Raw genomic sequence first — 115,316 nt, 5'->3', positions numbered from 1 at the left:
GACCCCCCGAAAGGAGGGTAGGGCAGACACAGTTTTCTGTGAATATCTTGAGAACCGTAGGGCCTAGGATGACCAATTTTTTCCGTATGTTTGCCTCCAGGGGTCATGTGCCATTCCATGTGCACACATGTGCATAAACAGATACACACGCACACACATACATTCACAGTAATCATATGTATGACACATACTCACACAGTAGACATATGTACGCATACATGCACATGCACATGCACAAACACACATACACAGGCAAACACACAAGCACGCACACACACACACACACACACACACACACATAAACATGTACACGCACACATGCACACAATTCAAGAATTTCTCAGAATTATGAACAGGCAAGATGGGGGTCGGGTTGTATAAAATTAATTTTACATGTGAAATCTATGAACTAATCATATTTTGGTACTTGTTGTCTAGCAGATACCAGTGAAAATTGAGTGTGGATAATGCACATTTTTGTGGAAAAAATGTGCTGGACTGGGCGGCGGTCATATTTTGTACCGCTCTGCGGTACATCTAGTTATACACCATTTGAAAGCTTGGACTTTTGGGAATACATGACAACATATGACAACATTTTTCATGTACAATTTGTGTGGTGCTTTACATTGTCAGATTAATCTCACTATGTCTCACTTAAATTTGATTAAAAAATGCCCCCCTCCCCCTCCTCCGCTTTTGGTGCTTCTCCACTTTCTAGCTGCAGTGCAGCTGCAGTGCAATAAGTAGATGCCACATATTCTTGCCATATTCACAGGAATTCCTAGAAAAGGTCTTGACATATTCACAGGAATTCCTAGAAATTGAATATTCATGTTGTTTTATCCAATATTAGTTGTGCAGATGTATAGTCCATCTTATACACACCCATTGAAGCAAAAAAAGAGAGTTTTGTGTAATTATTCCATATTTTGTGTAGTCATTCTATATCAGAACCCCTGACATACAATCCAAATCGTCTACAAGAAACCTCAGAGTGTTACCTTTCATTATGATCGCCGCGCAGCAATGTCATATGTTTGCCTCCAGGGGTCATGTTAACCCATTTCATGTGCACACATGTGCACAAACAGATACACACGCACACACATATATTCACAGTAATCATACGTATGACACATACTCACACAGTAGACATATGTACGCATGCATGCACAGGCACATACGCAGGCACACACACAAGCATGCACACACACACACACACACATAACAAAAACATGTACATGCACACAATTCAAGAATTTCTCAGAATTATGAACAGGCAAGATGGAGGTGGGGTTGTATAAAATGAATTTTACATGTGAAATCTATGAACTAATCATGTTTTGGTACTTGTTGTCTAGCAGATACCAGTGAGAATTGAGTGTGGATAATGCAATTTAGTGAGACAGTTAGAATCCTATAGGCCTTTCAGCGTGATTTATTTTTGTGGAAAAAATGTGCTGGACTGGGCGGCAGTCATATTTTGTACCGCTCTGCGGTACATCTAGTTTGAGACCAGGATTATGCTTCTACACCAAGAGGTTTCCACACAGTAAGCCTTTTATTGTCAGTATGCATTTTGGGAACCCAAAAGTCCTATGGGGAGTTTCCATAAGGCATTTTACAAACCTTGGCAAATAATTGTCCAAAGCACTCATTTTTTATTCTATATTGATCTACTTTTGCACACAGCTTCACAAGGCCTGGTGCTAGGGCTTAGTTGTGTTTCTAAGTAATCTCAAGTGACCTAGAGGGCTGAAATGTGGTCAGTTCAGAGATACTTGTTATCCGGCAGAAATATACAACAGTATTCCAGCCTCTGTACTTCTGTACCAGTACTTCCCACAGCTATTCTGATTAAGAAACTACAAGGTCTCAGCTTTCTGAAGAGACCAAGCATTTGATGGTAGACCAAGCTAGGTGGGAACAGTGACCTCTGAAGTAGGCACAGTGCAATTTTAAAGGGGGAAAAGGCTAAAAATGCCCATTCCATATGAAGTTAAAAAATCATCTTTTGGAAATTGATCTTAATGCCTTAATTAAAATAAATGAGAAAAAAATCCAACCTTTAAGGACACCAATTTTCTTTGTGAAAGAATAATGTAAATAAATAAATGTTCTTCATTAAAATACAGGGTGGATAAGTATACATCCCCTATGTTAAATACCCATAGGTAGGCAGATTTTTCTTTTTAAAGGCCAGTTATTTCATGGATCCAGGATACTATGCATCCTGATAAAGTTCCCTTGGCCTTTGGAATTAAAATAGCCCCACATCATCACATACCCTTCGCCATACCTAGAGATTGGCATGGTGTGTATTTCAGTTAGCCTATTAGCTGGTTTGATTTGCATTGAGCTCAATGAGTTTGTCTTCTGAAACTTTCAATAAAAAGTTCATCACAAAAAAATAGCTCTCTAGCCTATTTCATGAGCCTGTATAAAAACATATTGGACTCCTCAAAATTCCACAGTACATTTCATTTTGCTCACAGCACCACTGCCCTATTAAATAACCAAGTTGATAATGTACCACTAGAACCAGTGGTTCTCAAAGTGTGGGGCGGGCCCCACTAGTGGGGAATAGAGACATGACAGGTGGGGCGCGAGGAACAGGAGGAATAATAATAAAAAGAATTGTGCCTATCTTTAATAATGCCTTTCTTTTTTGACAAGGAAGATCATAGATTCAAAACAAAACAGCCACATGCAAATATAAGAGTCTTAAACAGACCATCATATGAATTAAAATAACATCCAATCCAGCAGACCTAGACGGTAAAATGTAACTTGGAACCAAAATGCAAAAAAGAAAAATAAATTGAACGTTATAATTTTGCTTGGTTGATGGAGTTAAGTGGGGCTTGAAAATTACCCACCTCCACAGTGGGGAATGACAGAAAAAGATTGAGAATCACTGCACTAGAATTATTGTAAAAATGTATTGATGTTTTTGGCCACCAGAGGGCAACCGACACAGGCACATTTTGAAAGACAGATCCAGACACACAGTTACACACCCCATTACCCCCCCACCCACCCACACACACACAACAACACCCCCAAACACACATGTCATCATCCCCCTTCCACCCCCCCCCCATACAAACACACAATATACCTTTTTAATTATACTTTTTATTTATTCTTTAAAGTTGAGCTGGCTCTTGAGCACAAGAATTTCATTACTTATATTCCTTTTATGAGTACATGGCAATACACTTGAAGTTGAAGATATTGGTTAGGAGGTCATTTTTGAAATGTAATACATTTGGCCAAATGTATTTTGAAGTATGTTACCTGAAACTCATACATTTGAATATAAAGTCAAGAGCGCTTTATAAACTGACAAGACTAAATCATATGTTATGATATTAAATGGTTGCCATGTTTCATTAATTCTGTAGGCCTACCCACACAATGCCATAGGCCTACAGGGAGATACTGATTGCGTACTTTCCAAAACCCCAGTGGATCTAAAGAAGGTAACAGATGCCATCATAGCAACCACAGCAACCATTCATTTTAATTGCATTTAATTGAGTAGTATAGGCCTACAGACTGCAGCCATACTTATCTTGTTGTCTTCATCCAAAGTGGAGGAAACAGTATGAGAATTGGTAATCAGGCAGTACACATATCATTAAGTGGTTTCTTTAAATGATAGACTTTTGGCTGTAAACATATTTTCTCATGTTACAAGTGTGTGCTTACACATGCAAACACCTTTTAATAGACTTTTGTGATGAATGAAGGCAATGAAGGCCTGGAGGTTCTCCAGTGTGTAACCCTGTTTTAACTCCTAAAATAGTTCTGATTTACATTAGTGAAATATACTTCACTCTGTGTTGATTTCAACACTGAAATGATAATTCAGTATGTGTGTGTGTGTCAGTAACATGATCACTGATGTCCACTGATTTGTTTCAGCATGGATCCCTCAACCTTTCTCTTTCCAACTCATCGGAGTTAATCTTTCCCTGCCATGTCATCTTGCCTCGCCCTGCCCAAGTGCATGCTGTTTATTTTCCTCCTCATACCTGAACCTTGACACTGTCGTCTCCTCCTCTGTCCTGCTTTCAGACCAGCATTTCTTGCCCCTCTTTCCTTTTTTCTCTGCATGCTTCAACAGCTGAGCTCTCTGGGGCTGGTGGACTAGTGGTTAAGAATCTAGGTTAGAATGCAGTCTGAAAAGTTGTGGGTTGGTTAAATTCTCGGTTTCCACCAATGTGCCCTTGAGCAAGGCACTTAAAGGGAAAATCCAGCTTGTTACATGGATCTTGATCGCCTACAGTACCTACTGTCGATACGGGGGGGAAAACCCGACCAAAATCGGTGCTACCAAACTGGAGTTGCTGCAGCTAATCGCCAGTGCTCCCAGTGAGCTACAATGCTAGGTTTGGGGGCATGTCTTAAAAGGTGCCGTTGTGCCTCTTAACAGCCTCAAAAGTTTTGTGTAACATGAACAGGGCCCTTAAATGACAACACAATGCGTTTTCCACTCATTTCAACTCAATGTGACATTGTGAAGAAACCTCGATCCAAGGCATGAGCTCGGTAGACTCTTCTGGGCTTTCCGTGAAGCGACCGATGGAAAAAGAGGTAAGATAAGTCAAGAGTGCTTCTTCTAATCATTAACAGGTCAACTAAAAGGCACCTGTCACCTTAGGCAGAGGTTTAAAACCCAATGTACAATCCAAAAGTTGATATATAAATATATATGTAAATACTGATATACTTCTGTAGATAATGCTGGCATTCATGTAATCCACATGATCTGTACACTTCAATGTACATTACATTACATTTGGCTGACACCTTTTAACCAAAGCGACTCCCAACAGGGAAACAATCCATGTAAAGTACAAGGACATCAAGGACAGGTTAGTGCATCAGTGAGTGCTATTTATTTCCATACAGTCAAGTGTCAGTTCTAATCAGATAATAAGTGCTAGAATTAGCAAGGTCCAGGCTAGTTGTAAATAGTGCTACGAGAGGAGATTCTCTCTGAAGAGCTGGGTCTTCAGGAGTTTTTTGAAGATAGAGAGGGATGCCCCTGCTCTGGTAGAAACTGGTAGTGCATTCCACCAATAGGGACAAAAGATGAGAAAAGTTTGGATTGCCTTGAGCATACGGGTGACAGAACCAGACGTCCTAATTGTCTCAGGAGTGCAACGGTCAGGAGGTGGCATATGCCTGTATGAGGGCATTCAAGTAAGTGGGAGCAGAACCGGAGACTACTTTGTAGGCAAGCATTAGTGACTTGAATTTAATGCGGACGGCCATAGGTAGCCAGTAGCTGGGTGAACAGCGGGGTAACGCGCCCTTTTGGGTTGGTTGGTTGAAGACCAGGTTCGCCGCCGCGTTCTGGATCATCTGAAGGGGTTTCACCGTTGGGAGACCTGTCAGGAGGTCGTTCACTGCTGGGGGACCTGTCAGGAGGTCGTTACAGTAGTCAAGGCGTAAGATGACTATGGTCTGTACCAGGAGTTGGGTAGCATATTGAGTCAGGTAAGTCCTGATTTTCCATATGTTGTAGAGTGTGAAATGGAATGTACAAGCTGCCTTGTTGATGTATGGTCCAGTAAAATAAAAACATGGCATAATGAATGCTTGGTCAGTGAGATGATATTTCCCCTTGAATTTCCCCTGGGGATCAATAAAGTATCTATCTATCTATCTATCTATCTATCTATCTATCTATTTCAGCCTTCATGTACAGTTTCCAATGCTGTGCCTGTAATAGTCATCTAAGGGCTTTATTATCACATGGCAACCCCAGCAGAAGGTAGCAGAACAGTGTGCACACCGCATTATGTTGCAGCCCCCTGTTTTCTACAAATAAAGACAGATAAAGACAGAGACAGATAAAAAAACAGAATATGGTCAATGATCAAAGTACAGCTTTACCATGTTACTTGTAGTACAGATGACTCAGAAACTCTATTTGGTAGACACTTTTGTCCACTTTGGTTAAAAGCATCTGCTAAATACCAGTCATTTTACTTTTACTTTACACCCAATCAATCAGTATTTCCCGTTCACATGCAAGCGTAACTCTACTTGTATACATATATTTTGACGCTACATCTACTCTACTTACGTGTATTTTGACGCTACATCTACTCTACTTACGTGTATTTTGACGCTACATCTACTCTACTTACGTGTATTTTGACGCTACATCTAGGACACTCTTGGGTGTTGGTCTCTATCCAGTCACCACTCAGGGCATCATCTATACCGGCAAGGAACACACTCCTCCCGTATCGCTCCAGCAGAAGTTTCTTTCTCTGTTTAGTGCCGTTTTCATAGTCTTCCCACAGATGTCGCATCCTCACTGCAAATGAGAAAAGACTGTTATTGAAGAAGTGATAAAAAGAACAGCGATGAGCCGTCAGTCATACTGCTGTAAAAACACTGTAATGTGGTGTGTGTGACATGTAATCAAACATCATATCTAATTGAGAAGTCTTTACATACATACATAAAATGCAACTCTCTGTGGCATGCACTGGCTTGCCCAATAGTGGAAACATATTTTTCTGGTGTTTACCTACAGTCTTTGGCAGTGATGCGTATTCAGAGCTGGAGGCTGACAGGGTACCTATATCCTGTGCTGTGGCACCTAAAGAGGTGTTCTTGGGACACACATTCACCCCATGGTACCCCTGACGGCATCTGTTACAGAAGGCAAACGCACAGGATGCACAGAAAGCCCAGGACTCCCCCGGCTCCAGGACCACCGGGGAGCTGCAGTTGGCACGAGGACAATACACCACGTCAGCCATGCAGTCCAGCGTCTTCTGCAGCAGCAGCTGGTCATACCGACCGAATAGCTCCTCACCCACCAGAGCCTTAACCTGAAGAGAGTTCTGGAGATCACTGACTCTGATATTCTATCACTTGACTCTGATGTATTCTATTATTGTATATATTGTTGTCTTTAGAAGCAATTGCATGTACAACTTCTAATTACACTGCACTTCTGATATTTAATTAAACAGTCACAATTCTGTAAATCAAAGTTGTGGGTTTAATGACAGAAGATAACGTAAAGTGACATTCTCTAAATTGTGGAAAATGTTATGTATCAAGAGAAGTATTTTCAATCGAGTGTATGTAGGCCTACTGTATTTGAACTGACATTCTAGTTATTATATTTACCTAGTCTATTACGGCTGCATTTTATGAAAAAGGCCGTCATCAAGTAGTTCATAATATGGACTGAGTTTAGTGATTATTGAGTCTTTACAATACAGCATTTACAAGCGGTGCTAATTTTAATTGTACCTTTAATATTGGGTTTAGAGAATAAACTAAGATGTTACAGTTTGTTAAAAATGCAACAAACCCCATGGAGCTTACCTCTGAGGGAGTGGCCACAGAGTCACAGTCAGTATCAGGACAGTTGAACTGGAGCACCCTTCCCTCTTCAATGGCAATCCTGAAAATGTTAGAGATGCAGTCCTTACAGAAGATGTGCTCACAGCCGGTGAATCTGTGGCACTCTAAACCATACTTTGCGAAGAAGCAAATCCCACACTCAAAACTTTGTCCTTCAAACTCCCTCTGCTGCATCTTTTGATTGTGGTCTAGGAGCCACTGCAGAAGATCTGTGTCAGGGATACTGGTAGTAGTAGTGACCCGTGGGTCTCTGCCATCTGTATCCTGAGGCTCCTCCATGCAGGGAATCTCCCAGGGAGAGTGGATGGACAGGAAGCCCAGGAGGTCCTCTCTTAGGAACTGGAACCAGGAGAAGAGCACAGCCTCTCCTCCAGAAGTCTGCCAAATGTCCTCTAGATGCCTGCATATCTTCGAAAGCTGTGGCATATCCAGTGATTAATATGAGACATTTGGTGACCATATGAATCTTAACACTTAATGTATGTGTAAGGTATCACAAATATGGGATCTGAGCTGGGGGGAAAGTTACATAGGCCTATAGGCTTTACCAGCAGGCCAAACATGAATCAAACCAAACCCAACATCTTTGCTAAATGTGACCTTTGACCAAAGATTGTTACGCCTCTGCCTTAACAATCTTTGTTTTGACTACAGAGCTTTTCAATACAGAACACGTCACACACCTGATTATGGCGGAGCCACTGACAACTCAGTGTAAAAGCAGGCGAGGAATGATCTGGGTATGTTGCAGGAAGCTCAAAGTCCACTACCAGAGGCGGCAGGAATTTTACATCATATTCTTCGTTTATTTCACCTGCTGAATTAATACAGGGCCTTTCAATTTACAAATATACACTAGGCTATGTAGGCTATAGACGATAATTTACGTTACGTCCCTAAAGAAAAAGCAAAACAGACTAGGCCTACATTACAAACTTCATGTAAAACAGCTTACTGTTGGCTAGTCTACCATACCTTTTTCAATTAGTTTGAAATCATGTGGAAGCTGCGGACACACTTCCATCACTCCACCCGAGGAAGTTTCGCTTCGGTGAAATTCATCCGGTCCTAATATATTCTCCATCGCAAGCAACTCGTCTTCCCGTGCGGTGTCCATTATGTTATTATGATGCTGTGTGGGTTTAAATAAGTGGTTGGGATGTCCCCACGGACAAACTCCAACTAACGAGAGGCAAGACGGCCCTTTAATTTAGCACCGAAAGTTCCCGTATAAAGCCGACATGTGATTGGTTGAAAGAGTCGAGGGTGGCTGAGGACTGGAGTGGACTGAAAAAATGATGTAAACAACGTGCAATGACTGTCATCGGGTCCAAAATATCACGTGATCTGTCAGTAGGCTAGGCCTAAGCTAAATACATGAAGAATGCCTAGTATTAGGCAGTTACAGTTTAGTTACACTAAAATTAGTCACTATTTACTAAAATAAACGCATAATATACTACATTTGTGGTGTTTTTTCCTTGTTTCAATAACACATTTATATATTTCTATAAGTTTAGTCTCAGGGGCAGGGCTACTGCATTTATTAATAGGTAAGCCTAAATGTGTGACATTTATTGTAAGCTGAACAGACAGGGGGAGAAGAATGAGACATGGGGAGACAGACTAATGTTAAAGTAGGGGAGTTAAAAACAGACTAAATGTTAAAGCAGAAGAGTTAAAGGTGTGAATCAACAGGAAAGGTAAAGGACCATAACCACATATGATATGACCAAGGAAAAGGGAAGCAGACCACGTATGGCCCAGAAGGGAAAGCACCGACCCTTCACAGGCCAGACATATGAAGGAGCCATTCCGACATGATCAGAATGTCATTAGGGACAAAGTCTCACATTAGGGCTACATCAGATTGGAAAGTAGGCTACTGTAAAACCCAAATCACACAATAATAAGAAATAAGATACACACATTTTTTTAAATGTACAAACAGGGAAAGGTTTCCACCATTATAATAAGCTCAGCTCAAATCTGATCGGCTGAGCGGCGATCCGGTGATCTGTCATGGGTTTGCACAAGTTGATTCTCAACAACGGAACAAAATGCGTTCCGTATTAGTTCAATACGGAACACATCTTTTTCCTTTCAAATACGGGACGATTCCGTAGCCTATTTTACGGAACGGTTGGCACTTGGCAACCCTATGTCTTGCACATTGACACGAATCTGTGTAGCGTTGACACGACTGTCAACGAACAAGTTGTATTCGCAATAGGCCTACACTATTACAGTCACAAGGTGGCGTTATAATGTTGGACAACTTAACCCCACCAGCACATTCATGTCGATTTTTCGGGGCAATGATATATAGACTATTTTTTGAATCAGTTTTATCAGTTTTCACCCTCTGATTACAATGAATAAGTCTGCAGGGAATCCCAGGTCGAATGTGTAGGCTACATAAATCAAAGAGTGTTTTAGAAACTGATTGGCAAGACCAAATCCTGCCTTTGTGATATTGAATAGTTGCCATATTTCCTCACTCATTCCACACGCAATGCCATACAAGGAGATTCTCAGCATCCTTACAAAAGTACCAGTGGATCTAAAGAAGTTAACTGATGTCATTATGCCACTGCAACAGCAATTTATTTTAAGTAGTAGGCCTTAAGAGTAGGCCTCTGCAGTCATTATCTTGTCATTGTCATTCAAAGTGGAGGAAAACTATGTGGATCAAGGAGTAGGCCTAAACACATATCATTAAATGGTTTCTTAAATGATACACAACACTGAATTCTGGTTGAAAACATGTTGCCCATGTTATAAATGGGCTTATGGATGCAAGCGCTTTTAAATACACCTTTCAGTGAAGGCCAACGTTAATTCAGGATTTGGTTTACATTAGTTCTCTGTATTGTGAAATATTCTTCACTCTGTGTTGATTTCAACACTGCAATGATAATCCAGTATGTTTGTCTCACAGATAAAATCAGTGATGTCCACTGATTTGTTTTAGTACGGATCTCGGGTAACACTTGTGGGTACATTAATTATCATGAATTCATGAGTTAATTCATAATTTATGCATTTATATTACGTTATTCCTTTATATCTTATGAATCATCATGGCATCTTTATGATTTGCATGATAAGCATGAGCATTATGATTACACAAATTTTAGATTAATTGCTCATGAGTTAATCATGTCTGTGGCCAGTCAACTAAAGTTGTGAGTGATGACGTGTTTAGAGAACTGCACAAGTTGTGTTGAGTATAGTGATGACCACATTTCTGGCAGAAAAAAAAATAATCATCATCATGCTTAATAAATCATAATTCATAATTATGTGCCCACCGTACCTATAGTTGATGTGTTGTTCATGTATAAGGTCACAAATGACAGACTATGATCTCATGTAAATTCCTGATGATTCATGAGAGGAATTAATTAATTCATGCATGAATTCATGATAATTAATGTACCCTTACTGTAAAGCAGTGGTACTCTTTTTCTGTCATTCCCCACTTTGGAGGTGCATTTTCAAGCCCCACCTGAGCCCATCACCCCAGCAAAATGGTAACGTCAACATTCATATTTTGGTTTCACATCTTTTTCCCATCTCTGTCCCCTGGATCTGATGCTGTTTTGATTTACATGTAGGCCTGTTTATGACTCCTATGTTTGTGTGTGGCTATTTTGTCTATTTTGATCTTCCTTGTCAAATAAGAAAGGCATTAATAAATATGGGCACAAATAAAGACACATTTCCTCCGGTTCTTCGCGCCCCACCTGTCATGTCTCTATTCCCCACTACTGGACACACTTTCAGAAACACAGCCGTGTGTTAGCAGATCTCTCATAGCCCACTCAGTCTGTCTTGAACTGCCAACCCCATGTCTGTGTTTATTTCCCTCTTCAAATACCTAGACACTTGTCACCTCTTCCTCTGTCCTGCTCTCCTCTCCTGTCAGACCAGCATATTTTGCTCTGCTTTCCTCATTTCTCAGTTAACAACTCAGAGGTGAAGGTACAGGTCCGTCCACTGGGTGACTCTTTGTTATTTTGAAGAGGCCAGAGAAAAAGACAAGCTTCATCTCCTTCACCCGTCTCCTTTCACTCGCTCAAGCAAGCAGTGCTGACTCACAGTTGCCATGGTTTTTACCACTGGTAGGTCTCCTCCTCTTCTCTCTTTGTGACACGCCATTCACTGGTAGGTCTCCTCCTCTTCTCTCTTTGTGACACGCCATTCACTGGTAGGTCTCCTCCTCTTCTCTCTTTGTGACACGCCATTCACTGGTAGGTCTCCTCCTCTTCTCTCTTTGTGACACGCCATTCACTGCAGACAGAACAGCTTCATCTTTTTTGTACTTCTCACATAGTGTTCAAGTGCCGCTCCAGTAAACAGGGGATGAGAAGTTTTATTTTTATGTATTAGGGGATATAGGGGAATTGAATGCATTTTTATTGGCTTTGGGTTTTTGGTTATCAAAACGTGCAGGAAGTGCAGGAAGGAGGGAAATGTATAAGCTTGTTCTTCCTCTTGTTTGTAATTATCCCTCCAAACAACTGTCTAAATGAATCAAAAGAAGTGTCAATGCTACAGTTCTCTCTTTATTCATAAACCTTATTGTTAAAAATAATGAAAACATAAAAAAAACATCCAATTGTTTTTTTTGTGTGTGTGTTGAATTTCACCTATGTTTTCAGAAGACACATTACTCATCTCAGTATCGTAAGTGATGGAAAGAATGGAAACTGCAGGCGGTTGCATACAGCTTGTGGCAACAGTTTTGTTTTGGGCAACAGTCCACTACATCTCCGAGCAGAACACAAAATGGATGAGATGTTGCCCTCGTAGTTGTTTCAGATTATTTTTTTATCCACAATTATTGTCCCTGGCACTTTCTCACCACTTTCCTTATCATCTGCATGACTGCGGCCTTCTGGCTATGTGCGTTCTTATGGGCTTGAGAGAGAGCAGAGAGTCTGAGTCTGTAAATACTCTGCTCACTACCCCCATCTTAGTGTGGGATGTCTACTGTGGCCATGGGCGGATTATGAACTTTCGGGCCCCTGGGCCCAGATGTTTTAAGGGCCCTCCACTAATTGTCGCATATGTGGGAGGGGGGGTTTGGGGGTCTTCCCCCAGAAATGCTTTAATTTGTTTGATGTGATTTCCTGTATTCTTGTGCATTTTGGGGATGGCCAATACTAAATTCAATCAGATTCATAGCCTACATCCTGATTTGTTGATATTGAGGCAATGATTCCATGCAAAGGCTTGGGCTTCAGGTCCCCCTGACCCCTTGGGCCCCTGGGCCTGGGCCCGGTAGGCCCGTGCAGTAATCCATCCCTGACTGTGGCTACTGTGGAACTCCATTCAATTCATTCTCAACTTCTTCTCTTTATCAGTCTGTTCACACATAGCGGCAAGGCCTTCTAAAGATATGTTCGGCTAAAATCCAATTAAATTAACCTTGGATGCCACAAGCAGACAGAAAACACACTGGAATGGAAGAGAGTAAATTTCAAGAGTCTACTCAAGGACTCAACATTTTTCTATTTACTTTGAAACAATCCTACTCAACAAGACTTGTTAAGTGGGGGGTCCTGCTAGTACTCTCTTATTCTTACTCCACTAAATATTCTTATAACAACTTACTGTGTGAAATTCAGCTTTATTGGATTATAAATTGAAAATGTGATGCACCCTGCCATTCCTTCTCACATTGCTACCATACCACCTTAGGTTTCTCTCCCTCCATGTTTCTCAAGGCTTAAATGAAGAACACATCCAAATTGATATTATGATAAAGGCTCAAATGAGCAGAACTCTCCTCTGCTTAACACACGGATCATAGTGAGCGTCAAGCCATTGTATTGTCATCAGTTTATTGCAGCTGGCACAGGAGAGGCACCTTAGCCTGGAAGCCAGCTCGAGTTTGACCCTGCCCACAAAATTTGAGGTCAGGAAATTTGGTCTGGACTTGTTCCATTGAGAAGCACCTGAACCACAGCAGTTCGAACCAACTGCAGCAATCAAATCATTTGGGCGGGCTTTGTACAATAATAAACAGATGAGCAACGATGTCTCATCTATCACGTCACCTGAGCTTCGGTTGATTTTGTTTGCAACAAAAAGTCTGTCGCTAGAAGCTACACTAGATATTTAGATTTTGCTATTGCGTCTTTTGTGCAAGATATTGACAACACATTAAAAAACGATCTGAAAACAGTGTTAAGGCATTTGTCGAGAAGGATGGTCTGGCTCCCTATGGATTCACGGCTGGCTATTTCGTTGCTTTGATTGATTAGGTCTATCCAATTGAGTGCAGAGGTATTTCCCCCCCCTGTATCGGTTGAAACACACCCCATAATCACATCCCATTGGAGCAGTATCAGACTCAAATTCTGGCTAGAACTGAGTATGACTACGTCAGGCTAGAGGCACCTTACAGCCAAATCAAGCTCAATCTGGCAGAGCACCAGGAGTCATTTTGACGACGACGACCCCAACTGCACTTTTTTTGGATTACACTTTAGATGAATTAACTGAATTAGTCCTCTCCAGATTAAGCAGAATACCATATGGGAACAAGGGATTTATAAGATCAAATCCCATCAACATAGCCAACTGGGGTTGATCTGCCAGCTCGTCAGATTGATCTTGGAGAAAGACCCAAATATTGTTATTTACTCATAAAAAGAGACTGACCATAGCAAAATCTGCTTATATCCACATAATTACAGTATAAAAAACAATTATATGATGCACTGAACTACTATATAATTATACTCTGCAGTCCTGGAATATACCCCAAATAAACAGAATTTGCAAGATCATTGATATCTTCAAAAGAGAGAAAAGTTGTATAATTGTCCCAGCACTGTGTGCTTAAGCCACATTTGATCAGCACAATGGTGAAATAATTATGGCCTGGAGAGCATCAGTGTTTTTGTGTTGTGTGTGTATGTATCTCACTAGGGCCAGCACAGGCATGCCCTCGCCTCTCTCCAGTAAACACCACTGACTCACACTGCTGCCCTTACCTCTTTCTCTTTCTCCGGTATTTCTGGCTCACTATCTCTACATCCATCTCAGCTATTTCTTCATTGCCCCCCCCTCTCTCTGTGTGACAGTTTGTTTCTATTTTACTCACTCTATCTTCCACCCATTTGTGTCTGGTTCTCTGTTAATCAACTCCTCTCTTTTCACCATCTCTTCCGTGTAGCACAAACAGACACACACACAGTGTGATGGACTTCACAACACAACACAACAGTGGCTTTGTGATCCTTTCTTGGTGGGAGTGATGAGGGAAAATCCAGCTGTCTATTGTCGTTCATCCCATACCCCTCGTGCCTCCCTCGCCAATTGGTGTGTGTGTGTTAGTGTATATGTGTGCATGTGTGTGTGTGTATGTGTGTGTGTGTGTGTATGTGTGTGTGTGTGTGTGTGTGTGTGTGTGTGTGTAGTGTGTAAGCTCATGCCATACCCGTCGTGCCTCCCTCGCCCATAGCATTGTCAATTTAATAACATGCCCCCCACCTTCCCCCGCCTCCTCCAACTACTCATCACAAGAGGTCGCTTTGTGGGTCTCACCTATGAGAGACTTAACAAGGCATTGTTGCCCTCGCTTTGCCTGCTTATTTTGTCATGACAAACCTTGTAATTGTCAGTCTCGTACATGTGCAACTCAAGAAGGGTATCCTTTTTCACAGGCAGACGTGTGCACACACACGTGCACACACACGTACACACACACAGACACACACACACATACAACACAGACACACACACACACAACACAGACTATAGACCAAGGCAAAGCGTTGCTCTGCTGATGCCAGAGGCCCTTAAAGAAGAGACAGAAAACAACAGGAGCAGCTGTGGCGTTTAATGACTCACATGTGCCCTGACGCCACGCCAGCCACGCACAGACACCACCACTCTGAGATCAGGAAAGAGAAGACTGCCAAAAGGAACATGCTCTCTCTCTCTCTCTCTCACACACACACACACACAGCCCTCTCCCTTCCCCTCTCTCTCTGTCTCCCTTCTATCCCATCACTCTGTTTGGATGGGAATAGAGGGACACTTCCTACAGTTGCTCCAGGAAGGCTTGTGATTCATCAAAGTGCTGTGTGTGTGTGTGTGTGTGTGTGTGTGTGAGAGGGTGAGATTCTCCCCTAAACAGCTGCTCTCCAGCTGAGTTTCTAAATGTTTAGCCCTCCGGTCCACAGGCCTGCCCTCTTGACAATGAGCTTTGCTTGCAAAAACAGCAACCAGTCAACTCAGGACATGGCAGTTTGTCGGACACCATTTTTAAAACTCTGTCGGTGTGGTTTGCAACTAGAATTAAAATTTTAGAGAAATTACCAATTTTCTGCAATGTCGCTACTTTGTAATTACAATGAGTTTAAAATTTAAAATGTTAAGTTATTTCAGAGGCTAAAATACATTTGGAGTTGGATATAAAAACCATTCTGTGGTGCTGCTGCCAGCACTTTTCTGCCAGTGTTGTTCAGAGTATAAGTTTCCTTTTACGTTGACATATATTTAAGAATATTAAGACATCATTATAATATTAAGAAGACATCATTATAATCCATCTGGCAACTACTGCTTGACAGTAATTTTGGTCAGTAGTTAAGTAAGCTACTTTAGAGAAATGACCCCGTTTGCCCCATAACTCCATGGCTGCTCTGTACTCCCTCCCAGAAACGGGTCGCTTCACCAGCTCCCACATGACCCTGAGTGCTTCCCTGTTTGGCCCCTCCCCTCTCCTCCCCCGCAACCCATTGGAACAGTTAGGTAATCCTCTCCCCCCCAGGGGTGGCAATTTACAGTAATAACACATGTCACCCATCTGCCTACGCACGGCCATGCAGAAGGCACTGGCGAGCGGGCAGGCCTGAGGCTGGCCAGCAAGCCTAGTGTGATGACCTGAAAAGTTGCTAGTTCAACTAGTGGGAAAAGCTGGAGGTAAAGAGCGGTAAACATATGTGCTTCTGGTGGTTTCATTTCTCATGAACTCATAATCAGTGATGTGCGTCACATCGAGCCAGAGGGGATTTTGAAAGCATCGCTATGCTAGAGTACCACTTTTTATGGTCTTTATGGCAAATCGTTTCTTATAGAATCTTACTGTCATACCTTTCTTTTCAGCTATTTGTCCAGGCTAAGCATGACTTAGTTCTGAGGCCTGGGACAGCAGCACACCCAACAAAATGTTATAAAAGTTGTCACACCTTGATATTGACAACCATATTGCCAAAAGGCTTTAGTTTCACACCAAAATTCCAGTCTGCTGCTAAAAAATTGTTTAAATGATTGTTTAAGTTTTTGATAACACAAGCCAGAATGGTGTGGTGATGAATCTCATAAGGATTGTTACTGTCCATTTTCCTGAGTGTGTTTAATATCTATTGGCTAACTGTAAGTATAATGGAATGGTAACAATAGATATCAGTCTGTTGACCCACTATCAGAGATTAGCACCTTAAAAAAACAAGATGGTTCAACCAATTATCAACTCCTGAAGGCCGAGGCCGTAAAGCCACTGCCACAATACTGCAGACTGGTGTGGGCACATTCTTGGAATTACTGCTGGTGAAAACAAAACCTTGAGATATGACATTAATTCCATTCATGTGACCACAGTAACTGCAACATTCCTCATAGATTTACAAAAACGACTTGTTTTTAACAGAAACTATGTAACTTTACAATAAATTCTCTCTCACAAGTTAGCATTTAACAGCTTCTACAGACATCGAAACATAATATCTGCTTGTAAAAACGTCTTTTCAAAGCACAACAAATTGATTGCTCGCATCACCAGGAGTAGAAATAACTCTGAATGGTATGCAAGAGGAAAAGAAAAGAAACTATTTAACACGTATGCTTGCCTGTGTCAAGAACCTGAGACACAATCCCCCGTGGTGGACGCCTACACACAGGTCTCTAAAAATGACCCCATAGCACTGGTGCTGTTCCCTTGCTGTTTTGTCTACAAGGGTTCCTTGTGTATCTTACGTGAACAAAGGAGAGAGACAGAATCAGAATGCACACTCAAGCCTGGCACAAAGGTGCCAAACAAACCCACTTCCCAACGTTTACAAGGTCAGCAGAAGGAAACAAGAGCTTGTTTTCAATTGTCTTGACAGTGTAAAGTTGTACTGACACCTTTCTGGCAATCTGGTGACATTTCACAGATAGGTCAGAAATGGCCAAGAGAGGCTAAATTACGTAAACTAAGGAGATTCTCACCCAAGAGTGCAAAGAAGCAGGGTAACAGGTAATACTGGTAACCACACATCCAGTTAGTATGAATAGCATTTTTGTTTGGGGTGGGTAGCGTCTGCAAGCCTCTGGCACTACGTGGTAGATTTCAAACCCATTGAACTATGCATAGCACACCCTCTCTTTCCCACAACCTGATAACTCGTAAAGCCTTAACAAAGATTCCATACAGAAGATGACCAATCAATCATTTTAAAAACTTCAATAATTTATTTTGATACAGAACAAAATGCAGAGGTACATGATTTTGTCCTCAATAATAATAAAAAAAAGCTTGAGCACAGCTCAAATACTGAAGTCCACATCTTCATAGTGAAACAGTTCAATCATAGGTCTTGGCTTCAAATCTTTGACTAGTGTTCCTCTCCCATTACAATAGTGTAACCTATCATTTTCCTGCTCTTTCTATATGCCAAGCCAACACCACAGAACAGTCAATTACAGTGCAGCGGAACACTAAATAAAAGAGTTCTTTGTACTTCGTAACCACTTTGGCAACATGATCAGTGACTGACTGGTTCAACAGAAGTCCAGTCACTAGAACTGAGGCCCGCTTCAGTGTGGCAGTTCAGTTCGTCTGGTGGGGATCCAGTCCCACACTATAGCAAACATGTCTGCACCTTTTCACCTTTGGCATCGGCTGGATTCCCCATTGAATCCAAGCTACGTCGACTGACTTTGAGCTTACATTGGACGGGCCTTTTCCTCTTGCGATGCTATTTTCTTTGTCTGGTCACTCCTCCCAAGGGGAGGGAAAGTTTAACAGGTCATCTTCTCTTACTACTGCCCCTGTTGGTCTTTTTTCTCTTGAGGATCATTTCGTAAAGCCTCTCCAAGCCTGTCTGGAGACCCTGGCCGTCCACCGCACTGCAGCCCTGCGTGTGGTGCGGCGTGGAGTTGCTCAGTTCGTGCAGACCCAGGGCCTTCTCCACCTCCTGCTCGTTCATTGCCCGGGGGAGGTCCTGCTTGTTGGCCAGGACCAGGACGGGCACGCCCTGGTTCTCTGGCACCCTGCAGACCTTCTGGAGCTCAGCTTTGGCCTCCTCCAGGCGGTCCGTTTCATTGGAGTCCACCACAAACACCACGCCGTCAGTCCGACGCGTGTACGATTTCCACAGCGGTCGGAGTTTCTCTTGCCCGCCGATGTCCCACACCTGGAAGGTCGTGGTCCTGGAGCTGCCAGCTGCTACTGACACTTTGACGCGCTCCATGTTGAAGCCTTTGGTTGGGATGGTCTCCACAAATTCACGCAGTTTAAGACGGTAGAGCAAGGAGGTCTTCCCTGCAGCATCAAGGCCAAGCACCACTATGTGTACAGGCTTGAGGTTTGGTAGACGGGGTGTGTTGGGGGACATCTCGGTCAGTTGATTCCCCATTCTTTCTATCAGTCTCTGAAGCCTTGACTGCAGCACACTCTTCCTTTCCTGTACTTGGTATTGAAATCTGTGAAAAAATGAAAATGTGTTACTTTTCAGACAAAATGAGTGAATAAACTAAATCCCTAAACTAAATGACTTTGACTTTGATCCCAAAAAATCCACTTGCAACCAATTAGCCTTCTACACATCTAACAACTAACTACTAAACATAACCTACTCTGCTTTTGTTTTCAAAATGTTTGTGTCACAATAAATTACTAACTCCCCAGACCAATATAGAAAACATGTAAAGACAGATCCATGAGCCAAGCAACTGGACATGAAGTACCAAACAAAACTGGGCAACGTCATCGCTTTTCATCATCAGCCTCCCATCCCCCAAGTCATAAAATGTAATTACGAAATTCGATACAGGAAAAGACTCAAAATATATAACCCCAGTCTATAGTCAAATGTCAGATGTTATAGAATAAATTGTTTAATAAAGTAAAAAAACTTCGTCGGCATACAAACAGTACCAACAACAAAACTCGCTCTAACCAAAAATCACGGAGTATCCTAACCCCATCGCCTATCTTGCCTCGGCAAATTTCAGAAAAGTATACAGTATGTGCTTACTTCATCACACAAATATAGCTACACTCCACTGAATTGAATCAATAAGGCTATACTATACACTATACTTTTCTAATTGTGCAAAAGAGAAACGCGAAGTTACCTTTCTGCAACGTTTCTTTGCTCCGCCGTCACGTCTTCGCCTGCAGCTTGATGTGACCTCTTCTCCGTCTGCGGTAATTAAGAGGCACAAAGGGTGCGCTGAAACAAGATAGCCACCTAAATACAACCCCCATCCCGTGACGTGTAAGACCCATGCTGTAAAAACAATGATGACCACGCCTCTTGCATTTCTTAAAGGGGACGGGCGAAGTTTCAGGAGACTTCCAAGTTTCACCCAGTGTTTCAAGGCAATCAATTCATGTATCATGTTTAAAATGAATTAATTACAATTAATATGTCAGATTTAAAGGTATAATGTGATATGTTGTCATTGTCAGAAAGAACTACACCAATTAAATACAGCAGTCTAAAATATGTTCATTTGTTTGGCGTTGTGTACACATTTGGAGTGGATATTACACGTGGTCTGGACGCGCGATTTCATTCTGGACACCATTTAAATGCTCAAATTAGCTTGAAATGTAAACAAAAAATGTCAACTGGTCAAATGTCAACTGGTTGCGAATATCAGTAACCTACACATTAAACCTCGTCAGGTCAATGCTAAATCTGTGCGTTAAGTTGGCTAATTAAGTTTGGATGTGATTTACCATTTTTTCCACGAACAGATCACCTGACCATTACACTAAGAATTCCTTTTTGTTAAGATTTGACATTTGGAAACTGGAGAGCGTATTCCATGTTCCATGTCCATTACAGTGGGATCAGGGAGGATCTTCAGGGAGAGATGTGCGTGTACGGGAGATGGATTCAGATCAGAGGAACGAGATTGTGATCCTGAATTCTCCTGTCCTCTCGCGTAATGGCAGCATGTTATGAAACATTTAATATCTCTGTCTGGGAATCTGCCAGTCAGTCACTATGAGGTTACAACAATAGACAGGACACTTTGGGATGCAAAGCAGCACCCGGTAAAAATAGGACAATCAGATGCACTTGGAAAGGTGAAGGAAGGTGAATGACCGGTCTCGTCACACACCAACCTCATCTGAATTGGACGCGCGTAATGAATGATAACGACTCATTACAATTTAGCCCTGCAGTAGGTCTAATTAAAGTTCCGAAAATATTGACCTTTATTGTCCAACCCCTTCAGCAGTTCTTGTTCAAAACTTCACTCAATTTAGCATTTAAAAATATAAGCAAAATGTGCTCTGTGTGGAGACATGGAAAGGTACGTGCGCCCCCAAGCGCCATTCTAAATAATGTCACCAAGTTCAAACGAAGTTAGCCTGGGGGAAAGTGGGCTTGCTGACCATAAAAGTGCTTTTGTATCAAGGAACTTTTATCCAAATTACAGTCCGTTTGGACCAGTTCTGGCTTTGCAAAGTGCCATATTCCCAGCCAGGAGCCTAAGGGGCTTTTGACGTTTTCTTTCACCTGTTGACCCCATGCGTAGTGTTGCTAAGTAACTGAATGGCGTAGTTGGTAGTGTTGGTAGTGTGCCGCAAAACGGGAGTTCTCGCAGGTTCTGCCAGACCGCCAACTTGGGACACATCGTGAAAGAACACTGCCCAGACTACGTTCAACAAAACCTGTAAGTGCCATTGCTTTTTCTGAGAGTGCTTTTTACAAATGGTAACAAATGGCATTCTATTCTGCTGCATTTGTTTCTAAAAAATACCTAAACGGTAACCTATTTGTTTTAATAGAATGCTTTACACAATAGCGCACATGTTCATGTAAATTAAAGTACCAGCAAGGTGGACAGTGTATTTTTTTAACCAAACCCTAAAACTTAACATTAGGTTGGTGTGTGAATAACCTAACGAATGAGAGCAAGCAATTATAGCACATCGGCCTAATGTAGGCTAGCCTTATCATTAGGTACATTTCAAGTTCTCACAGAAAATCTCAGTTTGTTAACTTGTCAAGCATCAGTGCAGTTCAAAAGGCATTGTACCAGCTCTGATATTATTAATCTGATTGCTAGCTCTCAATGCACTGGAGATTTCTCTATCAGGTTACCTCCCCTGTGGCCGTACCTAGTTTTGGTGACAGGTCTCACTATTGCTCAGGGTGTAAGATGTCCGCAATGCACTGGGAGGCACGTCGCCGACAGAGCATGCTGGATCGGCGCTTGTCTATTTCCAAGCAGGTGAGCGCGGCCTGTTCCATAATTGATCAATACCGGAGGTGAAACTTGAGTGGCCAACTATTAACATTTCCTTAGAGTCTGTTGAACATCAGTGTGTAACCCTTTCAGATGGCATCGTTGCTCTATCTCTCTCTCTCTCTCTCTCTCTCTCTCTCTCTCTCTCTCTCTCTCTCTCTCTCAACTTGTAACCCATATGAAAAAGGTCACACGAAAAAAGTAGACAGCATTAGTGAGTATGGGGCATCCATCCAAGCCTGAATGAGACTGCCATAGTAAATACCGTACATCCTAAAGAATGAAAATGTAGGCCTGCACAGAGCAAGTGAAAAGAAAGGGACAGTTTTCAGATGCAGTCCCCATTGTATCACCATAAAGAAACTGTGTGCAATTAGCACCTGTGAATTAGTCCTCCCGCCCCCCAACAGTAGCCCAGGTCATTAGAGGCGGCTGGTGAGGCCTTTTAGCACTTTGATTCTGTCCCTTTCTCTGGCTTCACACATTCCTACCAGAACGAGGGATCATTGTGTAAGTGCCCGTCCCTGTTCCACTGTTGACACATCACTGTCATTGGAGCATGGATGGACATGTCTGTTCATGCAGACAGCATGAGTGTCTTGCTCATCTCCAAACCACAGGAGGTGGGTTACTGTTGTCTGAGTGAAGACTTTCTTTGTTGTAGAAGGCACACTTCAAACTTTCCCACAGTTATAAAGCCATTTTTACCGCTAAGCTTATATAAATTATATAAAAAGTGGTACCCAGAGATAAACAGTATCCAACATTTAGTTTTTAAATTCTGCTTTTCATAATTATCCATCTATGATGCAGTAAAACAACACATATGTGGAACTGTGTAAGTCCATTGTGCTATTGATTAGTTTGGACCAAAGAATGTCCAAAACTGACCACATCTGGTCTTCAGAGAAAAAAACTGTAGGGTTGGCTATTGTTAAAATGTTATTGTTTTTTATTCATTCCATTCTGATACTGCTTAGTGGTTCTGCCTCCTAGCTGTGGGATGTAAACACAATTAATGTGGTGCATGTCAGTGTATACATGACCAAGGGTAAACACCATTGAGTATGGGCTTTAAGCCAGCAAACTGTGTTATCATAAACACACTGTGTTATCAGGACCAGAGTAGTTCAGTGAAAGTTCACAGGCTAGATCCCATTACACCTTGGGTTATTGCTCTGTGCTCCGCCAACACCCCCACAATTGTTAGCAACATTAGAGATAATAGTTCAAAACACCTTGGTATGCGTGCTGTGGTGGACTTCATGCATTCAGAAATAGGCAAAAATAGAAGTTAATTCATAGGTGGAGCTGGTTTTTGGATGTCTTTAAGTACAGCTCGTTAACTGTGTGGTGGACTAACAAAACCTGCTCACTGGAATACGCCCAAGCTTGCCTCATTCTTGTTGCCCCTGTCTGCAGATTCAAAACAACCCCCCTCAGACAGAACCAGAGGCCCCTTCAGAGGCTCTGAAAGATTCACCTGTGCAGCCAGGTATGTAAATATTTCACAGAACTCTCCTTAGAGAGAAAAGTAATCAACAACTTAAGATATTGCAATATTGGATGGATATTAATATTACAGGTCAACATCCCATATCATAACCATGCAATAGCCTACATCTGAATAATACTTTCTATTTATGGCGTCTCCATACTTAGTATTCATTACAGTTTTTGCTTAGCTTACACACTTTTTGTAGAATTTGGCTCATTATGTCCAAACTCTACACACATCCAAATAAGACAGCACTTAGAGATAAACAACTCACACCTATGCCAAAATGAAACACTTTTGAGGCTTTGGTCTAAGCATTCGTTTTAAGTGTGCAATGGGTAAAAACTGTAAAACACAGGATTCCCATTCATAGTTTATTCCTAGTGCTAGACTTAAAGAAAACTTTAATTTCAACTTCAAAAAGCGTTTAATGTAGGATTACGGTAGTCTTAACCCATGAAAAATGGCCCAAAATAATGAAACAGAACTAGCAAACAGATGGTATGCACTGATATCATGGAAATAAAAAGAGGTGTCGTTAGAAAAGAGGTCTCTTCACAGCTCATTGAAACTGTAGGTAAACACAGGCTTATCGTTGGGTTCTATACAAAGTCTCCTAATCCCTAATTGACTGAACAAAGGAAGGACTGCCTCCTAATGTCATGCATATCTACCCAAGTTAGCTCACTGGTCAGGGCTATTACAATGTAAAACAGGGAAAGTCAGGGCTGTCCAATTTATGTCCACAATATGTTCCAATTCCATAAACCAGTCTAGTTTTGTATGAAACAAAATATTATTATGCTATGTTGAGCATTTTATTTATTGGATTGAATCACATATGGTAAGTGTATACAGATACACTGTGAAAAAAGGAAAAGAGGGGCTGGCCGCCACAGTCACTAAACCACAAAACATGGGATTACACAAGCTAGTCGTGTTTATCTTTAAAAACAACAATGAATTTATCCAACAGAATCATGAAAGATGAATGTGAAACACCTAACTTCTGAACAAGGAAGGCAAATTATGACAGGATCCCTTGATGCCACCACATCTTTGTGTTCCCATAAGCCTTTGCAAGAACACTGGGATAATCAGGCAGCTATCACTGTTGCCAAATGATTTCACATGCTAATATTAGATATTAGTTTAAAGTTAGTTTAAAGATTATTAGATCTAGATCATTAGATCTAGAATTGAGTTGAGCCATACTTTGTGACAATGAGTGTGTTAGGTACTGAGCATGCACAATATATCAATGGTTCTAAGCTATGTTTTCAATTGCAATGAATGCTTTGCCACAGCTTATTCAGGATGAATCATCTCAAGAACTAGTGACTCTGCAAACTCATTGCAACATCTGAAGGCCTACTCCCAGTACATGACTCAGGCTATATACAACACAGTGATGATGAAGTGATATGTATATTTAAACTATTTCAATCAGAATTAGTTGCTCAAATTGGGTTATCACGGCATAAATCAGTTTTGTAAACTAAAAGAGAAATGCTGCATTCATTTTAGACATTTAAGTTATGTGTAACCGTTGTCCACATTACAATTAAGAAAGTCCAATTGTTTTTTTCAGTGTAACAGCAGTCACCTATCAGGTCAAGTACCCTATCGTTAGACATTCTGAAAGCATCACATGGTTGAAATAGGCATGCATGCATGCACCTAGCAAACAGTGTGGTTGCAGCAAAGATTCCCTGATTGCAAATATTAAATTCATCATTCTGGAGACCTTTTCTCTGTCCAGTTTTTAGTGCACCCTAGAAATGTCATTGAAAGTTTTGGACTCACAAGTATGTTCATTTTCTGCAGTGTCTGCAATAGCATTGTACTTTTACTATACATCCACAGCAGGTCTTTATTTTTTTTATCTTGCACAAGAGGTCTCCATAAGTCCACTAAAAGCAGTAGAAGAACTGGAGGTTGCACAGCATTTCGCTGCTGCACTCATCATCACCTGTTGCACAGTGTAGTGCAGCTTTTCATGCGTCCCTCTCCCCCACTGTAGGCCATTAAGTGTATCTGACAGTCAGTCACGCTCTATTGTTCTCACACGAGACAGGAGGTCTCTGAATTATTTACACGGACCACATTCAATGCCCATGCCTTCCTGCACTGTTCCACTTCATGAGCTGTAGCGCTACCCAACTGCCTCTGGTATCTGTGATTGGAGTCCTGAGGTTTGTGTGTCATGAAATGCTGCCCTTGCTTGTGAGCCCCCTGTGAGTTGAGACCTTGGATTTTTTGTTGTTTTGAATCATTATTTTATTATTATTACACGGCTCTTCACAAGGCAAGTAGAACGCTCCATTGACTTGAATGGGCTTTCCCAAAGTTCTACGGTAAAATATACTCGCTGCAAACCATAGACTGTAAAAATATCTAAGGTGTACAAATGCAGACACACACACTATGGGTTGATCTAGGGTTTTGCCTCAGCCTCACAGTGAAGCACCTATTAGTCCGAACTCAAGCCAGGTAATGCTACTGTATTAACTTGCTTGACTCCATACCAGTGGGGAAAAAGCTACCCCTTGCATATACACATTTTGGGTGGTGACATTACTATCATAATGTATGAGCTCAGACTTCGCTATATAAATAAACATACCTTACCTACCTTCTCTTGAAAAGTACTTTCATTTGTTAAACGTACATGCCCAGCCACAATGTCTATACTCTTATACATTTGCTACATCTTAAAGTAGCACTATGTGAATGTTGGTCTGCAATGCTTGCTACCTAAAAAGCATGCAAAAGCACCACAGCCATTGGCACTCCAAAAAAAACGTGTTATGTTTATGCATAACGTGGGATGTCCTTTTGGCAATACAGTCATCAATGTTTTTGAAATGTTTTTTTTTTGTTTGTTTAATTTTTGTGGTGTGTTCCATCCCAGAACACAGAACAATACAATGCATATCCTGGATAGGGGGGAACAAAGCATGTGTTCATCTGTCCTTCACATTATCATACATTATCCCAATGAATTTGAAGAAAAAACTCAAAAAGCAGGCATCAAAAAGTGGCAAACTGTTGCATAGTGTTGCTTTCATTGTTCTTGTCAAGAGATAACCTGTTCTTGTATGTAACTCTTTCAGGTGGAAACCTATGTGTCAACTGCAGACGTACCCCTGTGAATGCTACTCAATCCAGCGGAAAACTTCAAAACAGATACAATGTTAGTGAGCGCATTTTCTTACAAGCGCTTATGTGAACATGACTTGATACATAAGAGACCACAATGCTTCGGTCTCTTCTGTGGATATTTGATTTCAACAGCCAGTCAAATTGCATTGGTCCTTTTTGTTCTCTTAAATACAACATATTTGACTATAACTATAACTCTTATAGTCAAATATGTTGTATTTAGGAGCACAAATTGATATTTAGACTATAACTGTTTATGGCTCAGTCACTGTGTTTGTTTCCCATTCTAAGAACCAGGAACTGAGCATTTTTACAGTAGAGCTGCACAATAATTGCAATCGCAATCGTAAACACAATATGAACCAACGCAATTGCCTAATCGCAAAAGCTACAAATAATGATACACAGTTAATTCTGTCACATTTACGACTTTTATATTCATTTCATCCTCCTTGACTGTGCCTTCTGGTTGGTGGGTGGGTGTAGTGTGTGAGGGGCACAGACATTCTAATTGGTGAGCTTCACAGTTAGTTGTGGGGGGTGATGTGCTTCTTGTGCACTGGGCATGCTCACCAATCAGGGGTGGCACAAATTAAAGAGATATTTGGAATATTGAACTGAATCATTTCATTGACATTCAAAAATCATAGTGCAAATCGCAATATCTGTCTGGAAAAATCGCAATTATATATTTCCCCCAAATTGTGCAGCTCTACTTTTGAGCACATACACTGAATGAACATGTAGTGGATGTCAGTCAGTTGAATTTGACAATATATGGATATATGGAAATATATTGGATATGGTGAGCATGATAGTCCTTTTAAAGTAGACTGTTCAATCTGTTATTGAATCTGATTGTTATGAAACACTGTCTTCTCTTCTGTATTTTTCAGTCTGTGCAGTACACCCAGCAGTGGTGAGAACATCTGGGATACACAGGTCAACCTCTACACCAGTAGTCAGTACTAGCCTGGTCCTGCCAGCCCTGTCTTCTGGGCCAGAAAAAAGATTATAATACAGTCAAGTATGTTCAGCCATTATTAAAGAATCTACTAAGTCCATGACTGGGGTATTGTCTGTGAAATTTTCCTTGACTACATTTTATGATGGGATGGACTCGAATGAGATCATTTAAAGTATTATATTCACACAGGCTCTTATGATCACAGATCCTCATTAGTTTCAGCAGACATGAAGTCCATCTTCACAGCAGTATATGAAGTGATGTTAATGAGAGCATATGTCAGTGGATACTTGTTTAAAGAGAACTAGCCACTTTAATTTCATGGGTTTTGGGATCTGCCATGTTTTTTATTATCTGGGGTGAGTGGGTAAAGCAGAATCAACCGACTTCCTTGACCCCTTTGTAACAAATAAATGTCTTGTTTTGTGTAATGTGATGACACGTATGGTTGTTGGCTGCAAAGTAGAATCAACCGACTTTCTTCACTGAGCATGACTAAGGGGATCTCCGCTAAGACTGTTTTAACATGAAGAGTCTGGAGGAACACGAGGAAGAAAGGCAAACGGCCTGATTCTAAAAATAACACAGATACCCTTGAGAAAAGTAAGCCCTGATAATGCTGAGATACTGCAGATTCTCATTTTATGTCATGGCTTATTACTGAACAGCACACACAATAAGGCAAGGAAAGAATCTGAGGGCCAGATGTACGTACATTTGCGAACGTAGCGTTATCAGCGGCATGGACAAACCGCAGATTGCGAACGCTGTCAGACCCAAGTTTCCGTCGTATTTATCAAACTTTAAATCCATAGTGTAGGCCTAAACTGCGCCTTTCTCCGCCCATTACCGCAATTTACGAACGTCCACAACTGAACGGCAGAGCCTACATACAAGCGCAGTTGAATAAAGTTAACTGATAACAACATTAAAAAGAATCAAATGTTTAGCGATCATGAAATAATACCATACATGATAAGATGTCAACAAGCAGGGAGATAATGAAGATCAGTAGTCCTACTCAAACTACTTGTGCACGTAGGTTATGGAAGATTTTGGTCAAATCTAGCAAGTAGGAAAGTTTAAGTGAATGAAGTGAAAGTAAGATATTTGAAAGGCCAACGAAAGTTAAGGTTGCTTTTACTTACAAAACTGGTGCTCTAAATAGCGATTCTGTTGTCTTTGAAAGGTTCTCTTATTGATGCTTTGAACTGCAATTTGGATTAACACCTGCTTTTACAAGGCAAGAAGAATAGACGTGCGCTTTCACGAGCAGTCTTTGTACATACTGCGGAATACATAATTAGGCGCTCTTTACGCTAAACTCCCACTTCCCCATGGATCCTCCCATGAATGTCATGTAACGAAAAACGCAATGTGCCACTTTCAGCTCCCGCGACTCCAGTAGGGGTTAAGTCATTTAGAGACCTCAGACCAGCCTCAGACGAGTCTAGGAAATTGACGTCAATTCCGGAAATAAGTTCATAATTTACTTTACTCTTTATGGAGAATACAGCGTTAAAAGAGGGTATGGCGTTCCTTTTGTTATGATGCACTTCCTGCGACGGTCACTCGTCTCTAAATGACTTAACTCCCTCTCCACGACAGGCAGTTTGCGCTTTAACATCTGTGCGGCCTGTACCTCGCAATGATTTTACACGCACGTTGCGAAACAAATACGCCTGAAGTGGGCGCAAAAGTGTTAGTACATTTGGCCCTGAGTTTCTGTGGGTAATGGGCCCTATCTTGGCGATCTAAAACGACCACATTGGAGGTGGTTTTGTTATCAAACGTCGGCACCTGGCGCAAAAAGGTTGGTCTTGTTTCTTAATCAGTCATGGGTGTGTTTTAAACTAATGAAAATCACATCTGTCATTCTATTTAACAGCAAGCAGCGCAACTTCAAACAGCGCATCAGTATTTTCATAGTCAGCTGCGCATTTGAAGAAATCTGCTTGCATGCGAGATGTATAGAACAGGTATCCCACTAAACCATGCTTTTACTAAAACCTAGCAGAGTATAGCCTACACGCATCTGCACTAGTGTATTATTTGAACTCATAGGCAAAGTGAAACTAACGTGGTGTCATAGTCAAGTTGTGGGTTCATTTCTCTACTTCCACTATTGTGCCCTTGAGCAAGGCACTTAACCCCGAGTTGCTCTGGAGAGAATGGTCTTTGTAATATAATTGCCATAAGTCGCTTTGGATAAAAGCATCTGCTCAATGAATAAATGTAAATGTTTCCTTTGAGATGAGATGAAGAAGATCTCTGTGTAGGAGGTGGAGTTATTTGACAGCCCAAGACCCAATTACACAACACCACAAAAAGATGTCTTTATTTTGTCTGACAAGGGAGACAAAGAAACATTGAAATCTTGTGGTGTGCTATAAAGAGCTCAGTACTTCATTCGTGGTGGCCTGCTCTGACATGAGCGTGAAGGCAAGTTTAAACTATACAAAGAAAAGCTGCGAGAGAAACAAGGAAATTACCTTGTTCCTCCATTTATAGTGCATATAAAGAAATTTAGTGCAAATTCAACAAGGCAAGTCACATGAATAACTGTCACTTCCTAAGATCAAATACTGTATTTCCTATTGCAGGCTACAAATCAAATAACAGAAACAACTTTAATGCTTTTTCTGATAGCAAAAGTTATCTATACATGAAGGGGTTGTGCTATCTATTTTAATCAAACTTCAAATGAATGATGCAGAAGCACCTGTAGACTTGGAATGCAACCAGATTATGAGTTAGCTGCTGGCTCCTCACTGGCTGGCGTTAAACACATGGGGTGTGGTGCTGTTAGTCCCACAGTCTAAATACTCAAACGTGTCCAAGGAAACCTGCTCAAAGTGGGCCAAATAGTACACGGTCATGGACACCCTGCAAATTAAGACAGGTAAACAAGTTTAGTCAGATTTCATTGAACAAAATTAGTGATGATGACTTAGCGGTTTGTGGACTACCTAACTAAATTACTTATATATACTACATTTGTATGATTGCAAATTGATATGTACATTGGTATGATACTGAAATGAGCTTTAAAAAAAGTAAAAGAAGACAGTTGCCCTATTCCATGTTTTTTAAAAAGGGTAACACTTTACACTCAGTAAGGGTACATAAATTAGCATTAATTCATGCATGAATTAATTCATGATTTATGTATTAGTATATGTATTCCTTAATATCTGATGAATCATCAGGAATTGAAATGAGTTCAGTCTGTCATTCGTGACCTACATGAACACATCACCTAAAGCATTAGGTACAGTAGGCACATCATTAAGAATTATGATTTATTATGCATGATCATACTTTCTGCCAAAAATGTGGTTATCACTGCTCAAATTCTGTTTTGAACACAACTTTGCAGTTTTCTAAACACATAATTATTCATCACTTTACTTGAGGGGCCACAGACACGATGAACTCATGAACAATTAACCTTAAATTCATGTAATCATGCTTAATAAATAATAAAATCATAATGATGTACCCACCGTACCTAATGCTTTAGTTGATGTGTTGTTCTTACATGAGGTCATGAATGAGAGACTATGGATTCATGTAAATTCCTGATGATTCATAAGATATAAAGGAATGAAGTAATACATAAATCATTCATTAATTCATTCATGTACCCTTACTGTAAAGTGTTACCAAAAAAGGTGCAGAGAACTTTGCAAGTTATTGTGGAGTATTGAGCATGTTGTATAGCTTTATTATGCATCAGATACTACAACACTAAAAATTATGGGCATACACATCCATTTAGGTCTTCTGAATGATTAGATAGATAGATAGATAGATAAATAGATACTTTATTGATCCCCAAGGGGAAATTCAATGTAGACATTGATATTGGGACACTGGAGACAGACCCAAATTCACCGTGTTACTTACTGAATTCTCAGAAATATGATGTGAATCTTTGTGGACGGAGACTTGCAGTAAGTACTGTGAATGTGAGAGACAGATGCAATGTGTTGAGAGTCTGAATGACTGTAAAGTTAATCTCACTCTCATCTAAATAACAAAACTCAAAACTTTTTGGTGAGAACTGGAAGAACATAGGCTCTAACTATTGTCCATACAGGGACTGATCAAAATACTACTAACATCTGGTGAAGAGGATGATAGCACATTGTATCCAACCTTAAAAAGCCTTCATTTCTACATCACCTCCTCATGACACTCTCCAGAACAGGACAACTGCACCAATATAGAACTAGATGTAGCAGAGATGTAGCAGAGCGGTACAAAATATGACCGCCGCCCAGTCCAGCACATTTTTTCCACAAAAATAAATCACGCTGAAAGGCCTATATGATTCTGTCTCACTAAATTGCATTATCCACACTCAATTCTCACTGATATCTGCTAGACAACAAGTACCAAAACATGATTAGTTCATAGATTTCACATGTAAAATTAATTTTATACAACCCCACCTCCATCTTGCCTGTTCATAATTCTGAGAAATTCTTGAATTGTGTGCATGTACATGTTTATGTTATGCGTGTGTGTGTGTGTGTGTGTGTGTGCGTGCTTGTGTGTGTGCCTGCGTATGTGCCTGTGCATGCAAGCGTACATATGTCTACTGTGTGAGTATGTGTCATACGTATGATTACTGTGAATGTATGTGTGTGTGTGTGTGTGTGTGTATCTGTTTGTGCACATGTGTGCACATGAAATGGGTTAACATGACCCCTGGAGGCAAACATACGGAAAAAAACGGTCATCCTAGGCCCTACAGTTCTCAAGATATTCACAGAGAACTGTGTCTGCCCTACCCTTCTTTCGGGGGGTCCAGTCCAGCGGGGGGGCTACAGATCAAAACGAAAAATTACGGTTCCATGCTATCCATGTGGGGGTACATGCCCACCAAGTTTTGTGTACCCCGGTCTTTAATGGTTGTTAATGGGATGGGTTGACATGCCCCCTTAAGACCAACATACATAAAAAAGGTGGACCTCCTAGGCCCTACGGTTATCGAGATATTCACAGAAAACTGTCTCCGGCCACCTACAGGCCAGTTGGTGTATAGTAACATAAATTAATTTATTGTGTAGCCCCCCATGAACGGAATTCCACGAAACTTGGCGTGCATACAGAGGGTGTCATAATGATCCTACACTTTCAATTTTGTACAGTTCAGACTTTGTTAGGTCACAGATACCTTCAATTACAACACCTCATTTTTACTTTTTTGTGTTTAACTAGGTGGCGCTATACATGAAATGAGTGGTTATGGAATGGGTTGACATGGCCCCTTGAGATCAACATACAAAAAAAATGGTCCTCCTAAACCCTACGGTTTTCAAGATATTCACAGAAAACTGTGTCTGCCCTACCCTCCTTTCGGGGGGTCCAGTCCAGCGGGGGGGCTACAGATCAAAACGAAAAACGATGGTTCCATGCTATCCATGTGGGGTTACATGCCCACCAAGTTTCGTGTACCCCGGTCTTTCAGTGTCCCGGGAATCATTGACAGAAATTTGGGCATGCGAAAAAAAAAAAAAAAAAAAATCTGACTAAACCTATATGACCGCCGCTTCGCTGCGCGGCGGTCATAATAACCAGAAAGTCTATTCCAGACATGGAAAGTCAGGGAATTTGATTATTCCTGGGGCAAAGTCATGGAATATCAGGGAATTAATTTATGGAGCAGTTTAAAATTGACTTGCCAAAATACATACAGATATATTTCCCCGCAGAATTGTGTATATCTGGTTATTAGCTTTATTGCTTTGATTCATTATATAGTAGGTCACGGAATTTCAGTTTTTTTGTCAGGGAAAGTCAGGGAAGTCATGGAATTTTACATTTGACTTAGAGTGGGAACCCTGATAGCAGGACAGATCCAACAATTTATGTATCTAGATCCTCTCTGCTCTCAGCATCCAATAAAAAAACTCTTTAAAAGAGTCAAGTAAAATGTTGTTTCACATTTTTTTCTGTTTAAGTCACTGTGCACTCCTGTGTAGTTTTGTGTTTGAACATAAATTGTTGCAAGAATGGCAGCGCTTTCATGACTTATTCTCTTTAACTGATACCATGCTCCCTTTACTTCCACCAAAGCAAAATATGAATGGAAGTATTTACATAGGTCTACCTACAAGGAGACTCTAGTATAGTTGAAGTACAGTATGTTAAGATTTGGGGCCCTATCATGACATTCTAAAGCGCATCGTCACTCGTCAAAAGTTTATTCAAATTAGGTAGGATGTCCAGTTCACATTGGGAGGGGTTTCGTTATCAAACGTGGAGCGCATGGCACAACAAGGTGTTCCTAGGTTTTTTAATCAGTCATATGGGTGTGTTTGGGGCGTAATCATTTAAACCAATGAGAATGACATCTGTCATTCCCTCTAACGGCGCAAAGCGCGATATGTCAAATAAATGCATCGGTATTTTGGCATTCAACGGCGCATTTGAAGGAGGCTGCTTGCGAGACCGCATGGAATAGTCATTCCTAAACCATGCTTTACTAAAACCTAGCATAGCCTTCACACATTTGCACTCGTCTATCATTTGAACTCATTGGCAAAGTGAAACTAACTTCACCAAGGTGTCAGTCAAAGACAAGACAACGACAAGACAGTTATATGCAGTTCCTTTCACTATTGACTGACAATAGGTTACCATCGAAAACATACTTACCCTAATATTGCTCAAATGACTGAATAAATCAACAGTTATCCTGCAGAGGAGTTGCTTATATCTCGTGACAGTGCGTCTTCAGCTGTGCTCCATACGTGTCTCTCACCTCTCCCCTAATCACTTTTAACCGTCATTAACAATTTGCAAATAATGGTGAATAACTACTCATCATGAGATGTACAGTATTTCGTAATATCTTTATTCTAATTATGTTTCCCATTGTAATCGTGCAATTTGTAATGTTTTGCATGGATGTGCGTTGGTGTGCGTTCATGAATGATAGAAGGATGGTGCGTGCACCTGCCAATATGACTGTTGACAATGCGCTCTTTAAAATAACATATAAACAACTCGCCATAGACTTCTGACCAGGTGTACAATAGCGATTTTTAGACAATGCGCCAGGCCCCTCCCTAGGTTGTTAATTGCCACACCCCTGGGTGCATTGTTTAAAAAATAAACATGCAAAATACCGAATTAAATTTTGCGCGGGTGGAAAACGAGTTTTACGCCATGCGCCAGTGTGCAAAATACAGCCCTTTAAGATATTGGGCCCTATTTAGCTGATTAAGTGCGATGTGCATGAACGTTAAGGGTGTGTCCGAATCAAAATAGCCTATGCTGTCTTGATAATGGTAAAAATCGTCTGCGCCAGGTGCATAGATAAAAAGGGTTGCTCTTATTTTTCTTAATTAGTCATGGGTGTGTTTTAGGCGTAACATCCATTAAACCAATGAGAGTGACATCTGCCATTCCCTTTAAAAGCAAGGATGCAAAATAAAACGCGTGTTGGTATTTGAATGAGTGAGCGCATCTTTGCAGAAGAAATCTGTTTACACATGAGACCGTGACCAAGTCATGATGAAAGATGTACACAGATGAAAGCCAATTAATATCATATGAACTTTTTTGGTGCTGCCTCATTGAATTGATCAGCCTGAAAAAATCACAATAAGTAGATTACAAGAGATCCACACACAGCTAAGACCCATAGTTTCATGATTGTAGATAGACTACAAGAGATCCACACACAGCTAAGACCCATAGTTTCATGACTCTTGACAAAACGATCTCTATTTGATCATTTTTACAACTTACATCAGCCCATCGTCGGTCAGACTGACGAGAACCTTGAAAGAGAGCTGTGGGAAAGAAAAGAGTAGCAGAGTTGTGAAGTCAGCACATTCTGTGGGAAGCCCTTAATCTTTAATGAAAAGATTGTATGGACTAAAAGGATAAACAATGTTGGCTCTCCTAGGATTAAGTCAAGTGCAGTAAGTTGCCTATTCAAGCACAAACAGGTTCAAGATGACCCTTTTGAGTGAAAAGCCATTTCACAATGCATAACTTCATACAGTATGTTACCTTAATACTAGTTGTTAATGTATTTTGTTACTTAGAGGCAGTAGACATGGACATCAGTCAGACACACAAACGCACACATGCACATCAGTCAGACACACAAACACACGCATGCACTCACACACAAACACATGCAGGCACTCACACATACACACACACAGCTTACTTTTCCCCCAGATCGTGGTAGGATGGTAGTTATATTGGCATCACTAGCTGAGCCGACAACCGTGTCCATATAGAAAACCTGCACTTCAAGGTGTGAGGCCTTCACCACTGCAAAGTTATCATTGCTGATATTCAAGGTGTTCTGCAACAGAACAGAGCATCACCTCAGCCATCAGCCATGATTATGTGATGAGTGACAGTGCTTGTTCAACTGCATTTGCAAATAGATATTATAAAAATGAATTTCAAAACACTAAAGCTCAAACTCAAAAGGTAGAAAATACTACATGCTATCATTTACAGTGTTGTGTAAAAATGAATTGAATTTAACACACAAATTCAATCATACTCCAGAAATAAAATCCTACCATGACAAAAGATATAAAAATGTGATGGTTCCTTTAGCTGACATTTGTAAGACTAGCAAACATTAATAAAGTACTTAGGGCATCATTTATTATTATGTAATGTTTGTCTATCCTCAAATGAATGGTTTGTTAGCAAATAAATTGTCTGTTCAATCAATGAATCATTACTGTTCATTGTTTCTTAATGTTAATTACTTTACATTAATTATGTTTAAGAGAGTGTGATGTTTAAGTTACTTTGATGAAGTTTGTGTACTTACAAAGAAATGTATTATTTATTAAAATAAATTCCATGGATATCATGGAATTCTGGATAAGAACCTCATAGCTTATGGGCGGTCCATGACCCCAACAAATGTTCCTTTTATGAAACCTAAGTTATAGAACGGTTTAACAAAATGCTGTTCCACTGAATCTGAATTACACTTTGACAATATACGCACATGGACGGTGATATTGACGGCCTTTGGTGTGAAAGCCACATAGGCAGACTGAAAGTCTAACTCTGAGAGAGTCACACTGCGGGGGAACAGGAAAAAGAGGACGAGTCCACTGAAGAGCAGACACAGCCCGACTGACACGCATACATACTGCTTCCTGTGGAGTTAAAAAACAAACATGTACAATTTTTAAAGATATAGTCTGTACAATATTGTTTAACTATACGGTATACAGGGTTGGGTCAGATTACTTTGAAATGTAATCCATTACTGCTACAAATTACATGGCAATTTTTGTAATCAGTAACGTAATCAGTTGGATTACCAAAAACATGTAACGTAATCTGATTACTTTAGGATTACTTTTAGATTACTTCAATAAATATGTCCCTTAAGTAAAAGACACCACCACTGAATTGATGAAAGAATTCTCATTCTATTTTTCTCTTTATTATTTCATTACATCTAAGAAATCTCTTTGCTATGAGTAAAGCATTCCTGTGTGAATTAACTGATCTTTTCCTCCAAAAATCTTAATGTAGCCCCTTGTTTTAGTGTTACCATTTACTTTGAGGTCACCAGGTCCATTTGTCTGAAAAACACCCAAAACTAATACATCTCTATAGCTATTCTCCACTTTGGGGGTGGTGTTTTTGTGGTTGAAATTTTCACCCCATCCCAAAATTGATCACTTAGTCGTCATGGATGTGATCATGGATCACTATTCTCCAAACATGCACAACTCAGTTTAACCTTTATAAGGGCACACCTGGACAATGAATTTAGCTTTCGCTGGATTTTTTTGACCCAGGGACATGGCCTGAGATTAAATGACACCATGTCCATTTCAATTGTGGGGGTGAGAAAATTATTCCTTTGGGATGTTTTTCAACCAGGGGGACCTGGTGACTTTCTCAAAGTAAACGGTAACACTAAAACACGAGGCTATATTAAGATTAGGAGGAAAAGATCAGGCAGTGTCCCGAGGGACCTGCCCCAATAGTAAATAAGTTAGTAAGTAAGTATAGATACTCTTTTGATCCCGGGAAATTTGGTCTCCCAATCACAGAGCACACAGTGAACACACAGTGAGGTGAAACACACAATGAGCACACAGTGAGGTGAAGCACACACCAACCCGGAGCAGTGAGCTGTCTGCTACAGCGGCGCTCAGGGATCAATGAGGGGTTAGGTGCCTTACTCAAGGGACTCAGCCGTGGATGTGGGCATGGGAGAGCAGTGCTCAACCACTTCCCCTGCCCACATTTTTTCTACTGGTCGGGGATCGAACCGGCAAGCCCGAAGCTTGTCAAATTAAAAGATAGCTAGGCTATCATAAAAAAAGTTGCATTGTTTGCATGATAAAATGTAATCAGGTAATCCCCAACAATGTAACTGTAATCTGATTACACTATTTTTTTATTGTAATCTGGGCTGATTATAGTTACTTGATTTTTGTAATCTGATAACGTAATCCAGATTACATGTAATCCGTTACTACTAAACCCTGACGGTATATAATCATAATCAATATTACACTACAACGTTCTGATCGCTGTTCTTACACTTTTATCAGTTCGGCCTACAAATTAATTGATTTTTAAGGAAACTATTCACACAGTACAGTACTGAACAACACACACACACACACACACACACACACACACACACACACACACACATAAAAAAACACATACACACACGCGTGCAAACACACACATATCGACAGAGACTGATGTTAACTCACGTGTGTCTTGGCTTGAGTCTCTGGTCTGTGCATGGTATCACTGCTACCAATTTGTTCTCTTGACCTGAATATACAATAAACATTAAAGAGCTCAAGCCATTTTAGAAGAAGAAATCAATTTCTAGGAAAAGTCCCTGTAAACCAAAAATAAATATGTGTTGTGGGTTTGTCAGACCACACCAAAAGATGTCATTATCAGGGATAAGGAGTAGCCTGGGTGAACCCAGAAAACCCTGTTAGCATATTTGAATTAGCAATGTTACAAAAACCCAGGCACCATCACAATCGTTTTCCCGGCATGGGGCGGGCTTTCTATGATGACAGATAGATCAGTGTATTCAACACACACGCACCTCTCGGGATGCGGCCTGTGCCCTGACAGGTGGGGCAGTCCACTGTATCTTCGGAGGCAGATTTGCCCTCTGGCCTCTGTTTGTCCTGTGGTAAAATGAGCTGGGCGTCATCAGCCCCACTGCGACTAAGATGGGCCCCCATCCCACGCTAGAGTGAAGATGAGACACAAGACCTTGAGCCCTAGGTCACTGATAAGAGTAGCCTAATAGCAGCTATACAATGCAACATAATTGTCCCATCGAAAAATACCTAATTTTGCTTTTTGCTACTCTGACGTGTGCCGCGCGCGCTGTAGCCGACATAGATTTTGAGCCTGGCGGCAAGCACAACAAAAAGCGCATCCTAGCGGAGAGCGCCAACGCCTGCCCTTCCTATGTAGACCTTTACTAGGCTAATTTTTTTTTTGTTGGTAATCTTGTTGTTTAAATAAATACATGTGGAATTAGAATATAATTCATGTCTCATGTGCCTTGTACATAGAGCTCATTGAAGCTATTTTCATCCGACCAAGCACTCTCAGCCAAAGTTTTTTCTTTGACGAGGGGAGGGGGTGAGACAACCACATAAAGTATGATTGACTACTAACTTATTAGAGTAAAATTTCATGGTAAGCCCACCAAAGGCAGAGTGGTGTGGATGGTCACACACAAACACACGCACAGTCACGTAACTAACATGATGCAGCAAAGGCTAGCCCAGGTAGCGTTTTTAAACTGGAAGTAGGCTAAAGACATTACTTTTCCCTCATTGAGATTAAAGGCAAGAATGTAGGCTATATGTGTAATGTAGGCTACATTATGCTCAGGAAGAAAGTGTTTCTTCACGTCGGTTGTAAGCTATTCTAATTCAGCTGTAAACAGACGAGATGCGCGTTTAGGAGAGTTTCAATTGCAGGGAGGGGGAGGAAGTAGCGAGCTAGCTCTCTGTTTTGTTTGAAAGTCAACAGATGTGACCGCATCGCTTAGAGCACCTTTAATATTATCGAAATTATGGGTGATCAATACAGGAAAAAGGCCTGGATCCCAAGCCCAGTGAAAATGTGGGTGGAAGTTAGCACTTGAGCAATGCTGTTTTTTAAGATGGTGGATGTTAACTGGCTGAAGCTAACCCTCAAAATCCTGACCCCCTTGATTTAAATCCAAGCTTGATTGCTAGCTACTGACCTAGAGTCTGTCTCAATTTGTGTACTTACGTGAGTACACTTTCGTGTAGTATACTATGTGCACTGTGTGCTTACTGGCGGAGTGCGCAAATTTTAACAAAATAGTATTCACACTTCAAACAATGTTCTGGTATATATTTATTTTATTATTTTTATCATTTATTCTACTCCTGAGTTCAAAGTTCTAGGCTACTGGAGGTTCAAGACAGTAAACATCGCGTGAAGATATGCGTCACGTGAAAGCTCCTGTCACACTTAAGGTTTATTTGCAAAAAGTAGGCTGTTTTTGTCAACATTACGTCCTCTCTCCCTCTAGTAGGCTACAGATTAATCAATACCTTAGGTCTACATTCCATATCAAATGTAAAGCCTACTTAATATATATACCAGTTTTTAATAAATAAAATCAGTTTCCAGCAATGCCAGTTTCGGATGTGCACAGGTACAATTGTCAGTAGCCTACAACGAGTTGTTTACTCACCAAGTTAGGCTATATACTGCAGTGTGACGGTCTCATGTTGAAGAAAACACTAACATCGCCAAGCACAACTCTCAGTGGGGCGGAAAGCAATCCCCTGCGATGACACATTCAACGCTGTATCCTTAGTTTTCTTTCGACTGGGTTTCCTGGTTGTCGTGACGTTGCAAAAACGAGACCTTTTTATTTTTTGTTATACGAATCTGCTGCCATCCTCTGGAGAGTCATTAGTTGTCTGTACTTGATTTGCAATGGTGGCTTTGGCATAAGATGCAGAGATGTGATATATTATGCCCCCCCCCCCCCAAATAAAATAAATGATAAAAATAATAAAATAAATATATACCAGAACATTGTTTGAAGTGTGAATATTATTGTGATGTTTATTAGTGACCGATTTCATCAGCACATCCGGATAACATATGAGTGTTTTATGAAGTATTACAGTTAGAGCCCAGTTAGACAGACAGGCACACACACACACACACACACACACCATCATCATCATCATCATCTGTAATCATACCTGTTGAGACAGACTAATGATCACATATTTTATCTAAAGAGGGCCATTCAATTCCAGCGGACTCCTCTAGCTTAAGGAATAGACCTGTTTGGGTACACATGAATGATGCATTACAGCCTTCAAGACCTCGCCATGACCCCAGAGATTCTCACTCAAGGGGCTGCATATGTCAATTACCTTATCCATTACATTCATGAAAGTCAAGTGTATCCAATTTACAACTTGGTAGTACCATTCCAGATGTGACTAGCAACTGGCCACAGTACAAGACTGAAATACAGTATGATGCTGTTTTAAATTTTTAGCACAAACTGATTTAGACTGGCGGTTTTGCACAAATCAACTCTCACGTTAGAATAGCTATAGGCTACTGCCTGTCAAAGTAAAGTGGGAAAAGTGCAAAGCTGGACTAGCCTTAAGTGCTTCCTTTCATAGCAATAACATTCCAGTCTTACTAGACGTATAGCTTAATGTCATACTATTATATAAGACAATAAAGAAAAAAAAAAAACATAAAATACGTAATTCGTTTCAACATTTTAGATATACATTTTTCCAAATGTACCAATAAGTATTCTCATTTCAGCTGGATTCAGAGTAGTTTTGGTCAAAATGTACTTGGACAATCCGCCCACAGACTATCTACAGATGATCAGATTATCAACAAACTATCTGTTGACTACAATTTATGGTTAAGGTTAAGATTCGGAGTTGGATTTGGTTAAGGTGATGTTCCTCAATTATTCAACAATCGTTACATAGATTTGTTCATTCATTTTACATACTGAACTTGAATGTTAACAGATGATCTGTTAAGTCTCTGTGGGCAGACTATCCACGTGATGTGTTACCATACTGTTTCACTTGACCTTACAGAAGGCGACAGCTATTCATTCCAGCTTGTGACTGAAAGCTCACGTTTTTTCATTCAATTAATATTTTCTATTTTCCATCATTAGCCTTTACCATCATCTACTTACATACAGTGCAAATGGAATCATACAAATGATGCTCTAAAACCCAAATACCATTAATGCCAGCAATTGCTGAAATACCTTTAAAACATAGTGTTCTCCTTTCCAAAAGCATCTATTGTGTAACATATGAAAACAAACAATATTAAAATATACAAAACCCTCCTAAGATTTGGAATGATACTTAAAAATGTCAGTTTTGGTTCAGGTAAAAGAAAACAATAGCAGTTGATTTTGGGATATCTACATACAAATATATTCTCTGTTCCTGTTCCCATCCAACTCACCCAAAACATGAACACAAACCTCTGCATGCTTAGAAGCCTTGGTCTGAGCACAAACTGCACTCTTTTCAGAAAGCAAGCACTGAACACACACACAAGTTCAAAACAAACCTTCCTCTTAAGACTAGTTGCCTTGTAAAACTATTTGCTTTGGGTCCCTCAAATCACAAACAACTAACTGATTATTTTACATTATACGGGTGCAAATGACATATTCATGGTGATCGCATTGTACAAACATATGCTTTCAGTACAATATCAGTAAGAAGGGGACACCCACGTTATTGTCATAGGCAATGACACTACACCATACAAAAGAGTGGGAATGTATTCCTTGATAAGGATTATGTATCCGCACTGTGCTGATTGGAGTATGGTATGAGTGTGAGCTTTTTTTTTAATGAAGAAATGAAGGATACTCCGTCATAGCATGAAGTACTACTTTGTTATTTGTAAAATGCCAGAAATTTGATATATAGCCAGAGAGCAGGAGACCATATTTCCGGTCTACATCCCCTGTGTATCTAATAGACAAATCAATAAGTGCAGCATATTATTCCTATACCGATGGTCATGCACGCATTTGCTAAAAAACTAAAATATTTTCACACCCTGTCATGGTCTCCTTGAAAGACTCCTATGTGTCTTTCAAGTGCAGGAGATAATTCTGCACAGTGCAAATTGATCCAGTATTTTATCTTCCAGTAAATGAAGTGGACATAACTTAAAAAAGTGGTAGAGGACATTTTAGAATGCTAGTGTTTGACTAGAACACAGCTGCTTTCATTGTGGCTACGCAGTTAGCCTACATTGTCTAGACATTTACAGTACAATCAACTCCAACTGTAATACTTCTATCAATCAAAACAAGAGCCTACTTGCCATCAAGAGTCCTAAGCCCTATTACCTAGTAAGTTTGCTATCCACGGTTTTTGAAGCCGATTTACTTGCCTACGATGAGATTATAAATATTTCAGTGGATTCATTTTTAACCGTCTGAGGCTGTTACACTTTTAGTCATGCCAAGCCTATAAATTCATATTGTGAATAATCTTCAAAATTACAATACAGGATTACAACCTTAATGTTTTGCCTGTGGAATTGTTTTCTGAGTGTGGAAGAAGACCTTTTTTGGATATGACTGTCTCTAAAAAGAGAGCCTCATCAACAGCCCTCTAGAAGTGGTTACCTGTTTTAAAATAATTTTGTGTCCCTACATTGGAATGTCTCATTAGTTCACAGTCAGACCATTACCTGTGGTGCTGAGACCAGGAAAAATCAAAAGTACTCGTTTGAGTATGAGCAACCAAAAGATATCGAGTTAGAGAACTTCCAAGTGGTGGAATGAAAGAGAAAGAATGGAGAGAAAGAATGGAGAAATAGAGAAATAGAGAGAGAGAGAGAGAGAGAGAGAGAGAGAGAGAGAGAGAGATAGATATGAGGACGAGTTGTGACCCTTTTGCCGCCATCTCAGTATCGAGTGGAAAACCAGTCGCTGTCCGTCATCTGCACCAGCTCATTGACCACGTCCAGCAGGTTGCCGTTGTGTTTCTGCAGCAGCCGCTGGTTCAGCGGCCGGTCCCCAAAGCCCATCTCCACCAGCACGGCCATCATGGCGTCCTGCGTTGCGGCATCTTCAGGAGGCTGAAGCATGAGCAGAAACGCACCGGAAGAGTGTTAGTGAATACAGATATGTAGAGGTACACTGTGAGGTACAACATAATCTAGTCAAGCCATCTTGTTGCTTTGACTGGATTAGACTCATTGACAGTTAGCCAGGACTGAGGACACATTGACATAACTTAAATCAAAGCATACAAATGACAATGCTGACATAACTTCAAAGCAGTCAACGCAACTAGATGACATATCACAATGACAGATTGACATACGTTATGTTATGTTGTTTTGGGTTACTCTGAGTGAATCCTTTTTTTTTTTACTGAAGCAGAAGAGTTCAAGAACGTTTCAGATCATTTCATCCAAAATAGACTCATGTTAGGACAGCCCCATCTCAGTAAACAAAGCTTTTCTCACTGGGAGCCTGCTTGGATGAGCTTCATCATGAATGCAGGCTCGTTGTAATGAGCAGACTATTCTCATAGTCCTGACCGGACCCATGTTAAATGACAGGAACTGTATGGTGTAACTGTATGGTGCAACAGTCGTGCATACCAGACCACAAAACATCTATTTATAGTGAACATAATGACAGCAACCACCCTCGCATCATTTACACTAACCACTCTCTCTTCAGTCTCTTCACACGAACAAACATCTTCCGATTCTCTGACTGGTCTGTCTTTACAGGAGAAGGGTGGTCATTTGACAGGAGTGAATACAAATCTATCAAACTGAATTGTACTAGATTCAATTCTACTAAATTCATTTTTATATACAAAAAAAAAATTAAATAGTTTCATGGCGATTAACAGAGCCCAGGACTGGGGAGAAACTCCCTTGTAGCAGGAAGTCGTCTCTTTGGAGACTGGTCCGTTTGTGGAGCAGAGGAGAGAAGGGAGGAAGAGAGGGGACTCACTGGATCTGCGCCGTGCTGCCCGGTGAAGAGAGCCTTATAGGCGGACGCTGCCACAGAGAGAGCACCTTTCACCAGCCCCCCAGTAATGCCCTGGGAACTAAGAGGAGAGAGGAATAAAGGGAGAACAAATGAGGGGGAGAGAGACACTTCAAGACTTGGAGGAGACAAGGCAGGTACTAAATACTGCTGAGCTCTCCTGAATGACTGAATAATTGACTGAATAATTGACTGAATAGAATGTGGACAGGCACCTGAAATTCTTGATCTACATAAAATTACCAATTCCAATGATTCCAGGTTCCAATGATACCAAATATAGTATATACTTCCACCATCAACCCTAATTTGCTCAGACTACTGTTGGTATGTCATCATACCAAAATGATTGTTTCAATACTGATACCAAGTCAAGAATTTTGATAGTTAAAAAACCCAAAACATTGAATCAATAATATTGAATTTAGTGCGATGACACACACGAGGATAATAATGGATTATGTTACATGTTTCTACAGTATTTCACATATTTTGGAATTGATATAAAGTTTATATATTTTGTTAATAACTTATTGTATTTTATTATCTGCATAATTACTTATAGCTAAAGATATTTAGTAATTTGAATACTTATATTGATTTTTAAACTATTAGACTTAAAGGTTGTATCAGCGATGGCGGGGTAACGTCACTTCTGTTGATGTTCAAACAAAACAGAGAGCTAGCTCTCTACTCCCTCCCCCTTCCCTCCTGTGCAATTGAAACTCTCCTAAACGCGCATCTCGTCGGTTATTGGTTGGAACACTTTATTTTGCCTTTGAGTGGTTGGCAACACTTGTTGGTAGCAATTGTTTTTGTGTGCAGATCTCGGAGCCTAGGCTGCCTACAGAGACATTTTTTTGACGGCCTGCTTATGGGGCAGGCAGCTAGCGGATCTTTAGGAAAGATTAGATGAATGTGATCATTTATGTTTGGGCCTTTTTTGGGCCTGAAATCGCTGATACAACCTTTAATGTCATTACATTGGTGGTGTGTGTAGGTCTAATTGAGTGCTTTTCACTTTAAGAAGTACGTTACACAAACAGACTAGTTACGGAGTCCATCATCATACTGGAGAGAAGACATAACACTGGAATGAATGTGAATGGCTGAGAATCATATTTCGAGAACTATTCCAAGACGTGCACTAGGCCCACCTGAGGTCCTGTGTTTCAGAGTCTCTGGTCTTGGGGGTTGATGGGCTGCCTGGCTGAGTTTGGACCACATCAGAAACTAGAACAACACGACAGAACAGAAGAGGGTAGCAATCATTAATGGTGTTTTATTTTTTTTGCTTTGAGAAAACAAAATAGTCCGGCAGCCATGGAGTCAGACCTGGTTTTGTCGGTTAAAAGTTTTTTTTTTTGCAGAATCTTGTAGACTAGGGGTATCTCTTTAAGATTTAGGAGGGTGCCCAGTGATATCCCTTGGGCAATTTTGTATATTAACCCTTTCTTGTTCAATGTATTGAATACAAGGTGAGACACTACAGGTGAATAGGGCAAACAAATTAACTAGCAGATATCACTATGAAACTTCTCCAGTTGATTACTTACATTAATATGGAAAAAAAATGTATTACAAGTTATCTGAAATTTAATGTTTGAATATGCAAATTAGGCATAATATAATTAAATATGTGCTGATTTGCATAAGTTTAAAAAGAAAAAATCTGAACATTAGATGAAGCCGGGTTCAAAATTACTTTTTCATTGTGTTTACATATTAGATGAAAAGTATTTTACACAGGAAATTTGGATTACAAGTTTTCTGTAATTTAATGTTTAAATTTGGACAATTTAACCCTTTACTAAGTGAATTTCTATATTTCAGATAATGCCAATCTGGGAGCCATGGGGTCAGACCTGGTTTTGTGGGTTATTTATTTATTCATTTTTGCTTAGACTTGTTGACTTGGGGTGGCTCTTTAATATTTAGGAGGGAGCCCAGTGATATCCCTTGGGCAATATCCTATATTAACCATTAAAGCCCTATGTGCCGAAATCATGAAGAAAACAAAATAGGAAAAGCAAATAATCAACTCAAATAGAATGTACTAAAATACAGTTTGCAGTGTGATAGTTATTCAGACAATACTTCATGCATTCAAATTGGGAAAATATAACCCTTTTCTATGTCAAATAATGAATTTATAATTTCAGATATTGCCTGTAATAATTCTGAATATGTGCACTATTCGTCTAGTATTAGTTCTGATAATTGTCCAGTTCTGGCTCATCCTACCCTAAAACATGCAGAGAACATTGTGCAAGGCACCATTAACCTGGCAACTGCATCTGTTAGAGCTTCAAGGATTTTCACTCTTGCAGCCACATCTGATCATCTCCAAAATGTAGTTTGGTGCAAGTTTGACATTTTCTGGTAGACTGGTTGGGCTCAGTAACAAATCAATGAATCTTTCTTCAAATGTTTGTTTTGTTTCAGGCTCCAAATACTTCAATACTTAAAAATGAATATTCTCTTTTTGAATGACGAGTTTAGGCTCTGAGCATAGACTACTACTGTAATAAAGAATAAAAATAAATGTATATTTTATACATATTAGAACAGTAGAACAGACACCCTGTCAGCTAATAGAGGGCAGTTTAGGCAAGTCCTTCGACTCAGCCATATTGTAGCGCTTTTTGGGCACTTAACAGGCATCTATTTCGGCGTGCGCAAGACTTCATAACATCAACCTTGCTCCAGCAGTGAGATCACAACACATGATTGGCACGATGTATTCACAACACATGATTGGCACAATGTATTCACATGTTGACTTTTTTGCCGCGGAAGGGGCGGGATATGTGTAGACAACTGGCATATTGGCGTTACAAACTAACCCCATGCATTTCTATGGAGGATTTTTTGAGTGCTGTGACTCCTCATTAGAAAGTCTCTGGTAAACCTCCATCCACACCTAAGAGACGTGCTAGTGAGAGATGCTAGCATGTAGCACCCATGGATTAGTTTCCTCTCCCACTCTGAGAATGAAATCTGCACTTGAGAAGCACCTACATACACTAAACTTTCCAGTCTTATACCTAACTATATTTTGAAGGCTTCTACTGATGGGTGTGTTGATATATTATTCTTAGCCTTTTTATATGACATTTTATTCCTAAAAACATGGAAAAAAAATATTTTTTAAGGCTATTGGCAGTACTTTCTGATTTACGGAATAAATAAAAGAGATATCTAAAATTCCCTGTGTAAAGACTTTTCATCTAGTATGTCAACAAAATGAAAAAGTAATTTTGAACCTGGCTTCATCCAATGTTCTGATTTAGTTTTTTTTAGTTTATGCAAATCAGCACATATTTAATTGGATTATGCTTAATTTGCATATTTAAACTTTATATTACAGATAACTTGTAATACATTTTTTTTCCATATTAATGTAAGTAATCAACTGGGGAAGTTTCATAGTGATATCTGCTAGTTTATTTTTTTACCCTATTCACCTGTGGTGCCTCGCCTTATATTCAACACATTGGACAAGAAAGGCTTAATATCGAGAATTGCCCAAGGGATATCACCGGGCACCCTCTCTAATCTTATTGAGTTACCCCTTGACAACAAGAAACAGCACAAAAAAAAACTTTAACCAACAAAACCAGGTTCACCTAAATTATGGCATTTGGCTGCCGGACTAAAAGAGAGTGGTGTGTATGTGTGTGTGTGTGTGTGTTTTTAATGTGTGCTCTTACCGTTTTCTTGGTCTGTTGGCTGGTGGAGTTCACTCCCATCCAGAACCTCCCTCTGATCCTGATTCTCGGAGCTAAACACAAATATGAAGAACATTCCCTTAAAACAGCACAACTTAATCAGGGTTCTAAATTAACACCCGCCAACCCGCCAAATGCGGGTAAAAATTGATTTTGGCGGGTGTTAATAAAAACTTACTAGCCAGTTTGGCCGGTGATGCATGAGGCATTACATGCATGATACATAAGGCTCTGTTCTCCGTCATATATCCCACTGGCAGTACTTCCTACATTTCCCAAGCCGTAATGCTACGTGATGACGTTTCATATGCCCATTGGCTGCACGCAGTTTGCAGTTAAACCAGTGCGAGAGACTTTTACTGTCTATGATGGAAACGAACGGAGCATCTACCTTTACTGTCTATGGCATCTACCAGAAAACACAAGGAATTAGAAGGACGAACGGAGCCAGAGCAGGGAGCATAGACTGAAAGAGGAGGGAGTTAGCCAGTAAAGTAAAGTAAAAAGTACATAACACATGTACATAACACAAATATATAACATGTTACGGAATATTAACGCAATTAACGCATTGTGTTAACCTATTTCCTTTGTAGGGGGCTGATGTCATGTAACGGAGGCTGCAAAACCTGAAGCAGCTAGATTGTTTATTTTATTGTCTATGGAGTTAGTTGAAGATGGAGAGGAACTTGAGGAGCTTGTAGGCGAAAATCTTCAGTTTTAAAAAGTTGCCTGATCAGTGATCACCACCACCACACGAATCACGCACTGTGTGTATGGCATCGAAAGACAGAGGAAGGACCAACATTTAGCCAATAACTATCATAGTAGCTGTACTGCAAACTGTTGCAGCATGGCAGTGCTAAATGTGTTTGTTATTGTTATAAATATAATATTATAACAGTGTAATTGACTGTGTTGAATGGTTCCTGAGGACAGCAGTCTGCCCTTACCTGGTCGAGACTGAGGGCTGAGGTGCCGTCACGACTACTGGGGTGAGGGGGACCGCATCCAGTGTCTGTGAAGTGCACAGCATGTCGTTAGCATTGGCACCGACGCTGACGCTAACTCTGGTCCCAAGGCACGCGGCTGCAGCCTCCTCTGCCTCGCTGCGCTCCCCCTCGGGTGTGAGTCGTCCCACGTCCCCTTGACTCTCCAGGCTGTCTCCAGGCTGGGAGAGCGCCGAGCTGTACATGGACTCTCCTAGGGGACGGCTGGTGTCGAAGCAGTCCGGCAGAATGATGATGTAGTCCTCGGACGACGCTGAGGATGTCCGCGATCGTGACTCCTTGCCCTCCTCTGTATCTCGAAGCTCCTTTCCTCCCTCGACTTCTTCGTCATCTTTAGTCTTCCTCTTGGCATCCTCCTTCTCCCTCTGTCCGTCATGGCCAGTGTCGGAGATGCTCTCGATGTCGGACTCCTGGCCTTCAGCTGATCCTGAGCAAAACATAAGAGTGAAGTAGATTTAAAACACAGAAATCAAATGGCAAACCTGCAAATCTGAATGCTCTTGATCAGCTGTTCTTGATCAGTTAGTGACAATGAATCTAATTGACCAGCACATTCTAAACAAATAAAGCTACTAGTAAGTGCTGTTTTATTATCAGCCAAGAGTAGCTACCTACTACAAATTAAAAATTAATGAACTTGATTTACACACAGTCAATAGTTAAGAGTGTGTGTGTGTGTGTGTGTGTGTGTGTGTGTATGCCTCTACATATGGAGGCGTAGGTGTCACCTTTACCCTTAATGTGCATAATGGACTGGGATATTGGCTGCTGTTGTACACCTTTCTGTCAAATTTGGATTATGCCATGATAATCAGAGTGTGTTATTCACCTGCTGTGCGCTGCTCTATTTGCACGGTGGGGGGAGCACGGGGCACAACCACCATGGCCTCTGGAGCTTTCTGCACTTTCCTCTCGCCCAGGGAGGCCGAGCCCTGCACCGCCGGACGCACCACTAGGAGGAGCCACAGAGAACCAATAATACCAGGGAAGTTACAGGTGAACACTTCAAGCACCTCAAATGCACTTCCACAGGCATCCAGAGAGAGTGGGAAATTCATCTATGAACTGATGATAAACATCTTTCCCAAGCAAGTCAGACATACAGTATCACAAAACCACTCTCGATCTACTCTTCCAGATCGGATAAAAATGCTTCTGTAGTCTCCCTCATATTTTGTTTCATGAGAATAATAATAATAATAATAAAGAAACAATAAGTAATATTGGAGGCATTATTGATTATTTAGTTAACAAAAAGCAGCCTTTTCCACCAACAGAGAACCGGCTCCATTCTGGTTAACGCTTCAGATGCTGAATCATTTTTTTGACCAAAGAATTTAGAATTTTGACCAATATAAATTGGCTCAGAACCTGAAAAGTTGGTTATGAACTGGCAACAAACAATTGTTGTTTTCCCTGTGAACCACAGTGGGCGTGTCATTCTACTGTTCCCTTATGCATGCAACATCCTCTGTTGAAGACGCATCCTTGGTTCCATTCAAAACATGGAAATGTGGGCTGGTTCATTAGACAGCACAGAGGTTCAAAGAACTCTGAACGGAACGGTTTCAAGAACCAGTTCTCTGTTGGTGGTGAAACACCCAGGGAGGGGTTCCCCGTCCCCTCTGGTATGCATACGTTTGCTCGGGATGCTTGAGCAGAGGCGGCTACGGTCTGGGGCTTCCTCCAGAGTGAGTGACCGTATGACCGTCTCACAGACGAACTGCGGTCCGCTGATGTCGTCCTCCTCCTCGCCCTCCTCCTGGGCAGGAACCAGGTTCAGCTCGGGGGTCTGGGCCGTGTCTGCACACAGAGAGGCATGTGGTCGTGACGGGTTACTGAGCCGAAAACACATCTCTGTGCTTCTGTTCACTGCACTTTATATTCAGTCCCCATGAGGAACTCAAGCACTCTTGAGTGTTACTGGTCAAAGTTCAGAATCACATTCTTCCAATGTTCTTAGTATTATAAGACGTTAATAATGTTGTGAGAGATACAAACAAAAATGATTCTTCTATGATGCGAATGCCATTACTTAGTTCATGAAAACACTTAATAGATGAGCTGATGTTGCTGAGGTACCCCAGACATGATGTAGTGTGTCTGCACTATGCCTCTTGGCACCTTCTGAAGTTATCCTCCCCTTACCCAGAATGCTTTTCACTCCTTGAGCCTCTGCCTCTTCCTGGATGAGTGCCAGGGACTGTTTCTCTTGCAGAAGTCCCTCGTGAGGCAGGGGCGACATACAGGGGGTCATATCTGCAAAAGGATGATTGGGTAGATGAAGACAGATACCCTGTGGTCAGCTTGCGGTCATATACTAGGTCAATGATAACGATGACACATATGAGGCCATTAGTAGCAACTCTGATGAATAGAAACCCAAGCTGTGGGACCTGCCAGGCTTTTCACATGTGTCAGCAGCAGTACCTGCAGGGGTGTTGTTTGGCACACTCTCCAGTTCCTGGACTATATTTATATCCAGAAGTTCAAAAGACAGAAGGTCCTGCATTAAACCAAGAGACAAAAAATACAAAATGAAGAAGCTTATACATTTAAACTTGGCATTACAAAAAACAGATCATAACATGACAATGTGCGACAAACAACTGCATTATGTAATACGCCTGTATTTAGATATTACACATAAATGACCTAGGCAGCAAGGCACAGGCAAGGTCAGGTTCCTGTGTGTGTGTGTGTGTGTGTGTGTGTGTGTGTGTGTGTGTGTGTGTGTGTGTGTGCTACCTGAGCTGTGAGCAGGTCCACAGAGGGGATATAGAACTCCCGGTCAGAGTCCTGCTCCACGGACATAAGCACCCTGGGGACAGCGCTTTCTTTGTCTCCCTTGTCTGGAGAGTGGGCTGTTTTGCCCAGCTGTAAGGGACAGAGAGGTGGACAAGGCCTGACATTAGCAAACACATCATACGAAATGTGGTTTTTATTGGTCTCTTTATGAGTGTGCGGGGTGACCACGTGTAACAGCTCTGCTGTTGCTACTATAACCTAAGTCTGCTCTCATCAACCAAAAGCTTGGTGCTTTCTCTTCACCACATCTGCCTTCTGTTTATCTCTACCTGTGTAATGATGTGGCTATAGATCAGGGAATCACCTTCCAAATATCTTTAAACATTACTGCATCACACACAAAACCGAAGTGTTAATCTAACTAATGGATTTGGATGGTCTGCTAGAGACCATTCAGCTATTCTGTGCAAAATCCATACCGACATAATTGAGTGAGAAATTTAATTGGAATCTGTCCTAACATTCGATCAAAAATGAATTTCCTGCCTCATAGCATACAAACATTTCAAAACATAATCTCACAACTTCACATCAACAGCCCAAACGTAACTGCATGAGCCATCATGCCTGTAACAGCTACTGGACCAAAAACAAAAAACAAAAGCGCACTACACTGGTGAATTTTAAGGCATCGCTGGTTGCTGTGGAATCAAGGATCCAAAATAGCTGCCAATTTCCCCAAGCAGTTCCCATGGGAAAGGCGTCTCAAGTTCCTGGCAAGTCCTGTTTCTTTGGTGGCGTTCTGCTCACCTGTGGGGTGACGCAGGGGGACACGAGCAGGCCATCCACGGACACGGCGGCAGGGGCGTGAGGGTCCACCACGATGCTGCACCAGACTCGTGGGCCGAACTGCTCGCCGGCGTGCGCCAGGCGCCAGTGGGACGTGTAGGAGCCCTCCAGGGCGGGGGCGCACAGGGCAACGCTCACCACGCCCACCTGGCCCGGCTGGAGCGACGGCACCGGCACCTCACGCCAACGGTCCCCCGAGCCCACCGCCAGGTTCCCCCACATGAACTTCAACTGGAGGAGAGAAAGGAAGAGAGAGAAAGGAAGACAAAGGAAAGAAAGAAAGAAAGAAAGAAAGAAAGAAAGAAAGAAATAAAGAGAGAGAGAGAGAGAGAGAGAGAGAGAGAGAGCGTGAAGGGAAGAAGGAGAGGCATGGTCATACACCAATTTACAAACAAGTTTGCAGCCATCTGAGAATGGATGAAGAACAGATTGTGTGTGTGTGTGTGTGTGTGTGTGTGTGTGTGTGTGTGTGGGTGCATGTGTTGGCATTCTTCTTTGTTACCTTTGTATCAGAGTTCCAGCACACTCTGCCAGTATTCTTCATTTTCCAGTACTTGATGAACTTGGTGCCGGGGCGCAGACGGGTTCCATCTGGCAAATTCTCATCCAAGAACAGAGCCGTCATGGCCGGCACTGCCAGGGGACACGGACGCTTTGGCCGCCTGCATCCCCAGACAAAACACAGAAACAGGCTTTAACATATCAGCCGCCATCTCCCATTGAGCATCTGTAGAATCATGGAACAGTTCTACTATGATTATGAAATGATATATCAACTTGGTCATAGTTGTCAAACTCACCCACTACTGACAGTGAGGAGTACAAGCTATAGGTGTATGATTATTGATCTCAGTGTCAATGTCTCACAGTGGACTGGACAGATATGGTAAACAAGTTATATAATGTGGTTTCATGCAAACAGACAATCTGATTTCAGTCTGATTATACCCTTCACTCCAATTACAAAGAAATCTGAAAAGATAACCTGGAGTATTCCATTTCAATGTGATTAGATCTGTCATGATTTCGTGAAATGTATGATGCCTGATTGAAGGTGTGTCATTATTGCAATCATATTTTTACTAGTTCGCTTGGCATGTAAACTAAAATATTCCGTATTCTCAACCCATATCAACCCAATTGATCAGATTGTTCTGCACATGTAACCACAGTGACTGATGGTCCATTTCTCACTCGGGGCTGTTGACTTGGGTGGCTCTGGGCTGAAGCAGGACCGGGGAGGAGCTTCCGTCGCCGACGGCGCTCCACTGCAAGCCCCGCCTCTCCATCCTCAGCTGCTTGCGGATCTCCTTGACCTCAGCCTTGAGCTGCCGCTTCTCTGCCTTCAGTCGCTGCTTCTCCGCCTTGCGGAAGCTCCGATCCCCGCGCCGGTAAAACCTACACAGGACGGGAGCACAGAGTTGACATGCTGTGGATGGAGTGGCGGGGTTGGGCTGTTCAAAGAATCTTAGTCACTATGAGACGAATTTTCCCATGTGCGTAAGTAAAATAAAAAGTGCATAACTAAGCGCTTTTCAGCCTGCGCGAAATCTCCCCTCCACTTAAATCTGTCATTTAGGCGCAGTTACGGGAGTTACGCGTTTAGGGAGAAGCAAACCCAAAATCGGGCGTTTCTTATGTATACAACTCTTGCGCGCATTCTGCCACTGTCTTTTGCACATTTTCAGCTACGCGCTCCCGAGGGCTGTATTAAGGTTACTAAGCGCCACAACAAGGTGAAACAACATATTGCTTGATGCCGGCAGTAGGCCTAGTTCTAAATACATGTAGGTTACACAGAACGTTACAAATTAACATTACAGTATCAAATTTGGTGCTTATACCAAGGTGGTCAGTACCTGCTGTGGTCCGGAGCGGGGGAGCCGTGTTCTGGGATGGAGAGGGGCGTTCTGGCCCTGACGAGGCTGTGGCTGGGGTCGTGAGAGAAACTGCAGGGCTCACACAAGGTGCAGGACGTACACACACTGGGGACAGACAAAGCACAGGGCTCCAATGTCCAGAACACACAAACCCGGGGTCATGTACACAAACAAAACAAGACCCCCTTTCTGATAGACTGAGTCACCACTGCAGACAAAGTGTGAGTTTCTTTTTCCTGACTATAGAGAAGTTGGTTTCAGTTTTGCCATGTTTAACTGCCAATTAACCAGGCAAATAACATTAAAGGAGACACAAATGTAGCTATATGAAGTAGTCGGGTCTTTGTTGTAAAGATGTCTCTGTTAATTACCCTGAGAGATATGTATTCAAAAGCGCTCTTATGATATGACATTATTGTGATATCATCATGTAACTACACCATTTATTTTCTCTGCCTCCTTTTCACTTTTTAATTACTTCAATGATTTCCTGTCATCCTCCAACAATAGGTCTTTCTCTATTCTTTGTCTTCTCATGCCTTGGCAATGGTCTTTATAATTACTACTGTCAGCGTTCAGAGAGTTACTTAAATACACTCACAAACACTATTTAATTTAAGATGTCATTCTCTACACAGTGCCCACCTTCACCTAAATAAACAAAACTTTTAATTCAAAGATCATTCCAATACATCTGGTGTGTTGATCTTTTTACAGAAGAATTATAATTTAACCAGCTGCAGATGATGACTTATTTGTACAGAGCAATGCAAATATTTGGTTTAGAACAGGAAAGTGGGGTCAATATTTGTGGGGTCAATATTTATTATGTTCAGCACACCAGTCTGGCCTCACCTGCACTGGTAGCCTCCCCCGGCAGTCTGGCCCCGACAGCTGCTGCAGGCCGGAGCAGAGCTGGGAGCCCCTGGCAGCGTGGACGAGCTGACCTCGGGGACCTGAGCCTCCGCCCCCACTGGCTTATGGATGCAGCACTGGCCAGAGAATTCCCGACAGATCTTCTCCACCGCCTCCCGCACCACCTGGTCTTTGAACTGTGGCCGGACGGAAGGTGGAGATGAATGTGAATTAGTGATGGAACATGTGCTTTTTTTTCTATCAGTGTCGATTGTATGCATGGTTATTCACCTCGCATACAATCGAATTCACCACACATATATACTGTATATATACTATATATGACACAAGTGCAGAAGGCTGAGGGATCTCATAGGTTAAATTCTTAATGTATGGAAAACAATAAAATTGAACAACTTGCTTGATATATCCAAGTTTATTATGAGTTAATAAGCCAAAGCTCAAATATATGGGCAAACAAATTCTGTCTGACATGTCTGACTCAAGACTCTCTGACTCTCTCTGGGATTCCTTACCTTCTCCATGTAAGATGTGAACCACGCTGGTGGAGTCTTATCCTCCTCTTTGGTCCCCTTCAGCTCCTTCATGATGACCTGGAATACATCATACAGTGAATAACAAGAGACACACATCAGCCAAGATTAACGATTCACTACTTTATGATTCATTATGATAATGTATCAATTCCTTCCATTCAATGATCATGCTTTACAGGATATTGGTAATAATTACAGGATAATGTTACATGACACATTTGGAAAACTTCATGTCAACCATGTTGAAGTTACTTAAGCAATAAGCCCCGAGAGGCCGTAGGTTACACTGATTCTAAAACGCACTAGTAGAGTGCCTAAAACCCCCCTTAGCTTATCAGTGTAACCTACGGACTCGAGTGGGAAATTGCTTTTCTAAAACTGGCCAAGATTCATAAAGTAAAGGCACAGCAACTAGAAATATAACGAGTTATTCCTAGATAATCATTCTTCCGCCAAGAAATATATTTCCACTATCTGAATGGTTGCCAAGCAACGTCGAGAGACGCAGCTACTTTAACTTTTGTATCAATTTATGGTAGCGCAGTAATACAGAACGAAATGCGGTCAAGGTGTATGTTTATGCTGCATTTTACAACGGCATCAAACGCGATTCAGCCAATCAAAATCAAGGACCGATGGCCCCAGCTGTGGCGCAACTGGCTGGGGCACCTGCACTGTACGCCGGCGACCCGGGTTCGATTCCCGCCCCGTGGTCCTTTCCGGATCCCACCCCTGCTCTCTCTCCCATTCACTTCCTGTCACTCTCCACTGTCCTATAATTAAAGGCATAAAAAGCCCAAAAAAATATACTAAAAAAAATCAAGGACCGGAACTATCAGTTTTAGAATAATTTATAACCAGCCATTGCAATATTTTCATCCGATTTCAGAATCTCAAGAACAGCTTTAGATGTCAAAAATTGACATAATCCAGGTCTTAGAAAAGAGAGTGTCTGCACACCGGAGTAGCTTCCAACTTTTTCATTAAAAATAAAATAAAAACTTTGTCCTGCACCTGACCTAAAGAGAGGTGGGATGTGCACGCAACCACTCTACCAGAGTTCATAATCCGAGCCTTACCATGCCTTGCTCGGGCATGGCAGCCTGGACTTTGCGGCTGACCACCTGAGTGAGAGCTGGGCAGTGCTGCTGGGGAGGGCGGAAGCCCTTCTTGGGTTCGGTGGCGCTGCTGGGCTTGGAGGAGCCGGGGGCCGGGCCCCTTGCACCCGGACCCCTGGTCTCATACACGTTCATCTGCAGCCGGTTGCCTTGCCGAGCAGCACTCTGAAGAAGAGAAATAGTGGCAGTCAACAAGTGTAACTTATTGGGAGGGTTGTTATCTCAGCTACAACTTTGACATGTATGTCTGCCAGGAAAGTAATATATACAGTGAGTGCAGTACATGTTGTTAAGTATAGAATATGCAGTCACCTTCAGAGCTTCCTCATATTCCACTGAAAAGAGACAGTAATAATGTTTTAATCATTTATAAGTAATTTACTGCATTATATACAGTATGCTTATTATCATTCATAGGATATAAAGTTTAAAGTATGATAAAGTATATGTAAAAACTAAAAATACATGGGAACTCACATTGACTGTTTATGGAGACCTGGGAAGCAAACATAGGGTTATAATATATTGTTGTAGTGTAATCCTCACAGCTAAAGTAGTGATAGCATAGGCAGCAGTGATAAATCTGAATGCAAATCTCACCTCCTCATTGTCCTCATCATAGTATGTCACCTGCAGATTGCACAAGCCAAAGGACCTTTTCACCTGTTGGTCAGAACACTGTATTATTAATCTGCTCAAATGTTACATCGGAAAGTAAATATCAACAAATCTGCTCTGATCCAATCCATTCACACAATATGAATTAACATGGGTTTTCAAAGCTTTAAAAGAATAAAAGGTGACCCCTTCATCCCTAACAAAAAAACTTTGGGGGGATAGGCCTATGTAAAAAGACTAAACAGTCCCATTCACCCAACAGATTAAACAGTCCCATTCCAATTCAATTTGTAACATTTCTTCCCTATTTTCTCATATCTAGCCTAAACGTGAAATATAATGAAAACCTGAAAAATTTGTTGTTTTATAGTGTATCCCTGTTATTGTTCATTTTCTATTTCGTCATATATCTGCAAAGCAGATTGAGGTTTGAAAGTAAGCAACCATTTTTGTAGCAAAGAATACAGTAAATCAATGGACGTGGCCTCAATAAGAATGAACTCAGTGACTCACAGAGTGACGCAGTGTCTGAACATGCCAGGGAATTAGGAAGTATAAGATGATGCAAAGTATTACTGACTTCAACACAGGTCGATTTCTCCTTTGAGTGAAATTAAGACGATATTCTAATTAAAATGATGATGATGACTATGACTGATAATAGTAGCCTACCATTTACAGAGAGACTCTTGACCTTACATATATGAAGATAAGGCCCTTAAATAGTCTTGTTACAGCATCAGGTAGCCTAGGGAGGGGGATGCATCAGCAGCTAAAGTGTACCTGTTTAATTGTCACGGCCCAGCCATGAAACGTTGGTGTCTTTAGCTGGTTGGCTGAATGGAAATGCGTACCCAGTACGACCCATGCACTTATTATTCAGTTTGCTGAATGCAACTGATCCAAGTGGATGGGATGGCTGCCAAATACTGAATGGCAGTACGGCAGGTCTTCCGTACTGAAGTAAAATTATCCATATTGGGTTGAACAACTGTGTGTAGGTTGGGTTGGGGGTTGTCACTCTAATATCCACCTGCATTTTAAGTAGCATAGGCCTACAGCTGATACAGCACGAATCGGAAGAGCGGACATATTCGACAATAGGCTAGAACACGAGACAACCCGATTAAATATCCGTGGCCTTCGCTTCTATTTCGCGTTCATTAGTAAGCTAACACGTATGACCTCATTTTAAGAATCGAAACAGACAAATGACAGGGGAAACTTGACGAGCTTGCATGTGTGACTCTCTGCTGACTTCTGGGGTAGGCTAAGTAGGCTAAAATAGATGTCACAAAGCAATCTAGACGTGGACATTGAGATGACAGTAATAAAAACAGGACACAGGACGTGTTTCTCTTTCATATTCGACAATAACTGAACATAGGCATGCCCTCGAATTAGCCTGCATATAGGCCGCGCCAATGCCAAGGTGGAAGAGAGGTTTGGAGACACCACCATCTATTTCGGCTTACCATGGCCTCCATTGACTCCCAGCTCTTCGTTTCCGAGCCGGACAGAAGAAAATTCTTCGCATTTCCTCTGAAATTCACCTTCAGGTTGATGTAGAAGTCCATGGCTTCAGGTTACTAGACGTCACAGCATAGCATTGGTAAATAAAACGATGCCCCTAATACGTTATTTTGGAATATGGTGTCGTTTTGGTCCTTGAGACAGATTACTCAGGAATCGTCTTCTGTGTTTACAACGCCCGTATAAACACACCCACAACGTCATGTGACAGGAAAATAGACTGACGTAATAGGCTACGCTATGTGATTTAGCTCTCACAGACAGAACTGTCCCGCAACCGTCTAACAACTAAGAAAATAGTCCACCAATTAGGAGGACATTTAAGAGTGTCATAACTTGCATATGAAAATTGCACGAAAAGTGACGGCAGGCTCAAAGCAAAGCAGAAAATCCACCTGAGATGCTCAATCTGGCTTCAATAGCCTCTTTCATATAACAACTTGCAAATGAAGATTGATGTGGCTTTCATGTGGTCCAGTGACGGGTTATACACATAGACAGTAAAAGACTATACACAGATTTGCATTGTGTTTATTTTTTACTGTCAAGGGTTGTCATGATTAAAAAAAAACACAAAATTGTCGCCTGGGCTACTGTATGCGATACAGTCAATGCATGCGACATTCAACGCCAAATCAGTAAATAAACAAATTATGCGAAAATCGGAGGAAACAAATGCATGCAAGAAATTGACCCTGAAATTGAGACATTAGTGTCTTTTATAATAATTTTACATAGTTGAAATTACATAAAGCTCTATATCTAGGCCTACTTAAACTGTTGATAATCCACGTGCTACATATGTCGCAGATTATTGACGTCATCTCTTTTGCCAAAAGTCTTCGGATCACCAGAGAAAACCACGCATTCAGCCTGCTGTTGAGAGGTTTAAGTACTCTGACGGAGCCTTCTGCATTAAAATAATGTCTTCACTTCTCAAAGTTGACAAGGAAGTCAAAGTCAAGGTAGGACATTTTAGTTTTTAAATAGCTGAGAAAAGCGCAGACTTGTTTGGTCTTCACCGTTGGCTATCACTCTCAAGACAGCACGATACTGCTAACTGGGTAGTTCGCTAGCAAGCTAGCATAAATATACCATGCTGTCGATGGGGTTTCTAATATTGAATCGTCTTTGCTATCAGCAGGATGTGTTAAATATACATATCTGTTCTTTGCTTGTAGGAAATGAATGGCTTTATACATATCATGGTGACAAATGGTGTCCAACGTATGGTTGAACTACTGATCCTATCTCACCCTTGAACAAACGTTGTGAAACTTAGCTAACAAATGTTAGCATTCCGTCTAATGTTGCACTGCTCGCTTGACTGTAAGTTATTTGTAATATCCATGGGGATCACACCTCACGTTTGAAGACCTGCATTGATCTGTGTTATGCATCTTACACTTACCACAGATAGTCAGACAATTTAGTATCAGGTTGTGTGGCCTATCTGTTATGATGACTAGCTACAGATAGAACAGGTAGAACTGATTTTAGCTAGAGAACTTATTGGCGGTCATGTTTTGAGTAGCTATGTGAGTTGCTTTCATTTGTAATATATGTAAATATTTTGGTCATTGCTGGACGGTGTAAATAAAATGGACTGTATTAAAACTGCTGCTATGCTGTTCACAGGTGGATGCGTTCAGGGAACAGATTACAGCAGAGGTGAGTTGCAATGTGGTGACTAGTAAAGTTTTGACATTGCTAGGTTCAGTTGGAGCTCTTGTTCAACATTGTTTTCAAATGAAAGACCTAATCAATTTGATTAAGGAAACAATATCCTACCTTAGAGCGTAATTGGAGAGAATATGTCTGGTTCCAATTCTTAGGCAGAGGACCTTGTCGCAAGCTTTTTCCCCAAGAAGCTGCTGGAACTAGATGCCTTTTTGAAGGTACAGTACATTCTATTAGGTGAAGGGTCCATACATTGTTATTTTTCAGATGTTACCTGTTTGCCTGAACTTTTTTTTGTTGCAGGAACCTATATTAAATGTACAGGACTTGAAGGAGATTCAATCTGAGCTCAACGTGATTGTGCCTGACCCTGTTGTTTTCACCAACAGTCATGACTGCATGGATGTGGTTAGTATTGAGTCTACAGTCCTCACTCACAGGGCAATGTTAGACTGTCAAAATTGAATACTGTTGATTGTCTCCATCCCTGCACCACTGAAAAATCTTCAGGTTATTTGGAGTTTTGCAGGCCTTAGAAATTTAGGAATATAAGCACAATATCATCCTATTGCTTAACTAGCCATTGTGCAGGGAAATGTGCTGTAACATAAAATATTCTTGGTGGGATGGAATAGTTAAATGTTTGAATTTTGCATTTTATTTTCAGAACTCAAGAACTTTGTAACATGACATTATTTTTTTCCCTCTAGCAAAATGCCAAAAAGAGAAAACTGGAAGATGGAATTGGAGATGACAACATCCATGGTAAATACTTTAATTGAAAATGCCTTAGATGTAACTTTACACCCAACACAGAGTACAACTGATTCCATCCTCCTCATGCCCCACCTACCTGCAAGCGTGTTGTCATTTACTGTTATATGTGCATGTAAATGATGCAAATTGTTCATAGAGATAACTGTGAGTGGCCTTAATAATAATTGTGGAGTGGATAGAGTGTGAGATGCATTTTGATTCTGGTTGTGTAATCTCCTGACAGAGCAGACACGGGCAGTCATAATCTTGTTTTGGCTTTACTTTGGCAGGCTCCAAAGGCCTTGCAGTGCCAGGAGGCATGCTGAAGTGTAACGCTCGGCTGGTCGACCTGATAGAGCGAGTAAAGCCAGAGATTCGCACTCTTATTGAGAAATGCAACACCGTACGTCTCTATGCTTGATCATTTGAACAGACCCCCAAAAAAATCTTTGCAACTTTCGAATGAATTAAAGTTCCTGTCTGTTCATTGTATGCTCCCTCTATTCCATTTGTAGGTCAAAATGTGGGTTCAGTTGCTTATTCCCAGAATAGAAGATGGCAACAACTTTGGTGTTTCTATTCAGGTAATTTTGTCATAATTTTGGTTGTGTAATTGGTCAGGTAATTTTGATGTGTGTCGTATAGTTGTCATGATAAGAAATTAAATATTGTAACTACAATATATTTTGTAAAAGTGTGTGTGCTGATGTTTTATGTGAAACATATTTCAATCAGTGACCACTAGAGGTTGCTGTGGCACCACAGTAAAGCTGTTTATAGATGTAAGAACACAACTACAAAGGGAGAAGTTCAATTGAATTCAGTTACTGTATTCAATTACAATTTTCAATTGAAGTAAATTACTGTATCTTTCTAATTAGAGTACTTGCCTTTCAAAACATCCATTGTCATCATTGTATGGTGAGTAAAAACAAGTTGTAACCTATGCCATGTTCACATCCTTGTGATGCAGGAGGAGACGGTAGCTGAATTAAGAACCGTAGAGGGAGAAGCTGCCTCCTATCTGGATCAGATCTCCAGGTACAACAGAAATGGTCCTAATCCAGCAGTTGTTGTTTAGCATTCTCTTTTGACATATTTGAAAAGTAATAGCAACAGAGTCAGATCCATCTATTATACTAACATTTCACACTTTATTTCTGCTCTTCTATTGTTATGAACAGATATTATATAACCAGAGCAAAACTAGCCTCAAAAATTGCCAAATATCCACACGTGGTAAGTTAAATGTATCAATATTATTTTATATGTTGTCTTATTATTATTATTATTATTATTATTATTATTATTATTATTATTATTATTATATTTCCTCTGGTTAGTAATAAGACTGTCTCTGAATGAATGTTTTGATATGATGACTCCTGGTGGCAGACATTTAGCAAAACTGCTCTAGTCCTTCAGGGTCCTTATTGATGGAGAACTTATTAAAGGGTGTTCTCGAGTTACAGATTGTGTGTTATCTTGGGAAACGGATGTTTTTGTGCAATGTGATTAGTGCCTGTTCTGGTGTAATAATTGGTACAAAATCAGTACCAAAATGTCTTCAGATCTTACCAACTGAGTAACGATTGACTGCTGGTAAAGCAGATTCTTTTTAATTTAATCAATCAGTCAAATCAAAAATAAGTTAAAAAGTGCATAAACTACAGATTCGGTGATGCTAGTTAACATGATCATGTACAGAATTTTGAGCATGCCAAGCTACCATTTTTCATATTTTAAATGAATTAAGCATTGAGTGTACGAGCAACAGTCTTCTCATATGTAGGCAACTTGGGTTTTGGTTAATCTTCTCTTGATCTTGCGCTTAGTAGTTTCCTTCATGATTTTTCAAACCTTCATACGTATAGGAGGACTATCGACGCACTGTGTCTGAAATTGATGAGAAGGAGTACATCAGCCTCAAGATAATTGTGTCAGAACTGCGAAATCAATATGTAAGTAATTATCTTTTCTCTTTTGACACAGAATTCAGACAGCATTGAATCTATTTTGCAACAGATGTTCAAGTCATAGTTTACTAGACTTCAGAAACTAATTTGGAAAATATTATATGCAGGAGGAGTGGATGACAATATGTGAGCACAGTGCATGCCAGAAAGTATTGGGGCTCGTTCTGACCAATAAGAAGGCTAGATTAATTAAATTATTTCACATGGCTTCATGACTTATCTGCAGGCATTTTAACGCATGGCCAAATTGCATATTACTATAAAGAACAAGAGGACAGTTTGGGCTACAAACTGTCAATGCATAGACACAAGACCTAGCCGATCAAAACCTGCAGTGTTGCCAGTTCATCCGTTCAGTACATTCATTTCTTTTTGTGTGTCTTTCTAATTTATACCAACACTAGACGTCGAGCGTGCACAAGAAGTCCTGATATTTCTTTGCCATGATCACAAAATGGCCTGTAGGGATTCCATCTGTAATAAATTCCATATAAAATGGAGCTGACCTCCTCTGCTGAATGAATTTTGTGAACATTTCAGGATGGATGTTAAGATTTGTCTTCTCATTTTAAGGTGCAGGTGTGTTTCCAGGAAACCAATTCTGATTATTAAACTGAATATGTTTCACTTATGTTTGGCTCAAAATTGTATGCAGACATGAATGAATTGAGATATGGATGAACAAAATAAGTCAGGTCAAAAGGATGTGATGGCATTTAAAACAGGTCTGAATGTTTTAATGAAATAATATTTTGGAACAGCAGAAATAATACTACATTTTATTCCTTGTAAAACTATCCAGCCCTACAGTGATATTAGCATTTTTTTAAATGCCACTGTATTCTCGTTTGACTCATTCAGTTTAAAGATATTACACGGCAATGCTATTGGTTGGCTTCAACCAAACATTTCACAAATTAAATTTAACCTGGTTCTGCCCACTTAGTGCTGTTCTTCACACCTTACTGCTTGGTTTATCACATCGGCAACACTGCATATGCACTCCTGTTTTCGCTGTTAGATCCCCTTTCTAAAATTGGGCCCAGTGTCCACTAGGCTTCAGAAAGATATGCTTTTGTTGTCTTCATCAGACATGTATGCTTCTACATAGCCTGAAAAGTTGTGGTTTCAATTCCCAGCTTCCAGAATTTTGACTAATTCCTCGTTGTTACAGGTGACGTTGCATGATATGATCCTGAAGAACATTGAGAAGATCAAGAGGCCGAGAAGCAGCAACAATGAAGCCCTCTACTGACCTTTGACCTATGTCCAAGCAGTCCTAGCCAGTTCTGCAGGTTCCTTGCTTAGGGGTCTCTGTGCTGTGGATGGTCACCTTCTTTGAGGTGGTGGACTCGTGATACTAAACTTGAGCCAGATACAGTTATGGCTCCAAGGCTGCTTAAAAACCAAACCTTTCGAAAATACATACACAAACAAAAACATTTCTCTTACCCCATTTCCTCAAATGTAGATGTAACTCATGAACTGAAATGGAAAGTCAGCCTGTAACTGCTGGGTCTGTCGGATCAAGCTGGCTTGAACTGGACTTTATGTAGCACCACCTCTTGTGTAGGAGGATACATAAAAATGATTTATTTTCTTCATTGAAAGTAACCATGTATGTTCAGTGTCATTGCTTAGTGAATCTGCCCAAGTTTTATTTAATATTTTTGTTACTTTTTTCCTTGTGTCTGTGTGTCTGTGTCTGTCTGTGTGTGTGTGTGTGTGTGTCTGTCTGTGTGTGTGTGTCTGTGTGTGTGTGTCTGTCTGTCTGTGTGTCTGTGTCTGTGTCTGTGTCTGTCTGTGTGAGTAACTGACCAGTACTCAAATTACTTGTCAACTCCTTGTAAAAAAAAGTTGTAGAATACTGGTAATTGACAAATTGGGGTGGGATGCTGCACATGCAGTGGTTATGTCAAAAATCAAGTAAACCAAAAAAGCAGTATGTATTTCTGACCAGGCCCAATGTCATTTTCACACACAGAGCTGTTTGGTCTTGTTTTAAGATTTAAGAATTATTTTACATAATAAAATTATTTTATGATGATGTTTCGCACTTTTTTTTATATCTAAACTGGGCCATGTTGGAATTGTTCTAAACTTTCATCACACACATTTACAAAGTTGGACCTGTAGACTGTTGGAGGGGGACAGTGAATGGACCTACACGTTTATTGGTAGTGAGCAGGTGAAGAAAGATCAGGTGTTGCAATTTGCTAGAGGTGAATTTAATGATCCTGTAAAACAAGAATAAATATGTTAAACAATGTTAAAATATAACAATAAATATATCACACAACTGAAAGACGTGTCATTAGCCATCAAGACAAAAACATTGTCAATCATGAAATTAGATGTTTCGAAATCACGAAAGATTGTCCGGTTTACTCTGCTTTTAAACGCTTGTCAGGTCCTCTGATTTCCTATTAGCACAACTATTCAGCTAGATGGGCGAGTTGAATAGATTATATTAGATTCAACTTTATTGTCATTGTGCAGAGTACAAGTAGGCCTACAAAGCCAACGAAATGCAGTTTGCGTCTAACCAGAAGTGCAAAAAAGCAGAAAAGTGCAATATGATATACAGGTGCATAGGCAGGACAAGAACTATAGTGCAGTAGACATAGTATGCAGTTAGTTTACAGAAGGTGGTTTAGAGTAGCCTAATATAAATTAGCTATATGTGCCGTGTATTAGCAATTATTTTATAAGAGAAGAATAAGTGTTATTCTACTTTAAGCAGATGTCCACGATCCCAGCTATAAATGTATGGTTCCCAGAACGTTCTGGGAACCAGTTTTTGGTTTCGGGAACGTTAGTTTTTGGTTCCCAAACGTTCCCCGAAGGTTAGTTTTTGAGTAAGTTTTGGTTCCCATGGAAAGTTTGCTGAATGTTCCGGGAACGTTAGTTCTTGGTTATATAAACGTAGTCTAAAGGTTGCAACCTTTAGAGAACCTTCCCCATACGTTACCTAACCGTTGCAACCTTCATAAACCTTCCCCTAACGTTCCCTAACCATTGCAACCTTTAGGGAACCTTCCCCTAACATTGCAACCTTTGCATACCAATTTTATTATTACTTTAAACTACTTCAAACTGCATGAGCAGAAATGCATTATTATATATTTACAGGAAGTAATGAACAGGCAAAATTGATGGGATTTATAACTTTAATATAAAATAATCAAAATTCAAACAAATATAAAAAGTTTTAAAAATATATATAAACATCAGACTCCATGTTACCCAAGTATACTAACACAAGGAATTTTACTTTGGTAGGTGCTCTATACATTCAACAAATAGACAGACATACTGTACAATAGAGACAACAATATACATTGTGGCAGATACCAACACAATATACAAAACAACTATACAAATAAGACATAATACCAATATAAGTACACATGGAGTGTGATGTAGAGTGCAAAGTAATAGTGCAAATGTAGTGTGCAAGACACATATTGGAATGATAAAGTATGTAATGGGCAGGTAAACGGTCAAAGTGGGGATGACCCCACTTATCTGCAGTTCAGGAGAGTGATGGCAGTGGGAAAAGAGTTGTTCTTGTGTCTTGTTCTTGTGTCTTGTTCTTGTTTTTGTGTGCAGGGATCTGTAGCGCCTGCCAGAGGGGAGGAAGTTAAAGAGTGTGTGTGCAGGATATGTGGAGTCTTTGGTGATGGTCTCTGCCCGCTTAGGTCCCAGAGTACAAGTCCTGGAGGGTAGGCATTTTGTTCCTCTCCTGCAGCTCAGTGACTGTCGAGCAGGACGACAGCAATATGTCATCGACTGGAGCAGAGGGAGGTGACTGGGAGCTCCTTAAGAGCATGAGCAGCTCATCCATCTTCTCCTCAAATGCGTCCATTCGCTGTGCCATGCGGTAATGGTTGTCCTTATTGCTATGGAAAAATGGATGGTGTTAGTTTTAGTTGTTAAATACATTATATACCTGCATATGTGAACAAATTAAGTGAGTCTTCTTACCTCTTATTTCCGTCTCCATGGCCAAGCCACCTCCCTCATGTGTGATGAGTCACTTGTGCTGTTTACAAAAAAAAAAGTTAGTTACTCTCAAGTTCCTTGTCATGAAATTGTATTTACTTGGAAATGGAAAATTCAAAGACACTGTACCTTCAACTGGGTCCCAAGATGAAGTGGCAGGCTTAATAAACATGAATGTCAGTAGTTCCATGGTAGGAAATATGACTCAACTGGTTTTCTTCATAGACTGTATATATAGAACTGGACAGTGTGCCGTCTGTTAAGAGTGATGCGAGCGCTAGTCCAGAGCCCCCTGGTGGCTGGCTGCAGTACAATGTGTAACTCCGCCCACCCCCATGTATTTCAATGGCCAAGTAGCCAACTTTCCGTGTCACTTTTCTCACCTAAAACAATTTTTGTATCAACAACTTTTTATTCGAAACATTTTTTTTTCAAGATGCTTCAATACACACAATTTTTCTTTTCTCGCTGAAATTATTTTTTTTAATGTTATATTAACAAATCTAAAAAGGGCGTGTTTACACCTATGATTGACAGCTGGCTGGCTGCAGACACGACGCTTTGTCCATTATGTTTTACCGTCTAGGCTGCAGACACTACCACGTCATCGCTCACTTATTTTAACGACACCTGATTTCGACACATAATCTAACCTAAAGAAGTGTTGCTGTTATTATCATTAGGCTATATCTTATCACAGTCTGACTAAATACATATTGATAGTCATACATTGTGTAGTTGTTTGTAAGAGACATCGTTGTTAGTTGTGACCGATTCTTTGTGAAAAAAGATATGTGCTGTTCTTTCGTAGATGCTAAGTATATTAGCTCATAGCATGCTAAATCATGCTAGCATTAGCCAGTTGATAGGTAAAGTACATAGACATATACACTAGATGTCGCCTTGACTACTGCTGTTCATTGGAACGAATGCGTCAATCGAGACGCCATCTTGCTTCAGTGATCCACTCCTCTATAATGCATTAGCGTCAATCTGGGCAAAGATCTAGCGAAAATAAAATCACCATAAATCGTCAAAATCTCAAGCAATTATCTAGTTTTTTGGGTTGTTCCAACTGACAGGCATGTATTTATGGTTGAGTCTAGAGAAAACTAAGCTTAAGACGATCATAAAAATACATTTTACCCGTCTAGCCCCATAGACTCCCATTCATTCTGCACTAGCTAGCGGCGGCCCCTAGAGGAACAATGAGTAAACTGCAACCAGGTTCGATACAATGAAAGTAAACAGGCTCTTCTAGACAGGCTCTGGTTGAGGCCACATACCCCTCGTCTCGTTTACTCATGTAAGTTGTAATCTCACCAGAAGTTGCTGTAGATCTGTAGAACATTTACCTCTGCTACTACATAGGCTACGCCAGTCGTTACTTTTATAATCATGGGTCAGTGCCATGGGCAAACGAGATGTAGCTGAATTCATAAATGACAAAGCCATGAAAGGTGATTTTCTTACGTTTCAACAACAAAGAAGCCGATCTGCCATCATTGTGAGAAGTTCCCAAATTTGTCGCTAATCGCTAAAAAGGTTTTCTATCGCTGGGGATGGCCAAACGTCGCTAAATAGGTAACGCTGACAATACAGGAGAACTAGTTTAGCGCTTCAGATCCCTGTACAAAGATGGCGGCGGTGTTGACGCATGCTGAGAAGCAGAAGGCGACATCTAGTGTATATATCTATGGGTAAAGTAAAAGCAAAGATCCTTGATTACTAGCAAGATAGAGCAACGTAATTCGTTACTATGGGAGCAAAACGGGACAGTTCCGGTCTGCATAAGTGGGAGTGTCACCTTACGTCACTAAATAAACTTTCTCTCTTAATAAGCAATAAGAACAGATAAACATAATTGTGTTCACAGTATTATTGTCTATAATCATGTATGATACCAATGAATCATTCTTTAGGACATGATATAAATAATTTAATTAGTCATTTGAACTGAGCTAGCTAGCTAGCTAGCTAACGCTAGCTTAAAATGCTATACAAGTGGATGGGAGTTGCTATGGCAATACAGCTATGCACTAACAAGTGACTAGTAGTTGAAGGACTTCGCTTAAACTTAATATACTGTTGCAAATTCACTTGAGTATAAACTATCCACTTTAACTAATGTCAGTAATGTTATTCAGCTAGTTGTCATTTCAAAGAAATTACACTTCTCCGTTTAAAATGTTACCTTAGCTAAGAGGCTAGCTAGCATGCTAACAACCGGACAGTAACTGGCAGCAGCATGGTCTGATATTAAGTTATTTTATTACAAATCCGAACGCTAAAAAATTACACTTTTAGGCTTGAAATTATCCCAAACACTTACAGATTATGACAAAATTTTCCAAAAAACCCTCAACAAATCCAGAAAGACATAATGACCAATTTATTGGTAAAATTCCACAAGTCTCCATTGACATTAGTGCAGCGAGGGTTTACTCTGGTCTACATAAAGGGGGATTTCCCCCCCTCCCCCTTGCAATAATCGAACGCGGAAATTGTCGAACGTTTGCGCCTCTCGCTCAGCTTTAACCCACCCTCTCTGGTAAAAGGGCTCTGCTTGCTATATTGATCCGAAGTGAGTGGAATGTTTTTTGTGCCAAAATTAAATAAATAAATGAAATATGAAATCAATAAATGAAATATGAAATAAATAATTAAAAGTTGAAATAAATAAATAAAAGATTAAATAAATAAATAAAAAGTTAAATAAATAAATAAATAAAAGATTAAATGTAAAAACCATATATACATTGACATTTACATTCCATATGCACGGTCTTGCAATGTGCCATGAAATAAATAAATACGTCAGTCACCCATCAAGGCGGGACCTAGCCGCTGATTGGTTGCTGCCTGAAAAAAAAATCAAACTTTGTGAGCATGACTGGCTGATCAGAATAAAGTCATTGATAGAAGCTAAAAGCTAGTGCTACTGCTAACAGCCATAGGCATTTTCATTCAGAAAGATTGTGTGTTCTATGTTGCTAACTCTTGGCTGTGAGTTATCAGGACGTAAAAGCATAGCATCTAGTGCTGTCAAAAATCCTTGTCGGCTGCTGAGTTACAGTATACCCTCATATTGAGAACTAAAAAGTCTCTGGAAAGTTGTGGACACTGCTTGGGCAATGTACTTTAGCAAGCTGGCACTGACACTCACATAATAAGAGTTCACGGCATGGGCATCTCAAGCTTTATTGTTTATGTATCATATAACAAATGAGGTGAATTCAGCTCAAGTGAAGTTAACTGGGACGTCTGGGCACCCTACTATAAATAGAAGCAATAGCAAAGTCGTTTGCCATAGATCAGGGGTGTCAAACTCATTTTGGTTCAGGGGCCACATACAGCCCATCTGATCTCAAGTGGGCCGGACCAGTGAAATAATTGCAAAACATCCTTTGACAACTCCAAATCTCCAGCTTAGTTTTTTTCAGTAGGCTATGCTTTACCCTTCAGCCTACATTTGTAGCCTACATAATCACAAGGGATATATTAGATTATTACACATTTATTCAGAGAGGCCAATGAAATTGAAATAAAATGCATTTCACTCTCATAAACAACTGGTTTATTTTTATAGTTGAGTGGATAGGCCTACATTTTTACACGACCACCTGAACCAACTCACCACACTAAACTCAAGTGGGAGCTATGAAGAAAGTTAACATCCTGCCTTAAAAATGTAAATGTGCAAATGTAGGCCTATGAAAAATAAAATGAATTTAACAAACATAAGTTAGCAGTGCACGAGCAATACGATCAACTGATACGATTAGGTTACATCAGATCAAATAATTGTGTAGGCTAGGTGGCGGTGCTGTGTAATAGGCTATCCACCATAAAGGCCAGATCCTGCACCCATTCCGGGCATTTAAATTGCTACTGGTCTGCCTTTTTTCTCCAAGAACTGTCCAATTTCCTCTCGTAGTTCAAAGAAACGCTTGAGTACGGCACCTCGGCTTAGCCACCGTACTACAGCGTGGTATGGTACAGGGGCGCCTGCAGGAATTAATGCTATGGTACGCACACCCATCACCCCCCCACCGCAAAAAAATAATTCACTCATGAACAATATTTGTCCGTTTTAGGTCCGTGCATTGGTCAGTCAGCAAAAAAGTAGCCTACATAGCAACATCCACATGCAATAATACAACGACAACGTCTACAATGACCTATTCATTTGGACAACTTGATACAGCCCTATACAGGCTAAAGTTACCTTTAGTTTTGTTCTAGCGTGACGTGACGTTTGGCTTTAGTGCAGTCTAACGTTCTGACAAGCACACCAATTGCCTACCTTGTTCTTGTCCATCTGGAATAACTCCTAGCTTTGCTGCCTCCATCCTTTCTGTTTTCTTGTTTAAAGCTTGTGATATCCATGAGTATTGAGTAAGTGAATTAGCTCAACATTGTGTGCTGATAACCGAGTAAAAGAAAACAACAAGTATTGCGTGCCTGCGTGCGTATTCTCTCTCCTGCCCAAACAAAATGTGTGCACGTTAATTTTGATAACGTGTTCACTAACTTTACGTAATAGAAAATGGTAAATAGCCTGATGGCATGCAGCTAATGGGATACTGTGCATAGTTGGGAAGGTATGGTAGGCCAATTTGGTGTGAATACACACACACAAGGGACATTTTCTCTCGCTGTTGAGTAGCCTGGTACGCACAGTGCGTACGGACGTACACCTGCAGGCGCGCCTGGTATGGTAAGCCAGACAGAATGCCATTATCACTAAGAAAACAGTCAAACTGACGGTGAGTCAGACCTCGCGACCTGATTAAATTTACAGTTTGCACAACCACACTTTAACATGATCCAAGTTTAGTGTTTTACAACACAACACTTCCTGGTGCAAAATACAATAAAATGCCCAAACATCTTGTCCTCCGTTTGCAGGCTGCACTTTGTCTCTGAATTTTGTCGCAACGCCTGCTTTTCTCCCGGCTGAATTGAGCATTTCGGTTATTTCTTTGAAAATTCATAACTCCTCACAGGAATGGGCTAGAGATTTTTTTTTTTTGACATAGTCAGAAATGTATTCTCTACAAGTCTGGGCCGGATTAAACCATCTAGCGGGCCGCACTGCTGGAGAAGCATTTTGCATTGGTATGATTTGATCAGGTCTTGCCAGTGATGTGTAAATCCTCCCGTAGACGTACATCATTTCAAAATAATCAGTGTTGGGCAAGTTACTTCAAAATCGTAATGTACTATGCATTACTTATTACTGTCATTTAAAAGTAATTTGTTACATTATAATATTACTGTCTCTGAATTGTAAGGCATTACACTACTATTGCATTACTTTTAAGTTACTTTCACCAAAATATCTAGAAATATGGATTTGCCATTCTAAATGCAGTTTATTACGCTCAATGCAGCTTGCTCTTTTAATGGAGGGAGATGTGGTATAGCATAATGACTGAGCTAGGCTTAAGGCAACAGTAGAATGCAATAGGCGCAGTGCTCATAATGCAATACAAGGAACAATCATAGTCAGAATGTTAAAAACCGACAAAAGGTCAAAGTCTGGTAAATTGTGATAGAAATACTGTAACTTTAAGGCCTAGGCCTACTCATTAAAATCAATAGAGAGCCTACTATATTGTAAATCAAAGCTTAAAGGAACCGTATGTAAGATTGTGGCCAAAACGGGTACTACAATCACTTTCAAATTACTGTAGAGCGGTGTATCCCCTTCCCCTCCCCTCTGACTGGCAGAGTTGGCAACTGGATGACGAAACACTACTGACTTTGTGATTAGTAGATATAGGTGGAGGGTGGCGCATTAGGCCAAAACACAACATGACAACATCAGTTGAGGGCTGCAACTTCACTTTTTAAATGACAATATCCTGGCCAGACTACTGTTGTCAGTGATATAAGTATTTGAAATGAACATGATTTCTTAATGTCTAGTGACATATCAGGGCAATTTTATGATTAATTGAAATACAATTTTTACATACGGTTCCTTTAATAAAGAGTTAGAGATCAAGATGGTGGCCTGCTGGCCATTTCGGTGCCCTAAGTGAGTGGCTTTGAGTGAGTGACATTTAAATGATAACTCAAACACCTAATGTAAAATAAAAGGCCTATTATTTACAGACCATTACTGTGTATTTTTAAACATTAATTTCTGAAGAAATGCTGTTTTACTTATAAATGGTGCGAGCATTGATCTTTACGTTGTCATAATGCCCTTTTGCCAGCTCTTTTTTACAAGCCTTATTTGTTTGAGTTACATTGATAGCACAATATTAACAATAATATGCACAATGTTAAGTTGTTTTAAGCAACCTTCATTGCTTTGGAAATGGAAGTATGCAATGACATGTTGCTTCACATTTCGTTTTGCGAATACAAGTGAATTATGAGCCTGGTATCCACCTAGCTATCTGAATGGAATGCGTTTCAGTCGACTCAGCATATCATGTGCTTCATGTAGCCTAAATGCTTGGAAAACGAATGATTGAAGACCCAATTCTAGTACTACGTGGTGATTGAGAGAACCCAAAAGGTATCAAACTTGCATGTAACATCGTGTTAGTGCATTTTGACATTGTAAACGTTATTGATGAAGAGTGAAACGCAGTTTGCAGTAAAGCTACTATTCATTGGTTACATTTGGGTGCCCCCTCTGTCCTTTGGTGCCCAACGCAAAGTGCGTGATGCGCGTGGTGGGAGAGGTGGCACTGCCAGGTGATAGCAATAAAATGTATGGTTAAAATGGATAATAATTTAACTTCAAGACTACTTTTAGTTAGCCATGTAACCCATCTTGGTTTTAAACAAAGACACTATCCCCTCCCCCAATGGAATGCTAATGTGCTGGTTTAAGGCCTATCACTTACACAAGACAAAGGATGCTTCCTTGATATAATGTATCCATGTATCATGAAATGTAAATGTATTCATGTCTGGTATCATTTTGATAGTCTCATTACAAGGATTGTAATGATGTGATTGTGAGAATGTTTGGAACATTCTATAAGTGATATTTCTGATATATAAGATATCTCTCCTCATGCTATTCTGACAAGAATTCATAGGTGTGAAGTGGGTGTGAGTAGGTGTGTCTGATACCAACTGTAGAACCAATCAAGTGGGCTTGTTCTTGGCGCCACTTTGTTCTTTGTTTAAACCATTTAAAAGTAACTAAACTGCAATGTTTGTGAGATCAGATTTTCAAGATTAGAGCATGGAGAACTGAGAGAGAGAGGGTGATCCTACAGAGGCCATGGCCTTGTGCCATGGCCTGGGCTAGGCCTACATAGACCTTTTTTGTACTCTCTCTGCTTGTAACAGAATAAACCTGATTCCTGAGTTTTTCCTGAAGTTCGCCAGTCTAAGATTAATATTAAGTAATTAGTCACCTACAATTACTTTCATGGAGGTTCCAACCGCAGAGATAATATACTTTTGTCGCTGATTCTAAGACGCCGCAGTTTTTTTTTGATTCTAAGACGCCGCAGCTTTTTGTGCAATCTATTTTTCGCGTGTTTTAGGGACGTCATGTCCTAACAAGCTACGTAGCTTATGCCCCTATTTGTTTACAGAACATTTTTATTCCTTCACTACCAAAACAGAATATTAGACAGAACTTGGTGCTGCCCTTTTTGTTTTTATCACCACGAGCGTATGAGCGGCTAGAATCCAAGCTAACACTAGTCTTGTTTTGTTTTTGAGTAGATGTGGTGTTTTGTTTTAGGCTACATCTACACTCAGATGATGAATCCAGGATTTTTGTCGTAATCTTTTTCAAGTGTGCAAACAGCATAAGCTCAAACAGCATAACCTCAAGAGAGCATGGTTAGGCCTCTTTTAAGTACGCCTGAGCTAACTAGCTGCCGCTAATGAGCTAACTGAAAAGGCTTGACTAAACTTCTTTTGTTCTTTTAAGCAGGAAATTCTTCCTGCAGCCCGTTTAAAGTTGTCCTCCAGCTCCATGGAGCTGTGTGTGTCTGTGTGTCCAGTATGAATGAATGCGCGTGTGGGCCGGCCCTGTGTGTGTGAAATTTGTTTATTTCGTTATATGTGTTTGTTTCCATTTTTTGTTTCAAGTCCTTCTTTGTTTTCTTGGGTCAAAAGTTTTCACACCTTTTGCTATCTTATCTCACTGCCTTTGTTCTAGCAGCACTGTATTCTATAACCAACCCCCCAGCTTCTCCCCCATGGACACAAAAGGAACTTCACTGGGGAGATATGAACCTAAGAGGAGTGATAATGGGAAACCATTGTTGATTTCAACCATTTTCTTTCTTTCATTTGAGGGACATCTTTTGGGTTTAACATGTTAAGACATATTTTTTTTTATTTTTGCTTGTATGCCAATGGGAAATGTTTGCTACATGTTTACGCCTTGTTTGATGTGGGCAAATGTTCAATTGAATGGATTCATACCCACAACTTGAGTTTCTTTCTGTTTGAAATTACCTTTTATTTGTTTTTAGTTTGTATTTTTTTGTTATAGTTAAGAAACTATAAAAAGGGGGAGATAGATGGTATTGACTTGAAATACCATCTAAGTTTATTGGTTTTATTGCTCAAATGGTCATTTTTTAAATGCCTACTGTTTTGTTTTACTGACCCTCACTTCTAATGCAAAATCTCTTTAAAAGACATGCAGGGGTACCCTACCCACGTGAGTCTGTGGATTATTTTTCTTTTAAACATCTAAACTTAACCAAAGTTTATTTATTTTCTTTATATTGGCCTTTTGCCAATAGATGCAAATGTGTAGTCTCTGTTTGGAGATAAATAGCCCTGCTATGTTAGAAGACCCATGCTGTAGGTGTGACTGTCTCCAATTGAGAAACTGAATACATTAGCATACTGTTGTTGACTTGTGAATCTGCATTCACGAGACACTGTTTGACTCTGTTTACACTCATGCTAATGTCTCTCAAAGTTGTTGTGAATCCACTCTCCAGAATCTCTTTCATGCCAAAAGGGACAAAGGGAGGTGTGACATGCCTTTGTCTTCGACTACCACTAAGCAAACATATCAGAAGATCCTTTCAAGATGGCGAATGGCTCCACCAACCAGGCTCAGCTACCACGCCAGAGCAGCAGCCGTGGAGACCAGGCCATGCCACTGGACGAGCTTGATGGACCAGACAACTCTGCCCTGGGCTCAGGTACAGCCAGCAGCAGCGGTCGGGGCCAGGCCATGTCATGAGACGAAACTGGACGAGGCTCAGGAACCACAGGTCCAACGGAACCTGTGGCAGAACCAACTGCCATGACTCTGGAAGCAACAAAACTGGACTGACTGAAAGCAACGAAAGGGGGTGCCGAAAGCAGCCTCGCACTCCGCATCATCAAAGACACTCATGGCCCATTGTTCATGGACTGTTTGGACTGACACAAGGGTGCACGCCGAACGCGGCCTGCATGCACACCCTTTGCACTCGTATACACTTACACTGAAACAATGCAGACACATTCAAGTTTCATAAGAGGACCCTTCTTCAACGGAAGAGAAACGCAAGAAAGGATGTATGCTGAACGCTGCTTTCCTTGCTCACGCACACACTTACATTGATTATGGACTGATTATGGACTTTATAAAAAAAAAACAACAACAAAAAAAAAAATTGTAAAATTGTTCAAGAAGGCTCATGTTATGGAATCTTATTTTAAACTTCAAGTCATTCAGACTTGAAAAGGGGGAATTGATAGCAATAAAATGTATGGTTAAAATGGATAATAATTTAACTTCAAGACTACTTTTAGTTAGCCATGTAACCCATCTTGGTTTTAAACAAAGACACTATCCCCTCCCCCAATGGAATGCTAATGTGCTGGTTTAAGGCCTATCACTTACACAAGACAAAGGATGCTTCCTTGATATAATGTATCCATGTATCATGACATGTAAATGTATTCATGTCTGGTATCATTTTGATAGTCTCATTACAAGGATTGTAATGATGTGATTGTGAGAATGTTTGGAACATTCTATAAGTGATATTTCTGATATATAAGATATCTCTCCTCATGCTATTCTGACAAGAATTCATAGGTGTGAAGTGGGTGTGAGTAGGTGTGTCTGATACCAACTGTAGAACCAATCAAGTGGGCTTGTTCTTGGCGCCACTTTGTTCTTTGTTTAAACCATTTAAAAGTAACTAAACTGCAATGTTTGTGAGATCAGATTTTCAAGATTAGAGCATGGAGAACTGAGAGAGAGAGGGTGATCCTACAGAGGCCATGGCCTTGTGCCATAGCCTGGGCTAGGCCTACATAGACCTTTTTTGTACTCTCTCTGCTTGTAACAGAATAAACCTGATTCCTGAGTTTTTCCTGAAGTTCGCCAGTCTAAGATTAATATTAAGTAATTAGTCACCTACAATTACTTTCACAGGCTACACAATCTTTTTCTGCATTTCTATCCCTTTATTCTCTTCAATTTAAGATCACAGCACAAAGCTGACATGCACAACAGCATAGTTTGTGTTTTATCAAGAATCAAAAAGATTAGCGTGGCACTACTTTAGATGTTTCATTAATTTACTTGTGCTATTTCGCGAGCTGAGAGATCTTTCGGTTTCGCACACAAAGTGCACTAACTATTATGTTCTTCATAGCCTTGTCTCTGACAAGCTGAAAATAATGAGCGTAGGCTTATGTCCATCCCGCAAATAGAGTCCGCCTGCGAGTCTGCTGCAGCCACAGTCATATTCAACCAGTATCAGGAGATAACGTTCTACTATTTTGCGCGGATTTTTTCTCCTCTGTTGTTCTCACGTGGTGTTTGCGAATATGTATCAAAACAAAAGAAGCGCTTAATTTGGGGTTAAACTGCATTGTAACGCATTGTAACACGCATTGTAACGCTACTGAAGTTTGTACTGAGTAAATATTACCCGATTTTTTTTTGTAATGCCTTACATTACCGCGTTACCGCAAACAGCAATATATTACAGTAATTACATTACTTTTGTAACGCATTACTCCCAACACTGAAAATAATACGTCTAAATTGAAAACTGTGACAACTCATTGATAGGCTCTCTCAATATGTCTGTAATCGTATGCCTCTACCACATGCTTGCTAGTCTTTCACCAGAGAGGTTGCTCCATTATAAATCAAAAATGTAATACTGCAGCCTTCATGTCAGCTGTAAAAATATGAGAACATGGATCTACTACATCAGGATACTCTGTAAACATTTTACACATAATCAGGAAGCTACTTTGCTGTTCAGTGTGTGATGTGTTTAAAGTGGTACTACGTTTAAAGAAACGTTTTTATTCTTTGTTTCAAGTGCATGAGAAAATACCACATTATGATGATGATGGTTATGGTTACCCTTAACAAATACAAAACAATATAATACTTAAAACATGGATCAATCAATAGCCTAATGAAATAAACAATGAAAATGAGGGGGGAAAGCAATAATAAATGATAATGCCCATTCAATCAATAATATGATAACAAAAACATGGTAAGACTACATTAAGGAGAATATCAATAATAAACAATGTCAAATTAATCAACAGCCTATAATGAAAATAAAAAAGTACTATCTGCATACAAACCATAATGTATAAGTGCTTAAAAGACCAAAAACTATCACAAGAACGAAGAACACTGGGCAACTCATTCCACCAACATGGAAGCACTGAGGAAAAGAGTCTTGAATTTGACCTAGCGTTTAAGACTGGTCGACACAACAGACGCTCATCAGAAGACCACAGTGGGCGGTTGGGGATGTATATCTTGATCATTGAATTAAAATAACAAGGAGCAGATCTAGTCAGTGTCCTATAGGCCAAAGTGAGAGATTTAAATTTAATTCTGGCTACTGTAGGGAGCCAATGGAGAGTAACTAGGAGAGGAGTTACGATGTGTCCTCTTTGGCTGATTGAAGACCAGTCATGTTGCAGCATTCTGAATGATAGATCACACAAAAGAAATAAAAAAAACATTCAATATTGATTTAGTATCAACCAATAATTATTCTGATATTAATATTATTGTAATGTCTACATCTTTGTGTAGGCTACAGTTAAATACTAAGCAATGGCCTCTGACTTAAATACCAAGGCAGTTAAATGACTGTGGTATGGTATAGTCTACGTGATACACAGGACTACACAGTAAACCCATTTGAAAAGCATCATCATCTCAGTATACCCATTTAAATAGGCAAGGATACGTATTTAATAACATTTGGGGTTGCTCACAGTTTACCCACCACTACAACTAACTAACTAGACTACACCACTGGTTAAATGGCGCATTGCAATTTACAATTTGTGTGAGTTCAGGGGCATACAGAAAGTTGAAGTTTGGGTGACATCAATAAAGAAAATAGAAACAAAGGGATGTGTACAGCCTCAAGTATGAATGATGTCACATTAACAGAAAGTTCAGAGCAGCGGCAGACCTTTCTTGGTGCCACGCAAGTTATTGAAAGTCATGTGTTTTCAGAACGTAGTGGTGCTGTGCCATGTCCCATGTATAAGGGGCTTCAGGTTGATCCAGTGACGGTGGGTGATGATGTCAGGGAGATGGATGTCAGGGGACTTGGAGAAAGGGGGAGGACATGCCACCTCAGACCACCCCAGCCAAACCACTTCACGTAGGCATTCCCTTGCTTGCAGAGTAATGTAGACCATGGAGACCACCTTGCCGCCACCTCCAGTAAATTCAGCCATCACCCATATCTTACCTGCAAAAAGGAAAGTTACAATTAAGTTAGTCAGACAATTTTACAACATTACAAAGCATCTAATCAGGCACTCAACACCACTAGTAATACCAATTAATTAAATATATGTGTGCAATAAACTTCACAGCCTACCTAATGTTAACTACACATTTAAATATGCGGTGTGAATGTTATTAACTTGCGTCAGCTTGAAAAATAACGTTATCAGTATGACTGATCATTAGGGTTGGGTATCGTTTGGGTTTTATCCGATACCGGTGCTAAATCGATACTTTTAAAACGGTGCCGGTGCTGAAACGGTGCCTGAACCGGTACTTTGTTTGTTATTAAAATGTTTTAAATTAAAATGGTCTAAAGCAGGGGTTCCCAAACTTTTCAACCCGCGACCCCCAAAATAACCGTGCCAGAGACTGGCGACCCCCACTATCCCTGGATGTGACTCAAAAAATAAAATAAAATGTGCGCACAGGCCATAGCCTACGCACTAGGCTTATCCAAACACGGGCTTAACGACAACACAAAAGAACAGAGCAGCCTGTTATGATTTTACATATGGAACTTAACTAGCCTATATGATAAAAGCAGAATACCTTAGTCAAAAAATAATATCCATGAGTGCACATTATTGCTGTCATGTGCAAACTTAACTTTGAAACATTACTTTAATTTCCATTTTAAAGCAACACCAAAGCACTTTTCCTGTCGCACGCACGCTTGTTTATCCAGCACTGGCTTTGGAAATAACGATGTCTACAGACAAGGTAGAGTACGTTGCATGATTTTATGAAAGTATAATGTATTGCGACATCAGAAGCAAGTCAAATTTGTAGTTTCTTATGTCTCATTCCATCGAACTACAGATCCGCTACCCGATCTGGCAAACTTGCATAGTGCGGTTATAGCCGATAGAGGGTCGCGAATGCAGAAGTGCCGTTCACCCTGTTACGAGTTGATGATTTTGGAAACAATATTTTAATGTACAAAAAACTCTTTGGTGTTGCTTTAACAGAAGAATATCTCAGTGAGGGTAATATCCACAAACTGTTGTAAACATATGTAGCCTACATTGTTGCTGCGCAAATTTACATTTTGGCAACTACGTTTCAGCGTTAATCTCATCTAATGAGATGGATGCGCGCTATGCGCGGAACACAGCAAGTCCATTCTTGGTTTAATTGTGGAGACGGCCACACGGAAGATCATCCTCCACATTTAGACGCGATCTGTATTTGTTTTTAATATATGTCAGTGCAAAGAAAGGTGTCAGTACGTCCATCGCGGCCTTGGATAGCTGTGGATATTCCCTCTCGACTGAAATCCAGAACTCAGCAAGCGTCTTGGAATTAAAATCTGTCTTTAAAGTGCGGTCACATGACAGCTCAACCAGTGCGTCCTCCATGCCGGCTGACAGATGACTTGCGGTGGTTACAGTGAATGGTGATCTTATCCAGTCATAATTTTTCAGAATTTTATTTTTTCCAAATTTATTTGATTTATGGAAATCATTTCGCGACCCACTGCACGCCGTCCGCGACCCCCCGGGGGGTCGCGACCCCCACTTTGGGAACCCCTGCTTTAGGGAACCATACACTAACGTTCCCGAACGTTCCCTTAACGTTTTGTGTTAGAACTGCCACACTGCCTCCGTTGCTCGTATCTTCGTGTGCATGTTTAAATAAATTGCTCGCACATCCACAGCATGACCTCAATTTACAAAAAACGTAGGCCTACACACAATTTATTCGGTGCCTACAGACGTAGAGAGATGAATCTTACAGAGACCGGAGTGTCAGCCACAAATATCTGCAAATAGACTGCAATCAGTGCAAGTTACTTCAAAATCGTAATGTACTATGCATTACTTATTACTGTCATTTCAAAGTAATTTGTTACATTATAATATTACTGTCTCTGAATTGTAAGGCATTACACTACTATTGCATTACTTTTAAGTTACTTTCACCAAAATATCTATAAATATGGATTTGCCATTCTAAATGCAGTTTATTACGCGCAATGCAGCTCATTGCTCTTCCAATGGAGGGAGATGTGGTATAGCATAATGACTGAGCTATAGGCTTAAGGCTAACAACTAGTAAGAATGCAATAGGCGCAGTGCTCATGATGCAAAACAAGGAACAATCATAGTCAGAATTTTGTTAAAAACCGACAAAAGGTCAAAGTCTGGTAAATTGTGATATAAATACTGTAACTTTAAGGCCTAGGCCTGCTCAATAGAGAGCCTATTGTAAATCAAAGCTTAATAAAGACATGTCAAGATGGTGGCCTACTGGCCATTTCGGTGTCCTAAGTGAGTGGCTTTGAGTGAGTGACATTTAAATGGTAACTCAAACACCTAAAGTAAAATAAAAGGCCTATTATACAGACCATTGCTGTGTGTTTTTTAACATTAATTTCTGAAGAAATGCTGTTTTCTTATAAATGGTGCACGGTCACTTTAAGAGCATTGATCTTTACGTTCTCATAATGCCCATTTGCCAGCTCTTGTTTACAAGCCTTGTTTGTTGAGTTACATTGATAGCACAATATTAACAATAATATGCACAATGTTAAGTTGTTTTAAGCAGCCTTCCTTGCTCTGGAAATATATGCAATGACATGTTGCTTCACATTTCGTTTTGCAAATAAAAGTGAATTATGAGCCTGGTATCCACCTAGCTATCTGAATGGATTTTTTGTCGACTTGGCATATCATGTGCTTCGTGTAGCCTAAATGCTTGGGAAACGAATTATTGAAGACCCACCAATTCCATTCTACTAGTACTAGCCTACGTGGTGGAGATTGAGAGAACCCAAAAAGTATGTACCATGGTGTTAGTGCATTCTGACATTGTAAACGTTATTGATGAAGAGTGAAACGCAGTTTGCAGTAAAGCTACTATTCATTGGTTACATTTGGGTGCCCCCTCTGTCCTTTGGTGCCCTACGCAAAGTGCGCGATGCGCGTGGTGGGAGCGGTGGCACTGCCAGGCTACACAATCTTTTTCTGCATTTCTATCCCTTTATTCTCTTTAATTCAAGTTCACAGCTCAAAGCTGTCATGCACTAGAAGAACATAGTTTGTGTTTTATCAAGAATAAAAAAGATTAGCGTGGCACCACTTTAGATGTTTCATTAAATGACTTGTGCTATTTCGCGAGGCATAGTGAGATCTTTTGGTTTCGCACACAAAGTGCACTAACTATTATGTTCTTCATATCCTTGTCTCTGACAAGCTAAAAATAATGAGCGTAGGCTTATGTCCATCCCCCAAATAGAGTCCGACTTTGAGTCTGCTGCAGCCACAGTCATCTTCAACCAGTATCAGGAGATACGTTCTACTATTTTGCGCGGATTTTTTCTCGTCTGTTGTTCTCGCGGTGGTGTTTGCGAATATGTATCAAAACAAAACAAGCGCTTCATTTTGGGTTAAAATGCATTGTAACGCGCGTTACAGAAGTTTGTACCGAGTAAATATTACCCAATTTTTTTTTGGTAATGCCTTACATTACCGCGTTACCGCAAACAGCAATACATTACAGTAATTACATTATTTTTGTAACGCATTACTCCCAACACTGACTGCAATAGACCACATTTGGCATGTTACACTTTTCCAAATATTGAAACTAGTTTTCCTCTAGCATCTATTATCATCTTTAAGCTTCACCGAGTTTCAAAATTGTTTTTTTTTGCTCAGATTGGACGGATAACTCAAATGAGCGACATTATTATGATCACAGAAATAAAGTTCGTGCAAGTGTTGGCCATTGTTTTTAAGACCTTCAAGAGATGCATTGACTAAACACGTAGGGGGTGTGGTTTTGGCATAACTTCCATCTACCGCCTTTTGCGCGCATCAAACTCTCACATGCTCTCCTAAACCGCCACTTTCTAAGAACCCTTTATAAAGATGGTCGCGCAAGTTACTTCGCTGGCTAAATGCCTGTTGATACTGCTCGCTCTTATTTCGGTTATCCTAAACATTGTGTTCATTTGTCTTAACTCCAGTAGAGTACCTAAATGTCAGAATACCCAGCAAATCTGGAAATACAACCACAGTAACCACAGTAAGATATTTGCAGACCTGTCCAAGGATGAATACCAACAAGTCCGGGATTACATGTGGGCGCAGAAGAGTTTGGCAATATCACGCTCTGCCACAGCAGAGCCTAAGGAGAACTTCATCTTTGTGATAGATGTTGTGCTCCCAAAGAAAGCTGATGCGCTCCGTTACTTGGATGAACGTGCCTCTCCGCCGGCGAGGGAGGCATCAGTGGTGGTATTCTACGGCTCCTTGGGGTATATTAAGGAATATGTGGTGGGACCTATTGGAGGGGTACTCACCCATCGAGATGTGACGGCAGAAAAGTACAGTCAGTCTGAGGTGAAAATAACCGCTCGCCCTGTCACCATTGGTGAATATGTGCAAGTTTTTCAGTTCCTTTACCGGGAGGTATTTGGGAAATTGGAGGAAATACTGAAGGAAAGTTTCGACCACAGCGATAAGAAGCCACTGCGTCCATTTGAGGGGATGCCCCGTGGGCTTAAGTCGGGAGACAGAGAGACATGGATATCGTTTTTTCGGGACATGAGCGGAATGTATATCCATCCAGTTGGTTTCGAAGTGTTGGTTAACCACCAAAGCGTCAACACATCCCAGTGGCAATTAAAGAAATTGCTTTACAATGGTCAATACTTTGACACTATTGACGAATTGAAAGAATCGTACAAGAAAGGCACTGTAACCAAAATCGTTTACAAGGACATTTTAAACTATGCCTCCTTAAAACCTCGGAGTAAGCCGATAGGTATTGGCCCCCAGCAATCTTACCTTCAAGGTAAACGCTTCAGTGTTAAGAGTAACCAGGTTATGTACATGAATTGGAGTTTTGCGTTTGGACTGAGCTCTCTAACCGGCATGCGGGCGTTTGACATTAAGTTCAAAGGAGAGAGAATTGTATATGAACTTAGTGTTCAGGAGGCGATGTCTGTCTACGGCTCAGTAACACCTGGCATGATGCTCACCAAGTTCCTCGACTCCAGTATTGGTATCGGCCGCTTCGCGCATGAGTTGGTGCGTGGAGTGGACTGTCCGTATGGGGCTACCTACGTAGACACTTACCGTTATATAGACACGAATGAGACACAGCGGTTCAAAAATTCAATCTGTGTTTTCGAGCATGATATAGGCAGACCATTACGCAGGCACTTCTCTGACTTTTTTCACAACAAATACGGGGGGTTGGCAAACAGTGCTTTGTTTATTAGATCCATCACTGCAATCGGCAATTACGACTATGTCTGGGACTTCATCTTTTACCAGAGCGGGTCAGTTGAAGCCAGAGTGCATGCCACTGGTTACATATCGTCATCTTTCATCATTGATGGCAGTATGCGTCATGGCCACCAGGTCGCAGAAAGAACCTTGGGAAATATCCATACTCACTTCATTAACTTCAAAGTTGACCTAGATATTATGGGTAAGTACTGCAAATCAATTTGCTAGTAATTGGCACTGATGTGCGTAATGATGTTCATAATGGCCAGAGGCGTTACAATTGTTTGTTAGATAATGTAATGAGTTATATATATTTTTTTTATAACAGAATGTACAATGACACCCTGTCTCCGCTGCCATCTAAGTGGCAAAGGCATTTAATTAACCTGGCCGTTTTGCTGTGCCATCTGTCTGATATCCATAGGCTATCTGTGCTGCGACCAGAATCACATTGGCTGTGCCTTTTTCTCTCAAACAAATTAAATCACAATCTATAGTGCTAGGATTCAAGAAGTTGTTACAGTCATTCGTTCACATTAAAACCACTGCAATCTCTGTAGGAACATGCTAAACCAGGGGTGGGCAAACTTTTTGGCTCAAGGGCCACATTGGGTTTTGAAAATTGGCCGGCGGGCCACACAACCCCCCCCTCCCCCCGACGACACACGCCTAAAAAAATACATTTTTTATAGCCTATAATTTAGTATGAAAAGTATTTGTTTTAAAATAGTGCTAATTTGTTTTAAAAATACTGCTAATTTTATGCTGTTAAACAAATGTATAAATTGTACACTATCGCTTTAAGACAGTCGCTTTAATTCACGTTTATTTCTCAATGATCTTCTGCCTGCTCCACTATGGCTAGTGCTGTACCTACGGCTGGGCCCTCTCACAGTTTTTAAATGGTCAGTAGTGGGAACTACTGTTGCCTTCATGATTTCCTTTTAAAACTTTCTTATAAGGAGGAGATATCAATTATCAACAATCACAAGCCAGCTGGAACCTGCGGCTCTCTCTCCCTCTCGTGAGTGCAGACGCTTTCCCAATTAAATGGATTGCATATGTTCACGTTAGATCTGCTGCAAAGGAGATAACTAAGAGTTAAATTAGTTTAACATGATGTTATCTCTATTTAACATGATGTTTTGACATTGACATTGTAAACGTTATCTAAGGAGAGTGAAAAGCAGTTTGCAGTAAAGCTAACCAACGTCTATCGCAGGAAAAAAATAGCGAGCAGCCTGATAACTAGCCTAAATGAAATGCTCGGCGGGCCGGATGAAAGTGCTTGGCGGGCCGGATCCGGCCCGCGGGCCGTAGTTTGCCCATCCCTGTGCTAAACGTTTTCTCGACCAACTATGCCTTACATAAAATGCTCTTAAGGACAGGTGGTTAAAAACTATATGGAAAATGGCCACTAAATGAAAGGTTCAGAGTCTCTTTGATAGATATCATGATACAACAGTAGACCAACGTTTGATTTAGGTTCAACTTTGACCAGGTGGTGTCCCTGAGGTATTTATGCATCTGGTTTCTAGTAGCCTAGACAGATTTATTACCAAGAAGGGTTGTGGGATGAGGTAATCTAGCATTCCATAAAAAGTCATTAAGTGCCGTGGGCCTCAACTCATAGTTTTTTGCCATAGTTAGCTTGTTCACACAAGCCACATTACTTATTTTATGATACGTAAAATATTGATCTGCAAAGTCTAAATGTATGTGGATAATTGTGTTTCTTTTGTTGTATAGGTTCCACTACATTTCTCTTGTGTCCCATAAGGGCGATCAAAAGAATGTTTCAATTTGTCATGGAACCTTTTGGCAGGAGTATCCTGGGTCTCTCTGTCCTGTGAATATTTAGTTTGGCTGGATGCTCAATCTGGACCCAGCTGTAGCAAACATGATCTAAGATTAGTGTATGTTATGTCTATGAACAAGTTGTTCAGAGTTAAACAAGTCAAGCAGATACCCATCAATGTGAATATGAATACTCATAGTCTCATAGAGTCATGCATATTCATAAGCTCTTATACTGTATACAGAGTGGACTTCCATGAATACATATGCACTTGAATATCGTTGTGCCTATAATTGACTCTCACTTTTCTTGACCTTTTTCACAACATGTGGCACATTATGTTTGGCACATTGTATGGGTCACTTCTTATATCATAACAAGGTAATACAATGTGTAATCAAGTGATGACTGATTAACAGTAATGTAAATGCTAAATGCCCTAATACCTGTTGATACTACAACAATGCTAAGTAGGCTCTTAACCTTGCAGTTTTGCACATAGGCCTATAATGTAAGACTCGGTTTCTCCATTTATTTGCACAAAACTCTCCAGAAAGTGGCATTTAATGGTTTATTTTTCAAAAAAAGAGCCCCACCCCACATAACAAATCCCAATTTAAACCCTGCTGACATCCAAGGTGTGAAGAACGTCTTCCAGACCAAAGACATGATCTATGAAGAGATGGACCTGCCCTGGACCTCAGAGCGGAAGGCCAAGATCCCCGTGCTGGTGGAAAAGCAGTTGGCCAGTGAGCAGGAGGCTGCTCTGCGTCACGGCAAGCCCATTCCTCGCTACCTGCACGTGGCCAGCAACCAGACAAACCGCTGGGGACACCAGCGCTCCTACAAGATCCAGGTGATCAGTTTTGCGGCAGAGCACCTGCCTGAGAGCGAGCCAGAGGAGCGCGCCATGTCCTGGGCCAGGTGAAGTCCTTCCTCTCACTACTGTTGTTTTTTAGTTGATCCTCACATTTCGGTGCTGGTCCCAAACCCAACCATCATTCAATAACAATCTTTCTCTCTGTTTGCTTGTTTGTTTGTTTATTTGTTTCCTTTTCTCTCTCTCTCTCTTCCTCTCTCTCCCTCCTTCCCTCACTCCTCCCTCTCGAAGGTACAAGTTGGCCATCACTAAGCACAAAGATGAAGAGCAGACCAGTAGTAATCTCTATAGCCAGAATGATATTTGGTCGCCTGTAGTAGACTTCAGCAGATTCATTGCTGATAATGAGTCGATTGTTAATGAGGTAAGAGGTGAAATCATGACTCTTTCTTCAGGCATCCTCATAATGTGATCATCTAGCAGGACATCAGATGTTTATTTTACATGTGAAAATTGCAGAAGTTTCTCTTTTTTACTTACTCATTACATCGGGAGAAATGTGCAATAGATATTCCATATAACCTCTAGTTGAGTTAGATATTCTAGACGTATAGTGACTACAGCTTAAATAAGTTTGGGGATTGAGACAATGTCTCTCGACTTTAATGTTGCTCTTTGTCACTTCGTCTGTCTTTCAGGATCTCGTTGCCTGGGTGACAGCAGGCTTCCTGCACATTCCGCATGCAGAGGATATTCCAAACACAGTCACCATTGGCAATGGTGGTGGTTTCATTCTGAGACCACACAACTATTTTGATGAGGACCCATCCATCTTCTCACCTGATGGGGTGTACTTTGAACCAGGGTCTGAGAACAGCTGTGAGTACAACAAGATGGCCTGCCTGAAAGATGACCTATGCACACCCACACTGGACCCATTCACTTATAATGGGTTTGAAGAAGTCTTGAAATTTGAATGAGGCTGATTGGTTTCATTGTTATCTCGGGATTTACAATCTGGACTAGAGGGCTGTTCAGACCGATAACTACAAAGATAACTATAACTATAACGATATGAGCGTTACACTGACCAACGATAAGGAAAGATAAGATAATTAGGCAAGACGCTTTTGTCCAAAATAACTTACAAAAAATTTTTTTAAGGTGTGTTAAGCAAATTAGTAATAATAACAATAATATAAATGCAACTCTAAAAATTGATTAATTAGGTGTAAGCTGAACAGATACGTCTTTAGACCCCCTCTTGAAAGACCCAAAGCTATCACTGGAACGCAGAACACATTAGGTTACTCGTTCCACCAACTCTATATTTTATTGTATTATATTGTGCATGGGTTTCATTTTGAAGGACATTATTAAGAAATTAATTATATGAGCAGCAATGTTTTGAGTTATCCTATGTGAAGTTTGTATGCATATGGTTTTGTTTTAGTCTGATACTTATTTTGAAGAATGACATAATTGCCTTTCTGTCATACAAAAAGAAATGTAAAAGTGTGTTTTTGTTGTTGTTCATACACATTTGATAACTACTGATTTTAATGGATATATTATATCTGTTTTTCGTACGTTTAAAAAAAACAAAAACAAAAAAACAAAAACATTGCCAAAATGTGAGTTTCATCAACTGATGCTGAACAGTGAATGCTTTCTCCTGAGAGTTGGCTGTGGCTGTAAGGAGCTTCATTGTCACTCCTTGACATCCACACACCCTCTTGAAAGGAACTCAAGTTACTGGGAACTCCTCTTGACTGTCAATTGAACCCAGTGTTTAGTTTCAAACATTTGTGTTCTGGAGATGGGGCTAGAAAGAGTGCTGGCATTTGGGAGGAAAATCAGTCACATGTTGGTGTAAATACAGTATAATGAGCTGTGCAAATTCAGTCATTAAAGGTCCTTCAATGCAAATTCTGACAAAGTGTGCATATTACCGGTATACAGCTGCTTATTAGAGCATGCACTGCAGACTGCAATGTATTTTTCTCATGAGATTTCAACAGAAAACAATCGATTTGTTCTGATATGCTGATTTGCTTGACATGCTTGGTTCATCAAACTCTTTCTTTTCAGTTTGGCTGAAAGTCTGTGAAAGTATGTGGATAACTTCTGAAGAAAAAAGTGCAATGAAGAGTCACTTATCAACAATCGTAAATAGTGCACAATTTAATACAAAAACACATGCAGAACATGATGACATTTTTTTATATTCCTGAGAAGTATTGTGTACAGTGGACAGTAAATAAACATTTTATAAGAATGTTGTTACTTTTATCTTGAATACATTGTCAACACCCAATCTCTCTCTTTTCTGTTTAAAAAAAGTGAACTAGTTTATTTATTTTTAGGTAACGCATACCACAGCTGCTTTTGATTTTTGTAATCTACAGGTCATTGCCTCCCTCTCTCACACACTTACACACACATACTCTCTCTCTCTCACTACTTTCTCTCTCTCTTCACTCTCTCTCTCTCTGAAGGGGTGACAGGAAATACTAAATAAGAACCAGATCATGTAACCACTTGGCCACCCCTCTCCCCCTCTCTCCTTCTTCTCCTGTTCCTCTTATCTCCCCTGTGATTGCACTCTCCTCTCCCTCATGCTCTCCCCTCTCCTCTGGAATTCCTACCGCCACTTAGGAAAGAGAGTCCAATGATTTTGTAAATGATGTTGTTTTGTCCCTGTTTGACTCATTCTTTATTTCATTGTTTTGATTCCCCAACACTGAGTTCAGCTGAGTTGGGGTACCGTCATCAACCCCCCACCCCCCACCGCCCCCTACCCTCCCCTCAGACCCATGGGAAAAAGGAAAGAGGAAGGAGATTGGTTTTAGCAGTAGAGCTTAGGGAGGGGGATTCACACACACACAGCTGGGCTATCCACACACTACGTGCATATTGTCAGATGTTTCTCACGCACACTCTGGCATATTGTAATCTCATGCTGTGTGTGTGATGGATGTGCTCAATGTGCATTTCTGGAGGAAAAGAGGTGAAAGAATGCTGACATTTATCCAACGTTTCTCTCAGCAAAACAGGAACAGCTTACAATGAATCAGTGTGGATCCTGTAGTCTCTTCTGTCTCCTCTAAAGCAGCATATGAAAGGATCAGCCGTATGAGGATGGCCTGTAGCACTGCTCTTGAAGGACACTGCAAATATTTAGTGTATGGCCACCCACACAAGAGGGGTATGATTTAACTCTGCAGAGGTCAGTCCAAGATTCTGGGAGGATTAATGACAGTTTCATGCTCGGGGGACTCTTTATCTGAGCTAATTAACTTGCAAGACCACAAAGCCAGATGCTGAGCTCTTTAGTGGGCTGAAGCCCTGCTTCTCCAGCTTCCACCATGTGTCCTTATGCCCAAGGAAATGTTGTCGGGTGGTGCAGGTATGAATCTCCATAAGCCTCTTTCACAAAAAAGGCTTAGTTGTGTCACAAACAGGAACAAAGTAGTCAGTGTGAACATTTTATAATGACTCTTCAATGAAACCATCTTTGATCAGCATTTTCTTAAATTATGCAAAAGGTATAACTCCAGAATAGCAAAGGTCCGGGACACCACAGTCCTACATGGACACTCTACGCTCACTGCTTAGGCTTCCATCTTGACCATTTAATCGATAATTTCAAATAAAAAGGTGATTAGTAAACTGGTTTGCTATGAAGAAAGAGATGGGAGTTCTCTATGATAGACTTTCACAACAGCAGAATTTACAATTAAACCAATAAACCAAATTTACTACTGAACAACCAGCCATGCACACGCCCACTTAAATCTACTAAACAGATAAACACAGACCTACACACTTGCAGGCAGGCTAGTAGTCAGCACACACACACACACACACACATACGAAAAAACAACATACAGCACTGTTTTAGTTGGCCAGACACATATCCCAGTTTCCCAGTTTCAATACATTCACATGCTCTGTGTGTCATATAAGGGGAGAGTAACATTTCCTGTTTGTTTTGGCTCCACTGATATAGAAAAACACATGGTCAGACCATGGGACTTTTGAGAGTATAGACTAGGCTATAGATACCCATAAGCTTAATTGTAAATTAAAACGCTCAGTGGACTACTGATACTGTTGTGTGACTGTTGTTGTGACCGAATGAACTCACTAATCACAATAGATACAGTAAAGTCTAGTCTGGTCAGAATCAACTATTATAAAGGGAGGATGTGAGACAAGCAATGATCACGCAAGCTGCTGCTCTGCGGTTTGCTGTGAATGCGCTGACAGATAGGCTATAAGATAAGGATATGAGGAGAACTTGTTCACTGTTGGTGGTTCAGTGGGAATTGGTAACCACATGGGTTTCCCATTTTTGATGGCAGATTTGGAAGAAAATCATCATATTATGTATATAATCAAGGTATCTTAGTACAAGTATATAGTAAAATATACTCAGGAAACACCATTTTTTTCAGCACCACGTGTCATGGCCCTGAAACTGAGTCCGATGATGGATCACAGCGGAAAATCCCAGTGGAAAATCCTGTTTACTGTCCTGGTATCAGACAGTCAAGGACATAAGAAGTGACTACATTTACAAAATCCTGATGTCAAGGTCTGCTGTTCTAGCACAACTGTCCCTGTCCCAAATTTCCCCTCCACATCAAATCCGAAACAAGTCAGAGATATTTGGAAAGACACATTTATATGTAAAACACAAGTCACAGATTGAAATAACGTGAAATTAAGAAATACATTAATTAAGCAACGGAAATGACATGGACACAAAACAAACAAAAATATTATAACTTGCCAGTCGAGACAAAAAAATTTCTGGGCAAGTTTGATTTTCTTTGACAGCGTTGATATCTGACCTGATGTCTGACTGCAAAGACAATGGAATAAAACTGAAAGTGTTGAGTCTGACTTTGCCAGTTCAACACAAACAACCCATTCCATCAACTTTGATCTTAGACAGTGTGACATCAAGTACCTAATCAGTCGATCTATAGTTATAAACTACGCCAGGTTTGATGAATATTCTTTAATGTGTTCGGGAAATATTGCAAAAATAGCATGTTTGAACAATATTTCATGTATGACCCATGACCTCTTGACCTTTGACCCTGTATAATTTATAGTGATTAATTGTGGCAGGGTTGCTGGAGATCCCTCATTGTGACTGGGAGATATTGCGCAAACACTGTGCAACAAACTTAACCACATACATACATGCACGTCAAGCTTAGACGGAGACTGGAAAACAGTCTACACTCATAACGGGTGGCATAATTGCTGTTCTGGCTAATTCAAGACCAAGCAGACAGAATCAAAACTTGACAAAAGCATGTGTGTGTGTCTGGGTGCGCTCTCATGTGTGTATGTGTCTCTGTGTGTGTTTAATCTAATTACATATGTCTACTGTACTTTGTAAGTATGATTTTTCAAAAGTCTAAATGTATGTCATGAATTCAGTGCTAAGTTACATCTTCATACGGAAGTTCCCTTAACCACTCTTTGTTTTAAAACAGAAATACAAATAGAACCAAATAGCTCTTAAAGGGCTGTGACGGTTCTGATAAGTCAGAATGAGTTGAGTGTGAGAGTAAGTTCCAAGAAGCCATCTGCTGATGGTCTCTCCATCCTTTGACCAGATGCCAACCCCCCCCCCCCCCCTTTGCCTGAGTAAACACTTACTGCGTGCTACTATTTAAATTTCACATTGATGTTTACAGTTGCTCACTGTAGCTCTCACAGTTCACCAGGTTCCGCTGTCCATAATCAATCCCAAGTCAGACTGTACTTCAAAGCCGAATGTTGACAAAAACACACACCAGAACACGTTTCAAATGTACACACAATACACCACAATGGCTCAACCAGTGACATGACAGAGCCACTTAGAACAAACAAATTCTTGCTATTTTAAGTATCTTGTTCTGCATACATGCCTTTGTATGGTGTCAGAATCTGAGTTGGCTGTCAGGTCACTGGAGTAAAATAAAATGCTACTGTACTCTTGGATCCGGGATGAATGTGTGCGTGGGGATTGGGGGGCGGTGGTGGGGGCACTAGAGCCCTGAGAGATGTTGTTGTTGTTGCTGTGCTGAAGAGTTTTTTTTGTGCCCCTGCCCATTTTTGCTAATTTTGTAAATATTTTCATTGTAGTGAAAAATGATGGCAGGCATATCCATGCACATTTTAAAACTGTTTATGGATGAGTTTATATAAACATATTATTTTTTTTATCTTTTCCCAACGTGCATTTAAAACAAGCCACTTATTGGTGGCTAAGATAGTCCCCCATTTGTTTTCATGTTTCTAAAACAAAATTGTTTTGAGGTCATGCACTAATCACGTCAAAATATTTGTACCCCAGTTAAAGTGTTATGTTTCAATTGATTTATTTATTTCATTATTCTTTTCATTATTGATAAATGTAAAACACAATACTGGTCATCCAAATGTGGTGTGCAACTTTGTACAAAAACAGGTTAATTTTCAAATATTAACAAATAAGTATGTTATGCATGTTAAAGGTCTACAAATGCCATTAAAACATACAAGTCTTCCTAAAGCTCCGTCCATCCTAACTTAGCAGAGTGAGTCTGGAAAATATCTGCTGTTCCACAACCCTCTCCACATTCATCTTCTATCTCCATGCTTTACAGATGCACTTGATTATGTCCCAGAGAGGGATGAGAGCCACTCCACTTTTGTAGTGTGTTGTGGTCTGTTGTGCTCTTGACAAGGGCAGTTTCCTCGAAATTCCCAAAGAATCCTGTTCCTTGGCTGGCAGCCAAGATTCCAGCAGTGGCCAAACCTTGAATAGCGTGTGTGATATAACTGTGGATTTTTCCCACCAGGCCTCTGTTATGGAGCATTTTATATAACACTATAAAAAGCTCTGTTTAAAAAAATCGATCTCAAGCACTACTTTCAAAGGTAGTTTTACAAAAGCAGGAAGGCTGCACAATGCATTTGGCTTCTCAGTAGGGTTGCCAAGTTCCTCAACCCCAAATGAGGGACACTAATTTTGTTTTAAAATATACATTTCTTAAGAAATACTACGGATTTGATGCTTAACTCATTTATAAATAGTGCACTGTTACTTTAAGCACATTGCCACTGTATTCATATATTTTGCCAGCTCCATTCAAATATGGCTAGTCCACAAACTCTAACATTGTTTGTGCCACATTTATAGCACAGTATTAACAATGATAAGCATACTAAAAGTTACAAACAACCTTCATTCTTTTGGAAATATAAGCATGTAATGACATGATGCTAGCTAGATATTTTCTGTTTACAATTGAATTATGAACCTGTTTGCCACCTAGCTATCTGAGTGGAATGTTTCATTTGGCATGTCATGTGTTTCATGTAAATTCTTAGTTTAAGGGAAACGAATTATTGAAGACTTCAAGACTCACCTATTCCATTACACAAAGGCAAAGACCACTCTTCATATTCTATCAGTCCAAATAACAGTGTGCAGCCTATGTCAAAGTGACCTCTCACATTTTATAAATGGTCAGTGCTGGAAACCGGATAACTCCGCAATCTCTAGCGTTATTTTTGTTGGCCTCATGGTTTCCTTTTAAACGTTTCTTATATTAAAAAGAAGAAATCAATTATCAACAATGACAAGCCAGCTATAACGTGCCACCATCTCTCTCCCTCTCGTTTCGCACTCAGACGCGTTCCCAATTAAAACGAGTATAGCATAACGTTCATGTTAGATCTACTGCATATGGAGACTGAAAGAGGACCCAAACAGTATTATCCTTATGTAAGATGCTTTTGGTGCATTCTGACATTGTAAAGAAGAGTGAAAAGCAGTTTGCAGTAAAGCTACTCTGGCTAAAGTGGTCCCCCCTCTGTCCCTTGATGCCTAGCTATGCGCACAGTTCGAGATGCGCGTGTAGCGGCGGCACTGGACACTTTGTTCCGGGTGAGGTCAGTAGCCTACTATCAGTGTTGGGAGTAATGCGTTACAAAAGTAATGTAATTACTGTAATGTATTGCTGTTTGCGGTAACGCGGTAATGTAAGGCATTACAAAAAAAAATTGGGTAATATTTACTCGGTACAAACTTCAGTAACGCGCGTTACAATTCATTTTAACCCAAAATTAAGCGCTTGTTTTGTTTTGATACATATTCGCAAACACCACCGCGAGAACAACAGACAAGAAAAAATCCGCGCAAAATAGTAGAACGTATCTCCTGATACTGGTTGAAGATGACTGTGGCTGCAGCAGACTCAAAGTCGGACTCTATTTGCGGGATGGACATAAGCCTACGCTCATTATTTTTAGCTTGTCAGAGACAAGGATATGAAGAACATAATAGTTAGTGCACTTTGTGTGCGAAACCAAAAGATCTCACTATGCCTCGCGAAATAGCACAAGTCATTTAATGAAACATCTAAAGTGGTGCCACGCTAATCTTTTTTATTTTTGATAAAACACAAACTATGTTCTTCTAGTGCATGACAGCTTTGAGCTGTGAACTTGAATTAAAGAGAATAAAGGGATAGAAATGCAGAAAAAGATTGTGTAGCCTGGCAGTGCCACCGCTCCCACCACGCGCATCACGCACTTTGCGTAGGCCTTAAAGTTACAGTATTTATATCACAATTTACCAGACTTTGACCTTTTGTCGGTTTTTAACAAAATTCTGACTATGATTGTTCCTTGTTTTGCATCATGAGCACTGCGCCTATTGCATTCTTACTGTATTAGCCTTAAGCCTAGCTCAGTCATTATGCTATACCACATCTCCCTCAATTGGAAGAGCAATGAGCTGCATTGAGCGTAATAAACTGCATTTAGAATGGCAAATCCATATTCCTAGATATTTTGGTGAAAGTAACTTAAAAGTAATGCAATAGTAGTGTAATGCCTTACAATTCAGAGACAGTAATATTATAATGTAACAAATTACTTTGAAATGACAGTAATAAATAATGCATAGTACATTACGATTTTGAAGTAACTACTATTGGCCAATGACATCTTGATGAGGCCGATGTGATTGAAATTCTGGACTGAAGCTGTCCCTGGCGGGACAAATCAAAATCACTCAAAATAGGGGATGTCTCGGACAATTTGGGATGATAGGCAACACTTCTCAGTACGCGTTCAGCTTAGTGTTGCTGGCATGGAAAACTAAAACCCCTTCTCTTTTACACGCAGGATGTAACAGCTGTTGTGTTTTACCTCATGCACTTTTTTAGGGGATGTAAAGGGGCAGGGGTGTCTAATTCCTCCTTCCCCAAACTGCACCCTGCTGTGACAGACCCATTGTTGAATGCTGGCAGACAAAATTTCCTGAAAAAACATGTTGAAAACATTAAAAAAAAAATTTTTTATTTCATACAGTTCAGTCAAATATTGTAAAATATTGTCTGAGGCCAAATATTGTCTGAGCCCATTTCCACTTAACAGGTGATGACAAAGAACTAAGTTTGAAAATGTCCCAGTAAATCTGATCATGGTCGACTGAACTCAAACTGGACATCAAACAATTTGGCAAAAAAACCCTGTCATGTTGATCAAGTTTATAGGCCGTAATTAAGTGTGGGTTATGCAAGGCTGCCTGTGTGCAGTTCAGGCCTCGTGATGAGATTCACAAGTAAATTGTACAGCAATTTTCAAGAAGACATTAGATTAAATACTAAATTAAGATTTAGCTAAGACACATGAAACAGTCAGTGTCAAAATAACTGTGTGTTGCTGTGGTCGGAGGCTGTGGGAAAGTTCTTACTGTTGATTTCTGTCCTTATGTCTACCCTATATATGGACAGCAGGGGACTGTCCTAACCACAAAGAAAAATAACCTGAGTTCTGCATGATTTCTAGTGTTATGCATGGACATACAATTCATGTGCACAACTGTAATTATAACTGTAATGACAAACCTGGAAAACCCTGCATATACAATGTTAAAAGTGCCTTGAATTCACCATTCTCCAACATACAAAATATAATACATATAAAACACTTGTTCCTTTCCTTATGCCTTTTCAGAGGATAATTATTCATAATTTACAAATAGATGGACCCTGAATCAGTTGTGTTCTGTCCACTCCACTGGACTTCATGGCATTGTTCTTATATGGTAATTGGAATAATGACAGGAGCAGGGTCACGGTCCTCATGGGCTAAATTGGCTGTGAGTGTCTGCTTTTAAGTGGCCCTTTCCCTCTCTCCAGAAAATGATCCCCTGCCTTCCAAAAGGACAAACATGTCATGTGGGTTTGCCCTGCTACCTGATGTGATACCTGTCCTCTCTGATCGGCACGTGCAGTGAGAGGACCTGTAGCTCGTGCGGTAGTGGGAAGTGGCGTACATGCGTGACATGGCATAGAGTCCAACTGAGCGTGCAGGCTATTTTTAGACCCTGTCCAAAGTGTGAGCGAAAAACAGAAAGCAGGTCATGCTCTCGGACGGTGATCGTTTTGTTACGGGAAAGTGCCCTTCTCTGCTGCCCTGGAAACAGTTGCCAGATGCACCACATCAGGCCCCACTCCTAAGCCCATCCACCACCCCAGCCCACCACCTCCCATGTGACTTCTGTTTACTCGCATCCACCTAGAGAGCAGCAGCCGGGTCAATCTTGTCAGATCTGTGCTGACTGTGTTTTTCCACAAAGCTAACACAGAGCCATTCCTTGTGGAGGAAACAAACGCCTGTGAAGTTTTCCGGGCGCCAAAGGGAAAACCTATAATGAGCCAGATGACCTGTATATGGATGAGAACAGGATGTACCTACTTCTAAAATATTAGATGCCATAGGCCATTTGGTTACCTGCTGGCGAGTTGTTCTGTTCTGTCTTGTCAATGGCAATCATTAGTCAAGTCAGTAGCAATCATTATGCCTGTAGGTCTAGGTTTTCACTTAGAGCCTATCATCACAGGTCTTTCTAGTCATGTAGAATCTATGTATCTTCATATGTTTTTATATAATTAATTCAATGATAAGATGGCACTACAGTACTTTTTTCAGTGAAATATAAAACGGGATCATATATTTATATTCTTATTGAGTTTTTGTATGGGATGCCATACTTTTATATGTTGCAAACACAACATCATAAAGTGTAACCTTGAGTGCTGATTTGCCTGGAGTTGTTTATGCAGCTTATATCCAGACAAAGAGAGATAAGAGCAAGGTGGCATCATGTCCCTGTTCCCTTCTCTGCTATCACTCCCTGTTCCACACACATGAGCATGACACTGCCACTCACCACCATCAGCCACAGTAATGTGTGCAATCACTTTTCCACTTGGATTTCCCCCCATGTGTCCACAGACTGGGCGCCAAGGGACAGATGACCGGATGTTAACAACACGTGTATAAAAGGAACAGAGTAGCATACCTGGTCAAGTAATAGGAGTGCAGAGACACCCATTGCCTCCTCTCTGTTCAGCTGATGCTGCAGGGAGTTATCAGACAGCTCCATTGTATCTGCAGTTCCCTTTAACCCCTGTAAAGCATCAACGGGAGCAATCTTCCTATCATGCACACTTTGAAGGAAGCAGACATGGACACCATCCACAGCTTCGGTGTGAGAAGCACACAGTACCTGCAGGAGAATTACGCCGACGCACAGGGATGGTTCCTTTTCGTGTCATCGGTTGCGGACTTGCGCACAGCCTTCCTTATCCTCTTCCCTCTCCTGTTCCACCTTCATCCTGCCACGGGAGTGAAGCTCGTGTGGGTGGCTGTCTTGGGGGACTGGCTCAATCTGGTCTGTAAGTGGTGAGTAAGTCGAGAAACTCTCTGTCTGTGTCCATACATTTTGCCTGTGTATCCACACTGTTTAAAACGTGAAACATGAAGCAACGGCTCCGTTTCTGTATGGAACACGTATGGGAGTTCCTAATTCCAACTGATCGACAGGTTTATTATATTTAACAACATCAGGACATCAGCTCTGGGAATTGCTGCTGAAGTCATAATAGGCTCCATTGTTTGGTTATGTTTCGAACCAACAATATAGTAAACAACAAACTGAAAAGGCTTAATGTAAATGGTTTTCACTTCATTATTGCCAGGCTGCTGTTTGGAGAACGTCCCTACTGGTGGGTGCAGGAGACATCCTTTTATGACAACTCCACTATACCACAAATCAAACAGTTCCCCATGACCTGTGAAACTGGCCCAGGTGAGTAAACAGGCTAGTTGACCATGCTTCATGGACACAAGCCAACAATCATACTGCAATATGCACAAGGAAATATGCCAGTTTACCAAGATTTATCTAATTTCTACATGCATGTCTGTTTAAACAATCTGGGTAATGGTGCAGGTGCAACAGGATCTGGGATTGTAATTTTCCTTTATAAGAATCATTTCATGAAATGGATAATTTAGCAGTTTGTGTACACACAAATCGATGTGTCTATACAATATGTATTTGTGTGCTTAATCCATATCTACCTATATGCACCACTGTCACCTCTGCCTGACTTAGTTCCTGTCTCTTCTCTGCCAGGCAGTCCCTCTGGTCATGCTATGGGGGCTGCAGGAGTCTACTATGCTCTGATCACCTCCATCCTCAACGCCTTCCTCCAGCACTGTGGCAGTCCAGCACAGAGCTGGTGAGTGCTGATTAGGGTCTTCTTCTTCTTCTTCTTCTTCTTATCGAATCAATAAATAGCCTTACATAGTACTGCCCTTTTATCTGTTTATACTGCCCATTTATCTGTCTGCTTTTACGTGCCTCATTTGGACATAGTGATTCTGTGTCATGCTCAAGAAGATAATTGGGGTGTGATTAGTCCTCTTGGATGTATGGTCAGTGTCTGTCTTTTATTTACTGAAAGAAAGACACATAAACAAACCCTTTTTGTATGATTTATGGTCAAATTGTTTGTGCACAAATTTTGTACCAGCAAGTGATGTTACAGTTTTTCTCAGTCACTTTGGTGCTTTTCTCAGATCAGAATGAAAATTCTCATAACTATTAGTTCAACCTCCACAACATTTAGTCATTTGTGCACATTATAGTAGCAATTTCTCTTTCCTCTGAACAAATTGCAAATGCTTTTGGACATGTATCAGTTGCTTTCATACAATTCTCTGCTGTTTTATAACATTATCATTTGCTTATGTCATGTCAGTCAAAATGAACTATACTTATGGATGCTGAATAGTCGTTCCCAATAAAACTAATAGTCTTCATTTCATTGCTTGAGTCATTTCATACAAAATTGGTGAACTAGTTATCAAATTCTGTCTCAATGCTGTAGAATTGCAAAGAGCATATACAGTACAGTTTTTCTTAGTCACTTTGGTGCTATTCTTACATCACTATTAACATTTGCACAGCAGTTAGTGCATTTCTCAAAACAATTAGTGCAAACTGCAAAACCTAGTGGATGACCTGCAAAAGCACGTCACTTGCTCAAAATGGATAGTCCATTCCTCAAAAGCACATATTCATGTAAATGAAACTGTCAGTGTCATCAAAATGAGAAGTCTTGACATCATTGTTTATGAACAAGATAGTCAAATGGCTTTGTCATGTTTTCATTATGACAGTTCTCTCAGTGTTTTCCAATGCAAAAAAAGGTCAGAACTCAGTGACACTACCTGAACATGCTCAAGACAGCACTATACAGTACTTGTACAGCCATTTGAAAACTACAAAGTTACACATTGCTGTAGTTAGGGGAGTAAGTGAGTACAAGACACTGAATACGTACATTTTTACTGTATGCTCTTTGCAATTCTACAGCATTGTGACAGAATTTTGATAACTAGTTCAACAATTTTGTATGTAATGACTCAAGCAATGAAATGAAGACTATTAGTTTTATAGGGAACGACTATTCAGTATCCATAAGTATAGTTCATTTTGACTGACATGACATATGCAAATGATAATGTTAAAAAACAGCAGAGAATTGTATGAAAGCAACTGATACATGTCCAAAAGTATTTGCAATTTGTTCAGAGGAAGGAGAATTTGCTACTATGATGTGCACAAATGACTAAATGTTGTGGAGGTTGAACTAATAGTTATGAGAATTTTCATTCTGATCTGCAAAAAGCACCAAGGCGACTGAGAAAAACTGTAAAAATATGAAACGTACGAATTCAGTGTCTTGTACTCACTCTCCTAACTACAGCAATGTGTAACTTTACTGTAGTTTTCAAATGGCTGTACAAGTGTATAGTGCTGTCTTGAGCATGTTCACCGAGTTCTGACCTTTTTTTGCATTGGAACTGAGAGAATAAACTGTCTTAATGAAAACATGACAAAGCCATTTGACTATCTTGTTCATAAACAATGGTGTCAAGACTTCTCATTTTGATGACATTGACAGTTTCATTGACATGAATACTTGCTTTTGAGGAATGGACTATCCATTTTGAGCAAGTGGCATGCTTTTGCAGGTTATCCACTAGGTTTTGCAGTTTGCACTAATTGTTTTGAGAAATGCACTAACTGCTGTGCAAATGTTAATAGTGATGTGAGAAAAGCACCAAAGCGACTGAGAAAAACTGTATTAATATTGATTTTTTAAAGAATGTGTTTAGGTGAAAGGGATTGTGTTTATATCATGCTAAATTACATGAAGTGAGGTAAAGTTTAGAATGCCTTGTTTAAAAGGTTTAAAACGTGTAGTTTCCCCTCTGTTAGGTGCACAAAAATACTTGTATGGACGGTCTTCTGGGTCATGCAGATCTGTGTATGTCTGTCCAGAGTGTTCATTGGCGCCCACTTCCCCCATCAGGTCGCCATTGGAGTTGTTGTCGGTAAGAGAACATTGACTCTCTGTGGAACCCTGTTTATAAACTGCCAGCTTTCAGAGGGGCCTCCCGGTTGTTTAGCGTAAAATACCATCTTGGGTATGAAAGGGTCAAAAGTATTACTTGCTACATTTCAAACAGGCATACCACACATAGCCTGCAAACAGGAATGTAAGGAAGACATAAATTATCTGCATTTGTTAAGACTTTTGTGAAGTGTGTGTTTCTTTTTTTTATCTTTTAGTTGAAATACAGTAAGTAAACAACATTCCATGATGTATTTTGCCATGTATTTTAACTAGCTGTGTGAGGGAAGAGTGCAGACAGAGCACACCAATGTTACTGATGACAGAGTAGTTTGTGTCTTGGCCTCTTGAGGCTGTAACTATGTATGCGTGCAAGTATGAGATAGGAGGAGAGGGAAAGATAAAAAGACAGATTGATAGGGGAAAGTAAAGTATCACTGAGTAAAACTGGATTAAATCCAAGAGGAGGACAATCCAAGTGGAGAAAAAATAGAGTTATTGAGACACTGCATGGTGTTTTCTTTCTTTTCAACATTAATACAATCTGACAGAACTGACAATCCAGACAAAATAACTTTACCAAGCTACTTTTTGATTACCTTTGTTAATTAATTTAATTGGGGTTGCATACCACATGCACACTCTTTTGGGATGGCATTTGCTTTTCGTGCCCAGATGTTTAAACTGCATCTGACAGCCCCCTGAGGACACATGATCTCACAATGATGAGAGTGACCTCTGTATGTCTCCCCCCAGGTATTGCTGTGGCTGAGGGCTTGAACCGAGCCCACTGGATCCTTTGTGTCAGCTTCAGGGGCTATGCCCGTCTCACTCTCTTCCTGCTGGCCTTCGCACTGGGCCTCTATGTCCTGCTCAACGCTGTTGCCGTTGACCTGCTCTGGAGTCTCGCCAAGGCCCAGCGGTGGTGCGCTAAAGCAGCCTGGGTGCGTCTCGAGACCACGCCATTTGCTAGCCTCCTCCGTAACACCGGCGTCCTCTTTGGGCTGGGCACGGCCCTGCACCTGCCCGTGTGGGACAAGGCCGTTGGGTGGAAGAGTGTCAAGTGTGGACCAACGAGTGGCGTCCCCTTCAGACTGACCTGTGCAAGTGCAGCCATCTTGCTCTTGAATGTGTTAGATGCTATTGGGCCTCCAGTTCACAGCTATCCACTCTTCTACCTGCTCTCCTTCTGCAAGAGTGCCACTGTGCCCCTGACGACTGTTAGCATTGTACCCTATTGTGTTGCCAGGGCAATGAAAGCTGTTGCCTGGAAAGGACATGACTCAGCCTCTATGAAATGGCACTGCACCTAAGAGACAGAGCCCACCAAACAGGATTGGAAAAGTGTGAGAAATTAAAGCACAACAGAGGAAGAGAAGCTGAGGGCTGGATTGTGACTGGCAGTGCACAATGTTTTACTGTTTTTGAAGCAAATCAGAAAAGTACAATGAATCTGCCATACCAATAAGATGTCAGTGGATGCACTTAATTTCAAACAGTTCATGCCTTTATACACACAATACATTCATACAATACAGTGCCTTCAAATACAATACATTCAGACAAAACATTATCTAACTACCTCATTTCGTGCAGAAATGCATGGATCAGAGAATATGTCGACATACAAACAGGACCACAACAATGTTTTCTATGAAAATACTGTACATAAAACTTGGTAGTGGAGGAGAGCCCCAATCTGCTTGCTTCACAACAAAAACTATTTTGTCAGTGTATCTTCAAAATACATCAAATTCACTTGTATACATTTGATTTCCCAGATCTGTACCGAGTGTGTCCTCCCTCTTTGTATTTCATTGTCTGTATGAAAACTGGATTTAATATTGTCTAAATTAATTGTTCTGGTTCTGACATGAAGGAAATTAAATAAAGATGTCAGTCATCCAGATGCATCACAGTCCCTTTTGGGGTGGAGGAAACAAGACTTTAATTCCAGGAAATCCAGGGAAACACAAAATACCATGAAATACATGGCCTTGGAAGATTAACCTTTCCGTGTTTAGTCATTGTTTTGTGTTTAAACGACGACACACAAATGTCAGGAATTTCAAGCTTTAGTAATACACAAATTAATTAATTCAACTTGTCCCAGATGTTAAATACTTCGTTCTGTCCCTTTCTAGGCCTACTTAGGAATCTCATTGCATCTCAATGATACAAAATCAGGAGATTTAATGGCGATGGGATGCCGCCTGCTGGCCATAATACTCCTTTCACAACGAATGAAACAAAGATTCTGATATGCCTAACATTTCTTCGTCAGTTAAAATACTAACCCTAATGGTAGCCTATTACTTTTTTTCAAGTTGTGATTTACTGTAGGCCTAGACAATTGGACGACAGACAGCAAACTAAACAGGAATAATTCTAGCTTTTCAGCTGTTTGAGGTCATCGGAGGATTTTAATGGAAGGTAGACCTATTATGCAACTATCGAATTGAATACAAAATATGACTAGCCTACTTTGGCGGTCAAAACAGAGGCAGTTTTATTTTTTACAGTCTTTAGACCCCCCACCCAGGACCATAGGTTAGAGACGGCTATCTACAGCTCTGCCCCCACCTGGCCAATAGCGCCCCCTCCCCGGAAGTCAGAAGGGGAAAGAAAAAGCATAATAACAGAGGCAGTTATTGGGAATGGCAAGATTATGTCAGTGTGAGACTTCTGGCTGTAAATTTGAATGCAATTTAAACAACCCTGAAAGACTGCATGAGACAGCGGGAATTAGAACTGGGCATTACTGACACAATCCTATAGGCAGCTGAGGTTATATTTGCGTAAATATGCCTCGGAGAAAGGTAAGGGGACTAGCATGCATGCTAACCTGTCAACCGCATCCTACTATTTCTGTGTAGCTCGCCAGAACTGAAGTTCGAGAGCACCCATGCAATACGGTTTTTAGAACTAACATGCAAGAACGGCATGTTTAATTCTAATGTAATTGGAATAGTTTCCAAACTTGCTCATCACATGAAAAAAGCTTATGTTAGTTCATGCTTTTGTAGCCATCAAGAAGCTAACATTCAATTCAGTGACGGACAACCTACATGTTCAGGTTGCGGGTCTGTGCTTCAAAGAATGACATTTACAGTAACATTGTCATAGTTTTCTATTTGATCCGTCCAGTAGTTCCGGGTCGGTTTTAGGCTAATCTACAATAATTCATACCATTGGAAAACAACATTACATTACGTGATGCTATGTCAGTGGAAAACTCCATTTAAGTGTAGCGGAACAAACTGCAAAGCTGTACGTGGGCCTGAGAGGCTGGTACCGTTCTAGGATTGGTTTGATCAGTTTGAAGGCGTTCTCTCATTCGTGTCTTCTCCTTGATCCCTCCTACTCGTTTTGTTTCAGCTTTTCAATTGGACACTGGTGCCACAACAGGAAGATTCTCGAACGCCTAATCCTCAAAATTTCTGTTCATGCTGTAAAATCCGCAAAACATCCTGAGCGAGTGACATTTTCTCCCCGCGGTTGTAGGCCTATTCTGGTTCTGTGTGCTCCATTTGTGGGTAATTTACTGTAACACCTTTTTACTTCATTAAATTTCGCAATAACCTTGCATGTTTGCCCTGTTCCATTCATTACTTGGTCAAGCAACAGATACAGACACTTGCGTGGTCATTTTATAAAGCTGCATTGTCCATTGGGCCTTAACATCCCCGGGGACCAGTGCACCCCAGGCAACAGGATAATGCGTCAGGATTGGCTATGTCAATCCGTTATGGCTATGCATGCATACACAAAATGAAATGACTTGTTTTCAATAACATGTCTAGGTCTTGAATGTTGATGTCATGTCTTATTTCATCGTTTGAGCGCTGTCTCGTTTTATCAGAGGAACGCAGGAAGCAGTTCTGACGGCACGGAGGATTCGGATTTTTCCGCAGATCTCGAGCACACGGACAGTTCTGAGAGCAACGCGAAAAAGCGCAGGAATACTCGACTGACCCGTGCCTCGGCGCGTCTCAGCCAAAGTTCCCAAGGTAGCATTCATGAATACAGCTATTAAACACATAAACATTTTCCTTTTGGGGTGAGGGTCTCTCAAACTCTCTTTCGCTTTCTAGGCCTCATCACCGTGCAATGGTTTAACTGTGATATGTTAGTATGGCTCTTTGATTGAGACTTTTGATTGAATTGTTGAAATTCTGACTTTAGTATTTTAGTTTTGCATTAGATAGCCTATTTAGTGTTTTTCTTCATGCTAACCAAGCTCTAATTCGAGCAAATCTCTTTTGAACAATGGCTATTGTGACCGGGCTTTACAGGTCACTGAACTTGAATGGCCACTGACAGAAGTACATCTGGCAGCTGAATCAGTGGCTTTGCATGGGTTCATCTTTGAGTATGAGAAAATAATCGCATTACATTACAGTGGGACAGCATCAGCATCAGAAATCTGTTGAAATCTGTTTTCCACAGAAAGTGAATAACTACAGTTTGTTATTCCTCTTCTCTTAAAACATCTACTAAAGAAGCTTACAGTAACTACACAGACAGACACACACACACACACACACACATACACATACATTTACTGCTAAAAACATATTCTACCGGATGGCAGTGTTGAGGCTGTTTTCAACATCACGGTGTATTTCTGATAGCTCTTGAAATGAAACCCTGGCAAGTTTGGCAACAAGTGGGTGCTTTAACCTTCCCGGAGCTCTTTGCGTTACGTGAAGACGCATCATGTGTGAAGTGTTGAGGCTCTCTCTTCAGATTCCAGCCCGACAGGGAACGCTCCTACCAGCCGTGTCCCTGAGGAGGCACTGGCGAGCTTCATCCCACGAAGAGTCACCCGCAGCCAGAACCAGCATCAGACCCTGAAGCTGGAGGTGACGGCTGCCTCCAAGACCTACCCCCTGCGCCAGAGCCGCTCGTCCGGCTCCGACTCAGAGCAGCCGGTGGAGGCCGCCGAGCGGGGTAGGAAGCCGTTTGCCGAGACCGGAGGAGGATGAGGAGGAGGAAGCAGCAGCATGACCACTTACATACCCCCCCCCCCCCGCCCCATCTAGTTTTTTTTTGGTCCATTCCATTTTACAGTGCCCAGAACTTTAGAAGTCACCAATAACAGAAGAAGATAAATTGATGTATGAATGGAATATGGAAATATAGAGCAGGGAGGTCTTTTCTTAATAAAGCGTGAGCCATCTTCACAAAGCAGCCATCTTCACAAAGGAGTTTGATTTGCACCGAAGATCATATTTCATGTTTAAAAGCCCTAAGATCTTATATCTGGCTGCACCTTATTTTGGTCATTCAACAGCACAGTGTGGCCTGTGTCCAGGAATGCTTCAACCAGTCGTTAGGCTTGTACATTTTGAGATTATCTCTGCCTCTGCTCTTCACAGATATCATAGGTGCCAGGAATCATCATTTAGTTATGATTATTTCATATTGCAACATGTTTCATTTTGGTTTGGGTAATGGTTTGGTTTGCTTGTAATTAAAGAAACGTTAAATCTAAAACTTCATGGTGATATGTAGATTGAACCAGCTATAGTTGTATCTTAGGGCATGTTATCCTTGCATTTATTGAATTCTTTGTATAGAAATTGAGAGGTTTTAGCTTTTGGTTTAGTTGTGTTTTCACTTAAAGCCTATCTGGACATTCTGCTGCCTCCTCAAACGTAGGTGTGGTCATTACAACAAACCAATTACTCAACAGTAAGTTGAAAACTGTGTTTATAAATGATCGACCAAACTGATGGTCCCATTGTTCAGTTGTCATCCATAGTAACATGGTGAAAAGGTGTCTCTTAAACTTTATTTCATTTCACATCTGTTGTAATGTTTTTATTTCCATTTTTATAGTTCAGTAAGTCGTGGAAGTGGAGTTTCAGCAGATATGTCGGTGTATGTCTGAGATGTCTAAGGATCTTTTATTAATGTGTATAAAATGTTGCTTGTTCATGAAGGGAAGTGTCGACATTTCAGGTGAGCCACTTAGTGTGGCACCAAGTGATAAACTAGATAAATACTGAAAAATAATTTCATAGACAGCTGAAAGTCTTATGAAAAAAACCATAATGAATTTTTTGGTGGTTACAAAAAGACCTACTTGTGCATCTTAGACAGAACATTACATCTTTCGTCAAGTGTAACTTGCAAGAACTATAGAAAATTCTGTTTGCATTGTATTGCTTGAAATGTGTGGAAAGTGACATCATCAAGCATACTCTTTGTCACTCTGTATGCAGGACTGAAACAGGGGGTTGATCCAGACGACACCCCACCAAGGACGCCCACAGGCAACGCCCCTTCCTCTGAGTCCGACATCGACATCTCCAGCCCCAACGTGTCTCACGATGAGAGTCTAGCGAAGGAGCTGGCCCTCAAGGACTCAGGAAGTGACCTGTCGCACCGCCCAAAACGCCGCCGCTTCCACGAAAGCTACAACTTCAACATGAAGTGCCCCACCCCTGGCTGCAACTCCCTTGGTATTTTCTTACTCCTGTGAATGTTTTTTTCTTAACATTGTGAGAGGTATTAGAAACGTTTTGAATGGACAGCCAGGAGAAAGAGGTCATTTTGCATATCCCAAGTGCAGGACAATTCTTGGGTGGAAAAGAGACTGCACCATTTTGTTCTGTACTTTTCTTGATTGTTTTTTTATTTATTCATATTTGCGTCCGACAATGTTTTGACTATTTGGTCTTCATCAGAATAGGAGTTAATGGGCTGGCTCCACCCTATAAGACAGGTGTGATATATAAGAGATACTGTGTTTTTAGAGAACCTGGTGAAGACTTAAGGGTCAAACTTAATTTTATACACAGTTTCAAAACAAGGAATCAATGACTGATAGTAGTGAGTGTTACTTATTGTTATTGTTATTGAGCACAAGCCAGCTGAGGTTAACCCTTTGCAGGTTACTGACAGTGACAGTAAGATTGTTTTGTGCGAAATGGACCGAAAAGTGGACATCGGGTGCATATGAACAGAAAAGTGGACATTGGGTGCATACAAACAATACAGGAAGATTGGGCAAAGCAAATGGCTGGTGGATGTCGGAAGGCAACTGCATGTTCCACAGTGTTTTGACTACTGTGAGACCAGATATGGTGTTGTATTCTGAATGAAAGCCTGTTGCCTACTTTGTTGAGCTAACTATGCCTTTTAAAAGGAAGAAGTTGAGGTATGCACAACTGGTAGCAGAAGCAAGGGAAACCACGCAGGTAAACACACAAAACCAGTGGTTAGAGGTGTTTGATTTTTTGCAGCTAAGTCAGCCACAATATTTCTGTTGGATTCTGGAGGAAGGTTACTGAAAGGAGCTGTAAATTAGTTGTCTGAAGCTGCTGCCAATGGCTATCACTGCACAGACTACCTGGGGTCGTGATATAACCTGAATTAACTCTAAGGACACGTGTCACAACCAGAAACTAGATACATATTATAAAGGATTGAGTCAATTCAGGTGATATCACCACCTCAAATAGTCTATGAGCACCACAGCCATAGGCTTGCCTTTTCAGCAGCCTCAGGCATGATATGTGTGGAGGGGGGTCGGTCCTGGATACCAGACACCACTGTGGAACCTTCTGGAGGTGCTGGCCTAATTCGACACCGATAAAGGAGCACAAGAAATGCAACACATCTGTGTATATTTGAGAAAACAATGCCATTTTATCGTCTTTCCCCAGGTCATTTAACTGGAAAACATGAAAGGCACTTCTCAATATCTGGATGCCCACTCTACCATAACTTGTCTGCAGATGAGTGCAAGGTAAATCTCTCATTCTGGACCACCCATAACACTAATTAACACACATTTATCATTTGGCATGACCAAATCTTGTATATTTCCAAAGTGAAACACTTAAACTTTATTTCACCTTTAAATTAATATTTATCTACAAATGATGCTTCCAGTTTTTACACAAATGACGACGGTCAGTGTGTTAGTAGATTGTTCCCTGCTCCTCAGATGTGTCTGAATGAGTCAGGGCTCACTCAGTGACCTCTTCATAACTGTGCAGGTGAGAGCCAGCTCTCGTGGGCAGGTGGAGGAGAGGACTCTATCCCACCGGCAGGACGAAAACAGGCATTCCACCCGCCACCAGGTACGATTACACTTCCTCTAACCCCACATCTGTTATCCCCCAAGCCATTCATTGCACTTCACAATCACATAGAAGATTTATTAGGAGAAGGCTATTTTCTCTGATGGTTCCGGGATTGTCCCAATTAAGTATTTTAGGAAAGATTGAAAAACAGAGTATATATCCTGTTAAATTGAGCGTACGCAAGGCTTCCTGTGGGTCTCCTGTCGTGAAGGTGGTTTATTTTTAAGTACACTGCCTACCTGAGCGTTAAGGTTTATACCCTCATTCCTATCAGACCCCCATGGAGAGACAGATGCAGTACAAGGAGAAGGTGACGGAGATGAGGAAGAAGAGGAACTCGACTCTGCCGAAGGAACAGAAGGAGAAGCATGTGGTGAGTGCAGAGCAGCGCTCACACTCACAATCCACTGCTGTCACAGATTTTGAAAAAAAAAAAGTGAAATACCCTGTGAATACTCTAGCTGGCTATGGACAAAATGAATGTTGATATGCTCTGCTGATATGCTTGTGTGTCTCTGTCTGTTATTTTGTGTTTTGGCTATTTCTTATCCCTTTTGTCTTTCTGTCACTTTTTGTTTTCTCTTTTTTGCCTTTCTTTCTCTCTTTCTCTCTCTTTCCGTCTCACAGGATCATCGGCAGACCCATGGCGCCAGTCGTGAGCCAATGCTGGAGAACATCACTAGTGATTACGACCTGGAGCTCTTTCGAAAAGCCCAGGCACGTGCTTCGGACGATCTTGTAAGAGAGAAAACTCATCACCTTATGCTCCATCTTCTTTTTGTCCTCCTCTGCCCTCCACGCTGCCTTCCTGCTCTTCCTCGTCCTATCTTTTTTTCTAAAGCCCGTCACGATCGTCTGATGAGGGCCAGAGCACTCACCTACTATCTTGTCCAGTGACGGATGTGGACTGACACAAGAGGCACAAGAGCCTTACAGTAGTGTCCATTTTTTATATCAAAATGGTGGCGAGGAGCGTCATTTTATTTTCGCTTTTCTCATATCATAAAGTGCCTCCATGCCCACACATAACCTATATATCTGTATTTCCCATAAGAAACAGATATGTGTTCTCCATACATGCAATCACTTTATTTACACCGTCACATTATTTCCATCAAATCATTACATGACAATCATGACAAAAAAGAACAAAGCTGGGATTCCTGTCTTTTATCATGCTTCATTTATTTTCTAGCCTCAGTATGGGTTTTCCTCTGGTATGCCTCTCTTGATTGCTCTGACTATTATTGTTATTAGACCATGGAGGGTGTGGGAGACCTTCTCCGAGCCCATTCCCCATGAGGTCCTCCTTAGTACTGTCAGTAAAGCTCCTCTCTCTCCCCCCACTCCCCATGAGCAGGAGAAGCTTCGGCTCCAGGGCCAGGTCACTGAGGGCAGCAACATGATCAAGACCATCGTGTTTGGACGCTACGAGCTGGACACCTGGTACCACTCGCCCTACCCGGAGGAGTATGCACGTCTGGGTCGGCTCTACATGTGCGAATTCTGCCTCAAGTACATGAAGAGTCAGACCATCCTGCGCAGGCACATGGTACGCTAGCACAGCAATGCTCTGACGCCTGGTGTCTCTTAAAGGACCCATGTGAAATTCTGTCTTTCAGCATGTTTTAAACTAAAACAAACCTCCACATAGTTCCTAAAACAGCTTACATTTTACATGTGTTCTTTTGGCTGTAACTTGGAGGCAGCCGTGGCCTACTGGTTAGCGCTTCGGACTTGTAACCGGAGAGTTGCCAGTTCGAACCCCGACCAGTAGGAACGGCTGAAGTGCCCTTGAGCAAGGCACCTAACCCCTCACTGCTCCCCGAGCGCCGCTGTAGTAGGCAGCTCACTGCGTCGGGATTAGTGTGTGCTTCACCTCACTGTGTGTTCACTGTGTGCTGAGTGTGTTTCACTAATTTACAGATTGGTATAAATGCAGAGACTAAATTTCTCTCGGGATTAAAAGAGTATATACTATATACTACTTATACGTATATCAAACTGTTAACAAGCTAACCTATTTGAAAATGTATGTATCTGTGTTAAATGGTAAATTTACAGGCCAAATGTGTGTGGAAACACCCACCAGGAGATGAGATCTACAGGAAAGGCACCATTTCTGTCTTCGAGGTAGACGGCAAAAAAAATAAGGTAGGACCGCCATGACATGTCAGGAGATTGATGCCCAGGTTAGGTTTGGATATTGCACAAACCTGAAAGTGGGGCTGCTTCAATATGTGTGGATTTATCATTTGTCTTTACAGTGGGGTAACTATTTAGATACTGTATACTGGCTATTTTCTTGTCTTACTGTGGCTTATCTGAATGTAGTGTTTGCACTGTTTTATAACAGTGTAAAATGGCTTTTTGATGTTTTCTTATCACAGATCTATTGCCAGAACCTGTGTCTTCTGGCCAAGCTTTTTCTGGACCACAAGACGCTTTACTATGATGTGGAGCCTTTCCTCTTCTATGTTATGACTGAAGCAGACAACACTGGTTGCCACCTCGTGGGATACTTCTCCAAGGTTGACAAGTTGTGTTGAGAATACTCACAACTCTTTTTTCCCATTTGGAATCAATCAGACATGTCTTAGATTTGACTTTTCAACTGCATGTTATTTTTTTAACTTAACTAAGAAGTAGTGAAAATAGACATGCTGTATCCCCAAAGAAAACACTTGGCGTTACTAAGCATCTCAGACAGGTTTTGGAGTCCTCTCCAGTCAGCAGATACTCAATGCTAGTTGAAGAGTCCATGTATCTTGTTTCCCAAAGATGTCCCCACACCAGCTGACTTGTGAAGCCCTCATTTTTTTTATATTAGCCCACATCAAACATCAAACTGTTGCATACAGTCCCAAATTGAGAAACAAACCATATTGGGGTTATTAAAACAACTACAGCACAGCACATCACAGGACAGGTATGAATTTGATCACCACCAAAATGATTTGTTTCTGTTCACTATTGTAGGAGAAGAATTCATTCCTGAACTACAATGTTTCCTGTATCCTTACGATGCCTCAGTATATGAGACAGGGTTTTGGCAAGATGCTGATTGACTTCAGTGAGTAAACTTTTGCATTGGACTGTTTTGTCTCTCTTTTCCATTTCCTTTTAGACTGCAACTCTAAACTTTAAACTGTACGCGGATTTAGTCTTTTTTTAATAAATATACACGGATCAAAACCATAACCATTATCCACCTTAGTTTCTTCTACTTCATTCAAATGAACGGCTAAATCCCAATCTCTCCCCTTCAAGGACACACCCTTTCATGTGTGTTCCCATGAAGTTTGTGAGGGCTTAGGGCTATCTCACTGTGAAATTGCGAAGTGCTTGAGGGCTTACTCACCCTTTCTGTGACCTTTCTGTAAGTTGGCATCTATGCAGACTTTACTCAAGGGAATTACCAAATATTCATAGCGTTGTGACGTGAATCACGCAACTAGCCAAAGGGAGGCTAGAAGCTTGAAAAAACAGGTGCTGTCCCATTCCTGTTATTAGCGTTTTCAACCCTTCCACCCTTGCTAACTTAATCACTTACGACGGATGTCAGTTCATTCTTTGAAGGGCTTAGACCTCAGGGGGGACATGGAGATTCAGCCTATTTATTTCTGCAGTGTTGATTTAGCTTGGCTTGTCTGCTGGCTCTCTGCTGTAGTGTTTACTCTCTCCCCTACTTCCTCCACAGGCTATCTGCTGTCCAAGGTGGAGGAGAGGGTTGGTTCCCCAGAGAGGCCCCTCTCTGACCTGGGCCTCATCAGCTACCGGAGCTACTGGAAGGAGGTCCTCCTACGCTACCTACACAATTTCCAGGGCAAAGAGGTCTCCATTAAAGGTGAGGGAATCACCATGTGCACAATATATTATTG

The 115,316-nt window shown here is 40.7% G+C and overlaps 8 protein-coding genes across 15 annotated transcripts in view; 4 read left to right on the top strand and 4 right to left on the bottom strand.

The window, feature by feature from the left end:
- Window positions 1-3,171: 3,171 nt before the first annotated feature.
- On the bottom strand, window positions 3,172-12,450 carry LOC143102326 (E3 ubiquitin-protein ligase RNF14-like). Of its 3 annotated transcripts, none has more exons than XM_076265837.1 (6): window positions 8,386-12,450; window positions 8,094-8,227; window positions 7,372-7,827; window positions 6,560-6,866; window positions 6,171-6,343; window positions 3,172-5,838 (listed from the first exon to the last, which is right to left on the bottom strand). In XM_076265837.1, the coding sequence occupies exons 1-6, from the start codon at window positions 8,525-8,527 to the stop codon at window positions 5,716-5,718; spliced, it is 1,335 nt and encodes a 444-aa protein (XP_076121952.1). In that variant the 5' UTR covers window positions 8,528-12,450; the 3' UTR covers window positions 3,172-5,715. The 3 variants fall into 3 exon arrangements, with proteins under 3 accessions (XP_076121952.1, XP_076121953.1, XP_076121954.1); XM_076265838.1 differs by having other exon boundaries at window positions 8,094-8,224; XM_076265839.1 differs by having other exon boundaries at window positions 5,715-5,831.
- A 5,413-nt stretch (window positions 12,451-17,863) lies between these two features.
- On the bottom strand, window positions 17,864-20,152 carry LOC143102325 (ADP-ribosylation factor-like protein 4D). Its single transcript, XM_076265834.1, has 2 exons — window positions 19,774-20,152; window positions 17,864-19,119 (listed from the first exon to the last, which is right to left on the bottom strand). Exon 2 carries the CDS (start codon window positions 19,050-19,052, stop codon window positions 18,444-18,446), a length of 609 nt encoding a protein of 202 aa, XP_076121949.1. The 5' UTR covers window positions 19,053-19,119; window positions 19,774-20,152; the 3' UTR covers window positions 17,864-18,443.
- A 9,695-nt stretch (window positions 20,153-29,847) lies between these two features.
- Window positions 29,848-40,436, bottom strand: LOC143102323 (transmembrane protein 106B-like). Its single transcript, XM_076265833.1, has 8 exons — window positions 40,285-40,436; window positions 38,641-38,788; window positions 38,288-38,351; window positions 36,544-36,697; window positions 35,734-35,874; window positions 35,304-35,347; window positions 31,446-31,499; window positions 29,848-30,422 (listed from the first exon to the last, which is right to left on the bottom strand). Exons 2-8 carry the CDS (start codon window positions 38,780-38,782, stop codon window positions 30,305-30,307), a joined length of 717 nt encoding a protein of 238 aa, XP_076121948.1. The 5' UTR covers window positions 38,783-38,788; window positions 40,285-40,436; the 3' UTR covers window positions 29,848-30,304.
- Window positions 40,437-40,646: 210 nt separating this feature from the next.
- nbr1b (NBR1 autophagy cargo receptor b) lies at window positions 40,647-59,707 on the bottom strand. Its single transcript, XM_076265832.1, has 21 exons — window positions 59,482-59,707; window positions 57,989-58,051; window positions 57,866-57,884; window positions 57,701-57,723; window positions 57,350-57,553; window positions 56,250-56,327; window positions 55,714-55,910; window positions 54,838-54,963; window positions 54,173-54,376; window positions 53,481-53,640; window positions 52,940-53,209; window positions 52,130-52,258; window positions 51,812-51,887; window positions 51,530-51,640; window positions 51,020-51,184; window positions 50,211-50,333; window positions 49,325-49,808; window positions 48,354-48,424; window positions 45,798-45,873; window positions 44,605-44,701; window positions 40,647-43,709 (listed from the first exon to the last, which is right to left on the bottom strand). The coding sequence occupies exons 1-21, from the start codon at window positions 59,581-59,583 to the stop codon at window positions 43,536-43,538; spliced, it is 2,952 nt and encodes a 983-aa protein (XP_076121947.1). The 5' UTR covers window positions 59,584-59,707; the 3' UTR covers window positions 40,647-43,535.
- Window positions 59,708-60,358: 651 nt separating this feature from the next.
- On the top strand, window positions 60,359-65,998 carry LOC143102321 (proteasome activator complex subunit 3-like). The gene is made up of 11 exons (XM_076265831.1): window positions 60,359-60,504; window positions 61,178-61,210; window positions 61,375-61,437; window positions 61,523-61,627; window positions 61,930-61,984; window positions 62,266-62,378; window positions 62,491-62,559; window positions 62,949-63,016; window positions 63,160-63,214; window positions 63,850-63,936; window positions 65,126-65,998. Exons 1-11 carry the CDS (start codon window positions 60,463-60,465, stop codon window positions 65,204-65,206), a joined length of 771 nt encoding a protein of 256 aa, XP_076121946.1. The 5' UTR covers window positions 60,359-60,462; the 3' UTR covers window positions 65,207-65,998.
- An 18,545-nt stretch (window positions 65,999-84,543) lies between these two features.
- Window positions 84,544-90,834, top strand: aoc2 (amine oxidase copper containing 2). The gene is made up of 4 exons (XM_076265830.1): window positions 84,544-86,140; window positions 88,375-88,660; window positions 88,848-88,980; window positions 89,255-90,834. Exons 1-4 carry the CDS (start codon window positions 84,571-84,573, stop codon window positions 89,534-89,536), a joined length of 2,271 nt encoding a protein of 756 aa, XP_076121945.1. The 5' UTR covers window positions 84,544-84,570; the 3' UTR covers window positions 89,537-90,834.
- Window positions 90,835-99,938: 9,104 nt separating this feature from the next.
- Window positions 99,939-105,241, top strand: LOC143102319 (glucose-6-phosphatase catalytic subunit 1-like). Its single transcript, XM_076265829.1, has 5 exons — window positions 99,939-100,310; window positions 100,607-100,716; window positions 101,047-101,152; window positions 103,201-103,316; window positions 104,093-105,241. The coding sequence occupies exons 1-5, from the start codon at window positions 100,069-100,071 to the stop codon at window positions 104,647-104,649; spliced, it is 1,131 nt and encodes a 376-aa protein (XP_076121944.1). The 5' UTR covers window positions 99,939-100,068; the 3' UTR covers window positions 104,650-105,241.
- A 121-nt stretch (window positions 105,242-105,362) lies between these two features.
- Window positions 105,363-115,316, top strand: part of LOC143102318 (histone acetyltransferase KAT7) — a 12,686-nt gene continuing 2,732 nt past the window's right edge. For 2 of the 6 annotated variants that reach the window (XM_076265822.1, XM_076265825.1), the window contains exons 1-13: window positions 105,363-106,155; window positions 107,199-107,346; window positions 108,086-108,289; window positions 109,567-109,806; window positions 111,013-111,095; window positions 111,349-111,432; window positions 111,710-111,808; window positions 112,063-112,173; window positions 112,793-112,987; window positions 113,500-113,589; window positions 113,826-113,966; window positions 114,415-114,508; window positions 115,136-115,282. In XM_076265822.1, the coding sequence (XP_076121937.1) occupies window positions 106,141-106,155; window positions 107,199-107,346; window positions 108,086-108,289; window positions 109,567-109,806; window positions 111,013-111,095; window positions 111,349-111,432; window positions 111,710-111,808; window positions 112,063-112,173; window positions 112,793-112,987; window positions 113,500-113,589; window positions 113,826-113,966; window positions 114,415-114,508; window positions 115,136-115,282 (1,651 nt within the window). In that variant the 5' untranslated portion in view covers window positions 105,363-106,140. The remainder of the gene's footprint in view (window positions 106,156-107,198; window positions 107,347-108,085; window positions 108,290-109,566; window positions 109,807-111,012; window positions 111,096-111,348; window positions 111,433-111,709; window positions 111,809-112,062; window positions 112,174-112,792; window positions 112,988-113,499; window positions 113,590-113,825; window positions 113,967-114,414; window positions 114,509-115,135; window positions 115,283-115,316) is intronic. The other 4 variants (XM_076265824.1, XM_076265823.1, XM_076265828.1 and 1 more) reach the window with 4 other exon arrangements.

Source organism: Alosa pseudoharengus, unplaced genomic scaffold (assembly GCF_046254945.1).
Source record: "Alosa pseudoharengus isolate Yale_2024_CS ecotype anadromous, Long Island Sound unplaced genomic scaffold, YU_APseudo_1.1 YU_APseudo_1.1_scf_4, whole genome shotgun sequence".
NCBI lineage: Eukaryota > Metazoa > Chordata > Actinopteri > Clupeiformes > Clupeidae > Alosa > Alosa pseudoharengus.
Note: the sequence above shows the minus strand (reverse complement) of the source record. Positions and strands in the feature narration are given on the sequence as shown.

Bases quoted from the DNA above. Each gene is read 5' to 3' on its own strand.
- LOC143102326 (XM_076265837.1), bottom strand. From the start codon at position 8,527: ATGGACACCGCACGGGAAGACGAGTTGCTTGCGATGGAGAATATATTA. The intron at 7,828-8,093 runs GTGTGTGACGTG...GATATGCCACAG, and splicing joins AGTGGCTCCGCCATAATCAG to CTTTCGAAGATATGCAGGCA. The intron at 5,839-6,170 runs GTAAGTAGAGTA...CTTTATTTGTAG, and splicing joins GATGTAGCGTCAAAATACAC to AAAACAGGGGGCTGCAACAT.
- LOC143102325 (XM_076265834.1), bottom strand. From the start codon at position 19,052: ATGGGGAATCAACTGACCGAGATGTCCCCCAACACACCCCGTCTACCA.
- LOC143102323 (XM_076265833.1), bottom strand. From the start codon at position 38,782: ATGGGGGCCCATCTTAGTCGCAGTGGGGCTGATGACGCCCAGCTCATT. The intron at 38,352-38,640 runs GTGCGTGTGTGT...TTGTATATTCAG, and splicing joins CACAGGCCGCATCCCGAGAG to GTCAAGAGAACAAATTGGTA. The intron at 31,500-35,303 runs GTAAGTTGTAAA...TCACATTCACAG, and splicing joins CTGACCGACGATGGGCTGAT to TACTTACTGCAAGTCTCCGT.
- nbr1b (XM_076265832.1), bottom strand. From the start codon at position 59,583: ATGGACTTCTACATCAACCTGAAGGTGAATTTCAGAGGAAATGCGAAG. The intron at 55,911-56,249 runs GTAAGGAATCCC...GTCCGGCCACAG, and splicing joins TCACATCTTACATGGAGAAG to TTCAAAGACCAGGTGGTGCG. The intron at 53,210-53,480 runs GTAACAAAGAAG...TCTCTCCTCCAG, and splicing joins GCTGGAACTCTGATACAAAG to TTGAAGTTCATGTGGGGGAA.
- LOC143102321 (XM_076265831.1), top strand. From the start codon at position 60,463: ATGTCTTCACTTCTCAAAGTTGACAAGGAAGTCAAAGTCAAG. The intron at 61,628-61,929 runs GTTAGTATTGAG...TTTTCCCTCTAG, and splicing joins GTCATGACTGCATGGATGTG to CAAAATGCCAAAAAGAGAAA. The intron at 63,937-65,125 runs GTAAGTAATTAT...TCGTTGTTACAG, and splicing joins CAGAACTGCGAAATCAATAT to GTGACGTTGCATGATATGAT.
- aoc2 (XM_076265830.1), top strand. From the start codon at position 84,571: ATGGTCGCGCAAGTTACTTCGCTGGCTAAATGCCTGTTGATACTGCTC. The intron at 88,661-88,847 runs GTGAAGTCCTTC...TCCCTCTCGAAG, and splicing joins CGCGCCATGTCCTGGGCCAG to GTACAAGTTGGCCATCACTA. The intron at 88,981-89,254 runs GTAAGAGGTGAA...TCTGTCTTTCAG, and splicing joins ATGAGTCGATTGTTAATGAG to GATCTCGTTGCCTGGGTGAC.
- LOC143102319 (XM_076265829.1), top strand. From the start codon at position 100,069: ATGCACACTTTGAAGGAAGCAGACATGGACACCATCCACAGCTTCGGT. The intron at 100,311-100,606 runs GTGAGTAAGTCG...CATTATTGCCAG, and splicing joins CTCAATCTGGTCTGTAAGTG to GCTGCTGTTTGGAGAACGTC. The intron at 100,717-101,046 runs GTGAGTAAACAG...CTTCTCTGCCAG, and splicing joins GACCTGTGAAACTGGCCCAG to GCAGTCCCTCTGGTCATGCT.